The following is a 144,179-nucleotide window of genomic DNA, read 5'->3' on the forward strand; positions in this document are numbered from 1 at the left end:
TAATTTCTTCGCTTTTTCACCATTTAGACTTACAGAAGGTTTCAGTCATGCTCTACATTCAGATAGCGGGGGAGACCTGCATAATTACAAATGATGGAAACCCAAGTATCCACAGAACCCAATACCACACTATGCAGCAGTGAAGACGGACTTTCTTCGGAATGACCAAAACATTATCTGTGTAACGCATGTACAGTACATAAAAGTTTTGGTTAAAAAGGGGGGGTAGGGTAAACAATTACACTCATTTGTTACATGTGCTTTAAGAAACTAGATACATAAGAAACTAACAGCAATGACTATGGGGAGGGGCTGAACTGGGCAGATGGGGGTGAAGTGGACATCATACCACTGAAAGGGAAGTTTGTGGTCCAGACAGCCCCGCTGTTTCTTACCCAGGTAGCTGGCACTGACTTATTCAGTGATGACTGGGGAAATGTCGTATTGGTAGGTGCTAGGTGACAAAGCTGAGAAGCCACCGAGGAAGCTAAGATTGCTGATCCAAAGAGGATGAAGAGGAGATTCCACTGCAGCTGAGACCACTCCCCTCCAATCCCACTCCTCTTAGAAGAGCTAACAACCCATCTGGTTGGCCAAGTCATACCATACCCCCAGGCAAATTATAAAAAAAAAATTTTAAAAGACACAAGGAAATGGATCCGTTCTTTAATTAGGTTCTCTGGAGTAAGTTTAGAACACCAATTTGTGAGGATAAATTCCATTTGTGAGAGCAAACACAGAGCGGAGGTAGCCCTGGAGCTGAGGGACAGCTTTGATTCTTCGCAGAATTTGCGAGTCCACAGCTTTCTGATCAGCCTTGCGCTGCTCTGTAATCTCGTATTTCTAAAGAAAGGAAAAGCATTTAAAAGTAGGGTACAAGTACCAAACTCTACAGTCAACTAAGAAATCCCATCTCCCAAGTACTCAATCCCAGGAATATCCAGAAGGCAATTTTGATAATCCTTTCCTCAGAGAACTGTGAAATATAACCTATTTTAAATATAATAGTAACTCTTATCTTTTTGTCTATTTTAATACATAAAGGATAAATGATGGTAAATTCCCAACAGAACACAGTTCACGGAGTTCCACCAAAACCTGAGGATTTATTACAGTTGAGCTCTCCGCTGCCATTAAGAACTACTGAATTTAGCAGAATCTGGAATATTATTTCCCAAGTATCATTAATAAAAGCTCATTATTCACAGCTTTTATTTTTCATGTTTGTTTAACAATTCTTTTTTAAAAATATTTTTATTGAAGCATAGTTTACAGTGTTGTCAATTTCTAGTGTGCAGCTCAATACTTCAGTCATATAGGAACACACATATATTTGTTTTCATACTTTTAACCATAAATTACAAGATATTGAATACAGTTTCCTGTGCAATACTCATTTCTCCATTCTACATATAGTAGTCAGCACCTGCAAATCTCAAACTCCCCATCTATCCCTTCCCACCCGCCTTTCCCCCTGCTAACCGTAAGTTTGTTCTCTATGTGAGCCTGTTTGTTTTTATAAGTCTTTTTTTTTTTAAGATTCCACATATAAACGATATCATTTTTCTTCCTTTTTCTGGCTTACTTCCCTTAGAATGACTCTCTCCATGTTTAACAATTCTTAACCTTGTTTATTTTCACTCCCAACTAGGGGAGCCAGAGCTGTCAGCGGCTAAGAGAAACAGAAGCCCACCTCTTTCTCTGTGTCGAAGATCTCGCCTTCCTGGTGTCTCGGCTTACGCAGCTTCTTCTTTTTGAAGTAAGTATCAGTGAGATGTTCTGGGATTTTTACACCACTGATGTCAATTTTGGTGGAGGTGGCAATAACAAATTTCTGGTGTGTTCTACGCAGAGGAACTCGATTGAGGGACAGAGGTCCTAGGGGTGGAGGGGGGATCAATATAGTAAGGGAAGTGAAAGCAAAGATTCAAGAACTGACTTTGGATCGGAAGAAAACTGTTGAGTTGAATCTCCAACTTTTTTCTGGATCTGAAGAAATTCCAGACTGCTCTTTTTACTGTCAGCATCAAGACTTTTTCAAGGTCTGTTTGCCCAAGATTTCCCTCCTCACTCCCTGCTTAAGTCTTAAGTTATCCAGATTGGGAGAGTGAAGTCACTAATACAAGTTGGTCAAAATCACTGGTCCCCGATGACAAATTTAAACTGAGCACTGTTTTCTGGAGCGAACAATTTACTTTTCATTTATTTAGGAACTTCACCCTAGTGCTAAGTGGCAGACCAATAACAAGTCTTAAGTAGGATGCATTCCTTGGGGCTAGTAGCCAACCATTCTGCATTTCAGGTGACAGTTATTTGGTGATATGTTGCTAGGCAAATTTAAATGCTTGCTTCCTTAGAATTTACATGTTCATAAGGCAGTGAAACAGGGCAAAGAATCTCACAGCACTGAAACGTCCACTCAGGTGGGACCAAAAGTGCACACTGCAACCATTTAAAAACATAAGCTCCAAGAGAATAAATCCTAAGAGTTCTCATCACAAGGGGAAAAATTTTTTTCCTTTACCTATGAGAAGATGGATGTTGAGCTTGAATCTACTGTGGCAATCATTTCACAATATACGTAAACCAAACCGTCATGTTGTAAACCTTAAGACTTATGAGAGTGTTGTACGTGCCAATTACAAAACTGAAAGGGGCAGGGGGACCAAGGATTTTCTTACCAGTCACAAGAAGCAAACCACTGCTCAGCTGCTTCAGGAAAATGACCCTCTGTAAATTAAACAGGAATGCTAGTTGGTTCCACAATTAGAAACTAACTTTTCATTCAATCAAATCACAGGTTCCTAAATCTGGTAAAGGAAGTTTCTATTCTCATACACGTGCAGCAGTTCTGGAAACAACTATACCAAACTATTAACAGATGAGCCCAGAGTGTGAGCTGTACGTACTTCTGTATGCTTGATTTTTAAAAAAATGAGCAGCCATTACTTTTAACATTAAAAAAAAAGTAATTATTTAATACCGTTTATCCCAGTAATTCTATCCCTACAAATCCATCCTAAGTAAGTAATGCAAATATACATTTTTGGGTACAGGGACCTCTGAATCATCTGTAACAAGTAGTATTACCAACAAGAAATGGTAATTATTGTCTACCATCGGCTAAACACGATACGGTACTGACTGGGCTGTTGGTTCTGGAACGGATCACCCCTGCCTCTTCCCACAGAACCTCCCTCTGCAAACTGCAGTCAACACAGGTAAACAAAGAAATCCTACCCAGAGTGCGAACACATTGGGGTCAAGTACTTGAGGCACCTGAGGTGCCCTGCTCACCTTGCCTCTGTGACGCCCAGTGAGGATGATGAGAATGGTCCCCGGAGTGATGCTGGCACGCAGTTTCCTCACGTGCTTACTGAAGGGTTTCTTGCCATGGCTCAACAGCTTTCGAGGCACATCTTCAGTAGGATAATATCTAGGCTGAAGAGAGTCCATAGGTCCAACTTATTTAAATAAGCTAACCAAATCAGAGCTGGCTGTGGAGTCAGGGAAACCTTGGCTACAGCCTTCTAGTTACTTTTAGCACTTTACACTATTGTATTTTCATTTCTCCTGGGATTCTAAAATTGGAAAATGTCAATGCTGCTCCTACAGCTTTACATGCAAAACGTAGGGTGGAATCCACTTAACTGAAGCAGCTGTGTGTTCAAGCAAAGATGGAAAGCATCAAGCAAGTTACCTTTGTAAATTCGGGATTAAACCATACTTTAGAGATTGTTCGGGGAGCTATCACTATACACTATCGTGTAACAGTGATTTTCAAGTGTTTCCAGGGCCCCTGACCTCTAATGTAAACTATATTCCTCCAGAAATACATGCCCATTTTGCATATTATGAAAAAGGCATGGCTTGTTTTCCAATTCAAATTGTGTTCATAAGCCTCACATTAACATGCATCACTCACATCTCATCGACGAAGAAAAACAAAGTGTATGAAACCAGACATCAATTTAGATCAAGACTGCTAATTCATTACTGTAAAAATAAGACCTCACACAAAGACTGCTTCACTTATGACAACTCACGATAACCTTTCTAATGGTATCATTTTAGTGAACAGTCTTGCTCTTACCACAAACAATACCTAACAGACAAATCAGCTCACAAAACCTGTGACAAAAGGAAATCAAAGTGCCATTTCCCCCCTGGTGTAGTAATTTTCAACTGTAGAGAGTAATATATGCAGGAATATTCCCATGATGGAAATCACAAAGCAAACCTTTGTTTTTCAGAGAAAATGTCAGGTCTTGTGTATAGTAAAGAGGGACCAAGAAACACTGCTACAATGAATTAATGTTCTATGGGCCTGCTGGCCGCATCCTAGACTCTATGCATTCTGTCTCACAACCACCTTGTGAGGCAAACCTTTATTTTACAAAGAACAAAAGCACAAAAAAGTAACCCTACGTAAGCATAAATAATAAAGCCAAGCTGCAAACCCAGAACCCACAACTCTCCATTAGTAATTCTCTGGTAAACATAAACTTCTAAAACCTGAGCACCCAAATCCTCACAGGATTCAAGCTTCAACCACCCAATTTACAATCTCTTCCAAATCTTACCATTTTGCGAAGCTTGACTACTCGGGTACCACCATTCTTGTCACCACCAACTGGTTTTGTGACAGTAGCAAGAACCCTCACCTTCTTTTTCTTTTCCACCTATCAGGACACAAATACATCAAGTCAGAGGCAGAGGAATATTTTAACCGAGATTAAGACACAGCTGGTTAGCGTTCCCCTGACCCCTTACCTTGGATTTAGCTGCTGAATACTTCCTCTTGTACAAGGCCTTTCTGGAATACATAGCCGATCGGGAATATCGGCCAATTCCTCTGACCAGGACAGGGTTTCGGCTGCAATGGGGCTTCCCCTTCTTAACCTTCTTTACCTTCTTAGCCTTTTTAACCTTGCCGCCAGCATCAGCCTTCTTGGCTTCAGGTTTTTTCTCCTTGGTGTCTGGCTTCTCCGTTTTTTCACCCGCCATCTACCAACACAAGTATTTAAAAAAAGGCATTTCACCGGTTATCTCATAGCTCTACACGGATAGGCTGCCCAGACAAGTCCTCACCTTCCCTCTTCAAGCAGGTATACCATCCTTTTCATCCCTCCCACTGTAAGATACAGGCCTTCCTCCAAATTCCCACATTCATAACGGTTGATTTTTGGGTTGTCTCCTCTATACGCTATAAACTTTTTTGACGATTTGAAGATACCTCACAACTGTTAGGTGTTTGCTAAATCCTTAGCCGTCCCTATTCCACTATTGTTTTGAAAATTAGAACTCTTAAGACAGAGTTAACAATCTCCACAGCTAGGAAGCAGCGAGGCTGGAACCTGAAACCTCTTGCTTTCAGGACTTTTGGTCTTATCAGACTACCTCATTCAAGACATTCTGTTTAGGAAGTGAAGACACACAAAATTCGCTCAAACTCAGCTCAGACTGAAAAGAGCGCAAAACCCAGGAGGCGACTTCCGGTCGTGGACGTGGGGACACGGGAAAAGCAACATCTGGCCTCAGCCTCAAATCTACAACGTGGCTGAAACAAACTCCGCGGCGTCTCCTGGAACCCAACCCAGGCATTCCCGAGCGCGCGCCGCCACCCTGGTCCCTGTCGCCCCACTAACCAGCTACGGATCCCTAGAGGGACGCTGTTCCCCAAGCCCAGGAGGCTAGCGAGCAGCCGGAGCCCCGGAGCCTCTACGGCATTCCTCCTCACCCTCAACCTCTTCGCGCCCCACTGTAAACCACAGCGAAAGAAATGAAGCGTCCAGAGGCCTCATGGTTGGCCCTGTGCATGTCCGACCCCTGCAGATGTCGACTTGATACCCTCCTGGGGTAGGATGGCGAAGGATTGGGGTCCTGAGATCGAGTCTTGCAGAAAGATCCCGCCATTCTTACCTTGCAAGATGGGAAAGAGAACTAAGGCCCTAGCTTCCGGTCTATAAGCAATCACGCGCGGTGTCAAGTCTCACTTCCTTCCGGTTCTGGGGCATCATGGGAAATGTAGTTTTCTTCCTTTGTACTGGATGCAGAGCTATCCTAGTAGGAAGCGAAAACGGGAAACATTTTTGTCTGCAGATACCACATTTTATAGACCAAAAGAATTCTCAAAGTACTTTTGGGGACCAGCATAAAAGTGCAACTTTTTATATTTTGCTTACGAAGGACATTAGAAAGCATTACCATTTTCAATAGGATAAAGGACTTAATCCCCGAGGAAAGTGAAGCCTTTGCTATGAAAGGCTAGGTGGGAACCGTTCACGGATGTTTTCTCCACAGTTGGCTTAATGCCTATATCCTCTAGTCAGACTACAGACTATACGCAATGGCAGAGGGTCAAAAAAGCTAGAATTTAAAACAGATAAAATCAATCCCTGCTCTGAAGAACACGCATTCGATATATGTATGTATATGCATGACTGGGATATTGTGCTGTAATAATAATGTGTGTGACACATTGTAACTGACTTCACTTAAAAAAAAACACGCATTCAAGGGAAAAAGCAAACAGAAAAATTAATAATTATGTTATTTCTTCTAGGGGATTTAGGAAATTTTTTTGAAAGTCTGTTTTTGTGTTGAATATGGAAGAATAAATACAAATTTGGCAGATGAAAGTGGCAATTGGGACAGTAAATGTAAGAGACGTGGAGGCATCAAAGAGCATGGTTGTTCATTCCTTCTTCAAGCATTTCTGGCCACTTTGTACTCTGTTTCTTCATTTCTAAAATGGGGATATCAATAATATCTATGTCACAGGGTTGCAAGGAAGATTAAATGAGTTAATATACACAAAATCACTAAGAACAGTATGTGATGCATGGTTAGTTCTAGATAAATGTTAGTTCTTGTTATCACCACCACCACCACCATCATTATTTACATCATAGTTATTGATGAAATCTTACTATGTATTCTTAGCCAAGTATTCCACTAAAAGTTATACATCAGGGATAGTAAGAGCAATACTGTATGCTCTGTGCCTAGAACTGTTCTGTGTGTCTTCGTCTATCTCATTTAATCCTCCCCACAACCTATAAAGGAACCGCTATGAGGAAACTGGGGTTCAAAGAGGTTCAGTAACTTGCTCATAGCATGGATCTGATTCCAAAGAGTGCACTCTTAACCATTAGTCTGTAAAGATTAAAGAGATGGTTAATGAGGATGATAAGAGAGTTCTTAGCTCATGTTGGAATTAAAAATAAGAATAGTTATTATGTTTTGCAAAAAAAAAAATAACCCAGCAGAGTATATTTTATAGGTTTTTTCCCCTGCATCAAAGCACTTAAGATAACACGCACACACTACAATATGTTTTAGCTTGAATTTTCCATTCTCTTCATTTGCTTATTTCTGGTGGCTGGAGTTTTTCACCTTGTTTTTCTTCAGATCCAAACCACCTGCTTCGTGGCTGTATTGCTGGGAAATGTGTAGCCTTTTTCTGGTTCTGGTTGACTGAGGAAACAGATACAGCGGTCTGATGCTTCTGATGACCTCAGTTATTTCAATGGAACGTTTCAGACTACAGTAAATGCAAGGTTGCCGTGCTTGTTGAGACGTGACTTCTAAGCATGTCTGACTTCAGATTAAGGATGACTGTGATCTTAATAGGCTGTATTTTATACTGGTTTAGGATTATTCATTGTCCAGGCATGTAATATTCTCAAGGAAAAGCTTAAGTAATGCTCTTTTTTTGAGAATGGGCATGTCAGCACCTTTATTTGTTCAGCTTCCTGAGCAAAGCACTTCTTAGAAACTGCTACTTCAGAAAGTGTGTCACAATGAATAAACTGCAGAATTGCTTACTTGAGTCCCTCAAAAATTCTGACAATCTCAGAGACTTTCACCTAGTAAATGCTCCAAATGTTTGCCTGATGTCCTGCCTTTAAAATAAAAACATAGTGAGCCCCCTCTTGTGTTTTGTTGTGGTAGTGCAAAATTTACCATTCATTAGTTAGGCAAAGTTATCACCACTTTATTAGTTTCAAGAACGATATTATTAAGTATCTGGTTTTGCCATCTATAAAATACTCTTAAACTTGTTCAGTGCTTTATTAATTACAAAGTAAACTTTTTTTTCAAAGTAAACATTTTTGCAGACACTAAATCATTTCAAGCCTCGATGCAACCTCCCTATGAAGTAGGAATTTAAGATGTACGAACTGAGGCTTGATTACAATAAATGACTTATACAAGGTCACACATACATTTACATTGAGTCATCTCTCTTTGTGCCACAGAAAGACAGAAAATCAGTAGGCAGTTGTGCTGCAGAAAGGGTACAGTCCTAGCGAGGGATCACTTGCTATCTGATCTTATGATAAACCTCTGCTCATGAATTTTCTTATTTATAAAATGGGGATGATATTGACAACATTAATAATAACTCCCTAAATGTTAATGCGAAAGTCGACACATAGTGATTCACTCTCTCACTCAATTTTCTCATAAGTAAGTTCATGGAAGCACCATTGGGGAAAAAAAACCTGCAAGTAATCTGAATATCTATTAACACATGAATTGACTAAATAACAGTCATACTATGGAATATCATGCAGCTATGGAAAAGAATGACTCAAATCTAAATGTGCTGTCCACTATAGTTGCATTAGCCAAATGTGGCTATTGAGCACTGGAAATGGAGCCAGTTCACACTGAGATTTTCACACATTGGCTGTAAGTGTAAAATATACACTGGACTTCAAAGGCTTAACAAGAAAAAAAGAATGTAAAATAGCTCAAATAAATTTTCGTATTTATTAGTTATATGTAGAATGATATTATTTGATAAATTGTATTAAATAAACATATTTTTCAAATTGATTTCACCTGCTTCTTTTTTAAGTGTGACTACTAGAAACTAAAATTACATATATGAGATATACAACAAGTTTCTTCTGTATAGCACAGGGAACTATATTCAATATCTTGTAGTAGCCTATAAGGAAGAAGCATATGAAAACAAATATATGTATGTATTTGTATGACTGAAACATTATGCTGTACACCAGAAATTGACACAACATGGCAAACTGACATGACATTTAATTGAAGTAAATGTCGTGTCAGTTTAATTGAAGTAAACTGACTATACTTCAATTTTAAAAAAGGTATTGTTCAAATGAAAAAGAAACTTTATAAAAATTTAAAATATACAACATGCTTATTTTACTTAACTTTTGGCTTGGTATTTAATATATGTAACCATGAGATCTCTTTAGTTTTTAAATAAAAATAATTATTCCATATTCAGTTAAAAATTACATATATGCCTCACATTATATTTGCAGTGGACAATCAGTGCTGGTGTAGAGGGATGTTCATAATATACTAAGAGAAAACCCATCACAAATTTTACACACACACACATATATATATATACATACATAGATATATACACATATATACACACACATATATACATACATAGATACACAAATGTATATATATATAAAAATATACCCATATTATTAATCCATTAAAAATTGAAAAAAAATCCCTGTATATGTTGTGTGAGTGAGCGTGGGTGTGGGATATGTGTGTGTGTTTGTACAGGTATAGAGAAAAGTGTGGAAGGATACACACTAAACCATTAACCTGGTGGGGGTTGGGGTAGGGAGGCTTTATATATTGTGAAGCAGGGAAAATTACTGATTTTATTTGGCTTGTTGCAAGGAATTTGTATTATTTTTGTAGTTGGGAAAGAAATTAAAATAAAGTATTGTCTAAATGAATATTTCTTAAGCTTGTTATGTGCCAGGCCCCGCGCTAGGCTCTGGGAATATGAAAATGAAGAAGACAATGAGTTTAAGAAGCGTTCCTAATCTAGGGCAAGAGACAGAAAAGTCAACCAACAATGACACTGAACTGGCTTAGGGGCCGTAGCGACATGAACAGGAAGCCACCAAAGCACAGGGAGAGGGTCTCTATTTTACTCTCAGAAATTGGTCAAGGGGTGTGTGCAGTGAATGTTTCCTGGAGGAGCTGGTTGAGTTGGAGTTGAATCTTGCATGATACTTAGTTTTCCAGTTGGAGACAAATTTAAAGGAGCATTTATTAAGTGCTTACTGTGCCAGGCACTGTTCTGAGTACAAACATTAACTTTTATTCTTTACAACCTACCCTATGTGGTAGGTAGGATTTTGATCCCTCCATTTCACAGAGAAGGAAACTGAGACACAGAGGAGTCAAGTGACTTACCTATGGACACCCAGGCAGACAGGCAGGAGGCAGGCTGACCTTTGGAGATTAAGTACTTAATCCTCATATTATACTGTCTTAGATTTATAATGGAGTGCGTTCAGTTCTAAACTAGGATAGGTGTCTTGGGGACCATTTAACCTGGGTCTGGGATAATCAGGTGATTTTTCCTATTTCAGAGAAGATGACTTGTAGCTGAGATCAGAGGCATAGACTAGTATTCATGCTGGGGGAGGGTGGCGAATCAGAAAGAATCCTTTAGGGAGAGGGAGCAAATGGTTTACAGGCCCTGAGCTGGGAGAGAACATGGCTTATTTAAGGGGAACTGAAAGTTATTCAGCATGGATGGGTCATAGAGTGGTGGGGAGAGAAGGGACTGGTAAAGTAAGCATGGATCAGACCAAGTGATTGTCAAAAAATGTTTTGCCTGCATCCTAAAAGCAAAGAGAAGCCATTGATGTGTTCAATTTAAGGAGTGACTAGTTTTGCATTTTAGATTACTGTGGTTATTATGTGGTGAATGGATTGGAAAGGGCATGCCTATAGGCCTAAAATGAGTTAGGATATTGTTTGAGTCACCTGGGTGGTGAGGATTTAGGGGAATGGAAAGAAACAGGCTGGGTAACTGCTTGTTGAATGCTTGTTACCTCAACTAAGTTGGTTTTTTTAAAGACAACTTTTTAAGGCCATTTTTTAAAGGATTTTGGGGGTGACAACAATCCTGAGGCAGTTAGCATATGGTATGAGGGTTCTTTGCATAGAAGTGAGATGGGGAGCCTTGGGAGGGAAAAAATGAGGATTTTGGAGCTTTATAGATGTGGGTTTGAATTCTGGCTCTGCCACTTACTAGATCCTTAGTGAGTCACATGGGCATTCATCAGGTAAAAAGCTCTACCTTCTCACTCTGGTCTAAGCTACCATCATCTCCAGCCTGGAATATTACAGTATTCTAGTACCCTGAACTGGTGTCTGTTTCCATTCTTGCCCTCTTGATTTGATTACTCAAAGTGCCGAAATAATACTTTAAAAACATAGATTCTATTCCTTCTCTGCTGAAAATCTTTTAATGACTCCATTTTACTGTTCCTTTAAACAGCCTATAGGACCGTAAACCATCTCTATTCCTTTGTCATCTCATTTTCTACTACTCTCTCTACATCTCCTATACCCCTCTCACCTCCTACTGTGCTGAAGCCAGAGACCTCTTCATTTTTCTTCAAATACAGGAGGCAGCCTTAGGGCCTTTGCACTGCCCTCTCCCTGTGCTTGAAATGCTCTTCCCCTAAATTATTCCCACTAATTGCTCTTTTACTCAAATGTCATCCTTAGTGAAGCCTTCCCGAACTCTTCTATTTAAAATACTATACAGGACTAAGAAGAAAAGAAGAGAAATGAGGATGGACTGATTATCTTTATTAATGTAGCTCCTCCCATGAGAACACCGGGATTTTTCGTCTTTTCAGTTTTCTGTTGTAACCCCATAGTCAAAAACAGTGCCTGGAGATAGAAAACACTCATAGGTTTACTTACAATGATAGTAGAGCTAATAATCACAAAGCATTTATTAAATAGGCAGGGCCCATTCTAAACATTTTACATATATAGTGCTCACCATAATCCTACGAAGAAAATACAATCACTGTCTTTATGTTACAGAAATGAAGGAATGGAGGAAACTGAGACTCAGAAAAATTAAGGGAATTCCCGAGCTTACACAGCTAGTAAGTGGACGGGCTGTCTGTGGAATGAAATGAATGAAATTCAATTTGACAGTCACCGCAGGGATGGAAATTGACACGATGGGACGGATGCAATCAATTCACGCGAGTGTGTGCAACTTTGAGCGCGCAGAGCACGCTCTGCCGCCAAGGTCTAAAGGAGGATGTGACGGTGCATTGGGAACTGCGCGGCGGCGGACCCTAAGGGCCACTGACCTGCCATTACCAGCCGCCGCTCAGTCCCCGGCCGACTGGAAGCAGGAAGTACCGGCGGGCGTCGCGCGGGGTGACGTCACTATGGCGCCGCCGGGGAAGGGCGGGGGAGAAGGAGGAGCAAACGGACTTGGGGGCGGCTGCACAGTCTCCGGGATCCCCAGGCCTGGAGGGGGGTCTGCGAGCGGCCGGCAGGCTCTGCCCCCCGTCCGGTCCCGAGCGGGCCTCCCTCGGGCCAGCCCTATGTGACCGGGCCCCGCTGAGCCTGATCAAGGAACCGGTCCGTCGCGGAGCCGTAGGGCGGGAGGAACATGACATCGCGGAGGTGAGGAGCCCCGAGGGCCCGGCCCGGGCCTCGGCCCGGCCCCCGCCGCATTTGGTCAGCCCCGCCCGGGAGGGGGCGGCCCGGCCAGTCTTCGGACTCCTGCCCTGGGTCGCGGGGGCAGACTCCTTCCCAACCCCCTAGCCTTCCCGGCCCCCGGGGCCCGGCCCCACCGCGCCCCCACCCTTCTGGTCCCCATTCATTTCCTGCCTCCCCGAGTTCCGGCTCCAGCAGCTCTGGGGATGCCCGTCAGGACCAGGGCAGGTAGAGCCACCGTGGAACCGCGGACGCCAGCGGGCCCGGCTTGGCGCCGCATTCCTGACCCATTGCCTCATGAGAATTGCCTCATGGTGATTCCGAAATAACCCCGTTCACTTGGGGAGGCTTCTCCGCCCGGGACACGGGAGGGGAGAGAAGGGAGCTGCGGCGGGCCGAGCCCCCGGCAGTCCAGCCGCTCAGGGTCATTCTGCCTCTCGCGCGCATTTGGGAGCTTTGCTCACGATCCCGATCCCTCTTTGCATCTCGTTTCCCCCCCAACCCTCACGTGCCAGAAATGGAAAAACTGACTGTATCTGCAGCTATTAGAAGTATTTCCTTCCTCTGCGATCTTCGCTTTGGGAGATGGGAGGGAAGGGAGCTGTATCTCTAGTTATTTAATCCTTCACAACCTTAAAAGTCAGGTAACATTAATTACCCCCGTTTTACGGATGTGGAAACTGAGACTCAGGAGAAACATGCTAGTAAATGATAGAATTTGAACCAAAGAGTCAGAAGGAAGATTAGTGACTTAATGAGATCCTTTGAAAGTTCAGGGTAACCATACTACTAATGCCAAACACGTTTAATCCTTATTATAACCCTATGAGGTTCGTACTATTATCTCTGTTATAAAGATGAGTAAACCGAGTTTCAGAAGTTGGGCAACTTGCCTCAGGTCACTCAGTCAATAAGTGGTGGAGCAAGAATCCCTACTGTTAATTACCAGGTGGCTATTTTTTTTAAATAGCTATTGTCAATTATTTGTAAGCCTTAATTCTGTTGTTAAACAGTAGTGTGATCTATTGTTTTCAGATAATCATCCTACTAGTTTGTATCCCACTCTTTATATACACACGTAAGACCCATTCCATTGTTTAGACTTTCCTTCTTTGTCCTGTTATGGTCACTGTCTTAGACATTTGAAACACTGTTTCAAGCTGTTGGGGGTATTTGAATGAGAGACTTTCCAAAATATTAGGAATGTCTTCTCAAAATACACCTGCTTATTATTCATTTTGGGAATTTTAAAAAAGAAAACTGAAAACTTAGGAAGTGAGTGATTTGGACAAGTCTGCTGGCAAGTGCTTACAGATCTGGGTAATATATAACTTCATTTCATCAGAACACTGTATACCCTAAATGTTCTCATTCTCTAGGGAGTTTTTAAATAAAACAGTTGTCTATTCTTTAATTTGTCAAATAGTCATTGAGCCTTTTGTTCCTTGTGTCTGCTCTTGCAGACAAGTAAGGATCTTCTTTTAGGAGACAAAAAGACTGGGGGCTGGGAGTGGGGAAGGGGCTGGGTAGTAATAGACCCTACATTGTCCAGCTTGTTAGTTTAGAAGCCGAGAAATGTGGGTATAGCCAAAGCAGCAAGTGGTAAAGATGACAGTTTGAAATGGAGTAATTCTCCCTCTCCTCCGCCCCTCCCTTACTTATTATGGAAAAGAAATGTGTGCTACCCCAAAAGTCAGATTATGAACGTAACACACATAATTGGGGATTATTATTATTTTTCAGATCATAGGTCTGTTTTATTTTTTTAACCAGCTTTATTGAGGTATAAATGACATGCAATAAATTGCTTATGTTTAAGTGTACAATTTGATAAATTTTGACACACGTATACACTCGTGAAACCATCACCACGTGGACATAATGAACATATCTAACACCTCTTGTGATGGCTCCTCCAGCCCTTTGTGGTCCCTTCCTTGTTGTCAGGCAAACACTCTTCTGCTTTCTGTCACTATACGTTAGTTTACATTCCTAGAATTTTACGTAAATAGACTTTTATGTGTGGCTTTTTTTTCCTTTTTTTGGTACATGTGGCTTCTTCTACTCATTGTAGTTATGTTGAGATTCATCCATGTTGTACAGTGTGTCAAATGGTTCATTACTTTTGGTTGATTAGTAATATTCCATTGTATGGATATACCACCATTTATTTATCCATCCACCTGTTGATGGACATTTGGATTGTTTCAGAGTTTGGCTATCACAAATAAAGCTGCTCTGAATTTTCGTGTACAAGTGTTTGTACGGACATATATTTTTCATTCCTCTTTGGTAAATACCTATCAGTGATAAGGCTGGATCACATGTATATTTAGCTTTTTCAGAAATTGCCAAGCTTTTTCAAAATAGTTGTGCCATTTACATTCCCACCAGCAGTATGTCAGAGTTACAGTTCCTTCACATCCTTGCTAACACTTGCTATGGTCAGATTTTAAATTTTAGCGATTTTAAAGGGTGTGTCATTGTATCTCATTGTAGTTTTTTTTCCATATCAGCATTTTTAATTTTTTAATTTTAATTTTATTTATTTGGTATTTTAATTGAGGTATAATTCACTTATAACATTAGTTTCAGGCGCACAGCATAATGATTTGCTAATGTAGTTTTAATTTGTATCTTCCCTGGTGACTAATAATATTGATCATCTTTTCATGTTCTTGTTGGCCATCTGCGTATCTTCTTTGGTGACATGTCTATTTGATCAAATATTTTCCCTTTTAAAATTTACTTATTTGTTTTCTTATTGAGACTTGAGAGTTTTTTATTCTGGATACAAGTCTTTGATCAGAATTGCAAATATTTTCTCTTAGTCTGTGGCTCATCTTTTCATTTTTTAAATAGTGTGTTGAACACAGGTTTTTAATTTTGATGAAAGTCCAGTTAATCAATGAAAAAAAGGATCATGCTTTTGGTATCATTTCTAAGAAATATTTGCTTAACCCAAGGTTTCAAATGTTTTCTCTTGGTTTCTCGAAGTTTTATTATTTTAGGTTTATGATTCATTTTGAATTAACTTTTGTATGTGGTGTGAGGTGTGGATACATCTTCTGTTTTTTGCATGGATATCCAGTTGTTCCAGCACCATTTGTTGGAAAGACTGTCCATCTTTATTGAATTTGCGCTTTTGTTAAAAATCAGTTGCCCATTTATATGCAGGTCTATTTCTGGACTCTATTCTGTTCCATTGATCTATTTGTCTTTCCTTATGCCAGTATCACATGGTCTTGATTATTATAGCTTTGTAGCAAGTTTTAAAATCAGATACTGTAAGTCTTCCAGCTGTGTTCTTTTTCAAATGATTTTTAACCTCAGAATTAATTCATTCAACAAGTAGTTATTGAACTAGGCAGGATGAAGCAGTAAGACAGGCAAAGATTGCTCTTCTTATGGCCGAGAGAGAAAGTGGACAAACACATGAATAAATAAGACCGTTTCAGGTAGTAATAACTGCTGGGAGGGAAAAAAAACCCAAATGTGGGGAATGTGGTCAGTTTTGATGATGGGTTTAGGAAAAGTCTCTGAGGATGTGATCATGTGGGCTGACTCCTGAATGACTGATATTCTGAATTTTGTTTTGCTTAATTATCATAATTCTTTTTGGTTCATGGGTGTGTGTGTGTGTGTGTGTGTGTGTGTGTTTTCACCTTATATCCTGCAACCTTGCTGCTAAACTCAGTAGTTCATGGGTTTAGAGTTTAGAGTTTGTACGCATTCAGTAATTAGAATATCCTGTTCGATGTACTGGTACCCCTCAACATCTTAGGGAGAGAAAGGAAGGCACCGTAATTTAGCAATGCCACTACTGAGTTTAGACTTTGCTCGGCTGCCGTGCTCTGCCTTATTCAGCTGACAAAACTGGCTGTATCCTCTAGGTCTTCTTCAGCATCTGGCACATCTTTTGCATTTACTTTTGTTCCTCTGGAAGATAACGTCCCATGAGTTGAACTGAAAGGGGCAGAAAATTTAGCTTGTTCTCAGACTCCAGGCTTTTGGTTTTTATCTGTTGCAGGTCAGGTACATTCTGTCCCTGGCTCTCCCTGGTGGCCATGTTTGTTTATCTCCTATGGGAGTAAATAAACTTGCCTTACTGAAACATAACAGTTCTGTGTCTCTCCAATTGAAACTGAGATGTCTTTATTGATGTCCTGTCCTGATGTAAGGTCAGATTTTTGTCCAGAGCTGCTCACATGCTGGGGCCGCTGCTAAGACTACTTACCCTTCTTGCATGTGCCCGGTGTGGAGACTGTTAGAGAGTCGCACAAGGTCTGGAAAAGCAGAGCCAGCCCTTGTTTGTAATTGTTACTAGTGGGCCTTGGTGTACTTTGTTAAGCAACTGCCGAACAATGGAAGACACTGTGCTTAATTCTCTTTCCCTTTGGGAAACACAGACAGCACTTGCCCTCCAAAGCTGAGCTTTTTAAGAAAGGTAAATACTGATGTTTGGCAGGTTCTGTGGGAGATGAGGACTGCAAACAAGGGTTTGAGAGTCCCTGAAATGGATTCAGACACCCTAAAATGCAGCTCAGTTCTTTACTGAGTTCTGGAGGGTTATGTGCATTTAGCAAACTTGTGTGTTCTGTGGTCCTTGGCAACATTAAAATATGAAAGATACAGTTCATGTTTGCAAGGAGCATTGAATTTAGAGAGGGAGACAGACTTGAACGACAGCATCAAATGAGTTTGATGACTGTAGCACCAAACTGAAACTGAAATTTTTCCGAATAGCGCATACTGTTTAAAATGCATACGTACTTGTATACTGATATACACATTCATACACTGTATGTACCTGGCTATACACACGTACATATACACACAGGCAATATGTTTATTTTAAAGAGAATGGACTGTAGATCCAAGTCTTTGTCATTCCATTGACCAACTCTGATGAGACACTGACCCATTCAATTCAAGAACTGTTTATTGTGGGATTACTGAGTGTCGAACACCATGCTAAGCATTGGTTGTTCCAGGTCTTAAGGAAACAGCAAGTGTGAAAGTGCTGAGGTGGGGGAGTTCTTGGAGTGCTTGAAGAACAGAAGGGAGCACGTGGAGGAGCCATGAGGCTGGGGCCGTAGCTGGGGACTAGAACACACAGGGATTTTTAAGGGCCTCAGTGTCATGTGGACCACGGAGACGAGTTTGGATTGTATTTTAAGAGCAATGCAAAACCGTAGAAAGTTGTGATCAGGGGAGTGGCATGAGCAGATCTGTTTAAAAATATCCCTGGAGCTGATGTGAAGGAAGGATTGTAGGAGGACAAGTAGTCTCAGGGAGGGGAGACCAGCAGGAGACAGGGTGTGAACAGGAGAAGCCATTGTTGGAAAAGTTTTTGGAGGCAGTTTCCTTTTATTGCCTTGTCATTAGAGCAGAGATGCTAACCAATGAAACTCTAGGAAAAGATAATGATTTATAAAGATATAGCTATCCACTACCATTAAAAACCTGCCTTAACAACTTTTTTCTAGCCTCTGTTACCTAGAATGCTTGTCCCTGTTGACTGTGCCTTCCTCATGACCTATCCTGTTCCTACAGAATATTAAAATTTAAAATATTTAGAAAGAAAGGAATATTCTTGTAATTTGCAGAAAGTACCGAACTGTAAAACCTCTCCCCAAGGACAAAGAAAATGATGTTTCTGGAGGAGCGGGTAAGAAAGCTATACCCAGTATCACTTTTTATTTAGGCAAGAAACTGAAATTAGATTTTGGATCTCTAAACTCCCTTCTTTGCATAGCAGCCTTGAGAATAAGTTCCTGAAATTATTGGCCTGCTTAGCAGTTTCCCCACATCACTGGGGGAAGGGGATGCATAGATAAAACAAAACATTCAGCATCATTGTATTTTGTTTTTGGTTCATCAGCGCTTTTTTGTTTTTTGTTTTTTTTTTTTTTTTGAACTCCCTTGACATAAATAAGTTCCTGGCCTCAGAGAGCTAAGCCTTTGTAGAGTCTGTGCTCCCTAATGAGATTTCTGGAGGATAGTTTGGGTTTGTAAACTCTCTTGGAGGCACGGCTTCTGTCATTCCTTTCTTAGGTCCCCTCAGCACAGAGCTGATTTATTTTAGACATTGATCTGAGCCTCTTCTTCACAAGTATTGGTGTTGTGTATGTCTGGGTTTTTAGCTCTTTCTGTGAGATGGATGGTACCCACCTGGGCCATGTTGTGACCTGAGAATCTTAGTAAGTGATAGGCAATGCCAGAGGATGGCCTGTTAGAAGGGACTGTGAAGCGCTGGCGGGTTTGCAGGTCTTAGAATGTGCCAGAGGATGACGCCCTTCCCCCCCTTCCTCGCGGGGTTTTTTCACTGTGCCTCTCCTCTCTGTCTTTTATCCTGCCTGGTTTTTCTTCATTCCCCAAAATTCATTCAGGCAACAGTCATTCCTCAAGTGCCTACTGTATACATGAGGAGGACTGGAAGTGTATCTGTTTCTTCTCATCCTGTCTGGAACCACTGTATTAATCACCTTATTGGTAAACCCAAATGTAGATGCACTAACTTGCCTTTTCCCCCTCCTTTTAGGTAACACAGATACATTGACATTATTTTTTGGGAGCAGGCTAACTTCTGCTATTTGAATTCACACTAGGTGGGAGATGGGGGCAGGGCTTAGAGATGTGTGTGGCCTCAGTACCTCATATTACAAGTGTTTATATAATCCTTGAGACCAGATCTATAATATAATATTAGTCCTCCTAACTGCACTATTTTTCTTTATCCTTACTAAGATCTCAGGGGTTAAATGAACTCTAACTGCTCTGTATTAGTGATAAGCATGTTGCAAATCACAAAACTGCCCGTGATTGAACTGCAAATGTTAAAATACAATTGGGAAAGAGTTTTTAGTAATTACAAAGGCTTTTTGAAAAAAAAATAGCTAAGGAAGAAGCATTTACAGTATATCAGAACTCGAGTAGGTGGGTTACGGAATAGAACTTTCAATTTCTAATATATACTGTTTGAAATAATGTAGGGACGGCCCCTGAGCCATGAAGTTCAGTTTCTGAAAAGGCACTGTAGCTTAAATGATTCATATGTCAAAATGGCCTGTGTGAAACTAACATAATTATGCAGGTGAAGAATCTATCTGCGTATCTTCCGCCAATAGTAATAATGCTAACAACAGCGATAGCTAACGTTTATTAAGCCCTTACTCTGTCCACCCTGTGCGTTAAATGCTGGTTACTAAGCTGCCCCTGTAAACATCAGGCTCCTCTGTTCACTCTTAATAACATGGTAAGTATAATTAGAAGTTGTAAGTGAAATAATAATAGTTTATTTAATAAAGGGGTAAAGAGACCACAACCTGCCTTATCTCCTGTGCCTGATGGTGTCAGTGGTGGTTACCCAGCCCCACCTTCAACAGTAGAAGTCACTTTTATAATGTCCCTCATCATCAGCAGGACATCTGTGTGTTATTTCTGTAAAATATACGATGGTGGGAACACATGGTTATGAACAGAGACAATCTAGATCCAGAGTCCTGCTTTAGATTTGTTTAGAAATAAACAGCAGAGTGTAATGGTTGAAAGTTTGATTTCTGGAGTCCATTTTGCGCACAGGCACGTGGCAGACAATCATTAAAGGTAGCTGTAATTTTAACCAGCTGTAATGTGTAATAGCCGGTCAATTATTTATTTTTTTTCTTGCTGTCGAAACTAGTTCATAGTTGCTGGAAAAAAAAGTATATGTAATGATATAAGCATAGATAAATCTTTTCTATTTTGTAATTTGTAGGTTTTTTATTTAAAGATAAAATATTATTATTTGTAAAAATACAATTCTGTCTTCTCTTTTCTCCATACTCTCTCTTGACCTAAATTCTCATCTCTGTCTTATTTACTTTCTTCTCCCAGTCATCTCCCCTTTTTAGTACCTACTGCAGGGTCCTGTTAAATTTTTGTGCCTTTATTATACGTATTTTATTCTGACCTAAAACTAAATTCCTAGTTCCAAAGGTGAAACTCTGTGGGCTTTCTCTGTGCTAAGCATTTTATATGTATTAATTTATTTTCATCTCACAACAGTACTGTGCCTTAAGTTTTTCTAAACATAGCAAGAAACCCAGAAGCCATAAAGGAAAAAGCTGATAAATTTAACCAAGGCAAGATGACTTTCTTGAGGAAAAAAATAACCACAAATGAGTAAAAAGAGAAAAAAGCTAAGATAAATACTTGCCCCACAAATATAATAAAGGATCATTTTCTGGTTCTATCAAGAGCCCCTTTAAATCAGTAAGAAAAAAAAAATCCAATAGAAAACGAACAGTGGCAAATGAACAACTCACAGAAAAGGAAAAAAAGTGGTCTGAAAATATGAGAAAGTCGTCAGTCTCTCATAGAAATGCAAAGTAGAATGGTACCATTTTCCACAACTCAGATGAAAAAGTTTGGTAATGTATGTAGTATTGGCAAAACTGAGAAAATAGGGGCTTTCACACTCAATTTGTGGGAGTTGAAACTGGTACTTTGTTTTGAGTGCAGTTCAACAAATTTGTCAGTGAAAAACCTCTTGTCAGAGCAGTTTCATTTCTAAAATTTTAATTTATAGATTTACTTTAAAAGTGTATAAAGATGATGATAAAAGATGTGATACGCTGCATTATTTGTAATAACAAAAACCTAGGAATAATATAAATGTCCTATCATAGGGGTTAAATTATGGCTGGTACATTCTTACAATGGAATAATGTGTAGCCATTAAAAAGAATGTCCTGTATAGCACAGGGAACAGGAATTCAGTATCTTGTAATAAGCTATAATGAAAAAGAATATGAAAAAGAATATATATAAATGTATAACTGAATCACTGTTGTACACCAGAAACTAACACAACAATGTAAATCATCTATACTTCAGTAAAAAAAGTATTCAAAAATAAATGAAAATAAAAAGAATCTCTTGATTCAGAAAGATCTTAGTGTTGTAACAAGTGAAAAAATCTGGGTGTAGATCAGAATTCCTTGTGTGTTTCACACAGGTTGGCGTGGAGGGAGTAATGCATTGGCGCACGTGCACACGTAGGTAAATATCATATCTACACGTATGTGTGTGGGACATTTCTTAAAGATTAGGAAGCCTCTAACTGTAGTTACTTCTGATGAATGCAACCAGGGGTCTAAGAGACGCTTGGGCTTTTTCTTTGAATTTGCATACCTATCTGTGCTATTATAATACATTTTAAAAATTAAAAAGATTTTAGAAAGTTTATGTTTGTGTTCTCAACAAGATCCTAAAGGATATTGATTCTGTAAAAAATTTGAGCAGCCTGAAATAGCTGGTTGAGATAAGGGAAGATGAAATGGGAATGAAAAACAGGATAAGCAAATAAAAAGTTCTTGCTAGAAGCAGTAAATAATGCATGTGAGGCTGCCATCCCAGTGGTGAGGTTGAGGACAAACCCAAGAAATTCTTTTAGGACCCATTTTTAAAAAAGAAAGAGGAGATAACAGTGGTGACAGTAAGGGAACAGGTCCCCTGATAGGTGGTGGGGGCCCAGGCTGGATGACAGGTACTTAAAAACGAAGCCACTACTGAACCCGCAGTATTTCATTTAACGAGGACTGATGATGCAGAAAGACACTGGGAGAGATCCACACTTCACCTTGCACAGAGGGGAGGACAAAAATGGGTTTCCTTTCATTCACTTCATTAGCCTGGTAATTGTAGGTTTAAGGGTTTTTATTGGAAATACTACAATATAACCATCATTATAATTTTAAAATAATTAAAATCTTAGAATTAGGAACAAGGTGTCTCCCTTGCCTGTCACTGAAGTAGTTGTCTTTTTCTGGTATAAATGTCTGTGCTGTATTTGCTTCATGAAAGGAAGTGGTGAGTTTTCCTTTCTTTTTGATTCTCTGGAATAAATTATAGAGCATTAGGATGATCTGGTCTTTGAAAGTTTGGTAGGATTCCATTGTGAAACCATCTGGGCCTGGTGCTTTTCTGTGGGGTAGTTTTTGCATTTCTTTCTCTATTTTTATACAGAAGTTGGTTTGCCTAAGTTTCCTCTCTAATGGCGAATTTTGGCAATCTGTATTTCCCTAGAAAATTATTCATTCCATCTAGATTTTCTAATTTATTTGCACAACAGTCTGCAAAGTAGTTTCTTTTTTAAAAATTCTTCTGTTTCGCTTGTTATTTCCCCCTTGTCATTTCTTATTTTGTGTATTTGTGATTTTTTTTCTCATTTTTTTTTACCCCTGAATAAGTTAGCTAGTGGTTTGTCTGTTTTGTTAATTGAAAAAGCAGGATGACACAGAGAAAAAAATGTGACAATGAGTGTGTATATGTCCATGAATGACTGAAAAATTGTGCTGAACACTGGAATTTGACACAACGTTGTAAAATGATTATAAATCAATAAAAAATGTTTAAAAAAAAAGAAAAAGCAGGATGATTATTTAATTAGATCTACTACTTTTTGTTTTCATCTTTATAAAATGTATTTACTTCTTTGCTATCCTTTTTCTAATGATTTTTTTTCGAGCTGGGAAATATTTTTTATTAATGTTAGTGTTTGGTGTAGTGAATTTTCCACTGATCACTCCATTAGATGTAACCCGTGGATACTGTTGTGAAGTGTTTTCATGGCCATTATTTCTTATAAATTGTGTAATTTCAGCTTGTATTTTCCCTTTTACCCTAGAAGTTGTTCGATGGGAGGTTTTAAAATTTCCAGGTAGAAGGGCTTGTCTGTTTTGTTTTTTTTTGGTTTTTTTTTGTTTTTGGTTTTGTTAGTAAAGTTCAGTTTTATTGCAGTGTGGTATTTCATTGTGTAATAGTTCTACTTTATAGAAGGTACTGTTTTCTTTGCAACCTAATCTGAGGTCAGTTTTTATGAAAATGCACTGGGCCCTTGAGAAGAATGTGTATTCTCTATTTAGGGTATGGAGTTCAATATATGTGTATAAGATCTACCCTGTTGTTTATGTTGTTTAGGTTTTCTATCTCTCTCTCTCTCTCTTTCTTTTTTTGGTCCATTTTATTTTGTATTGAATGTGGTGTATTAAAGCCTCCTATTATTAGTGTGTTTCCATCTATGTTTCCTTGGATCTCCTGTAGTTTTTGCTTCACAAAGGTAGTTGCTGTGTTATTTGGTACATAAATATTCATAGACTTGTTGATTTCTTTTGGTAGATAGCAAACTCATCCACATTTATTGTTATAACTCATCTCTGACCCCTCTGTCCCTTATCTGTTCTGCTTCAAGCGCACTGGGCTGTTGAGTACCTGAGCATGTCGAATACCGTCTGCCCCGGTGCCCTTGATCCTGCTCCTCGGTTTGCCTGGTGTGCTTCTCTCCTGTGTGTCTGCATGTAGCTGCCTCACTTCTTCCAGATCTGATCAAATGCTACCTCAGTGCCAAGGCCCTCCCCAGCCATCCTGTATAAATAGCATCCACTGCACTCTCTCTCTCTGTTCCCCTCTTGCTGCTTTATTCCTCTTTGTAGCATTTAGTGCCAGCTGACATTCTATTCATTTACTTTTATTTCCTTTATTATAAAGAAAGCTGCTTGAGGGCAGGGATTGTTACTCTGTTAACTGCTGTGTCCTCTGTGCCTAGATGCCTCATCTGTGATAGATGCTCAGTAAGTGTTGAATGAATGAATTTAGTAAGCCCTCTCTTTTATTATCCCAGTTTATTATTATTTTTTAAAAAACAGCTTTAATGAGCTATAATTCACATACCTTATGATTCACACATATGCAGTTCAGTGATTTTTAGTATATTCACATACTGCAACGATCACTAACAATTTTAGGACATTTTTATCACTTCCAAAAGGAGCCCTGTACCTATTAACTATGCCTCCTCTCTAAATAAGTACTACTTTCTGTCTCTGTGGACTTGCTTATTCTGACATTTCACATCAATGGAATCATGCAACATGTGGTTTTCAAGTTTGATCCAGATTGTACCGTTTAACAGTACTTCATTCCTCGTCATGGCTAGAGAATATTCCATTGTGTGGATTATCAGTTTATCCTTAAAGTGAGCCTAAGACCTGTCATTTCCATTTTGCAGATGAGGAATCTGAGGTGGAAAGAACTTGCCCCCCAGGTTACAGAGCTAGTAAGAGGTAGAGCTCAGATGGACGCCTAGGTCTGTGTGATCGGAGCCCTAGCCACCATGCTGTAGGTTATGTGGGACACGTCTCCATGTCCTTACTGCTCAGTTTATGACAGCTTTTCACCTGATATTATCACTCTCCTTCACTCTTGTAAAACACTTTAATTGGGCCAGTGTTTGTTGCAAAAAGTTCATTTTGACTGTCAGTATCAGGGCTCCACAGTTAATATTGACTTATGTTCCTGGGAGCATTGGATTAGCCTATAAAGGTCCAGGATAACTTGACTTTATTTTTTTATTTTTATTTTTTTGATATTTAATTGATTTATTATTATATTATTTAATTATTTTATTTTGGGTGGGGGTGATAATTAGCCTTGTTTATTTTCAGAAGAGGTACTGGGCATTGAACCCAGGCCCTCGTGCATGCTAAGCACGTGCTCAACTATTTGAGCTATACCCACCTTTCCCCTTCCCAGGATAACTTGACTTTAGAAGTTAACTCCTTTTACCACAAATGTTGGTGACTTTTGGAATCCACGAAGGAAATCTGGCTAGAAACTAGAGAGGAAAACCTTGAAGTGTCATCCCTGGTGGACTTTGTTATTTGTGTGGGTCTTTTTTTAAATGTTGAAATGATTTCAAATTTATGCAAATGTAGAGTGAATTATAAAAGAACTTTTGTTTACTTGTCACCAGATCTACCAGTTAACATTGTACCACATTTGCCTACTCTCTCCCCCAACCCCCTCCACCATATATATATATATATATATATATATATGGGCTGTGTATATAATTTTATTTCCAAACCATCTGAGACTAGGTTACTCCAAAGGACTTCAGTGTGTATTTCCTAAAAACAAGTACATTCACACATGTACACTCATTAGAATCAGGAAATTTACATTATAATAACATTATCATCAAATTTCAACCCCCTTTTCAAATTGTTTCTGTAATATTCTTTATTGCAAAAGACAGAACCACCACCACCACCACCAAAACCCTTCTTTTCCCTTTGCCTCCTTTCCCTCAGGTCCATGATACAGTCCTGGAAGAATCATGCATTGTATTACCTGTGTCTTGTTACTGGCCTGTAATCTGGATAGTTCTTTGACTCCATTCATGGTTTTGACATTTTTGAAGAGTACGTGTCAGTTTGTTCGTAGAGTGTTACTCATTTTGGGCTTGTCTAATGTTCCTCATAATTGAATTAGGTAATTCATTTTTGGCAGAAATATCTCAGAAACGGTACTGTGTTCTTCCCAGTAGGTGATGTCAGGAGGCACATAATGCCAGTTTAACCCAGAACTGGTGGTGTTAACTTTTGATCAATTGGTTAAGATAGTATCTGTCAAATTCTCCACTGTGAAGTTTATTAGTATTTTTAACTTGTTAATTAACAAGTAACTAATAAGCATTTTGTGGGGAGGTACTTTGAGTTACCGTAAATCCCTGTCCCTCCTAAAATATTACTCCCACTAGACTTAGCATCCACTGATGATTCTTGCATCAGCTATTAAGATAATAGTTGCCAAATGGTGATTTTCTAATTCTGTTACTCCTTCTATACTTATTATATGTGATTCTTTATGATTCTAATGCAAAGAGCTTTCCTTTTCTCCCCATTTATTTTTTAAATTGTAGTTAAGTATAGATAACATAAAGGTTTTATCATTTTTTCCACTTGTAAGCATACAGGTCAGTGGTTTTAAGCACATTCACATTGTTGTGCAGCTATCACCACCATCCATTTCCAGAACATTTTCATTTTCCCAGCTGAAACTCTGTACCCACTGAACAGTAGTTCTCCTCTCCTTTTTCCCTCAGCCCTTGGCAACCACTATTCTGTTTTTGGTCTCTATGAATTTGACTACTCTAGGTACCTCATATAAGCAGAATCATAAATATTTATCCTTCTGTGACTGGTTTATTTCACTTAGCATAATATCTTCAAGGTGCATCCATGCTGTAGCATGTGATGGAATTTCTTTCCTTTTTAAGGCTGAATAATATTCCATTGATGTATATCATCACATTTTGTTTATCCATTCATCTGTCTCCGGACACTTGGGTTGCTTCCATCTTTTGGCAGTTGTGAATTATGCTGCTGTGAACTTGGGTGTACAAATATCTATTTGAGTCCCTGCTTTCAGATCTTTTGGGTACATACCCAGAAGTGGAATTTCCAGGTCCTGTAATTCTATGCTTAATTTTTTGAGAAACGTTAATTAGTTTTTAAAAATTAATATCTGCATAGACACTTGATTTCCTGTTTAATTCAATGGGTTATAATCCATTAATATCATTGTTTATTTTGAGGTACAAATTGTCCCCAATTTGGCTCGTGGGAGGCCCTTCAAGCTGGCTCCTGTATACTTTTGACATGTGCTCTTTGGAGCTCTTTTGTGCTGTAGCGCAGTAAGATTTCCAAGCTCATCTTACTTTTCATGACCCAGCCCTGCAATCAGCTGTTTCTCCAAGGAGCCCAGTTCCTTTTATTAGAAAACAGCATTTAGTATTTAGAAACCAAGATTAGGGTTCCGAGTATGCTGATTGCTACTGGGTGAAATTGCTTCCAGACCCTTTCAGAAGAGACTTAGGAAAATATACACAGAAATACACATCTGTATTTTTCTGTCTTTGTATCTATCTCCATATATATGTTAAAAACTAAAGTTTGCATTGATACCTCCAGTTGCCATCTACTACCACAAGGTTATTCTGGCTTTCTCCCTTCCCATTTGTCTGTCTCTCTCTCTCCAGCAGTGAGAGACCTGGCTCCCATTATTTTCAGTATGGTTACTTACTGTTTAGTGGTTTATTTGTTTATTTGCTTACTTATTTGCTTCATCCCACTTCATGTGCTCAGTCTCCTGGCCGTGTGGACTGTCTTTTTGGGCTCGGTCCACCAAGTGCACTGGCTTAATACCCATACCTCCAGCCACAGGCCCACTGACCATGCCCCCGCTCACTGTGTTCACAGGATCCCAGGCCCCTACTCTGGGGAAGGTGCTGGGGACCAAGGAGAAGAGGGCAAAGGGGTCGTATTGGCATTTTTATTTGCTACTCTCCACATGGGCGTTTTTTAAGCTATGATGGTGTGGAAAGTAGTCCTGACAGAGGCCTTTGTTTTTTATTGCTCTCTTTGTCTCTCTCTCTCAAGATGGTTTCACCCGAATATCACTGGCGTGGAGGCGGAAAACCTACTGTTGACAAGAGGAGTGGATGGCAGTTTTTTGGCACGGCCCAGTAAAAGTAACCCCGGAGACTTCACACTTTCTGTCAGGTAAGTTGGAGGAAAAAGAGAGACTCCTGGAGTGTTTTCCAGGTGGGAAATGTTAAGCCTGCATTTGGACAACTTGCTACCCTCACTCATAGTGTGAAGGGCAGCCCTCTGCGCTGTGGGTGAGGCCCTGCCAGCGCCCCGGCCCACAGAGTAGGTGTGATTCAGGCCTGCTCGTGGGGCTAAGGATGTGGCCCCCTGAGAGTGAGAGGCTTGGGGGGCCAGCAGATGGGGCCTGCGGGTGGGCTTTTCTCCTCACTCTCTCGACCACTCGGGTTGGGATGGAACAGAGGATAACCAGTTCTTAAGCCAGGTTCATTCCTGATTCCATCAGAAACAAGGACCAGTCCTGGTGACATTCATCCTGAGCCTAGTTCCCGGCATTTTTCCTTTCCCTTCTGTGGATTTCTGAATGGGAAGAAATGCTTTTTAAGAGAAGATCGCTTTTCTTTTTCACTTTTCACTTTTTCACTTTTTTTACTTTCTTTTCATAAAACATCCCTTGAGGAAGTTATGGTCCCGTTTGTTCCCCTGCCCGGTCCCATTCCCCTCCCTCTTTCCTCAGAGGAAACCACCATCAAGAGGTTGGCATATCTCCTTCCTGAACATGTTTTTATACTTACACTGCGTTTGTACTGTGTGTGAACAATGTGATGTTGGCTTGTGTGTTTTTAGAATTCATATCCATGGCTTTACTTGTATGTATTCTGCAACTTCCTTTAACCTTTGTGTTTTATTGTTTGTTTGTTTGTTTTAATAGAGGGACTGGGGACTGAAAGCAGGACCTTGTGCATGCTAAGCACGCGCTCTGACACTGAGCTGTAATTACCCCGCACCCCTCCCTTCTTCAGTTTAACTTTTGTTTGAGCTCTGTGCTGGTACATCTGGATCTAACTGTTAATTTTAATGGCTATATACTATTTGAATGGTATGAACATAGCACAATTTATCCAATCCTCTGTTGTTGGACATTGGGTTGTTTTTAGTTTGTCTTAAAATTTTTTTGCATTGTAAGTTTATTTGTTTGGTGGGCAGGGGGAGGTAATTAGGGTTATTTTATTTATAACAGAGGTACTGGGGATGGAACCCAGGACCTCGTGCATGCTAAGCACGCGTTCTACGACTAAGCCATACCTCCCCCTTGTCTAAAATTTTTTTGAACAGTGCAGCCAACATCCTGTTACATGTCTCTGAGCAGATGTGGGAAGGTTTCTTCTAGAAATTGGCTTTCTCTTCTACACTCATTCTCCTTACTCTAGCTCATTCCAGGAGCCAGAACTGAATTGCTCTATGAACTTGCTTTTATGATTATTATTTTTACATAAAGAAGTAAGTAATCACACGTCCTGAAGATTTGTTTAGGACCCTTTTGGGACTTGGGAGGCCTCTTTTTGATGTAGATTAGTTTCTCAAAGAGCCATGTCGTTGGCTTTTACTTCCGTTTTGCTACGAGTGGGTGGAAGCCTTTGTGAGTCTTCTGGGCTTGTCCTAACACAGACTTCTAACCTAAAGTTGAGTGATATTTGACCTTTATGGGTTTGAATGGAGATTATATAATAATGACTATGATGATGGTGATGATAGCAAATGTAATATTGAGGACTTGACATATTCTAGGCTGTTTTGCTAAGCAGTCTCCACATATTTTATTTGATTTCTCCAATAACCTGTGAGTAAATACCACTATTATCTGCATCTTAGAGGTGAGTAAGCTGAGGCATAGAGATTAAGTTGAAAAGCTAGCCTCATGTATAACTGAAAAATCGTGCTCTACACTGGAATTTGACACAACATTGTAAAATGACTAAAACTCAATTAACAAAATGTTGAAAAGAAAAGAAAAGCTAGCCTCATAGCTAGTAAGGGCAGAGGCAGGACTACAGACTGGTGAGGTGTTTTTTGTTTTTTTTTTTTTCCCTTTTTATTCTCAGCTTTTTATCTTGAGAAATTTCAGATAGGAAAAGGAAAGTTGAAAGTTGTAAGAAAGCTGAAAGATGAATACAGTGAACACCCACGTTTCCTGTATTTATTGACATGTTTGCTCTTTCTCTTTATGAGTGTACATTTTGAAAATAAGTTGTAGATGTCAGGACATTTATTTTTACCTCTAAACAGTTCAGCGTGCATGTCCTGTGAACAAGGATGTCCTGTGTTGACTACAATTTTGTTATTGTATATAAGAAATATTAACATCGATTCAATAATATTATCCAACATGTAATCCATATTCAGATTTCTCTCACTTCGATAATGGCTTTTGGAGTCATCCTATTGTTTCACATCAGGAAGCACATAATATCTGTTCTCCCCATCTTTTGGTGTTTACACCCCTGGCGTGTCATTGCTTCTGGGTCCTTAGTAGGCAGAGCTGGGAAATAAATATTTATATATTTAAAGCCAAATTTTAAATGTATCGACGTATCAATAAATATATATCAAGGCAGGTTTGCTAGTTCCAGCTCTACCCCACTTCCTCACCTTTTCCCGTTCCATGTTTGTGTTTCTCTTCTCCTCTTCCCGGCAGCATCAGTGGATGATCTCATGAGTCCAACCTTATAACACAGAAATAGTTTCAGAATTACCATACGACTATCATTTCTAATTACAAACCCGTTAAGTAAAGTTTGTGATTTCTCTGGAGTATTTTTGTTCTCAGACTATGTCCCACTAAGGGTGTATTCAATCAGTACTGTGTTCAAAAGTTTTGGGAATTAATTTTCTGTGTAGTTGTGAACTACTGTGAAGTTAGATTCATTTCTTTCTTTTTGTATTCAGTTTTTTTTTGTTATGTAGTCATTTTTTTATCCTTGTCAACTTTATTTTTTGAAATAAATATGTGAAACATTTATAAGATTTAGAAGTCCAACTGTATTAAAAAGCTCAGGTGTTAAAACAGAATCAGAGGTCACTGGAGGAGAGTGACCTGAAATGCCTTTTTTGCCCACTGGAAAAGGTTGTCACCAAAAATAAGAAGTAGATATTGTTACTAACATTGTGGGACAATTTTTCTTATTTTCTTTAGTTCCAATTTTCCTTTTTCTTTGGTAGAAGTGTATTTTTATTTCCGGAGGCTTCATCAATAACACTATAGGGTCAAACTAAAAATAAATACAGGTCAGTGGCTACCATTTTGGGATTGCCAGACCCCTTGGGTCCACAAAGATGATTATGGGTGTCCTTGAGATGTATTTAGTAGTTCAGAAAACCAAATGGAAATCGTCAGATGGCCTAGGCTAACTAAAATACCAAATTTTAGGAACTTTTGGCCAGTATTATGTCAGTTCAGTTGGTTGGAAACTGTCAATTATGTGTCTTTAAAATGATTTTTAAAGATCAATTATGTATAGTATCTTAAGTGTACAGTGAGATGAGTTTTGACACATGCATTTATTAATGCAGCCAGCACTCCAATCAAAATCTCGAGTATTTCTATCACCTTAGGAAGTTCCTTGGTGCCCCTTTCTAATCTTCCTTCCCCTAAGAGGCAACTACTATTCTCATTTCTATCCCCAAGGACTAGCTTATTCTACAATATCATGTAAATGAAATCTACAGTATATATTCTTTTGTGTCTGGCTTCTTTCTCTTAACATAATGTTTCTGAGATTCATCTATGTTATTTGTGTATATCAATGGTTCTTTTTTTTTAATTGCTATGTGGTTTTCCATTGGATAAACTATTTGTTTATCCATTTTGGTGATAAACATTTGATTTTTGAATTATTTTCTATTACAAGCAAGGCTGCAATGAATATTTTTATGCAAGTCTTTTGGTAGCCATCCAGTTTCATTTCTTTGGGGCAAAATACTTAGGAGTGGGTTTACTGGATTATGAGGTAGATGTTTGTTTAATTTTAATGATATTTGTCTTGATTAATTAGTGATGAGAAAAATGATTGTCATTTGACATATGCAATTTGATAGATCAGACTTTCAAAATAGAAGTTGTACAAGAGAAAGAAATTAATAAACAGCCTGGGTATTGAAATGGTTGACTGTGTGGTTATTTCACTCACTGCTTTTGTTACAGGAAAAGTGTAAACTCGTACCTTACTTTTTTATTTTTCAATATTTAAATGGAATCTGATAATGAATATGAGATCCGTTTTTACTAGTATAGCCTTTTATCTGTTTTTTCTTCCTCTTTCTAATGGACTATTTTAGAAGAAATGGAGCTGTCACCCACATCAAGATTCAGAACACTGGTGACTACTATGACTTGTATGGAGGGGAGAAGTTTGCCACTTTGGCTGAGTTGGTCCAGTATTACATGGAACATCATGGGCAATTGAAAGAGAAGAATGGAGATGTTATTGAGCTCAAATATCCTCTGAACTGTGCAGATCCTACCTCTGAAAGGTCAGTTACATTTTAGTAACTGCAGAGTCTGCATCTCTCCCGTGCCATAGGTGTGATGTGAATGCCTTGCGGGGGTTTGGCATCTATCTGTTTCTTGAGCTGCAATCTTAAAAGTTTTACTAAAGTAGGAATAATAGGCCCAGATTATTCTCAGAGTGCCCTTTTCACGCAAAAGGTTTAGTCAGTGTTACTTACACTCATTCTGCAGAGGTCTCAGACTATTCCTGTATGTACGTGGTACATGCAGTAATTTTAAGACTACTGAACTTGAGCGTTGCTGAATTTTGTAAGTTATGAGAGCAAATGATAATGGAGACACTAAAATAGTAGCAGTTTCCTGTAGTAGCTCCCGACCAGCTATTCAGCAACGCCACCAACAGATGTCAGTTTAAGCTCAGAAGTGGAAAAGCAGAGAGCTCAGAGGGCCAGATTTTTCATCACTTCTTTTATGTTATATCCACAAATGTGTGGGCATGACCTTGCTTAGAGGGAACTGTACTGTCTCAGAGATCTTTCCCCCGTGTTGGAACTAAGCTGATGAAAGCTGGGGCTTGACTATTTGTATTGATTTTATTGGTTTTCTGCATTCCCAGTCTGCTCTCTGACTCATTACCAAATCAGGGTCTCTTCCTTAGGTTTGTATATTTTGTATCTGCATGTAGGTTTCTTCCACTTGTCCCTTCATGTCACTACTATTTTCTGCTGATAATTTGTTTCTCCAGCCAAATTATTAGACAAAAGCTGTCAGGCAACTATGTGCAGTTTATTTCTAAATTTTACTCTGTTCAATTGAGGGTAGATGAAAAATACCTCACAGTACATTCCTTTAGTATTAAGCCATTCACACTGTGAGCTGATAATGCTTGTTTTCTCACCAAGATCCCAAGGGGGAAAGCCACATTATTAATATGATTATGTTAAGATATTTTCTGTAGTAACTTAGAGTAGTGTTGCCTCAAAGACCAACCTCAGATGACCTCCATCAGGACTCTGTGTGTTGGTTAAAAACGCAGATCGCTGGACCTCACTCAGACTTAGTGCATTGTTCTGATTCTGAGGCATGGGAATTCACATTTTTAGCAAAATCTCTTGCCCCTATTCTGAGTCTTATGTGCTTTAAAGTTTGAAATGGTAACCCAGTATATAGTCCAAAGATTTGACAGTGAAGCTGGAGGCTCCTGAAATAGAGGTTGGAAATCTGGAATAGTTTGGAATGCTTAAATTAATTTATAATGAAGATCCTTTTTCCAGGTAGTGTTTACATGCCCAAGCAAGGGCAGCTGTTCAAATGTTTCTCTGTTTCTACCAGAAGTTTTTTATTATAACTTCTTTAAATGACTGTTTTAAAATTGCCTTTTTAAAAGATGGGAGATTTAAAAGGAAATAGGAAAGATGGAGGACATTTACCTCCAAATGACTGAAGGCTTATTTAACAAGTTTAGTGGTCACTTGTAACATCTCTGACATTTTTCCTGCCTGCTTGAGATGCAAATTCTGTCTTATGTGGGATGGATTAGTCTCTTGGAGGAATGTGTCTGTTTTTAACTGTGTTTAGGAGAGGTGACTTTGTATGGTAGTTTTGTGAAAGAATGTTGTGATCCCATGTGAACTCAGTTGATTTTCATTTTAAAAAATTTAGGTGGTTTCATGGACACCTCTCTGGGAAAGAGGCAGAGAAATTGTTAACTGAGAAAGGAAAACATGGTAGCTTTCTTGTACGGGAGAGCCAGAGCCACCCTGGAGATTTTGTTCTCTCTGTCCGCACCGGAGATGACAAAGGGGAGAGCAACGACGGCAAGTCTAAAGTGACCCACGTCATGATCCGCTGTCAGGTAAAGCCCCAGGTGAACTGTGGGTGTGGTGAAATGTCATCTTTGGGTGCTTTTTCTGCTGGGAGAAAACCAACACCATTACTTCCAAAGTCAGGTCTTCTTTGTTCATTTAGTCGAGGGCGTCTACACTTTCAATACCTTGTTAATTATAGTTGTTTCATCATTCATTAAATTGTTTCTTTCCAGTCAGTCTTTGGCAGATTAAGTCATGCCTCAGCGCAACACCTTCTGCCCTGCAGTATCTGATCTGTTCATGCTTGCCTGCTGCTGGGGTCTGCCTGCATCTCAGTTTTGAGAGCAATGGCCTCAGCTCCTCCTTTGGGTCATCACCGTCTACCCTGTGACTACACGTGCTTTCATATTACTGAGCTCCTGCATTAAGGCTGGGAGAATTGAACACTATTTCTTGTTTTTAATGTGGTGGCTGGACCAAGGAGGTTGGTTCTTGGTCAACTGCGTCAAACTTTGTTTTGGTATAGTTTCTTATTAGCAACTGTCTATTCACTTACTGCTTCAGTTTTTTAAATAAGATTTAAAAAAAAAAAAACCCAGCTTTATTGGGATATAATTCACACATCATACAATTCACCCCTTTAAAGTAGACAATTTGGTGGGTTTTGGTATATTCACAAATTATACAACCAACAACAAACACTATCGAATTCCAGAACATTTTCATCACCCCAAAAAGAAACTCTGTGCTCATTACTGTTCACTCTCAATACTCACCACCCGCAGCTCTTGGCAACCACTAATCTCTCTGTTTCAATGGATTTGCCTATTTTGGATTTTTCATATAGCTGGAATAATGTAATATGTGGCCTTTTGTGACTGGCTTCTTTTACCTAGCATGTTTTTAAGGTTTGTCCATGTTGTACTGTGTCGGTAAACACTGTCTTTTTATTGTCAAACATTCCATTATATGGATAGCCTGTATTTTGTTTCTCTGTTAAAAAATTGATGGGCATTTTGGCTATTATGAATATTTTTGTATAAGTTTTTGTGATATTCTGTATCTGATGAGATATCATGTCCATATTTTCTTTCAATTTGTAAAGTATAGTTTCCTTTAATTATTTGAATATATTTATACCAGCTGGTTTAAAGCCTTTGGGTTTTCTCAAGGACAGTTTCTACTGAGTACCCCAGCCCCCTACCCCCACCCCACCCATGTATGGACCATATATTCTTGTTTCCTTGCATGTCTCGTAATTTTTTGTTGGAAACTAGACATTTTAAATAATGTGGCAACTCTGGAAATCTGATGCCCTCCTCTCCCAGCGTTTGTTGTTGTTACTTTTTATTATTTTTGTAGTTGTTGCTGTTTGTGTGTTCAGTGATTTTCATGTATTCTTTGTCATGTATGGACACTGAAGTCTTTGCTTGGGTAGCTTAGTGGTCAGTTCATGATTGTACAGAGATTTCCTTCAATGCCTTGAAGCATTAAATTTCCCAGCCTTTGCCAGAGAGACTCTGTGTGTGTATGTTGGGGCACATCTGCCTTCAGTGCTCTGGCAGTTTAAAACTCTGCCTTAGCCTTCACTTCCTGCTTGCACGGAACCTCAGGGTCAGCGAGAGGCAAAGATTAGGGCTTTTTTTGCTCTTTCTTCGGCTTCACATAGCCTTGCACGTGCACATGACCTTCTAGATTTTCAAGGATATTTGGAGGTTTTCAGAGCCCCGCTGTGGACATAGATTTTCCTTGTAAGTTTTTGGTCAGTCTCTTATTTGCCCTAACTGATACTGCCGCCTCAGGCAGCTGTGATATTAAGACGTTTGCTGCCAGTTGTTTTGAGGAGATTCCCTAAAGGTCGGTGTGAGTGAGCTCCGTCAGTCAAATAAAGACTATCTCTGAAATTAGGGCTCTCCCAGGGAGCTGCTAAACAGGTCAAATAGTGATAATTCTCTTGAGATAGGTTATGAAAGAGTCCCAGATCCATCCTGTCTGCTCCAGTTGTGCTAAGTTGCTTTGTTTTCACAGCTACTATGGCTGTTGGTTTTTAATGCTACCAAGAAGCTGGAGAGAGGTAGGTGGGAATAGGGTAAGTTAAAAGGTCACAGTTTGTTGTTCTTATCAAGATTCAACCTTTTTCTTGAATAAATGCTCCTTGGACTGTTACAAGTTCTCGGTTAGTTTTCTGAGTCCTGAAAAATCTGATGACAATTTTTGCCAGGGTTCTTGTTACTTTTGTGGAAGAGTGGATTTTTCAGAGGTCCTCACTTTGTCATTCAGAAAGTGCTTTTCCCCCATCTAGTTTGACTTTTGAATAAAAGCTCGTACCCAAGTATGTACCAAGTGTGTATCATTTCTAGGGTTTTGTATTTTCTAAGTTTAACCATTTTCCTGTTGTTTTCCTGAAATAGCCTATTCTGGTCTCCTTGTCAGAAAAAAGTTTCCTGGTCTCTGTGTATAATTTCCCTTTTAAATTGTCATTAGAAGATGAAAGGAAAAAAAAGAAGATGAAAGTAAAGACATGTATTTTGGGTTTCAGTGTTGCCTCACCAGCCTTGGAGTTTGTTGTGTTTCAGAGAGAAGTAGTTATTTACCTTCTGTTCAGCAGCCTTGTGTTTAAAAGTCACTTAGCCTAGAGTATAAGTGAACAGTAAAGAATACAGTTTTTCATTTTTTTTTAAGCTACTTAGTGAACTTATGAGGAAAAAACTTTTTTGTGGCCTGTTTACCGTTGGATATTTATTTAGAGCTTCTCACACCTCACAATGACCTTTTTTACGTTGGGCCAACTTCTCCATCTTTGTCGTCTTTGTTGCTTCCCGTTGTGCTCGTACAGCTCTTTGATCTTTCCTTTGTTGGGGGAGAGTTAGTCTCTGTCCTTGAGATGGGAAAAACAGTAATTTAATATAAAGGTCATAAACATTTTTTTTTTTTTTTGTCTTGAAAGGAATTGAAATATGACGTTGGTGGAGGAGAACGGTTTGACTCTTTGACAGATCTCGTGGAGCATTACAAGAAGAATCCTATGGTAGAAACGTTGGGCACTGTACTACAACTCAAGCAGGTAAGCGTATTGGAAAGCTAAACTCCATCTCCTCACAGAGTTTAAAAAGCCGTAATTAGAACAGTCCAAGTAGACATCAGTAGAATAGTGTGGTGAACCTCCCGTATCATCACCCAGCTTCAATTATGATCAACTCATCAATTCTTCTTTAGTTTATTACTCCACTAACTGCCTTCTTCCTGTAGTATTTGGAAACATTCTAGATATTACATCATCTTCATGCCTATCTCCATATGTATTTCTAAAAGCCTTATGGAGTTTTTAAAGCAAGTTTTTATTAAGTTTTCATTGTAGATCCATATTTGGTTCCCTTTAGGTGATCTTATCTTTTCCCTTTGGAGTTATTGCTATTTCAGAGCTCACTCTTATTCCTTAGGGCAGATGATTTTGCCTCTCTAACACTGTAGTCTCTTTATAAAGCAAAATAAGTTTGAATTGTATCAGCGGAGTAACGTGTGTGGAGGTTGAAGAAAGATATATTTCCTGACAGGAGAGAAAAGAAAGTGAAACTCTCTTTGAATACTTTTACTGTGAATACTGTGTCCTGTGAACTTCCTGTGTTGCCTTTATGAACACCAACATAGAAGTCTTTTTTTTTTTTTTGCATTAACACTTTATTTCTGTAATACTTTATTTCACACCAACTGCTGAATTTGATTAGCCCCTCAACACAACTCGTATCAATGCTGCTGAAATAGAAAGTCGAGTTCGAGAACTAAGCAAATTAGCTGAGACCACAGATAAAGTCAAACAAGGCTTTTGGGAAGAATTTGAGGTAAGTTATTGAACATTTTTTTTACTGATTTATTATTAAATCCTATTTTAATGGAAGAGAAGTTGGTCTCGTGTTTGGAATTAGAGCTGAAAGACTGGAATCTGCATCCTTTCTTAATTTGGCCATTGATTGACACAGAGCGAGTTGCTGGGGGTGCTTTTTAAAATAGAAGGGCGTTGTGTTCTGGGAGAAGGGAGTTGGCAGTTAATATTAAATGGATGAGCCAATAGCTCCATTTGTCTCTTTTGGTTTGGACCTCTGGCAAAACCCCAGAAAAACAAAAGGATCTAATTCCTTTGGAAGATTTCCAGCATTGGCTGGGGTCTTTAGAAAGAATCCATAGCCTTCTTGCAGTGAATAAGTAGAAGAGAAATACCTCATCATGCCTTTAATCTGGGAGTTGAAATATATAATGTTGAGAGATTAAGTGAACTGATTTCTTTCCCGAAACTGGCTTGGGTAGGAGGATGTCCCCAGTGGGAATGGGCTGTGTTCCTGTTGCACTGAAGTGTGTCACCTACCAACACACTGTAATCTTGTTCTCTCTCGTCTCGTCCCTTTGATAGAAAACTTCCTCAAAAACAATTTTTTTTTGTTTTTGTGCCATATTTACCTTCGTAGTTATCCTTAGTATGTAGCACAGTGCCTGATACACAGTAGAAACTCCATAAATGTTTGTTGAATGACTATTTACATTTAACTAATGTTTATGTTATTTTATTATTACTACTCTGTTTATGGGAATGATTACTTTATACTTTGTGTAGGACTTTAGAATTCATAAATGTTTGTAAAATTAATGAGTGAATGAATGGCCACGTGAAATCCTTTTAACCACAGTGTGTCAGATTCACTTGGTGAGAGAGATGCTATTTCTGTTTACAGATGAGGAGCCTCTGGCTCAGGGAAGTTGAGTAACTTGTCCAGCTTCTGTACCACAAATATTGATTGAATTGCGGCCCCGAGGTTGGGTAGAGTATAGAACAGTCACGGTCTTGGCTCCACATTGCTGAACAGGGACTTGACCTCACGTTTATTCTTTTATTACCAGCATTGGGTTTGTCACCAAGGACAACATGGTGAGCAAGATGGACAGGGTTTCGTCTTTAAGGAGCTTGGAGTTGAGAGAGGGAAGACACTGTTGAAAAAAGCACTGTTGACAAAGTGATGATCAACACCATGAGTCAGAATTTTATTTTAAATCTCAAGCTCATTGTTCTCTTCCTTCTGTCCCTCCAGCCTAGATAATAAAAGGCAGCATTTCAACATTCATTTAATTACACTCACTTCATTTCATTTAGTCTCTATAAAGCCTGATGCGGTAAGATGGATAAGTACTGAAATTTTAGAAAACTTACATCAAAGTTTGAATGAAAAACCTGTTTTTCAAAACTTTTTATTATGCAAAATTTCAAGTATAGACAAAAGCAGAGAGAATGGTATAGTTACAGCAGTGTACACTTATCACTCAGCATGAACAGTGGTTGCTATCTGGCCAGTCTTTTTAAACTACACTCCACTTACTGCCCCATCCCTGGTTTATCTTGAAACAAATCCCTGGTGTTATTTCATCTGTAATTACTTCATTTAAAAAATTATAATACTGTTTTTAATTAAAATATATGAAACCTTTTTGGTAAGTATAAGAAATAGTGAACGATTTTGTAATCTAGACCCATTTTAATTTTTTTAACACTTTTTATTGAGTTATAGTCATTTTACACTATTGTGTCAATTTCCAGAGTAGAGCACAATTTTTCAGTTATACATGAACATACATATATTCATTGTCGCATTTTTTTCGCTGTGAGCTACCACAAGATCTTGTATATATTTCCCTCTTCTATACAGTATAATCTCATTTATCTATTCTACATATGCCTGTCAGTATCTACAAATTTTGAACCCCTAGAGGACCCATTTTAATTTTAACACTTCCCTTTAAAGTGATAGCTGAGGCGATCATTTATATATACCATTCTGTCTATAAAGTGACTATGAACGTTTAAAAAATTATAGCAGTGTGGGGGGTGTCTGGTGCAGTGGTGGGTTCTTAAAGCTCACTTAGGCAGTGTTTAGAGAAACAAAGTCAAACCTTCCCACAGCTCGTACAAGTGGGGAGTTTTTCATGATCCCATTTGGGAAATCAGGATAGAACTTAGGAGGAAATCCTAGCCTGACTTGTCTGGCCGTGGGAAAAGGTTGACTCTAAATGCTGACTTGATGGTTTCACTCTGACATCTCAGATTCAGGTCATCTTTTATACATTATTACCAACAAAAGGGGGAAAACTGAGTTGGCTTTCAGGGGAAATGGAAAAAAAAAACAGGATCACATATGTACTCTCCTACATTTTCTGTAGAGGTCAGCCTGGGGTGATAAATTGTCATGCACTAAATCAAGGCATTAACGCTTCATTTAAACTGAAGCTAGATCCAAAGAGCTGATGACATGCTTTCTAGATCTCTTACCTGCCTGCTTCCCGAATACAGTGAATTTGAAAAAAATTGCCCTTTAAGATTGGGGCTGAGGGAATAAGGCTGAGAACAGAACAAACCACTACAGAAAAACTTAGGTATGTGGAAGCAGAGACTCATTAAAATCTAAATCCTCTGAAGTTGAAGTTTGATCCACAACAGCTGGGCATTATTATTTTGGTGGTGGTACCTTAGTTGTTTCCTGAAAGGTGATAAATCTGAGATCAGTTCCTTCTCACTGTGTGTTCTGATGGTCTTTAAAGTGAACCAAAGCTCTAAATTGCAATGCCATCAATAATTTAACTCTAACAGCTATGTTTTGTTAGTCTGTTTACCTGACTTCCGGTTTTCTGTAAAAAATCTTTGTGTTCTTTTGGGTACTTTCTCTTGGAAGACACTTACAAATTACTCCAAATTCGATGCATCTTCAACTATAGAGTCCCTTGGGAAGCTCTTTGGTTCTTTTCGCCTTTGCTTTTGAAATAAATTCACGTTGATGATTTTCTTCTAGAATATGTGGTATGATGAAAACATTGCAAACCCGTCTTTGATTTTTCCCAGAGATTACCCATTTCTTTAATTTTTTTCTTTTTTCCCCCTTTTTTTAAATTGTGGTAAAATGAGGTTGCCCATTTCTGATTGGTGTAAACATCTTGTGTCACCTGCCTATCTCTGCTCATGAAGGTGGATGATCTTTCTAGATTTGTTGAAATGAAGTAAAGTTCTGCTAAAATGAGACTGACATTAAATAAATGAAAAGGCAGGTTGTGCTCCTGCAATTCTGTGCCTGCGATGTGCAAGTTACCTGAAACCTGAATTCAGCCCTTGTGCGTCATGGCGAGGTGCGTGTCGCATGGATGCATTTCTAGGGTATTCGCCCTCACTGTGCCTCTTCTTCCCTTTAGAGTCTCTAGACATGAGCTGCCAGGGGGTGCCATGGGCTGAGCCTGGACACCGCATCTGAACAGGACCAAAGCTGCGAGTAAAAATCTTGCTGCTGACAGTCCTTCAGCCCCCAGTCTCTCCCTTTGCCCTCTTCTGCCGTCTGTCTGCCCCCATGAATGCAGCTCTCCACACACATGCTTCATTCTTCTTTTCCTTCAGCAAGTTTCTCTGCTTCTTACTTCTCATCCCTTTCGAATATTGAAACTAGCAACTTTCTGTCTTTATACCAGAGTCTCTGAGATTTTCGCTGACTCAGATGCCATCCATCTCTGGTCCAAGGACATGATCACATAGAACAAGTACATCTTCATAGACCACCCTGTTCAGGGAGAAATGGTTCTCAGAGATGAGGTTGATCGGGAGTTGAGCAGACACCCCCAAAATATCTCCCAACAGTAGACGTTGGTAGTAGCAGTGATTTGTTTATTCATTCAGCAAATATTGTTAAGCACAGACTCTATACTGGAGTCTCTGTTCTAGGTTCTGTCTGTCAAACATGTAATGGGAGTACAATTCTAATTCAGTGATGTGCGATTGTACCAGAATGTTCTTCCTTCCTCACTTCGCCTTGCTAACGTCTCTTCACTCTTCAGTTCTCAGCCTCAGGGTCATTTTCTCAGAAACCTTCCTTCATCCCTGTCCCCGTGCCAGGATTGGATCTTCCCGTTGTATGTACACTTAGCAACAACTCCTTTCCTTTATAGTACGTACCATCCTTGGAATTAATGAATAATTTGTGTGGTTATTGGTTTAATGTTTGTTTCTTATAACTCTGAATCCATAGAAGCAGGTGACATTATTAGATCTGTAGGAATCAAAAGAGGTTTTGTTTAAATGAAACTGTTGGTGAACAAATAAAGAGACACACTTGGATCCCGCTGTTTTATGGCTGCTGCATGCATATTGTCTAAGAAAATAGTCCAGATCAGTCCTGTTTTGTTCACTGTAGCCCCAGAATCCAGCAGTGAGCCTGGCACAGAATGGGCACAGTGTATTTCTGTTGTGTTGAATCTGAGTTGTTTTCAATAGCAAGAGAGACTTGTATTAGATTCAGACCCTTTGTGTATATTCAGTAGGGACAGCTTTCTGATGCTTAAAAAGTATGGAGGAATGTTCCAGGCTTTGCTATGTTCCTCTTAATTCTCATGCAGTTTCCATTTGGAGTCCCCGTTTGAGGCTTTGTGAATGCACATTTTGGTCTCTGAGAACCCTCTACACCCTTGCTTAAAAGAATGTAATGAATTTCAGAAAGATTTTAGTTTTGAACCAACTGTTTCTGATTAAAAAAAAAAAACACTGCAGTACACAAAGACAAACCCCACACAATACCTTATTAACTGGGGTTATTTTTTTCCCCCAGCACTTTAAAGCTTCTTTGTCCTTAGTAATTTGATTTTTCTTTAAAGCCCAGCCTCCTTTCGTCACACAAGACTCCCTTCTCTGTTGTGGTCAGAAGCCTGCCTCCTTTTGCACGGGTATCACAGGGAATTCGCTGACAGCTACATAGATGGCCTGGATTCTGCCAGCACCTCTACCAACCGGTGTGTCTCCCGGAGGAGCGAGTACCTGTCTTCAGACCCACAGTCCAGTTTGATTTCTTTAAAGTGATTACATCCTGCTCAGGGGAGCTACAAGTTCTGGTTCGACATGGTTAGGTTTTACGGAGACAAGGCTTTAACTGTACCCCAAAGCTGTGTCTCGAATAATAATTCTTGCTGATGATTTCTAGTGGAAATCTTCCCCTTGGTGACTAAGCAGTGCCATGTTGAACAACAGCCCTCCAACCAGGATTCCCACCTCGTGCTTAAAAATGCTCCAGGATGGCAGCCTTGAACTGTCAGCAGGATTTTGCATCCCAGCCCGAGCTGCCAGTTGCTTAACAGAAGGGCCACTACCCTCCTGGGGGCAGAGCATCGCCGTGGTTACGGGGTTTTATTCCACAGGCTCCACTGTGGAGAAATTCCTTTGTTTCCTTGGAACTATTCCTCCTTCAGCCCCTCTCTTCCCTGCCATCGCTTTTGTTCTGTGCCCCTCCAGCGTCACGTTTTTCTCTTCTGGCTTGCTTTCATTTGCTGGAGCCACTTGACAGCTTTACTGGAGAACCAGAGGTACGGCGCGTGCTTTCACTTCTCTGCCACACCTCCCCCTCTGCATTTGGGCGACCTTGCAGCTTTCTGCACCTGCCATTGTCCTCCTGTCTCCTCCCTCCCCTGGGCCTGTGCTGCAGCCTCCATGTCTTCTTAGTCCCTTTCTTCTCTAACCTCGCGTGTGACTTCCCCCAGCCTACTGAAGGACGCTTTCAGAAGACATCAACGGCTTTCTTATTGTGATTAAAATAGTCTTCTCGCCTCTTTCTCCTGTGTGCTGCTCTCCAGACAGCTGTCCAGCTTCTCATTCCCACCATTTTCTTGGTTTGTGCCTGGTTTTTTCCTTCTTTCCCTCCCTCGTGCCTTTCTTGCTGTTCGTTGCTTTTTCTTCTCCCTAACCGGTTAACCCTGGGGGTTCTCCAAGACCTTGTCTGGGCCCTCTACTCATCTTGCTTTAAATTCGCTCTTCATGGGGGAGTACACCCGTTTTCACCCTGGTCTGATTACCCCTAAGTTCACGTTGCCCCTGAGCTCTGGTTTTACCTTTTCAATGGTGCCTTCCATACTTCTCCTTGGCTGTCATATCTCTTCAAACTCAAGCACTCACAATGGGACCTGTTATTTTCCCCTTCAAACCAAATGCCCCCTTTTACTTCTCTGTCTCTGGTGGTTGTCCTGTTTATTCCCTGACCCTGTGGGCTGGAATCCTCAGAGTGTCCCTTAACTCACCTTTCTCCTCTTCCTCCTATACCTTGCCGTCCACCAGGTCCTGTTGACTTTTCTTTCCTGGGTGTCTTTCTGATCTTAGAGGAAGGAAGAGAATGAAGAGAACGAGTATTTATTGTCTACTTGGTGCTGCATTTTGGGCTAGGGGAGTCATCTTGTTGCATCCCCAGATCTCGTGAGGTAGGTAGATTTTGTGTCCCTGGATGCTCTGAGAGGTCAAGGCCCAGGACCGCCTGGGTGGGCAGCGGCAGGCAGAGATGGGGATCTCATCTGATGCTTTTCTTCCTCTCGCCACCCAGTCTCATTTCCCACCACTTACAATACACAGCTTCCAGACTCTTGGGCAAGGTTCCTTCACCCTCCCACTAACTCTGGCCCTTTAGCCACCTTCACTCGCATCCCTAACTTGCTGGGATGTCTTCCTTTCTTACTTGTACTCATCTCAGTCCCTCACCTGCCTCGGCGCCTCCCAGAACCCTGCTTCAGTTGTTCTTGTGGATCTCACTCCCTAAAATTCCATACCATGTAGTTCATTACGCACTTAGCGATAGATTTGTCTTGTGCTGTTTGCTGCGTTTTCCTATGTCAGAACCTGTTCTCCTCTGGGGACCGCATCTTCTCAATTTGTATTTCTACTTATACTTCACCTTGTCGGAGGAAGGAGGTGACTTGACTTACAAGTACCTGGAAGGGAACCAGATCTTGGGTTGGTTTTGTCCCTCACGGTGTTTTGTAAGTGCTGGCCCATCAGTTGGGATCTTCTCTGGTGACGAGTCTCCAGCTGCCCCTTCATTCCCGGAGGGCGCTGCAGGGGAATGGTGACAGGCCCTGCAGCGTGGTGTCTGGAAGTGGGGGCTCTCCCCCGCCCCTGGTGCCTGGTAACACTGCCGAGTGTGCAGAAAAGAGGATGGAGTGAGAAACCGCAGCGTTCTCTGTGTGGAGGACAGATGCCAAAGGAAAACAGAAGTTCATTGAGACCAGGTGGAAGGCCGGGTTCTGGAGCCTGCCAGGTGGTTACCACTGTCCTCGTAATTATTTGTGGGCCCCAAACCAGAGAGGACCTCTGCCTGACAGCCTCTCTCAGCCCCCTTTCTCTCCTTCAGGAGGCTGGCCACGAGCGGGCTTGGGGGAGAGTTCGCAGGAGCTTTTACATTTTGATTTTTTATAATTGGCTTATAAAACCCTTGTGTTATTGAAGTTTTCACACGCCCCCAAATCGAGAAGACAGAACAATGAACCTTCTTTTTCCCAACACTCAGTTTTAACAGGTATCAATATTTTGTTAACATTGTTTCCTCCCTTCCCACCCTTGGTAGCTTTGTTTTGAAAAGTAAAGTGACTGTGCAGTTTGGTCTGGACTTCATGGTTAGTGGCATCATTTTTTCCCCCGTAACAGTTTGTCCCTGTTGCTCAGAGCAGTGCAGGCAAATTCTTGGGCCACAGTCCTGGTGCACAAGGCTGTGTGGCTCTGCCATTCACTTGTTGACTGTCTGTCTTTCTTTGATCCTGCTTCTCCACTTGCATTGACATTCTGGCCAAGAGCCAGTTCCAGTGGTCTTTAATCGGAAGGCTTTGGGAGACCGTGAGGGTGTCTGTTGGTCACCACAATGACTGGGACGCCGCTGCTGGCATTTAGGCTGGCAAGGGTCCTGGTGTGGGGAGCAGGGGTGTTCAGCAGCCATAAATATAAGGGACAGTTGGTTCTGCACCATGAACACCTGTTGCATCCGTGGTTGGTCGTGCTGCTGGGCATTCCTAATGTACAGCGTGGATCAGAGGATCGACTCTCTTGATGCCTTTTGTAAAGGCTTAATAGTTGACATAATCCCTTTGTTGATCAGCTTTGACTCATGTAATCAGGTGACTGTAACTAGCCTGGTCCTTTCTGAGGATTCATCCTGGGGTGCACACACTTTAGTTGTATTACTTGGGAAAACAAGGTATCTTGCAGCCTGTGCCCCAGCTTTATAGTGTCTTTTTTGCTGCCTGTCCCAACGCTTATCACTAACATCCTGCCAGGCCCGGTGGAGAATGGGGATGGAGACGGTGACATTCAGCTTGACAGGTCATTCACAGCTTCTGGTGCCCCAGCACTGCTGGTGAGAGGGAGGTTGTGAAGAGAAACCATGAAGGGATTATAACTTCCTAGGGGCAGGGCTTGTTGGCTCTTCTGCCTCCTCCAGCCATCAGCCTGGTGCTGGGGAGGAGGTGCCCCTTAGCAGGTGGTCACTGATTATCTCGGGTGTTCGGGGAACCTCTGCGGGTAGAGCATGGAAAGTGACAACTTCTGAGTCCTTTTTTTTTTTTTCAGTCTCCCTCTAGATGGATAGCAGCCTTCCACTGTGTGCTATGAAATGTGCTCAAGCAATTTAGGCCCCAGGAACAGATGAGAATGGGCTAATAGGCACTGAGGAAGGAGCTGTGGGGAGAGGTACATTGAGTGATTATCAATCCATGACAGTTGCCAGCTGCTGGCAGTTAGCACCCGACTGTGCCTGGGACGCAGGGCCTCTGGGCCTGTCCTTTTTGGAAGACTTGGGGCCCAAACTGGCTCAGCTTGTGTGCTGTTCATCTCAAATCCTGTTGGAAGAGGTGATGGGTAACTTACTGCTGAATGAGGAACGCCTCTGGCTGCCCTGAGTGGAAGGTCCAGCCAACGTGCCATGGGGATTGATGAGGCTTTCCCTGGCCTGGAACTCTGGCTTTAGTCTGGCTGAATGTTCTCGTGTGCTGATTTTCGGTCGTAACCCACTATAGTAAGTAGGATTGAATTAGCAAATGAGGAAGGTTTTCTCTTTTAACCCTTGTCTATTCCTTTTGACGTGGCTTAGGAGGTCTGAGTATAGTTTTAATATGCTTTTAACATCTACCTCGAACACCTGCGGGTGGTGTCCCTTTTTCACAAAAAACCTCAGACATGCAATGGTATCTAGGTAGAATTTGACAGTATTTCATTTTTATTATATTCCTTTTTCTGGTTACTTTCTGTATATGGCAAGTGATACTGATGTTCATGTGTGCTAGTAATGTGAAGTTTCCTTCTGGAATACATACTGTGAAGGGGAAAAAGAGAAGGTCAGTTTAAGAAAACAGCTGATAATAGGTGGTGTGCCGAGATGGCACATCTTGAAGATGCTTTTCAAATGAGCAAAGATTGGGAAATGCTGTTTTAATGTTTTGCCTACAGTGATTTTCCTTTATGTTGAAATCCAGGTCGACAGTGTCAGCAGGGGAGGCCATCACCAATGAGAGTCTGTGGTTTGTCTGTCCCCACCCCTTCTGTGTGTATTTGTTCATTCAGCAAATACGTTTTGAGTGCCTGCTTTGTGCACAGTGCTGTGCTGGTTGCAGGCAAACAAGCGTGGTCCATGCTCTCTAGCACAAGAGACATATTGTAGAGATGCAGCTGGGGTTCAATGTGACAAGCGTGCTCCGAGAAGGAGGTACTGCACGCAGCGCACTGGTATCTGGAGGCACAAGGAAGTCATGCTCCACGGTGCTGAGTGGGTCAGGAAAGCTTCCCAGAGGAGGAAGTATTTGAGTTGGGTCCTAATGAATACGTAAAACGTAACCATTCACAGGTACCCAAGGCAGAGAAAGGGAGTTCTAGGCAGAGGGGACAGCTGGTACAAGAACCTGAAGGCCTGAGGACGTACGGTGAGTTCAAGACCTTTATGTATATTTTAGTGTGGCTGGAGTCCGGACAGTGCGTCTGAACTCTTACACCAGCTGTGGGTAGGTGACTAGGGTCATCCTCGCTCTGCACTTGTGGAAACTGAGGCACAGGCAGGAGGGTAACTTGGCGAAGAGGAAGCAGAGGTTAGAGGCAGGCCTCCACGTGCTCAGAGACAAGAAGGACTGAGTTGTTCTGAAAAGCTTGCACTTGATCTTGGCAGAGGGAGAAACTGAAGGTGACTCAACAGGGAGACTGGATGAAATTCGCCTTTTCTAGAGATGCCTCTGGCAACGTGCCCTCCGCAGCTGGGGCGTCACTTGACGTGTGTTTCATAAGTGAACACTTGAAGGCTTTGCTGTTAACTTTGTTTTCAATCAAGCACCTTGTTACTTCCTAGTGTGTACACCCCCTCCCCCCTTGCAGCTTTTGTCGGGTGTTTCTCTTCACTTGGTTGATGTTTAAGTGATGGATTCAGTTCATAGTGTTTGAACTTCTTTTTGAACCTCACCTGAATGCCTGAAAATCAAGATTGAACCTTCTTCCTAACGCAGCAGTGTTGCTCAGTTAAGGCTGGGTCACAGTTTAAAGGAGATGCCAGCTCCGTGAAGGCAAATGGCTGTATTTTTTTAAGTCTTAGCTTATTTAAGAATTTTGAATGACTGTCTGATTGCCAGAGTTATGCATACATTGTATTTTATTCTTGTCCAGGTTTCAGCTGGCCAAACACTTTGGTTATGAGTTGTGTGTCAAGGCCAAATACTGCATTTTGAAACCAAGAGTCAAATAGCGATTTAAACTCCTGACTCTGTACCTGTCTATAAAACTCAGATAAATGAAATGGAAATATAACAGGGCTGCCATGTTATGAAATATTGACTTTGCTTCTCCTTGTAGAGAAAGAAACCTTTAAGGGATAACCATTTTAGCATATATAAATATATATTTTATATATATATATAAAACTTTTTTTTCTTTTTAGTCTGCAATTCATTTTCTTGATTTGACCATTTGTGATTTCCTGTTATAAATTAGGCTTGTTTGAAACCACTGGCCCCTTGAAGAGGGACTTTTGGCAGTTTTGATAATGCAACCTAGTCCTTGAAAATGCTTCAGCCTGGCTGCGCCGACTTCCTGTCTGTTTCTGCAGCTGGTCCTCCTCTCTTCCCCACGTCCCTCCTCCCCTGGGCCCAGCCCCGGGGCGGCAGCCTGGTACAGGCTCTTCTCTCCCTGATTACGGTCCCTACTCCTTTCCCGGTGGAGACACCCTTCCTGACCACTTGCATTCTCTTCCTCAGTCTCTGGCTGGGGAGGGTACAGGGCCCTCCCTCTCCTGACAACATAGGGGAGCTGGTGTCTGTGAAGACGCAGGCTGGCTGCCCAGGTATAGGTCGACTCTAAAGCCTTGCTAACAAAGCTTGCACGCCCGCAATACCGTGCTACCAAAACCACTTCTCCTGTCCACCAGAATCCGAATTTGAGAACTGACGTATGGCTTGCTCTGAATTAATCAATGGTAAAAGTAGGCAGATTATAAACTCCTCAAGAACATGGATCACATCTGTTATTTGGATTCTATACACCCGTGCTCGTTGGCGCCTGTACTTAATAATTGGTATTCATACTTAATAATTGTTCTTATAAATATTTATTCATTGTAGAAAATTAAGGTAAAAAACAATGTAAAAAAGAAAGAAAGAAAGAAAAAGCCTTCATAGTCCTACTGGCCTGAAAAAACATTCCCATCGCTTCTTTGGAGTATATCTTTCTGCCATTTCCCATATACATGGGCACGTGCAGACGTGATTTATGTAAGACACTGTTTTGGAAGTTTGACCTTTTTTTCAGTTAATACTTCCCAAGGCATTAAGTAGTCTCCTGGCAAATCTTTTAAATGAAGTGGCTGCAGAACGTTCTTTTATATGAATGAATGAAAGTGTGATATAGGCAGCCCTTTGCAGTTGGACATTTACGTTGTTTTTGATGTTTCTGCCACTGTGGATACAGCGTTAAGATGAGCTACTATGTCATGAGTCTTGAACATTCCCTACGATAAATTCCCTAAAGCAGAAATACTGGGTTAGGCTTTTTTTTTTTTTTTTTTAGTTTTTGATCCATAATACTGTTTACTTTTGTTTCTCTCTAGACACTACAACAACAGGAGTGCAAACTTCTCTACAGCCGAAAAGAGGGTCAGAGGCAAGAAAATAAAAACAAAAATAGATATAAAAACATCCTGCCCTGTAAGTATCACTGTATTTCTCAGAAATAGTCACTCTTGGAGATTTTGATTCCCAGCATCTCTGTAACTTTTCTGGGGGCCGTGTGCCTTCTCAGCAGATCCGAGGCCTTAGCTTCTTTTAATGGTGAGTGGTTTCCAAAATAATTGTGGTGGGGTTGAATGGCCTCGTTCACCGAGTTCCTGTGATGCTGATATGGATAAAATTGCCACTAGGAGGCTGGAGCATGGCTGTTTCCTCTTCTGTTAATGAGCTTTGTCTGCCTCAGAGAGATAATCTCAAGGCTTGCCATCTCCCAGGGTCAGGCCACACCAGGAGCCTCAGGGGACCCAGGCTTATGTCCTTGCTCTGCAGTCCTCAGCCCATGGGTCTTTGGGAGGGCTCACCTCCTTTCTGGGACTCCCCCTCATCTGGGGAACAGACAAGCTCCTCCTGATGATTCTTCCAACTGTTCTTCCCCCTCATCCCTGGAGCTCGAGTTACTGCAGATTCGGGTACATACCTATGGTTTGCTCAGAAGAGGGCCTTGTGATATGCACAAAGCAGTGCCTCCTTTAACACTCAGATGCTGCCAGGCAGAGTCTGAGCTGAACCAAGGGGAAAAGGAGGCCCAGAAAGATGTAGGCCTTGGACCAGGTGCCCAGAAATGGCATGAGGCAGTTGTCACGGCTCACCTCTCCTGAGGGCCGACTCTGCCAGACCCTGCGTCCACGTCTCACTTAATCCATGTCGCTTGCATGCAGAGCAGGTGTTCTGACTGTTCTCGCCTTATAGACCATTTTAGCAAGGTCACACGTGGGAGTGCATGGGGGAACTGGTACTGGAGCCCCCAAAGTCACTGCTCTTAGCCCCACGCTCTAATGCAGGATCTCCAGAGCGGGCTATACAAGGCAGTCCACCAGGGGGCACGGAAGGAACATGTAGAACTTCTCTTGATTTATGTGCTTTATCCAAAAAAAAAAAAAAAAAGAGAAAAAAGAAAAATTTAAACCTGATAATGGCAAGACATGCATAATGAATTTACCCAATTTAAAAATAAGTCTTGTTTATATCTATGATTGTGGGTATGTGTATATATTTCGGCGTTCAAAAACTATGTAAGTTTATTGGGGAGCATGACAAATTGGCGAGCATTGCTCTAACGTCTCATCAGGTCAGAGCCATTTTGTCAGATATTGTAAACTCAAACCACGTACATGTGTGTGTGTACATGCGTGTGTAGTACAGTCTCTCTCTTTCTGTATATGTGTGCACATAACACGGTGTATATGTATGTTACATCCATAGAGATAATTTGTAATGTGTGCAGGTGAGGAAGGGAGGATGTGGAGGCATTGATAATCCTGAGAAAAGACAAGAAGAAATTTACAGAGAATCAGTCTGAGCCACAGCATGGTCTTAATGACCTTGAGGAGGAATCATCCTCTATATCTGAAGTTTTCATTTCTGCTCAAGAGGTCTAAATGGTACTCATTAGTAAGATGTAGGAAGTATCTAAATGGAATATTATTGCCCTCTTTTCCCTTAAAGATCCCAATCAGATGTTTCTTCTGATTAGCCTCTTATTTCTTTAAAAATGGGGAGCATGGAGCAAAAGAACATTATTCTGTTAAGACATACAGCTGTATCACTAACTCCCTGTGTAAAGTATGTTGCCTAGTAGAACACGCAGATTTTTATACCATGTCCTTCTATATAGAATTTGTTGGCAGATACTGTCATCAGAGTCTTTTCTAGATACTGTATTTAATTCTACTTCATTAAAGAAAAAAGCTTTTTATTATGGAAAGTTTAAAATATATTCAAAAATAGGCAGAATAGTTTAAAAAAACAAATAAACAAACAAATAGAACCGACACGTACCCATCACCCAGCTCCAACAGTTGTCAACTCATGCCCCGTCTTGATTCATCTGTATTCTGATGTACTTCTCTCCCTGAAATATTTTGAAGCAAATCTCAGATATCATGTCATTTTATCTGTACTTTACTCTTCCTTTTGTTTTATAATGAAACCTTTTGTTTTGAAATAATTTTAGACTCAAGAAATTACAAAAATATGTAGACGGTTCCCACGTACCCTTTAACCCAGCTTCTCACAGTGATAGTGTCTTGTATATCCATCATACGTTATCAAAACCAAGGAACTGACGTTGCTACTTTATTCTCCTTAAAGGAAGGAAAAGCATTATGAGGCATCCAGTGGTGTTCAGATTATTGTTATACTCAGTTTTAACATTGTTTTATCATTAAATGAACAGAACTTGGACTGGGTTGAGGGTGAACTGATTTGAACTGATTTGTCCTGAAGAGGTCTGAGTGCCTTTGTGACTGTGGTCTCTTTTTCTTCCAGTTGACCATACCAGGGTTGTCCTACATGACGGTGATCCCAATGAGCCTGTTTCAGATTACATCAACGCAAATATTATCATGGTAAACTTTGTTTTTCATGGTATTTCCTGACGAGCCAAATTTTTGTATTTTAAATCCTTCCTTGTGGCCTGAAAGCAACTGTCAAATGTTTGAAGGATTTTCTCCTTAAATTTCTAGCCTGAATTTGAAACCAAGTGCAACAACTCAAAGCCCAAAAAGAGTTACATCGCCACGCAAGGCTGCCTGCAAAACACAGTGAATGACTTTTGGCGGATGGTGTTTCAAGAGAACTCTCGAGTGATTGTCATGACAACGAAAGAAGTGGAAAGAGGAAAGGTATCCTACATACTCTTCTGATAAACTATTTTTAAAGTATTGGACGTGTGAGGTTGACCACGTTAAGAACTGAATAAACAAGTTTCGCTCCCTCTAACTGACCCTCTGGACAAAAAGGAGGAGAAATTTAATTCTGACATACTTTGGCGTAGTTTTCTTTATGTTTCTTCTGCACAGGGTTCATGGAGCTTCTTAGGTCTGTGGATCTATAGTTTTCTTCAAATTTGAATAATGTTTACTATTTCTTCAAATTGGTACCCCACCCCACCCTGTTCCAGGACACCAGTTACACGTATATTAGGCTGTTGGAAGTTGTCCTCCTTCGTTTTTTTTTGTTTGTTTTTTTTTTTTTTTCAGCTCACTTTTTTCCTTCTGTGTTTCCTTTTGGTTAAGTTTCTTTTGCTATTCATCTTTCAGTTAATCTTTTCTTCTGTAGTGTATCATCTGCCGATAGTCCCATCCAGTGTAACTTTCATAGCAGACATTGTCCTTTTCATTTCTACAAGTTTGGAGTCTTTTTAGTATCGTCTGTGTCTCTCTTCTTAACATGTACATCAGTTACTATACCTTTTGAACATATGGGATATGTTTATAGGAGATTTTTCAATGTCCTTGTTACTAACCTTATTTCCAGTTTTCCAGTTGTGTAAGGGTAAACCCAGTCCCTGTTACTTCATTGTGTCCTGGAGCAGAGGTTATAAAGGGAACGTAAGAAGGCCTGTCTGGTACGTTCAAGAGCCTATGAGGGCTAATTAATAAACACTGATTTCACTGCTCATGTGAACTATACTTACGACTTTTAAGCGTTTAAAAAATTATTTAGAATTACGCAAACAATATATTCAGACAAGCATTCAAACACATTACAGTTAAGGTTAAAATTACCTTTGTCATCATCCCTTGTCCACCCAATTTGGTCCTTCGTCCAGTGTAAACCCTGTTACCAGTTTGATACGTATTCTTCTATACTGTCTTCTTGGCATTTGCTTACGTATATGTATTATACGCATTACTACCTACATTTGCACCTATAGAAATATATAGTACTATTTTCTGAAAAGTACTGTATGAAAAAGTGTTGTCATACAGTAACCTTATTGTGCATCTTGGGTTCTCCTCCCCTCCTCCCGCCCCACAACTATATATATGTTCTAACTCCTTCTGTTAGTACATATTGGCCTGCCTCATTCTTTTTAGTATTCATGTGATATTCCATGGTATGAGTGTGTCATAATTTATTTAAACATCATATATCGGGCATTTAAATGTTTTAATCTTTGCTTTTACAAATAGTGCTGAAGTGAACAGTCTTGTTCTTGCTTTTATGTGTACATGCCAAGTGTTTCTGAGGTTAGATGTCAAGGAGAATTGCTAGGTCATGGAATTGCCAGGTGTGCATGTTGTAAGCGTTAATGCATTCTGCCAAACTGACCTCCAGCGTGGTTGTCCCAGGGCACACCCCCTCAAGCAGCGTGTGCCAAGTACCCATCTCCCTACACTCTTCATGACACTTCAGCGTTTTGAAAGTGATAACATTCCATACCTACAGAGAAGCAGACAAATCTTGCTGAGTGACAGCTCTGTGTTATCCCAAAGTGAGCCCATCCATGTGGATTTTTTAACGTGGAAAAGTTCTCTGTTTTTGTCCGTGTTCTAGTTAAAATTCTTTTTTAGATACACTTTAATTGGTTTATATAAAAGTTGCATGAAATGTAGCAGTCATACCCCATAAAAAGACAAGTGGGTGATTTTGGATTTTAGTCCTCCTGATGTAATTTTCGTATCAGTTGTGAAGGGCAGTGTAATTTTATAAGATTTTTGTTGTTGTACTGCTGGTTGTTACACTTCTGAATACCTCTGAGGCCAGATCTGGTCATTGTGAAACAAAGGCTTCCTCCAGTGGCTGCCTGCAGTAACATTAGATGTTCTTGAATTAATGGACAACTTAAAACGTCTTCATAGTTTCTGCTTTGGGTGAGGGTCCACCTGCCCTAAGGACAGAAGGGAAAACCAAGCCTCTGTCCTGCCTGTTGCCTGGTTGCAGCTGTAGGAGGCCACCTGTTCTCGGAGGACTTGGGGGCTGTGAAGAGAGGGTTCTTGGGTCACTTCAGAAGGATCAGGATTGGTCTCTTTCAGAAGAGCTGTCAGAAGCTCCTAGGACAGACAGACACTGGGCTGGGTCCCTCTGCCCCGCTCCTTCCCTCCACCCCTGGCCTGTGCCTGTTTCCCTGTTTTCCCCCTGCTGCTGGAGAAGAGGGCACCATGGGCTTTCGTTCTCCACACAGGCCTTTTCTGATAACCTCCTCTGTTGGTACCCCCAGTGCACAGAAGAAAAACCAGCCTCTAGATTCCCTTTGATTCCTGGGCTTTAATTTGAAAGCTAAAGTTTCAGTGCTCACATTTTAGAATTTGTTTGCCAAGGTTTACATCAGAATTTGGGAAACTGGGAGGAGGGCCACAGTAGTTTGCAGATGTGTGAGTCAGCTACAGTGTTAGGACTTGTGATTTAACTTGTGTTCTCTTGAGCAACTGGCAGTCCTCAGAATTGATCGGCCTGTGACAACACTGCATACACTTAATAGTAAAAGTGTTTATTTGGAGATAATAAAAATTGTATCAAATCTGTCAAAGAGGTATTTAGATCTATAAAATACTAGAGGGAAAGCTGAATTCAGAATAATAAATAAAAGACCACATAAACCATGCCAAGCAAAAAAGTAGCACTGTCCATTAATTCTTCTGCTGAACGTTCCTCCTACTACGTTTTTTTCTTTCAATTATTCATTGATTGTGGGGATGTCTGCAGCTGCTCTCATATTTCTCATTTCATAATGGTGAATTTCTCTGTCCTCCTAATGTACAAGGTACATTGCTCTTGCTGGTGGCTGTGCAAAGTGAGTGGTGTGGGTGACTGCTCCCAGGGAAAAATAAGACACAAATTCATTCTCTGCCCAGGATGCATCACCAGATATGTGCAGACTCATCTCTCATTGAGCGACATAGCTTCCTCTTCGGCAGCGAGAATGATTCTCTTGGTGCCGTATTTCCAGTCTGCCTGCTCTGAAGCCAGCAGCTGTTGCAGGCATGGTGTTCTCAGGCACCCAGTTAAGTGAAGGTGGCGTGTGTAGCAGGTATCAAATGGATCTGGATATAGAAAAAGCAGCTGGTTCAAAACCCCATCGGCTGCCTTTCTGTGCTGGAGTTAACTCACACTTGGGTTAGGTAAGGCATGGAGGCCTCCTACACTGGTGTGGAAGGGAACCAGACGGTCTGGCTCATGGGGCGGCCCATCCACCTCCAGAGTCCCTGCTTGCCGTCCCTGCAGAGTGACTGGCAGATCTCCGGAATTCAAAACTCAGTGGTCTCTAAACAGCACCCTCAGCCTGGGTAGCCCCCCTCTCTCTGTCTGTTTGGATCCTTAGAGGGAAATAAATGAGCACTGACTCTCCTCTGACCTGTGGCTTAGATCAGACAACTCTACAAAGGCGGCCATCTCTTCCCAGTGCTCCCTGGTTCTCCACACACCTGCTTTTCTTATTTGAATTCTCCTTTCCTTTCCTTTGAAAACCAACAGTTAGACACCAGACAGGTCATTTTCCATGCTAGTGGTCATTAAGCAAGACTTGAACACTGGTTATCTGCTGGTTTAGGCTTTCATGTCAGAGTTCACAGAGATTAACTCTCTTTTCTCTGATCCCTTCCAGAGTAAATGTGTCAAATACTGGCCTGACGAGTACGCTCTGAAAGAATACGGGGTCATGCGCGTCAGGAACGTCAAAGAAAGTGCCGCTCACGATTATACATTGAGAGAACTTAAACTTTCGAAGGTTGGACAAGTAAGTATATTGTCGTACTTTAGAGACTTTGATAACTGCGTCGGGTGTGCGCCATTCCAGGGTGGTGCGGTTACTCCTGTTTTTATGCATCCACGTATCCATCCACTCACCGATCCAACATCTGTTTAGTGGGCGCCTCTTAGGTACCCAGTACAGTTGAGTTACTACTGGAACATCGCAAACAAGGCCAGCACAGTCCCTGGTCTCCCAGAGCCTAGGGAGGTGGAAAGTTAGGAAGCAGATAACCAACTAAGTGTTCCAGTTGTGCTCAGTCTGTGAAAGCCCCGGGACGGTGTGTTAGAGACTGAGGAGGAGTAAAGTGGAGGGCTTCTCTGAGGCAGTGCCACATAAGCTGAGACTCAAAGGTGGAGGAGCATCCAGAGAGTCAGAGAGGCGTGTTCTAAGCCAAGGGAACAGCAAGTGCAAAGGCCCTGAGGCTTATTAGTGATCAAATTCCGTGACATCAGGTCTTAACTGCATGCAGTTCAGGTTTGTCCCTGGAGTGACTGACTTTACAAAGTAGCTTTAGATTTGGATTCATTTTAATTTCATGGTTAGAGGGGCTGATTTATTCAAGATCCTTTGGGGACACATAGGTGAATAAAACAGCTTTTGTCCTCAAAGAATTACAGTCCTGCAGCCATGAGAAGCCGTGTATACACACTCCTGAGCTCTAGAGCAGACGCCGGCTGTCACACGTCTCAGGTGCTGTGCTTCTGCTGAGGCTGGGCTTCCTTCCAGCTGGGGCATCAGGGAGAGCATCTCAGAAGAGGCTGGGCCATTAAGGGTGAGGTTTATGTGGAAGAAGACAGTGTGGGGAGGGCCTCCCAGATGGAGGTGTCATTGTGACCGGGGCTCTGAAGTGCCAACAGCAGGGAAATAGGATTTATAGGGAATGAAGGCAAGTGGGGAATTGAGGGAGTAGGGGTGAGTGAGGTTGGGACCAAGTCAGGAGGGGTCTTAACTCTCATGTGAAGAAATGTAAATTTTATTCATTAGTTGGTATGGGACCCGTGAGGTATAGGTCACATGCGGAGACGGGTGTCAGGAAGGTATCCGGCAGCCCCGGGGGAGGATTGGGACGGAAGGTGTCCAGCATCCAGGAGGCCTGTTAACAGGAGGCCTGCACAGGGATCTGGGTCTGATGGCTTCCTCTCCACGTTTTTCTTCCTTTTCCCTCCTTTGGAAATGAATATTACATAAAGATGCCACCATAAACTCTGAAAGAGAAGTGATGGAGGTGATAAGCCTGTGGAGGGTGCAGTGGTGAAGTCTGCAGAGTGTGCAGGGTAGCTTGGCTGGAGGAGGAGGGTGATTCAGACATCTTAGGGTTTAGAATCTGAGTGGATGGTGGCGCTGTGGCAGAGGTCTGAACAGCTGGAGGAAGAGGTTCAAGATGGTAGGGTGATGGCGGGGGCGATGGGAAGAGGAACATCAGCTGAGGAAACTGGAGGTAAATGGGAAGGGACTTGATGTGGGAACGAGGGGCCAGGGTGGCATTAAAGCTTGAGAAGTGGGGTGGGTGGCAGCAGATTTGAGGAGAGGGGTAGATTGTAGCACGACCTCCTGGACATAGAAAGTTTGAGATGCCTTTGAGGCATCAAAGCCAGATGCCAGGGAGGCAGGGGTGGGGGTTGGACGAGGAGGGAAGATGGGAGTGCTGTGTACCCAGTAGAGGTGGTGAACGTAGACACAGCGATACCAGTCACCTCGTGTGAGTTTGTGCCAAGAATACTGTTCCTTGGGTGCAAAACAGAGAAAGTGGGTATTTGGATTCGTCCAGGCTTGGGGCTTTGCTGAGGGTTTGGGGTGGGGGGGATACAGTGGATGGAGAGCGGGTGGAGGGAGTGGAGGTCTGTGATGGAGAGTGACTGTCAGGATAGGGCGTGGGGTCCGAGCTGGGTGAGGGGGGCAGCAAGGGCAGGAGGAGGCAGGCGGAGAGTGGAGGAGGGGCTCAGTGGTCTGGTGAGTTCCATGAGGTGGTCCAGGGACTGGAGTGAGCCGGAAATCTCGGGGCTTGTGGTCTCGGGTGGGATGTGGGAGCTTCTGATATCAGCGGGGGTGCAATTCTACTGCCGATGGGGAGTGGGTGGAGGTTCAGTCGACTGCAGAGACAGGGAGAAGAGCTGGAGAAGTGTCACTGTCAAGCAGAAATGAGGGAGAGGGTTAGAGGACATTGGCAAAGATGCCAGATAGGTTTTTCTTAGTTTTAGTGATAAACTGTCCATCTTCTTGTTATCAGAGATTTTTGAGTAGCAGGTACAGGAAATGCTGGCGTTTGGATTTGTATTTTGCACCCTTGGATGTGGGTGCTGACATAGGATAGATCATTTCTCCAGCATTGCTGGTCACAGATTATCTGCTTTTTGTGTAGCACCTTCCATTTTTCCTAAAGTGCTGTCACGTGATCTCACTTAAGCCTCTTAATCGCCTGGAGGGAGGAGTTGGGGCAGGGATCTCAGTGGCCATTTATGAAGGAGGAGGAGCGAGGATGCTCAGGGCAGCTGGGTCTCTCTCATTCCCTGTCCTTTCTGTGACTCTTGTAGCCCCGATATTTAGCGTACTGGTAACATCCAGAGCAATCTTTTCATGACTCAGCAAATTAAATGCACATGATTTAAGAAAAGATTAATTGTAGCTGTAGTTCAGATTCCTTGGATGTTCTGAAGGTCGCTGGTGATGGATGCTGCTGTGGACAGTCTCTCCCCTTAGCTTGGATTGTGTCCAGGTGTCGAGGAAGGTGTGGTGATGAATAGCACTGTCACAGTGACCTGATCTGGGCAGACCCGGAACACGATGCGTATGGTTTTCTGTAGTCTCGGTGCCCTTGTTACCTTTATGAATGATCACTGCTCAGAGGAGAGTGCCAGTGTGCCGAGTCCCTTACTGTCTGCTGCGCAGTGGCCTTGTGTAACCCTCACAGCGGTATTGTGACAGAGATTCTCATGCCCGCCTGCAGACTTCCTAATTGAGGCCTAGGGATGTCCAGGGGCCACAGTGAATGTGAGTGCTGGGATATGGGCCTAAATCCTGCCATCTGATTGCACAGCCCGTCTTCTTATCCGCTTTGCACCAAACAGAAGCTTAAATACCATGAGATTATAATAGAAAAGTGTGTTGGGGGAGAGGAGGAGGGCCAGGTATAAAAAGATAAAGAGGAGCAAGTATCTTGAGGGAAAACCCGTTTTCCCATCTGGTGGGAGGAGAGCTCGAGTCCAGAGGCCTTGGTTGCCTGGTGAGTTGAGCTGCCCCTGGACAAGGGGGAGCAGGGACGTTGCCTGCCGTCATGGTGCAGGGGATGACTCAGGTTGTAGCTTCCTGAAGGACAAATCACTGTCCCAGACATCTTGGTTCTTCTGACAGAGGCAACAGGTTGCCCCCAGGACCACTCAGCTGGACCCAAAAGGAGGGGAGAGGTGGGACACTGGGGTGGAGGACCTGTGACGGCCTGCTCCCCTGGCTCATGTAGGACGTTGGGAAGATGGGAACTGGGTGCTTCCTCAACCCCTTGATTTATTTAATTCTTTTCTGGTTTTTCTTGGCTCTACTCCAGGGGAATACGGAGAGAACGGTCTGGCAGTACCACTTTCGGACCTGGCCGGACCACGGAGTGCCCAGCGACCCGGGGGGCGTGCTGGACTTCCTGGAGGAGGTCCACCATAAGCAGGAGAGCATCATGGACGCGGGGCCGGTGGTGGTTCACTGCAGGTGACCAGCCCCTCCCGCCTCTGGGCCACAGTCTGTCCCGTCTCCTGATGCCCAGGGCCTGCCCACCCCCGACTCTTTTATGTGGGAAAAATTTAACCTCTGTTTGAGGCATAGATAAACTGTATTAAGGGACACTTTGGCCCCAAAGTATATTTCTCCTAGATCTTACAGGACTGCCAGGTACTGGGGTGGTGGGGCAGAGGGTGGGGAGCACTGTCCTTGCTCTCAAGGGGCCATTAGCCTGGTAATGTTTGCTTGGTTTTCTTTTTTAATATAGTAACACTATCTCTTTGATAGTGGTTCTATTCTCTTTTTCTGTGGAAATAAGATCTATTTTTTCCCCTGACAATACGCTCGTTTGCTTCAGAAGATTCGGACTGTTGCCCACCCAGTCTTCTAGAAGCCGTGCCCGTGGCCTCCTCACCAGAGTTTGCAGGCTGCTGGTGCCCAAGTTTGGGCTTTGTGATTATGCTGGGGTGGGGGGTGGCGGGAGGTTTCCTAAATCTTATTCATATGTTGGGCAAGTAGATGTGTGTGAAAGGTTATTTGTTCAATTTTTTTGAAGCTCCCATTTATTGAGTGCTTGCTCTGAGCTCAGTGTTCTTCATACATGACTCATATTTGATCTTCACAGCAACCCATTTCACAGATGAGGAAACCGAGGGTCATAGAGGTTAAAGGACTTGCTTCAGGCATTTTGTGCTGGGGAAGCTGGCCTCCAAGTGCAGAATGGACTGAGTCCAAGGCCCTATGTTCTTTACTAATATATTTGCAAATATAGACAATGTTATAAATACTCCCAAGAGCAGACATTGTTTTTGTTAATATTAATGGCTTGGTTTTGAGTATAAAACCCTCAAGAATGACCCCGTTGTCCTTGCTTCCTGTCCTTCTGCCCACAGTGCTGGAATTGGCCGGACGGGGACGTTCATTGTGATTGATATTCTTATTGACATCATCAGGGAGAAAGGTGGGTCATCCAGAGGGCAAGAAGCTACAGTTCTTGTTTTTAGTTTATAGAAGAAAAGTGCTGGTGAAAATAGCCTGTGGAAGAGAATTGATGGTTAAAATATTTCACAAAAATCTAGGCTGAAGACTTTACCTTTCAGTATGTTTGCTGGAGAGCAGAAGTGATGCTGTTTGAGCTTTTGGTGTGGATCCCACTGCTGTGGTCTTCTGTTGAACAGACTGTAGGGGTCTCTAGCCAGCCATCTAATTGTTGCTGATGGTCTGGGGTGGTGCTGTGGCAAAGTGGGGGCACCGTCACCTCCAGCACTTTATTGTGTAATCTCCCTGGGTGATTGCTATTGGACAGGAGGCTGGTGCTGTAGCCCTTGGAACGGGTTCCATTAAACATTAAAGACTAACTTTGCTTTGTCTCTGAATCTGCTAAAATTTGTGCATTAAACTGCTTCACCTTGGCTCCATGGTTCTTCCTGATGCTTCATGGTGCTTGCTTTGTAGGCGTCGACTGCGACATTGACGTTCCCAAAACCATTCAGATGGTGCGGTCTCAGAGGTCAGGGATGGTCCAGACGGAAGCGCAGTACCGGTTCATCTATATGGCCGTCCAGCATTATATTGAAACACTACAGCGCAGGATCGAAGAAGAGCAGGTACCAGGCGGGAGGCTGGCGTGTGGCTTTTCCTTGTTTTCTGGGCAGCTTGGATGTGCTCTCCGTTTGATAGCTAACTGTCTTCTTTTGAGAGTGAGGAACAAGTCCCCAACCAGGAAGGGCCTCTCTGAAAAGGAATTATTCCTAGTGCCACAACTCTGATTTTTCAGTATGGAGTAGCTCAGGGAGGAGCACCTGGCCTGACAGATCGGGGAACGGCCACATAGAAAGGCTAGGATTTCCCCACGCTCACATGGCAAGCTTAGAACTCAGAGCCTCGAAGTTTCCAGCCTGTTCCAGTTTTGATCCAGGCCTTCTTCATCCTGATTCCATCTCTTAAATGAATGCCTCACTCTTAATAGCACACAGGAGTTTGAACTGCCAATTTGGTCGAATTGGAGACAGTGAAATTTCAGTTTGGACTTGTCTGATGTATTCTCTCGATTAGACTCAGGCCAGGCATTTTGATAGGACTGTCTCAGAAGTGATGCTGTGCCGTTCCCGGTCCTTCTCATCAGGAGATGAGATGGTTTATTTCACTCCTGGTGGTGTTAATTTTGATCACTTGATTAAGGCATTGTCTCTTAGATTTCTCCACCGTCAGGTTACTGTTTTCCCCTTCTTAATTAATATCTTGTAGGTAGACACTTGAGACTATATAAATAAACAATTTTTCATCATACTTTTTGCCTACCAATTTTACATTCATTCACAATTCTGGCCTGGAAAAATTACCCACTGTGACATTTGCCCAGTGACAATTTTCTGTTTCCATCATTCCCTTTTCATTTATTAGTTGGAAGACTATTATAAGGAAGAGCTTTCCCTTCTCCCTTATTTATTTCTTTATTCCTTTACTTATTTATGTCAGAATGGGTTCTAATCCATTAATATTATTTATTTCGTTGCTTCAACTGTCCCAAGTTTGCCTAGTAGGAGCCTTTTCAAGTTTCCTGTGTTTTTTTGATATGTTCCCCCCCTTTTTTTTTTTATTATTTTCTTACTTGTTTTGACAACACAAGATGATCTTGGTTCATCTTGTATTTTCCCAGACACTTTATAAAGGAGCCCTGATTCTTTTTATTGAAGAGTATTATTTTGTAAGTGTGCTTGTTTGTACTGGTATAATAGTCTTTGAATTGCCTATTAGCTAATTAATTTTTGTTCTTGTGCAGCTCTCTGTATAACATCCTATATATATGATTATATATATATATAATTATATATCACTTATATATTTTTGTCATTTATATATAATTTATATACATATTTTATATATAAATATGTTATATATAATATATAAATATATAATTTTATATATATTTATTATATATATAATTTTTTAAAATAAACTTTTAATTTTGAAATAAGTTCTAGATTCACAAAAAATATAGTATAGAGAGTTCCTGTATATTCCTTCTTCCAGTTTTCCCTAATATTAGCATCTTATTGAAGAGTAGTATTTAGCATCCCAATACCAATCTACTGGGTATTACTGTTTCTAGGTCCTTTCAGGTGGGGCCTTGGGATAGAGCTAGGAAATAATGTCTGTATTATAATCCACATATACACACAAATCTATAATTATTTCTCTACGTGTGTATATATAGTAAGTTAAACCTGAGTTCATAGTGATGTCTCTGACTCTAATTCAGTACTGTGCGGCTCATTCTAGCCTTTCCCTCACTTGTTTATAACTTCTCTAGCTGGGAGAAACCTGGCTCCCTTAATCTGCAATTTATTTACTCAATTGTTCAACCCTAGTATGCATGTAAAGTAGTTTGAGAATTGCTAACCTGTTACCCCTGTGGAATGACGGCTCTTCTTTGAAGAAAGTAATTCCACATCCCATAGGGAACGTCCTTTAGGCTGTAGGGTACAGAGACTTGGGCTGGAGTCTCTCTGAGTGAATCGTACTGTCGGACAGAAGTTACCTTAAAAAATTCTATAATCATTGTGCTGTACACTAGGAATTGACACAATGTTGTAAACTGACTATAACTCAATTAAAAAAAATTCTGTAATCACAACTGAGCCGGGATAGAAACGTAGTAACGCAGGCTGAATTTAAGTTGTTGACAGCAAGGCTTAAATTGGCCTGGTATAGCCATTACCTTTCAGCTTTCTGTATTTGAGTAAACATTTGGGTACCTTTTGTGTTCCAGACGCTGTTAGATACTGAAGATAGAATAGAATAAGATAGATAAGGCTGTTGTCTTGTGGAGCTTGTTTCACCGGACAGAAAGTTTTCCTTAACATGAGCCCATGCCGCCATCTGTCCTGACTGCTTTGTTTCCCTAGCCTTGTGGTTCTTCACATATCTTCCTTAACCTCCTTGGTCCAATGAAAAGGTGTTTCCACATTTGTTTATTCCCTTCCTTATTAATTAAAGTAGGTTGTACTATGTGCCAGGCACTATGCTAGGTCCTGGGAATATAAGTTGTCATGTTCCTGAAATGGCAATAACTCTGTAAGACTGGAGTAGAGGAAGTTAGAGGGAGAACGTGGGGTCAATGTTGGAGGAGGTTAGAAAAGTCAACAGAGGCCAGATTTTGAGGGGGTGGGTTTACAGGCCATGTTATGGATTTAAAACTTTATCCCAAGGAAAATAGGAAATCATTGAGGATTTTGAAGCAGGGAAGTGACATAAAAAGATCCTCACTTTTAAAAAAGGGCCCTGGCTTAAGTGGGAAGAATGGGTGGGCACCAGGCTTGAGCAGCTGCGGGGCGACCAGTGTCAGTGAGAACTGATGGTGGTTTGGAAGGATAACCAGGGGCCGACAGTGGGTATGGGGAGTGAAGAACCAGTAAGATTCTGTGATCAGATGTAGATGGAGTCAGGGTGTGTGTGATCCTGACCCTTGAGCCCAGAGCACCCTGGATGTGTTGTTTTGTCGCTCTGCAACCCAGACAAGAGCATTTTCATTTTACTCTCTCTTCCTACCCTTGGCTTTGGGGCTTTTTTGTAATTTAAGGTTTAAGAGTGTAAGTGGTGACTTCACATGGAAACATCTTTAATAGCAGATGATTTTAGAGCCTCATGGTTAGTCCCTCCTCTCAACTTTGGCTGTGTGTCAGTTGGAAAGGCCATAAGATTTATTATAAACATTGCAAGAGACTTGGTAACCATGGTATGTCATTGAATTTGGGTGAAGGATAGGTCAATTTCAGATCTTTTTTAGACCTCTGAAATAAATTTTCCTCCACCCTCCTTCTAAAAGAAAATGAAATGAAACAAAACTGTCCCTACTCCCTGAGAATTTTTCTTGATCTACAAGATAGCCTGGGCTGTCATGGTTCCAAGAAACAAACACATCTGATTTGTGAATTAGGGTTATTTCTTGTTTTTCAAAATAAGCTAAAAAGCTCAAGCATTTTTATGCTTTTCCTTGAGCTGCTTTGATTTATTGAAGTAATTCCTGTTCCATTTGTATTAATTATTCCTCACTGGAAAATTCTTTTGTCATTACTTCATGTAGAAACATTGATCTTGATTTTTAAGAAAGTGTGTAATAGGGAGGGAGAAATGGGGAGTTGGAGCTTCAGTCATGCAAGATGAAAAAGTTTTAGAAACCTGTGCAACGATAGTTGTTAACAATATTGTACCATATATTTAAAAATTTTTGTTACAAGGATATGTCTTATTACTGTTTTTAACCACATTTTAAAAAAAGTGTTGAGTAGAAAGCAACTATGCTTCAGTTTATTTGTGTATTTAAATTTTTTATTAAAAATGAGTTAAGATTTTTAAACTTTAGAGTTAGTTTTTAAATAAGTAATGTTCTTTGCCAATTCTTCCATTTAATACTTAATTGTAAACTGTATCTTTAAAAAAGTTATTTCTTATGTAAGTCAGTATTTCAGTGCTAAGGTCTGTGGCTTCTATTTAGAGGTGATTATTCAAAAGACCTTTAGATCTTTAAAACCAGTTTTTCAAAAAATTATAATACTATATAGACTAAACAAAACATTTTCTCCTTGGACTTCTTTCTTGCAGCTTTTCCTCCTAGATACTAATTTCTGTAATGACTGCTTTATTATTTAATAAATTGTTTTGGCTGTTTGAACAGAGGCTAAATAATGGTGCCTTAATCAAGATAGGAGCTTATTTCTCTTGTATATAAAAGTTCGAGTTAGCAGATGATTGGGGGGGTCGGGTTATGGGCAGGGACATAGGGTCATCCAGGGACCCGGGTACATTGTCTTGTCACTCCACTGACTGTCCTTTAGGGTGTTTCCTTCTCCACATGGTCGCAGGTGGCAGAAGGGAGTGGAGGACAAGCAGCTAATTTTGCACCAAAGCGATGGTACCAGTTTACCCTCTCACCAGCAGTGAATGAAAATCAATATTTGATACAGATATCCTTTCTAATAATTTGCTGTTCTTGAATCCTGTGATAAAGGCAGCATTATTTAATGATGATAACGTAATGGACTCGTTTTTTGGAATTGTGGATAAAAATTGGTGGATTTAGGAGTAAAGAATGATAAATCATCTAACCAGAAGTCTTACCTGATGCAGTTCGTCCCGAGTGTGAGATGAGATTACATCCTACTGGTTTTCTTTGCCTTTTTTCCAACCCCTGAGTTTAATGAGGCTGAAAATAAAGTTTGAAAGGTGTTAGGGTTTTTCTGGGGTGGGGGTGGAATGTGGGGAAGATATAAGGTGTGTTATTCTGATAAGAATGCTACCCTCTTTTCCACCTGTGTGCCATTTTTACTTGGAGTGCATTTCTTTCTGGAACTCTTTTCCCACCTGTTTACTTGAAAATCATTAAATGTGTTGCAAGTGAACTATGAAGTGATTAGATGCTAATGTGGCAAAGAAAGTGTGAATTCTCTCTTAGCTCAGAAACTGGTACGTTTAATTTAATACAACAAGTTGTTAAAGCATGACTCCCTCTGCTTTTGAATTGTATGGGTCAAAAGTACTTTTTACCTATATGATGTATTTGCATGGAGGAGGTGAATCCCCTGACATTTGGTCAACATATCAGTGTTCACGGTCCAGCTTGTTTGTCGGTCTGTCTGTCTCTCTCGGTGAAATGCCTGTTTTACTTTTTATTCCTTCAACAAAGTCATGATTCTTCATCCATGCAATCTTCACCTTTCAGAAAAGCAAGAGGAAAGGGCACGAATACACAAATATTAAGTATTCCCTAACGGACCAGGCAAGTGGAGATCAGAGTCCCCTCCCACCTTGTACCCCAACGCCATCCTGTGCAGAGTAAGTAGAAATGAAGGAAATTCTTTTTACCTGAACACAATCCTACAGAAAAGCTTAAAAAATAACAAGTCTTTGCAGCACGTGCCTTCCCCCGGTGCGTGTTCTGCTTCACTGATGGGTGAGTGTTATCAGTGGCTGTCTAAATTAAACTGTAACTGACCTAAACTGAAGGTTGCTTGCTGCACTAGGGAGTCTGTGGGATTATAAATATATCAAGTGCTGGTTCTCTAAGATTTTTTTGTTTGAAGGGCTGAGGATCGTTTCAGAGGTAGGTAACACCCCTTTTGATGTGTTAAGACTCTTCGTTACGTAAAACCCAGTAAATCGACAGTCACTGTGTCAACGCAGTCATGGTCTGCTCATATTCCACCGTCATCAGAAATCTACTCTGGGTGTTTAAAACGAGGGGTTAGCAAACTACAGCCCCCAGGCCAAATCTGGGCCGCAGCCTGCTTTTGTACAGCTCAGGGATGGTTTTTAAAGAATTATTAAAAAAAAAATAAAACCCTCCTCCAACACACAAAGAATAATATATAACAGAGACTCTGTGTGGCCCCCAGAGACAACACTGTTTATCCTCTGATCCTGTACAGAAAACCTTTGCCAACTCCTTGTTTAAACTAAAACATGTGTTAGGAAAACATTTGTTAAATCGATCATGTGAATAGCAATTGTAAGTTATTTTTCTATATATTCTAAAGTCACTCTTTGGTATAACACTTGCTTTTGATTTTCCCCTAAGACTCTTATCTCTACTTGCTTCTGTTGTGGGTTTTTAAACCCCCACTGGCTTTAATGCTTTATGTAAGCATTTTCCATAGCATATATAAGGCTCTTATTTATATTTGCTTTCTCTTTAACATTGAAATTATAGAGCTAAAGTGTTCTCTTCACCAACTGCCTCTTCCTTCTGCCTGCCTTTTCTTTCCCAGCGGACTGACAGGGAGAGTTGATATTTTAAGTTGCTATCTGCAGTAATTTGCAGTAGAACCAGCACGTCAGGCCCCCGAGTCCTTGCCAGAAAGCTTCCCCACATGTTGGCTCAACAGAATTAGCTCTGACGACTCCCTTGTTACCAGGAGCCTGCCTGGGACTAACAGGCCCTCTTGCAGGGTGCAGACCCAGGAGACCCCAGCCGCTTTGCTCCTCTCAGGCGGGTGCCCACAGTTGCTGGGTTCCTCGTGCTGCCGGACTGTTCTGATCTCCACTCTGCTCGGTGAGACGGAGTCTGGGCTCTGATGTGCCGGCCCTGCACCCTGGGGCTCTGCACTGCCAGGCAGCTTCATGTTCACCTTCACATAGCCAGACTTGGGGCTGAACGGGTCTACAGTCCCTGCCCGACAGTTCCACCGTTTTCCCTTCATGGGGCTCTGGCCCATTCCGATCCTCTGCTTGCAGTGAATACCGTCCCTTTCTGTATGCACACGTCCCAGCTTTCTTCAAGGTCTAACCCAGTGCCTCGTCATGCAGGCCTCCCTGCTCCATCCTCCTGGAAAACAACTCTCCTTCCTCCAAACCCCAGAGAGCACAGGGACTCAAGGTTCTTACTTCACAGTTATTTTGCTGTGTGTTTCTGTCTGATGCCCCTTCCTAGAATGTCAACTCCGGGGGGCAGGATTGATGTCTGCGCCATAACAAGTCCCCAGATAATGGAGTGTGTGCCCTGTAAATATCATGGAAGCTTGAACAATGTGTCTGCATTTTTATTAATGTCTTCTTTTCTTTTCAGAATGAGAGAAGATAATGCTAGAGTCTATGAAAATGTGGGTCTGATGCAGCAGCAGAAAAGTTTCAGATGAGAAGACGCACCAAGACTTCAAGCACAGAAATGGGTATTTAAACGGAAGTGCTCTGTCAGTTCATTGTTTATATCATCTGTGGCGTTTTGAAGCAGGCAGATAATTTGTGAATGTTTTAGCAAAGTGGACCATAATTGAGTTTTACAAACCAGCCTCCTTTTTCTTCTGCCTATATTTCTTTTTCCAAGTTGGATTCATTAGACATTGAAATCAAATGCAAAATTAATTCTGTGAGGGGCAAGGTTAGCACTTAGAGAGAAATGGTTGCTACTGGTGATGGAGAACAGATTATCACCATTCCTGGTTTTGGTTAGTCACTTAACCCACGCTCTACTGAGATTTGGTCTGTAGGGACCTGGGACGTAGGCACACAGCTCTGGATGGTTGGAGTCAGGATGCCTGAGTTGCCACCCCTGTGGGCCTCTGATTGGCTAGCCCTGTGGCACAGGACCCTGGACTTCCCAGGCCTCTGACTGGTCAACCCCATATCCCTTACCGCTCTGATGCTGGAAATTCACCTCCCTTGTACATCTCCTCCCTGTCAATCACCTTTTTAGACAGTGGCCCAAATGTGGGACGTATCTTTAAAAGATAAATGAGAGACTCATAATTTTTAGTATTTCATGTTGAAATTCTCATTTCAATGAGTTGTGTTATTAAAAGCTTTAAATCTACTTTAGAATGGTTTAATGCTCTGCCAAACTTCTAGCTGTATGCTCCTTAAAAATTCTAACTTATTTCTTTCCCAGATATGGACTTTCACCCTCTCCCTGAAAAGATTAAGAACAGATGCAAGAAAGTTTACATGAAGAATGAATTTGAATTTGGAAGGCTTGCATTGTGGTTGACTACCTTTTGATAAGCAAAATTTGAAACCATTTAAAGACCACTGTATTCTAACTCAACAATATGTGATTTCTAATCTCATGTCCTCAAATAAGAAGAAATCTCTACAATGTAGACAGTGTTATATTTTATGGAATTTTATTTTAGATTGAGGAAGCAGTTAAAATGTGTTCTCTATTTTACAGATGATGTTGACTCAAATTCTAGTTATTGGCATTTTTTTCTTTTGATAACCTCAACAAATTTAATTTTTTCCTCCTCTTTGTGGGGAATGATAGGGCACTTTTAAGAGGAAAAATGATTTGGGATAATTAAGTAACAACGTCCTATGAAAGTGAAAACAATTTCATGTATCATCACTTATCCAGTAGTGGATAGTTTATTTTGACGGCCTCTTATTTTGGCTAAATAATAATAATTCAGTGCCCCAGACTGTCTACCTTTGTATTACCATTAAAAAATCATGGGGGAAAAAAACCATGGGAACTTAGGATAAAAGGCACGCTTTCTTCTTAGCAGTTGACCAGTCAGCTTGTTGACTGAGAAGTTTGTGGTGGACAAACGTTTGCCATCTTTTCTTTTCATTTGAGTAACTGTCTTGTATGTAGAAAAAACAAAGGCATCGATGGATAACCAGTGTTTTGGTTATCGTTTATTGCTGACAACCCAAAACTTAGTGGCTTAAAACAACAACTTGCTTTTCCCCACTGTTTTTCAGTCTGGGCTGGGCCCCGCTGAACTGTTCCTCTCTTTGTCTTGCTGGTTATCTCTCGTGGTCAGCGAGATGGCTGGACCTCTCCATCTGCAGGTGGTCCTCAGGTATCCCCTTCTCCATGTGGCCTCGCCAGCAGGGTAGCTGGACCATATTCATGGCAGCTCAGAGGTCCCAAGAGTATAAAGCAGTAGTGACCGGGCCTTCTTAAGACTTAAACCCGGAACTGTCACAGCATTGCTTCTACTAATGATTAAAACCAGTCCCAGGCCCAGCCCAGACTCTAGGAAGAGGGCATGAGAGTGTGAAGTGGAGGTGAGGTTCATTGGAGACCCCCAGCCATTGAGACTGTCGGAACCAGTGTCATGGAAAAAGAGCTGAAAACAAAAAAAGTTAACAAAAGTAGAAGCTGCTAGTGACCCTGGGAAGCTGAAGCTGGTTGTGACAGCTGGTGTAAGCTGGAAGTCGGACAGAAGCAGAGGGCCTTCAGTGAGCTTCCTGAACCAGTTCTGCTGGCTCTGAGCGTATTTTCTGAGCCATCACTTGGGGAAACTGGTCTCATCAGGATGGTTGTGTTTGGGAGGGCAGAGCATTTGAAAGCAGAACCACCCCATGGCCACGGCCCCTGCAGAGGGAGGTGAATGGGGCACTTTCTTCACGCCCCTGGTTTTGGTCGGGCCCCGCACGCAGGCTCGCAGCCGGGCTGCAGTGAGGAGGGGCAGTTCTAATGAGGCCGCTAATCAGCCAGAATTAGCAGTAGCTCATTTTTGTTTTAACCGAGCAGTAAGATTTGCTAATGTTCTACCTGAAGTGCCTTCTCCAAAGCCATCCCTCTTTGCCCGGTGTGTTGAATCATCATTCAGTGACTGCATTTCAATTAAAGTATCATTGGTGGCCTTTGAAAGATAATAAAATGCCACGGCAGCTCTGCCATTAAGTCATGGTCTCCTAAATCGGATTCTTCTTGCTTTGTCTCCTGAAATGGAAGGGCGAGATCCAGCCCTGTTAGTAGTTCCTTTCTGGTGTCTTTACCTCCCTTGAAACTCTGAGGTCATCTGGGGAGACTGGCTGCCATTTTCAGATAAAACGTACATTGATTTTCTGCCCACCCACCTCCCGCACCCATCTATGGAACTTAGAATTGCTTCAGAACACACGTGTGGCCTGACGGTAATTACCTTATAAGAAGGATGTAAATGACTACTGTCTTATTGTCAAGCCTGTAAAGAAAGAGATTCCAGGTCAGTATTTGCAACAAGGATCTTGAATCCTGTTACTCTTATTGCATTGCCACAGTGAATGGTTCTCATTTTGCCTCGATTTTGTGATAACGTTTGACTTCGGGGGCAGGGTCTCTCACCAGCATACAAGGGTTTGCTTGTACAATATATCTGCTGCATTAACGTCTCTGCCTGTAGCTTAAGATCAGTTGTGTTTGCACTTGGAACGGAAACACCTGATCTAGACCAGCTTCGTTTGTAATAGGACATTGATTTCATTTGGATTTCCCTCCACGAAGTCAACAAACCATCCTGTGATATAAACTGATGCCAAGACACGGTTGTAATAGTCCCTAGGTTGCTGAGGTTTGTCGTGTGTTTGGTAAAGGTGATAGCAGGTTCTCAGATGAGATTATGCGGGATGGATTCAGGTGTGGGGAGTGGCTGTGAGGATTGGGGCGGAGGTGCAGCTTGAGTGTGGGTGTGAAAAAAAATAGTGGAAATGAAAGTTCCAAAGAGGTGGTTTCTGAGGAAGTCAGAGGGCCTGGGGCCACAACAGTCAGTAACGGTTGAATCAGGTTACCTGGAAAACAGGTGTGATAGATGCATGTCTGCCACCTGCTTCTGGGTTGCTGGTGGACATTAAATTTGCACAATATCCCATAGCTGGCTAAGTATTTAAAAATGATAAACATAAGATTTTCTATTTGGGGTGAAGAAATTATCTGGCACATGGTATTGGGTTGTTTTTTTTTTTTAAAGCCAAATTTCAAAGTCTTAATAGCTTTTTTTTTTTTTAAACAACAACAACAACCAAAAAGACACCTCATAGCCAGAGTGTGGCCCTCCTGCAGATTCTGGTCATCTCTCTCATCAAAATCAATAACTTTCCAAATGTGGCTAAATGGGGCTGCGAAAACACATGCACGACTTTCTTGGTGTTTGTGCGTCCTTTACGGAGCCCAGTTGCTTTAGAACAGGCAAGAAAAATCATCTGGATTATTTTTAGGGGTTATTAAGGGGTTGTTAAGGGTTTACTGGGATTTTTAAGAACTAATATAATATCCTGGGTTATTTCTAGTTCAGAGGAATGTGGAAAAGGTATGCAATTGTGAACTGTTTTGTTGTAGCTTATTAATCCATAAGGGACACTTAGACTGTAGACATAAGTACAAACCCAGTGCGGTTTTTTGTTTTGTGTGTTGTTGGGGGAATGAAGTTTTGTATAGCAAGCACATGGCCTCCCCGATTTCAATATGCCTTTCTTAGGATCTGTGTTAGCCCTTAATTTCGTTGAAATCTTTTCCCCTCTTCCTCTTGAAAAATAAGTTCCAAAATACAGTTTATTGTATCTTCCATCTTTAAAAAAGTTTGTTCCTTTTTTGCTGTGGGCGGTTCACACAAGGCAGCAATATTAAACAGTTGGTTTTAGCGTGTTGTATAACTTTGCTGTATATCAAACTAATTTTTACAAGTTTTCATCCTAAACCTCAAATCATGTAATTAATAATTTGCCTGTTTATTTATGACCTAATTGTGATTCTTTTATTAATAAAAGCTAATGGGAAAGGATCCTTTCTTAAGCTGATGACTAGGCCTACAGTTAATTTTCCTGCAGTATATGAAGTATTGTACCAGAGTATTAAAAGATATGTAATATTTTATTGATAAATCTATCCTTTAAAAGGAATACGTTTTAGGATGTCATCATTTTGATGTGAATCATGTAAATGTTGATAATATGCACTGTTTATTATACATTTAGTGTTTCAAGAGATTCACTTAATTGCCTTTTTTGCCCACGTATATTATGTAGTCTGTTTGCAGTTGTTTTAAAAAAAAAAAAGTGACATTAAAAGAATAGTTTATGTAGAGAAACATTAGTGGATGTTAATTGTCTCCCCACCTGTATTTATGGGTGTTAGTTCAACTGCTTTGCTACTTGCAAAGCTGTATTATCAGAGTAAAAGTGTATTTGTAAACTGTATGGGAACTAAAACTTAGGAATAAAACCATTTTCTTATATTACAGTATTTGTCATTTACTTCATCAGAAATGTCCAGGAAAAACTGGGATTAGGGGTCCCTGAACCTCTGACACTAGAGAAATGCTGGCATTCGGCAGCTCTTAGCTAGATGGGAACTTGGAATATGGAATAAATGAATCAGTTCTTCAGGCATTTATTGAATGCCTACGTTATGAATACCTTTGGGAGACGGAAAGGAAATTTTATTTGGAAGAACTTTGAGTAAGTAGCAAATAAGAAGTGTGTCTGTGTAACATACAGGAAATGATTAGAAAACAGAACTGAATGTAAATAGTATTGGATGGGGATATGAAGTAAAGCTATGATAAAGGAGGCTTGTAGGAGTAAATTATGTGCTGTAGGACACCAGCTGTTCCCTTCACGTAGATTTAGGCCTCAGTCCTCATACAAATCAGGGCCATTTGCTTCTCCTGGAAGCACTGCACCGACACTGGCAGAAAGAAATCATTTTTATAAACAACAAAACTCATTCTCTCTGATAAATCTAAGGAGTGCTTTGTATTACTTATTTATGGTGTAAAAAACTATTGCCCTCCTCTTGGTCTCAACTGATTTCTTAATGCATGTAAATTAGATGCAGCTGGTTTTAGCTGGCTGGCCCGGTCATTTATCCATTCAAGAAATACGGAGCACCTTCGAAACGCCACGTCCTGCATCTGTGCTGGTCACGGGGGCTAGGCAGTGACTGACACAGACATGGGGGTGATGTTCTAACGGGAACTAGGTCTTGAACACGTCAGAAGGCAGTTAATTATACTTGGGATAAGCGCTACTAAAGATACAGGGTGCTAAGCAAAGCGGGAATAGCAGGAATTAGACAACCAATTCCAATGAACCAATTTGTTTTTATTTTTTAAAAAGTTCCCCCCTTAGGCTTAAAGCTCTTCCGAATTTAAAAATCGGGTGTATTTTTTTGAATAGGTAACACACTCACCTAGAACAGGGAAGTCTCTCCTCCACGCCTACTCGCATGAAGTGTTTCCCACTAACCCCGAGGACCAAGAGCAACTTTGAACATAGGTCTCGCTGTAAAGGTGCTGGTTCCAAGGGTTTACACTTGTTACTTGGACGTGTGATACTAAATTGTCCCCCCGTGAGGCTGAACCTGGTTACAGCCCTCCCAGCCTCTTTCCTCACACCTTTGTCAAACTACCTTCCATCAAACTTGGACCCTTGTCGGTCTGATAGGCGAACAGTGACAGTTCAGTATAACTATATTTGCATCTCTCTTAAAAAAGGAGGCTGAACATCTTTTCAGATGCCTTGTATCTGCCTTTCTGTGAACTCTTTATGTCATTTGACTGTTTTTCCCCTAGCGCATTCTCGATCTGTCTTTTTTCGAGTTTAGGAATAGAGATACTTAATTCTCGATGACTGGCTGACCTGACTGGAATTATGAGTCATCAGGATCAATGTCTAGAAAACGCTCCTGAGGTGCTCGCGGGGTGCGCCTGTCTGCGCGCGGTGGCTGTGGCCGCGCTGTGACGGGCGTTCTCGGTGGGGGTGCGCGCAGCAGCCGGGGAGCGCGTTCTCGGCGTCGCTCTGTGCCAGCCCTGACTGTGAAACCAGTCTTAATTATCCAGGCCAGTGAGTTCAGAATGCCTTCAGATTTTCTTTCAGATTCAAAAACTCTAAAGAATCTGCATGCACGCATCTGTTCAGCCACTTTTTAATGAGTCCAGTGAGCCACTGCTATGAGGAACACAAAACAAGTATCTGTCTTAATCCCTGTCTTAAAGGACTTTGTGGCCAATTTAGGCAAAGGAGACACTTAGGCGGAATACAAGATGGAAAATGAAACAGCTCTGGATGACGCCTGGATCATGACTAAAAAGTAGAAGGAAATGATGTTAATACGCTTCATTTACTAAGTGACAGTTACATGCCAAATACCAGGAGAGGCGGTAAACAGGCGATTTTGAAACCTGTGAGGCAGGTCCCCTCCTGTCTTTTGCTCACCGCCATACACCCCATGCCGAGTGTGGTGCCCCAGGAACTTAGCAGTTGTAGGACGAATGGCTGATCTCCATTTTACCGATGAGTAAACTGAGATTCAGGCACACGAACTGACTTAGGAGAGGCCCCACTCACCTAGTACGTGGGGAGCTAGGATTTGAGGCCAGCTGAGGCTGTCTGCCGCCTCCTTTTCACCACACTGACCCCTGAGGAGTCCCAGGGAGAGTGACGGCTTCACACTTGCTGTGGGTGAGAGGATGGGGAGAGGTGGGGGACGTGGAGGGGTGGGCAGGCAGGCAGAGCCACAGGGCAGAAGAGCACATGCTTTAGGGGGTGATCACCTTAGCTGGAGCCCGTACCTGAAGGCAGGAGTGGGAGATGTGACTGAAAAGGCACGCAGGGCTGTGATCAAGGAGGGTGGCCTTATTTTTGTTTTGGACAGAAGACAGACAACTATTTTTTTTTAAACAGCTTTATTGAGATATAATTCACCTTCCAGTCCATACAATTTACCACTGTAAACTATACCGTTCAGTAGTTTTTAGGCTATCACAGGTACGTACAACCAGCTCCACAGTCAGCTTTAGAACTTTTCCATCACCCCCAAAAGAAACCCTGTTCCCTTCAGCCATTACTTCCCAGCCCCTCCCCAGCCCTCCTATTCCTAACCAAAAACAAAAAACCTTTTTAATAAACTTTTTGTGTTTGAATCATAAGATTTCAGGGAGCCCTTGCCCCATCTGTCTTAGGTCAAAGTCTGGAGAGAAGTGGGGCCTATGATGAGGACTCCTGGGTAAGTGATCTGCAGAAGGAAGGTCCTCTGGAGAAGGGGAGTGGTGAGGGGGGCAGGAGAGAGCAGGAGAGAAGCAGCTTTGGTCTCAAGTGGAGGCAGAACCGCCCTGACCCCCTGGGGCCAGCTGTGAGCCATCACCCCCAGTGCCAGGAGAAGGCTGCACCAGCCACTTGAAAATCTGGGCGGACGCTCTCGGTGTCTCCTCCACTAGCACAGGACATGGCATGGCCACCACCCTGTGAGGCCAGAAACCCAGGGATCTTCCTTGACCCCTCCCCAGCAGCCAGTTCTGTCTACTTTCCTAAAGCATAGATCCCGACCTAGTAGGTCGCGTCTCCCTAGCTCTGCTACTGCCACCCTAGTCCAGCCACTGCTGTTTTCTGAAGGTCAGGGAGACAGGGCAGCAGTGTTCCCGGAAACAGGTAAGATCTGAAGTGGCCTCCATTTCTGCTCATGCTCCGCTACTGCCTTTCTCCACACACAGCTATCTCATAAACACACATGCTGGATTTCCCTGCCCTCGGGTGGCTTCCCATCACACCCAGAATAAAGTCCAAATGCCTTACCGGGATTTCGGAATGGACAGAACTTCACTGTGTGGGACTCTTTGGCATATCTGAGGATATTTTGCATCCCTGGCCCCCATCCAGTAAATGTCAGTGGTCCCATAGTCACTATGACAACAAGCTCGCCCCAAGCATTACCAGGTTTCCCTGGAGGGAGTTAGCATTCCCTTGGTTGAGATGCTCTGGCCTCTGTCCATGTCTCTATGCTGACCAAGCAGTGATACATTCACATCATATATCAAACACTTTTCCAGACTCTGTCGTCTTCCTTTCTCACCTCCCTTCATCCACACTGGCTCCTTTCTAGTCCTCAAATGTCCCAAGCCGATTCCTGCTGCAGGATATTTGCACATGCTGATCCTCTTTCCTGAAATGCTCTCGCTCTAGATCCTCACATGGCTGACTTGTTGTCATTTATGTTTCAGTTCAAATTTCATCTTCTCAAAGATACCCTTCTGGACCACTCTAAGCAAAGTGGACACCACCCGAGTCACTCTCTATCATGTCACTCTGTCTTGTGTCCTTCCCAGCACACTTCACTACCTGAAATTATTCTGCTCTTTATTTTTTGGTCAATTGTCTGTCTTCTCCACTGAAATATCAGCTCCGAGAGGACAGAGACTTCTTTGCTGTATCCCTAGTGCCTAGAACAGCGCCTGGCATAGGGCTTGCATTGGCTCTGTGGATTGCTTTGGGTAGTGTGGCCATTTTGATAGTGTTGATTCTTCCAATCCAAGAGCACAAGAAATCATTCCATCTCTTTGTGTCATTTCGGCTTTCGGAGTATAGGTAACCTCCTTGGTTAAGTTCATTTCTAGGTATTTTGTTGTTTTTGATGTAATGGAAATGTTTATGCTGGTTATAAAATTCTGGTTTTTGAAGTGAAAAAAAAAGTGAATGAAGGATCACAAATGGCAAAGTATCCTTCTTTCTTATGGGTGAGTTGTATTTCATTACACATATATATGCTGCATCTTCATTATCTATTCAGCTATTGGTGTGCACTTAGGATGCTTCCGTATCTTGGCAATTATAAATAATGTTGCTGTTAATCGCAGGGTGTATGTATTTTTTTGAATTAATTCTCATTTTGTGGTTGGCTTTATTCCTTTGATAACTGTGTAAGTTTAAAAAGCTAAAGGTCTAAACGTTCTTAGAAACAATGAACAGTACGTATATGTAAATTAAAAAATACATGTGCAGTTAAAAAAAAAAAAAAAAAAAAAAGAAATGAGCTATCCAGCCATGAAAGACATGGAAGAAACTTAAAAGACATACTACTAAATGAAAGAAACCAGTCTGAAAAGGTTATAAACTGTATGATTCCAACCAAATGACATTCTGGAAAAGGCACAGCTACAGAAACAATAAAAAGATCGTGATTTCCAGGGGTTTGGGGAGAGGGAGGGAGGGGGGAATGAATAGATGGGGCACAAGCGATTTTTAGAGCAATGAAATTATTCTGTATGATCCTATAGTGGTGGCTACGTGTCATTATGCATTTGTCAAAGCCCATAGAATGTACAACATCTAGAATGAACCCTAGTGTAAACTATGGACTTTGGTTGATAATAATGTGTCCATGTTGGTTCATCGATTGTACCAAATATGCCACACCGATGAGGGATGTTGAGGGTAGGGGAGTATATATGTGGGTGGGGAGGGCTATGTGCAAACTCTGTATTTTCTGCTCAATTCTGCTGTGTACCTGAAACTGCTCTAAAAAATAAAGTCTATTAATTAAAAAAATGGTAAAAAAAAAAAAAAAAAAAAAAAAAAAAAGACCTGGTCCTTCTTCTCGAGTGATCACAGGAAGAAGAGAATTTCTTCTGTCACGACCAGACCAGTGGATGTGAGTTTCTGTCATGGAACAGACAGACCCCAGGCCCCGATGACAGGGTTCAGCTGAGCCCTGGGTCTTCTACTGACGACCTTGGGCAAGTCATGTTACCTCCCCAAGCCTTTGTTTTTTCTAATCTCTAAAGTGGGGATTAGATTCCTGACCTTCCAGGGTTAGTCTGAGGACATAATGAAGTCTTACGTTGTTTCGGACACTCTGTTTGCATGTCCATTCTCTCCCTGGATTTGTAAGCTACCGGAGTACGTGGTCTGCTTCTTTTTATCTTATCTCCAGCTCTCAGCATAGTGCCTAGGTGTGAAATAAATGTTACAGAAAAGAATCAGAAGTGTATGCTGCCCTAAAATTAAAGGGGTCTGAGGGTTTAGATGACCAGTTCCTCATCAGTGGATTAAAGACCTCTACCTAGAGGTTACATTAGCAAAACAGTGACCCACATTTCCACATCGTCATGGACCAACGGGTGGGAGTTCTGCCCTCAAGGGGCCCTTGTACGTGGCAGGGAGTGGCATGGCAGCAGCAAACAGGGTGGGTCTGGAGTCAGAGAGACCTGGATTTATGCCTGGTTTTGCAATTTACAAACTGGATGACCTTGGCCATGTTATTTCACCTTTCTGAGCATCAGCTTTCTCATCTGTAAAATGGGGCTAATAATTAATTCCTTTTTTTCACCTGTAAAATGTAGATATAAAAAGCCACAATTTCACTGAGTTTTGTTTAAAAAAATGGTATAAGTACAAAGAATTATACTAGGCACAGTATACAGGTAATAGATGTGGTATCCGCCCAGATCAGTTATCTTTGTCTAGAACAATATCTGTAGGGAGCATTTAACTAAGGACATTATCCTAATAACGAAAGTAATTTTTTTTTTCAGAATGACACGTTCTGAGTTGGAATCATGAGGAATCACGTTTCTCTTGCCGTATAATAGTTCATGTCTCCCTACATAACAATCCAAAAGAATACGTACTGGTATATTTGACCAGCAATGGCCACTTTTCCCTCACTCATAAGAAGCTGATAAACACATTCACCACTGAAGCTGATCACGATTGTCCTTCCTCAAGATTCAGATATTTCCCTTCTGTAAGCCTCTTGCTGCTCTCATCTTGTAAGTCAGCGCTGGTATTGACTGGTAAGTGTGCTTGTATCTGGGCTCTTGCCCTCTGCCAACGTGGGCATTCAGTGTTTAAGTGTAATCTTTAGCAATCGACACCCTTGGGGATTTGCTTTTGTAGTAGACTTCTCAAAATGTTAGACAAGTGCTTTTTTTTTTTTTCCAACCAGCGCTGGCTGTGAGTACAAGATCCTGTGTCTCTAGCTTGTGCCAGTCACAGGAGATAAACAATTTGCCTGATGAGATGAAGGCAGGGAACTTTTAAAGAAGAGTCACTTCTCAGTGGCTTCTTGATCTAGAAATGGACCTTCTCGCTCCCCTCCTTGCCCAGTAGTTAGCACAGTCTGAGCACCATCACAATCTCTGTTCAATTTCTTACACCCACAATGGAGTAGCCTTCATATTGATAGTTTCCTCTGCTTGAAATGTACTACTGACCCTTCCTTATCTCCTAAACTCGTTAATCAACTCAAACTCACTTTCTCTGTGAAAACTTTCTAGAACGTCCAGGAAGAATTTTTCTGCCTTGAGAGCTTCTCACTTGGCATTGCTATAGAGAAATGATCACAGTGTGCAGTCATCATGTGTTCACCCAGTCTTCTAGCTCTCCCTAGTCGACAGGATCCCTAGGCAGGGACCTAGTCTACTTCACCTTAGAACTCACCAAATCTGACCCAGAATGTAATTGATATGGGTATGCTTTCTTATCCAGTGAATGAATGAGTGAAGCCAAGGTTCAGAAGTGAAGAGTATTAAACTTAAATTTGCTAGGTAAATAACTTCTGTGATCGAATATATATTATAAAAATGAAATATAGAGAAAATGTTACACACACTACTGAAATTTTGTGTGTTGTGTTTTCATTTTCTGAGAATCTGTGAGCTATTTTAGGAACTTTTCAAAAATTATTTTTTGGTTTAAAAAATATTTGTTTATTCTTGAGTTCCTTCATTCAATAATTGTTTATTGCAAACTATACGTTAGATAACTTCATACTATTAATTCAGATTTTATATGATATTATTAATATATTAACCTGAAAATATTAATAAAATGCATCATATTCTGCTGCTTAAGATAATAGTGGAAAAGCATTGTGCTCTGGGGCTTGTGGAGAAAGGAACCGGTTCAGGTTAACTGTCTTTGTTTACTGTGGCTATGTCTGGCATAGCTTTGATATACTTTAAAATTATTTTGAATAATGTTGAAAATATAAATCTAATGCGTTCTGTAAAAAAATAGAATCTTTCATTACAGGCTCTTTTTATTAGTTTTTTGGAATTTTATTTTCTTAAATCGTATCTAGGTGAAAACTATTTTAGCCAAATGGATGAAAAAAATTAACAGAGTAGAGGTTTTTGAATGAATATAAATATTTCAACATGAGAAAATTAGTACTGCACATATAAGCAAAATGTGGACATTGTCCTCTCACTGTGGGCACTGCTACTATGATGGAATCACATTTGTTGATTAATAACTTATATAGGTCAGAAATTTAACGCTAAGTAGTGAATGAATGAAAAATCTTTTTCTTATGCAGAGACACTTAAACATGAAACAAATGTTGATCAAACTGAGTTGTTCAAACAAGGACAAGTTGAGCATAAACTGAACACAGCATTTAAAAAGTTGCATTGCCCATATTGTTAAAAGCATAGTTTTTTTTAAACTATATTTCTTATTTCTTTCTATGTACATTTAGTTTTTCAATACGTTGATTTTTTAAACATATATCTCAGTGTGATTTGTTTAGAAATAATTGTTGAACAAGTGAAAATGAATTTCGGAGATAAGGAAAAAATACCGGTAACAAGTTTAATTACTAATCAATAACAAATAAATTCATTCAGACAATTTAACTAGGATTAAGCTTCTTTTAAATTCAAAATAACAAGTCCTTGTTAATTTTTGGAGGGGAAGTAATTAGGTTTATTTATTCATTTGTTTTTTTTTTTTAAGGGGGGAACTGGGAATTGAACCCAGGACCTCCTGCGTGCTAAGCATGCGCTCTCCACTGAGCTATATCCCCCCTCCCTCATTATTTTAGAGTCTTTAAAGAAGTGTTTTTGTCTTTTGTTTAAGGATTACCTATAATAATTAAGTGCTGCTGATTTTGGTTCCTTTATCAACATACAGTCCTCTGCCCATTAGATCATTTTGTTGACTGTTTTGATTTTAGCCAGATTTGCCACTGAGTATACAAAGGGGGAAACTTCACAGCTAAGAAACACTCTGTATGGGTTTTCGCTGTGTCGACAGGGATGAATTCTGTCCAGGTCCTTTGCGGCTGAATTGCAAAAAGAATTTCACTAACATTGACTGAATGCAATCCTAGGCACTCTTCCAAGCAATCATCTGCATGATTTCATTCACTACTCATAGCAAAGCTATTAAGGTGGCTTTTTTTTTTTTAACAGAAGAAACTGGGATACACAGACATTAACTTGCACGACATCACACGAATAGAGGGAGGGGCGCCAAGGATTCAAACGCACCGTTTGTGCAAACGTCACTATTGTACTATTCTGTCCCATCTGTCAGTGCACTCTTCCATCAGTACACTACTCCGATTCATAGAACTTCATGTCCTAACTGTGACAAAATGATGGATGTGCTTTGGTTTTTATGGCAGTGCGCATGAAGACCCTCAAGCTACTGGCAGGCGCCAGCTCTCAGTTCCCCGGTGGGAGCTGCGCGGGTCCTGTTTCCTAGGCAACGACTGAAACACAGGCCGCAAATAAAGCACCCCTCTCCCCAGACCCAGAGGGCTGATGTCATTTCCGTCGTCTGGGCCGTTGCCCCAGTGACGCGTCGGGCTGTAGGGCGGTGTTAGGTAACCGAGGGACCAGGTGGCGGGGAAGTCACTTCCTCCCGGAGACGCTGTTTCCTAGCAACCGCCTCCCACCTCCGTTCTTAGTCCCGCCTCCTCGCTGCCAGCAGAGCCGGGTCTCCGAGAGCAGCCAAGCGCAGGCGCAGGCGAGGGGCTCCTACCCGAGGCCCGCCGCTGGGTTCCAAGCCGTGGGGGGCTGTCCGCGGGAATGCAGGGTGAGCGCAGCTGGGGACCTGGGCGTCGCAGAGGATCGGAGCGTCGGCGGCCCTCGGCTGTGCACCCGCCTGGCTGATGCGGGGCGCTCGGCCCGCCGCGCGGGGCGGAGCGGCCGGGGACCCGGCGCCACCTGGTCGGGCCCAGCGGTCCCAGCGCGCGGCGGGCGGCGGGGCCGGGCTCTGGCCTCCGTCTCGAGCTCTGGAAACGTTCACGGGACCTTTTGTATAGTGATTTTAGTGCAGTCCATCGCGGAAGCTTCGTTTTGTTTTATCTAATACTATCAACACTTTTATGAGAGGGAAGAGTGACAAGAAAGATATCGCTATTTATAATTTTTTTTTCCCCAGCGTTGTGCGCTAGCTTTTTTTTTTTTTTTTTTTTTTGCTTTTAGTGATGATTGGTTTTGGTTATATACTTTATGCTGACAATTGTCCTCTTGGTAGCCTTTTAAATAAGTATGGCTGTTTTGTTGTCAATATTACACTTTTTGAATGGCACAGAGAAAAACTTTGTCTTAATTGGCGACAACCTATTGCAGTCATTTATTTGCTCATCCTTCACTGTAGAACTATTTTAGGGCAAGTTCAATTTGAATTTTACTTTTTTTTTGAAAATAAGTTAGTTAGAATTTGCTATTTCTTTACAAGAACTCTACATTTTTAAGTGAAGAAGTAGTTCACTGTTCATATGATGCTTTCTTTGTTTTTGTTTGGCTTTTTTGGGGGGGGTGGAGCACTAAGTGTAGTAATAGAAATTCTCAAGCATGCAAAAAAGTCTGATTTTTTTTTTGTATATTTCAGCCACCATCAGAGGATGAAATATTCCTGTCATTTGTTAGCCATTTGATAAAGGTAGAGAATTAAAACACACACTATGTCCGATGAAGTTTTTAGTACAACTTTGGCATATACAAAGAGTCCAAAAGTCACCAAAAGAACTACTTTCCAGGTAAAGGATTTTTTTATTTTAAATGATTTTACAAGGTAAACACTGTATTAGGAATATTGGACTTGAAAGTGGTTCTAGAACTGCCCTGTGTAAAGCTGGAGTAAATCTCATGTTTCATTTGAGATTCTGCAGGTGATTGATTGTATTTGGGCTCCAATATTACTGACTCTTCTGTGTGGCTTTAAGACTACCAAACTAGACTCAATACTAGGCTCTTACAAAGTTACAAGTTAAATTAGCTTCTAAAATGGAATAACAACTTCAGATTGCTATTTTCATATAAATTTTTTAATGTTTTTTTTTCTTGTTGTAACATAATCTTTAAGCTTTTTCTGTCCAGTCAGTACAATGTTGAACTCAGCCTCTAAATTTGCAGTATTGATTACATCTGTTAACAGCAATATCTTGAAACAAAAGATCATAAAGGATGCCAGTTTCTTCCAAAATGCCAGTTTATAATGAACCCTGTCTAAATTGAGTTTCTCAATGAATTTACTACATATTGTCTGTCTCCTTTAACTGTAAGCTCCATGAGGGGAGGGATCATGTCTGTGATGCTCTGCATTGAGTCTGAGGGGTTGGGTGCATGGAACAAGATAGGCTTTCAGGGAATATTTGTTAGATGAATGAAACCTAGGCTTTAAAGCACACATTAATCGAGCTTATTTGTTTCAAGAATTAAATGTGAGACCTTCACATCTGATTGGAAATTGATTTTAATTATCTCATTTCAGGATGAGCTAATAAAAGCAATTACAGCTCGCTCAGCTAGACAAAGGAGTTCTGAATACTCAGATGACTTTGACAGTGATGAGATTGGTATGTGGGAATGTGGGAAAGTAAACCATGTTTCTTGTCTTTTCTTCCATGGTTTCGTTTAGCCCAGCCCTCCAAGAAAATCACTAGGTTAAAATAATGCCTATGAATTCACTGGTTTTAGATCTCCAACTTTTTAATGAGTAAAAAGCCACTCTTAATTTTCAAGAATTTGCATGATAGTCCTGTTTGATTGTTTCTGAATATGTATATGAAAATGAAAATTAACTGACAGCAGACTTACTGTCAGTGATAAACCACACTGGAGATGACAAGTTCATCTTTAAGGTCAACCCTATGAGACTCTACAGAGAGTTCATAACTAGAGAGCACAGAACTAAACTTTGTGCACATCAGAATCTCTTATAATGCTTTTTATAAATCAGATTTTCTTGGCTGTGAAAGGGGATCAGTTTTAAAAACACAATCTGTCAGTACTGTAATGATTAATTTTATTTCTTTTGATTATGTAAAAATACTAACATGTTACATTTCAGGATAAACATGCGAAATTCTAAACTTGAAATTCAGTGTTTTATATTTAATATTCAATAAGGAACTCAGTGGTCTCTGTAAAAGTAATCAGAACAATAGTTAATTCATTGCCATATAGCTAGGTTAACATTCTTTATTATTCTTCTCATAGTAAAATCTAATTCTCTGGTGTAGATGGAATGGCAATTCCAAAATTTTTATGGAAGAATATATAGTTAGCAAATTCTTCCATTTACAAATATTCTTGATTCTGTATGATGAAGTTTTTGTAAATAAAAGCTTTACAGTCCAAAATCTAATTTAAGTGTCCATGACTGTTATTTTGAAGAACTTTTGGATGACTTTTCTCGGAGCTAATACAGTCCTTGGCTTGACATACCATTCACACTTGATAAGTATGTTTTGAATAAATGAATGAAATTGAAATTTTTATTTTATAAATGTCAATAAAACGACCTAAGTTAGCTGTTTTTTTAGAGCTACAAATCTATTCACAGTTGTAAGTTCATTTCTAGTCTTTAAGATAATCTTTTTGATTAATGTAACCTTCAAAATGTTAAAACATTCTGTTGAAAACATTTTTTTTCTCTTCTATTTTTTAGTTTCCTTAGGTGATTTTTCTGACACTTCAGTAGATGAAAATTCAGTTAAGGAAAAAATGAATGATTTTCATATATCTGATGATGAAGAAAAGAATTCTCCAAAACTGTCTTTTTTGAAAACCAAGAACTCAAACAATGAAGTGAAGAAAAATGAGCTTGTAGTCACCGTCAAAAATGATGAGGAGCTGGTACCCGATGGTAGTGAAGACTTGGTAGTGAATCGCTTATCTGAATCTCAAAGTAAGCCACAGAAACCTGAAAGAGAGAACATTAAAATGGAAACTAAACCCAGAATTCTTCCAATCAAAAGCGCATCTCCAGGTAGTTGGTTAGGTTACTTTCATTGCATTTCTTCAGAATTTATTTTAAGATATTCAATCACAAAATACTTTTATATGGTGGCTAGTAAATATTTAGGGGAAAAAAATCAGACTTTTTAATTTTACAGATATAAATCAAAATTAATAGAACCTTAGAGAAATGCCCTAATTCTGATGTCCAGTTGTACGTTCAGTGTTGTGTCTCTGCTGGTGCATGATAGGAGGGAGGCCACTCCAGATATTAGAGTTAGAGCAGCATTGAGGCTAGTCCTTAAAACCATCATTTCCACACAACCATTTGCCATTTGTTTGTATATTGAGGGGGGTGTTTTGTCGCTACTGTCGTTGTTTAAGCCTCCAGGCTTTCCTTAAAAAAAGAGAATCTCCATTTGGTTTCTCCGTTCCCCGGGAAAACCCGCTAAAACGCAGTTTTCTGAGGGGAAATTTCCTGGTGTGATATTACAATAGTTTCTCCACAATTCTACTGAGCTCTGGGCACAGAGCAGCACAGACGGAGCTGAGCAGCTACCAAGCGCTGTGACGTCCCCTGGGCTGCCACGCAGAAAGGAGGGCGTGGAAGGTTAAGGGTTTGGGGGTCTTCCAGTCTTTTTTTTGTTTTATAGAAAAAAATGGTTGTTGATGCTAACCTTAATAAAAATCTCTTTCCTTTATATCATTATTAAATATGGTACTGGTAAGTATTTCGTATTTTACGTATTAGATACCACTGGTAACCTCAGGCAGAGCTTTATTTCATCCATGTATTAGGGACCCATTATGTTTTCCACCCTCATCATCCCATCTACTTTCAAATGGGGAGAAGATATGAACAAGCAGAGATACTAGGGAAAAAGCCACTGAATGTCAATTAAATACAGGGTTAGCCTTACTGTCCTCATGAGGAGGGGGAGAAAACCTGTTCTTCCTTCCTACTGAATTGTTGTAAGAATCTACTGAAGTTTGTCTCAAACTATGAAATTCTGTAAAAACATAAGGACAAGGCTGAATGAAATAGAATTAACTTGCTAAAATGCACCTTTCCAGTGTACCAAATAAAATCAAAAATGGGGAGAAGGGAAATGTGATCATACGGTGACTTAATTCCCTATGTCACCATTTCCACGGTTTGTTCATTGGTATTAAGGGGAAAACAGAATTATAGAAATTTTAAACTGATTTTTTTATGAGAGAACGTCTTGGAGCCGTTAATAAAGAAATATGCACAGTGACTCTTCAAGAAAGAGTAGGCAATATTCCTTGGTTCTAACTGAGTTTAGAAACCTGTTTTTGTGGATTATGTTTGTCCTATTTGTCCTGATTCTGAAAAGCTTTTCATTAGGTTAATAAGAAAATGTGAGCACATCATAGAAGCTAAAAATTATTCTGATATAGATAGAGGTATATAATGACCTTTATGGTAGATAATCAGCAATAATCTGCCTATTTAATACTTAAAAAAAAAAAACCTGTGACAAATTAAAACAAATAGGGAAATACTGTATTTGACCACAAGATGGCACCAGGATTCTAACTGTACAATACTATATTTTTAAACAATTACTAACCATTTGCAATTCAGTATATGTATTATAAAAATAATTGATAAATAGGTAATCATGTACATTATAAAACAAAACATTTTGATAATATATAGACTTTTTTTTCTTTATGAAAACTTGACAGTGCTTCTGGAAGTGGAATTTTGATATAAAATACCCTAAAATTATTATTCCATAGGTTAATTCAGATTGGAAAAAAAAAGTTGAGGCTACTTGTTAGTGCCTGGCATGTAGAATTCATTAAGTATTTGAATGTATAAATGTGTAAATGAATGAGTCATTCATGAAAGAAGGAATGTGGTTCATGAGCTTAGCTTTATCTTTCTCTGAATTTTTAGACTTTTAATTACAGAGTTTAGAACTTAATGTTCTTAATGTGGTGAGATATTGCTGAGTGTCATTTAATGCTTTATAGAAACATTAGAACCTGAAAGTTTCCTTTGTTCTTGCTTGTCTTCTGTAAAAAGTACAATTATCAGATTCTTTCACTTTATCAAGTAATGGTCACATTGGTAGTGAATGTGAATTTACTAGAAAGTAATTTTTACCGGGTATATTTTTTTTAATTTTAACAGCAAAATGACTAAAATCATGAACTTTGGAGTCAGGGTGCTCCTGCTTTAATCCCACAACATAGAGTTTATGTCCATGGGTACACACCCTCTTTGTTCCTCATTTTATGTATCTGTAAAATGGGGACAGTAGTTGAACCACCACTAGAGGTTTAAGGCAATGAAATGAGTTCATATTTGAAGTGCTGAGAGCAACCTTGGCATAAATTAAGCACTCTGTAATGCTTTTACTGCTCATTTGATTATTCAGCATTTGTTCATAAGCAGATCATTTTATTTATCCACACAATTTATTGTGGGTAAAATATATTTCGCTGTTATAAGCGCTGTGATGGTAACTGAGACTATGACATTACGAGACCTAGTACCAGTCTTCCAATACTGTCTTAGTCCGCTCGCACTGCTGTGGCCAGATTCCATAGTGTGGGTGGCTTCTAACCAACAGACACCTGTTTCTCGCAGCTCCGGAGGCTGGGAGTCTGAGCACAGTGCTCACATGGTCTGCTAGGGCCCTCTTCTGGGTCGCAGACTTCTCATTGTAATTTTGTACGATGGAAGGGGAGAGGGAGCATCTTTTTCAGGGCATTAGTCATATTCATGAAGTTTCCACCCTCATGACCTAATCACTTCCCAAAGTCCCCGCTTCCTAATACCTTTGGGTTAACAGAAGGATTGGCTGGGGGCACAAACATTCAGGCCATAGCAAAGACTCTACAGTTTGGTGGGGAGGTGTCTAAACGGTACAGTAAGAACACAGGAAAGTGGGCACAGAAATTTACCTGAGGGCATCAGGGAAGGCTTCCTAGAGGAAGCGGTGTTAATAGCAAAAACTGACAAATAATAGCACCTGTAGTCAGGACTCTTGGTTGTAAATGACCCAGAAACCAGTTGAAAGAGGAATTTATCACCATATTGAGCAGGGATGTCAGAAGGCCTTGCTTTAGGTGTGATTGAGTGTAGAGAATCAGTACTTCTGTGTCTTCAGGATTCTCTCTTTACTTCTGTCCTCCCTTCCCGACTCCCTGACCCTCTCATTCTCTCCTCCCCCTCTGTCACTGCCCCGCTTTCTCCATCCTTTAGTCCTATTTTTCTGTCATTTGGTCTGTCTCGGCCAGACCTTCACTTGGCAGTGGAGATGCCCCTAGCAGTCTCCAGATCGCATCCTGCCGCTCCATGGCCTTAAAGGCATACCCACCAACTCCAGGTAGAATCCTGACCTTGTGACTGCCTGCTGTGGGCAGGGGAAGGGAAGGTTCTGTGACCAGTTGGGCAGGAAGGAAGGGGGTGCATGGTGGACCCACCCTTCTCACTGAGGTATGCAGGACGTATTTGTTAGTCCACCAGAATCACACGGAGGGAAAGGAGAGGAGGAAAACTGAAGTGATGGACAAACCAAAACAGGAAATGTCTATAGTCATTGATGTTTCATTGAGCACTTCCCGTGTGCGGTGCACTGTGCGGTGTACTTTGTAAATACTGTCTCACTCAAGTCTCACGAGCACCTTAGCAACTCCTAACTGATGCTACCAATGGGAAAACGGGGGTGTGTGGTATCATCTGACTTGTGTAAATTTGCAGTGCTAATGCGTGTCAGAGCAAGGTTCAAATGGGAAACATCGGAAATAGACAAACCCAACAGAGAGTGGGTGGAACAGTGGTTGTGAGGGGCTGGGGGCAGGGGGGAGTGGGAGCCGATATTCACCAAAGTTTCAGTTACACAAGTTGAGTATGTTCTAGAGATCTGCTGTATGGCATTGTGCCTTTAGTTAACAATACCATGTTGTGCATTTAAAAACTTGTGACGAGGGAACCTCTTCTGAAATGATAATGAAAAAAATGACTCAACACCTCTTTTCAGATATACAATACTCTGCTGAAACAGGTTCCAGAGGCATGCAAGCGTTTATCAGGAGGAGAAGCAGGAGGCGGACATCCTAGGCAGAGGGAGAGCTTGGGTAAAGGCGTAGTGGCAGAAGGGATGTGGTACAGCTGCAGGGCAGTGAGCCTAGCATTTCAGGGTAGGTTCCTAAGTGGGTCTGCCAGAGACAAGGCAGCGCAGGTAAACATGGACGAGACCGTAAAACCTTACATTTATATTGTTCAGCAGCAATGAAGTTTTTATTCTGCAGGACTGGGTGATGGGGAGCCAGTGAAGAATTTTCTGGAGAGGCGTGATGTGATCTGATGTGTATTTTGTAAATCTCACTGAGGTAGTCGCCTAGGTAAGAGTGGACAAGGAGCTGGCAGTGGGGATAAGAAAGTGAGATAAATGAGAGAGAAATTTAGCACATAGAATCAATAGGGTATCATGGTGCCTTGGATGGAGATGGAGGAATCTAAGTTGACTCTTGGATTTTGGATTGAACAATTCAGCCAGAGTTTAGGACATAGCTCAAATTGGCAACAACACACGTATAGTGGTTCCAGTTAGGTATGGTTGTAGAATCTTGTAGCAGGATTTATAAGCCCACTTAGAGATAGAAAGGAGAAAGGTGTTAATTGGTTCAGTTTTGAAGCTTAGTCAGAAGACTACACTGGTGGAACAGTGGAGAACTGGTTATGTGCAATAGGTACAATTCAGGGAAGAGTTCATGTGAAAAAAACTTTCTTATGTTTTGAGGGCTGGAAGTGTACCAACATTAGATTGTTGTTTTACACTTAGAAGTACTGGAAATTGTGATGGAGAAACTTTAATAACTGCTGCAGAAGTTTTATGGACTCAGAGAACAGCAACTCATAAGTCATCTCCTTCTCCATTTCTTCTTCCGGTGACAGTTGGCTGTTCTGCTTCCTGTACTGGCATCATCTTCATACTCGTAACAGCACTTACCTCTGTCCTATAATTGTATTTGTTTAGAATTGGCTCCCTTCCCATCCTCTAAAGTCCTTGGACATGGCCACTGCCAGCACCTTGATAATGAGGTGCAGGACTGTGAGTGATGTGGGGGGGGCCTGGCAGCAGACACTCAGTTAAAGGTCTGATGGATGAACTGCCTCGTCTTATAAAGGCTGAAACTGAGGCATGGTTTTGTTTTGTTTGTTTAAAAAAAAAATTAATATTGTGAGAGTTGATGACATTGAAGGCTTAATTCTTCCTAAAACATGAATACTAGTTAGTTCTGAGATGGCAGCTTTTTTTTTTTAACTTTTTAATTTTTATTTTTTCTCTCATTATTTATTTAATGTGTTTTTAAATTTCTTCTGAGGGGTAATTAGGTTTTTTTGTTTGTTTATTTATTATTTTAATGGAGGTACCGGGGATTGAACCCAGGACCTCATGCATGCTAGGCATACACTCTACCACTGAGCTATACCGTCCCCCGTATTTTTTTTTTTCGAGTTTTGATTGTGAACTTATTTGTACTTCCTGGAGCTCGGTGTAGAGAAGGGTGTGGGCTTCCTCTGGACGCTCCAGGACAGAGGGCCAAGGTGCTGGGGCACAGGAGGGAAGTGTGGGGGCACTTGGGGTGTAGTACGAGCTGTGGTCATTTTTTTTATACACTCACCTGAAAACATTGTATTTTTCTGCAGAAAACAACAGCAGCCTTGAAGCAGACAAGCACTTTAAGCCTTCACCTCGGCCAAGGAGCATGTTGAAAAAGCACAGCCACAGGGAGGAGAAAGATGGGCTGGGAGAAGATAGAGAAACCACCCTCCGTGAAGAATTAGACGCACATTCTGTACCTGCGTCCCTCCCACAGCTGAATGGCGGACAGCCGGAAGCTGAGAAACATGCCGTCTCTGAAAACCTTGATCCTGAGGTTAGCACTACCACTTAATTGTATTTTGAATTCAGTTTTCTGCATCTGATTATGAGAGAGAGACTATTTATGTACATGCATGTGTGTGTGTATTTCACATGTTTTCTTCAGCAATTGATAAGGAAATAATTTTAAGTTTTTTCAGATATATTCTGTTGGGTCTAAAACTTGATTGTAAGACATAGCAAAGATATAGCATTATTTTTTGTACTGCTAAGAAAGAAGAAAACTGCCGGTAAAGCCAAAACACACAGGAATTATATGTAAGACGCATGCAATTTCAGAGAAAGAGAAACATGAAAAAAAGTTGCCTTTTTGAATCTATGAAGCACTTTAATTGCAAAACTTTCAAAAAATATTTTTATTATTTATTTATTTATTTTCATTGAGTTATAGTCAATTTACAATGTTGTGTCAGCTTCTGGTATACAGCACAATGCTTCAGTCATACATGAACATACATATATTCATTTTCATATTCCTTCTCACCGTGAGCTACTACAAGATAGTGAATATATTTCCCTGTGCTATACAGTATAAACTTGTTTATCTATTTTATATTTTATAGATAAACAAGTTTATTTTATAGATAAGTAAGTTTTCCTTTGCATATCTTTGAATTGTATAATTTATGGCTAAGGATAATATGGCCATGTCATTTTATTCGTTTGGTTTTATTCCCTCCACAAATGTATATTGAACGTTCGTGGCACTGTGGGATATTTTGGGGGATGTGCCAGGATGGGAGGAGATGTGATCCTCCAGGATTTCATCAGGGAGTCAACTGTGTGTTGTTATTAGGGAAGAACACTTGGCCCCCTGTGTTTCCACTTCACTACGGTTAGGGAACTTCCACAACACGGTTCAGAAGGGAAAAGTATGGAAAGAACATTCCTCCTCCATAATCTACTGGAGCAGATCAGAGAAAAGGAACTAGATGCCTGGCCAAGTGAGCTTCCTTCTTCTTCTGACTCCTCTCTGGTACTGGTGTGAGGACGGGTGTGCTCCCTGGGAGGGAGAACAAAGGGAGTCAGAGGAACTCCTTTGTATCGTGAATGAATGGATGAATCTCTCTAATTCAGACCAGAAGGATGAGCACAGCGGGCTACTGATTTCAGTCTTGTTCTGTAGATTAGCTCTACCAGTAAAGCTGGCAATTTGATATAAATCTGACTTCAGTATGCTGTGTTCTGATTTGTTCCGAAAATCAGGAGAAGAAGAGAGGGTGTTAATCAACACCAAACAATTATTTTACATTTGGTAGAATCGTCTGGCCAAGTGACTACGGTTAGTTCCTTGTAGCTGCTGTAACAAATTACCATAAACTAGATGACTTAAAACAGCAGAAATTTATTCTCTCAGTTCTGGAGGTCAGGGGTCCAAAATCGAGGTGTGGACAGGGCCATGTTCCCTCTGAAGTCTCCAGGGAAGAATCCTTCCTTGCTTCTCCCAGCTTTTGGTGGTTGTCAGAAATCTTTGGTGTTCCTGGGCTTGTGGCTGCTTCTCTCCATTCCCCGCCCCTGTGGTCACATGGCCCTCTTCCCTGAGTCTCTGGTCTCCTCTCACTTTTCTCTAAGATTAAGACATAAGTCATTTGATTTAGGGTCCACCCTAACCCAGTGTGTTCTCATCTTAACTAATTCCATCAGCAAACACTTTATTTTCAAATCAGATCACATTCTGAGATTCTGGATAGGCATGAAGTTTGAGAGAACACTATGCAAACTGGTCGTGATACCTAACTTCTCTTTTCAGTGCATTTCTGTGTCGCTTAATTAAAGTATTCCTAAAGTTTTTAAAGTAACATCCTACTATGACAAAATTAATTGAAAATTATCTACCCATAGTCCCACCACATAGTAACAACTATGTTTTTTATTTTTATTCCCTTTTGGGCTGTTTTTCTTTACTTGTTTTATCATATTTGTCATCTTAACATTCATAACGTTTTGTATCATACTTTTTTTTTTAATCCATAAAACGTTTCTGTGTTGCTGGGTGACATTGAGATTGCATTCACCTTTATGACCACGACATAGCTCATAATGTAGAGCTATCATCTCATTGTTGGCTATATTAGATACTCCTATTTTTAATAATCTAAATTTTCCATATTCCTCATTATAAAAATTTTCCTGACCAGGCTCTGAGTCTTCTTCAAGGCAACCTTCTCAGGGATTTCCCATGTATTTTTTTTGTCCAACCCTTCTCTCAGAACCTTTGGCTCTGAAAGGGTCTGTTTCCATCCACATTCAACTGTGCTCAAACCTCTTAAAATTTGTATGAACTCTCATTTGAAACTGCACCTCCCTCCCTACTGCCTTAGCTTCCTGCAGCTGCCATAGCTAGATATTGAAAGGGTGACATTTTCTTTCTTGCTATTTGCACTTCCCAGCTTTCCTTTGTGTGTATGAGTGTGTATGATGATATATATTCATGCTTATATGTTAATTTTGTGGGATAAAATCTGGTTGATCATAATAGACTATTTTAGCGTGGGATTTGATTTCTTAATATTTTGCTAGAACTACATCTATATTTATGGAGGCTATTTTTCTATAATTTTTTCTTTATAATGTTATTATCAGGCATGGGTATTTGATGAATTGGAGAATGTCTCTTCTTCCTTTTTTTCTAAACGTTTGTTGGTATGACCAAAAGTTTGGTATCATTTTTTTTCCTTAATTGAGAGAATTCACCAGTGAAATGATCTGGGCCTGGAATTTTCTTTCTTGGAGAGGTCTTTGACACTAAATTTGATTTTGTGTGTGTGTGTGTGTGTGTGTGTGTATTTTGGTATTCAGATTTTCTACTTCATCAGTGTGGTACTTTATATCTATTTAGAAATTTGTCCGTTTTATCTGAGATGTTGAATTTATAAACATAAAGTTTGTGATATTCCCTTATCCTTTTGAAGGCAGTATAGTTATCATGACATTCCATCTTTCATTTCTAATATATAGTTCGTGTTTTCTGTCTTTCTTATTAAATTTTGATAGGCATTGCTCAGTTTTGTTTTCTAAGTACCAGCTTTGGCTTTGTTAGTTTTTTCTATTGTATGTTTCCAGTTTCATTGATTTTCACTCTTTATTATTTCTTTCTTTTCTTTTCTTTGGGTTTGATTTGGTTACCTTTAAGTGTCCATTCATTTTAAGCCTTTCATTCTTTCTATCAAAACCATTGAAAGCTGTACATTTTACTCTGTGCACTGACTAACAGCACCCAATTTTTTTTATGCCATTTCTTTTCACCATCATCCCTTTAAATATATTTTCTAATTTTCCTTGTGATCTCTTTTTTGACCAGTTGGTTATTTTGTGGCAAATGATTTTATTTCCAAACATTTGTATCTTCTCTTGATCTATTCTGCATTAATTATGATTTAATTTTATTGTAAACAGAATATAATCTTACATGAATTCACATTTTTTAAAATTTTTGAGATTTTTTTTTTATGGCCCAGACTAAGTGTGCCTTGTGAAAGTTCATTTGCATTTACAAAGACTGTATTCTGCAAGTGTTATATACAATATTCTGTAATTTTGGTTTGGTCAGGATGGTTGGTAGTGTCATTCAGATCTTCTCCACTCTTACTGAATTTCTGTCTAGTTGATTTACCAAGTACCACCTAGAGTGTGTTGAAATCTCCAGTAATATTTATGAATTTCTCTGCACTGCCTTTTAGATCAGGCAGCATTCCATGACTCTGTCAGACACATTCACATGTGTTACTATTATGTCTTGGCCCTATTTAGCGTTATGAAATGTTTCTATCTCTGGTCGTGCTTCCTGTCTTCCAGTTTGCTTTGTCTGATATTTCAGTACTTCACTGTTTGCATGGTATAATTTTTTCTATCACTTTTCTTTCAAACTATTTGTGTCTTTTTCTTTAAAGGACTCTTATAAGAACGGTTTGGTATTACTTTTTTTTTTATCAAGTCTGACAATCTGCTTGTTAATTGTGGTCCATTTATGAATCCATTTTTCCACTTATGAGTGTTTAGTCCATATACTTTTAATGGAAGTACACTTAGGGCCAACTTATTACTGTTTGTTTTCTATTTATTTTATCTTTTTTAAAATTGATGTTATTGTTGTTCATCTCTTGAGTCCTCTTGCCTTTTTTTCCCCAGAGTTAATCACATACCTTTTAGTCTGTTGCCATTTTAGCTGCACCTGTCCACATTCTGTTTTTAGTGGTTGCTCTGTGAATTACAGGATAGTAATTTAGTAGCCGACACTGCATTGTTTTACATTTAATATAGAAACCTTATAACAGTATAGTTCCATATACTTCCCTCATCCATCATGCTGTTGTTGTCATGTACATTACTTCTACATGATATAATTCCCAAATATAGTGTTATAACTTTTCTTTAAAGAGCCTTTTAAACCTTTTGTCTTTGACTTTTAAAGAACTAAAGAAAGGAAAGAATAAATATTCATAGTTTTCTTAAATATATATGCCATTTCTGGGAATCTTCATTTCTTCCTCTAGACCCAGATTACCTTTGAGTGTTATTTCCATTCAGTGTTAAGAACTTATTTTTGCTTTTCTTGTAATGTAGATTTGCCAGTGATGGATTCTCTCAGTCTTATCTAAAAAATATTCACTTTATGTTCATTGTTGAAGGATGGTTTAGCTGAATAGATGATACTTCCTGGTTGACAGTTTCCTTCTCCTATTCCTAGCTCTTTATAGGTTTCCATTTTTCCTACCCTTTATTACTTCTTTTAGGAAATCAGCAAAACATTATTTTGTTGTCCTCTGTATATAATGTTTTGGTTTTTTTCTGACTGTTTTCAGAATTTTTTCCAAGATACTGCCTTTTGTCTTTGAATTACAACAGTTTGATTACAAGATGTCTAGGTGTGGTTTTCTTTATATTTATCACGCTTGGGTTTTGCTGAGCTTTCAGGATCTGTAAAATGATGCTTTCCATGTAAATGGGAAGTCTAAAAATATTTTTTGTTTTATATTTCTTCCCTCTTGTTTCTCATTACATGTGCATTCACATTTTTGATATGTCTCACTGAGCTCTAAAATTCTTTCATCTTTCTTCAGTCTTTTTTCCTTTTTTTTTTTAGACTGAGTAATTTGTATTGTTCTGTCTTCAAGTTCACTGCCCTTTTCAGCCATCTTTGATCTGCTGTTAAAGTCTATCCATTGATTTTTTTTTATTTCAGTAGTATTCATCTCTAGAATTTCCAGTGATAGTTTTTGTATTTTCAGTATCTCTAGTAATAAGATACACCCATCTCTTCAGCCACTATGTATATAGTTCATCTTAAGTGCTTGAATATATTTATGATACCTACGTTAAAGTTCTTATTTGCTAATTGCAACATCTGAGTCATCTCACGGTTGGTTACTATAGACTGTTTTTATTGTTTTGTTTTTGTTTTCATGAGTATGTATCAGTGTTTTTTGTTATTTTACCTGTTTATTAACTTTTTGCTTAAATACTGGACATTATGAATGATACGTTGTAGAGATTCTGGATTCTGTTCTATTCCTCTGAACATGTGTTTAGCACATAGATATTATGTGTCTAGACTCAAATTCCCATTTCTGTCTCCCTTGCTGTAGGCATTGACTGAAATGTCTACTTAATTTTTTCACTTTCAAGCTACTGTGATTGTACAGGACCCTCTGGGGTGTTTCCCATGCCATGCATAGGTGAGCCAAGGGTTTGAGGTGGATTCTATATGCAGATTTCAGGGTTCATGCCCTCTGCAGCCCTTCTCCAAATGTATCAGCTAATCTTACAGTCCTAAACTCTATTGTCTGACCCCTCAAGCCAGTCCAGTAAGGCTACAGCCTTCTACTGCTTGAGCTGCATAGCTGAGGGAGTTTCCTCAAGAAAAAAAGCTATTAACTTGCAAATCTCCTTGGGCAAAGCATCCTCTCTCAGGGTAGATTCCACTGTTTCACCCCCTCTGCCATCTTCCCAGATGGTTTCTCTCTGTTGCTCTTGACATATGATTTTCTTTGTACCTATAAAATATTGTGGGGAAGAAAATTGAGTTTTATTACTTATGCAACAAAATGAAACTTCTTACATTATCATATCGTCACCTTTGGACTTGAATATTGTTCTGTAAAGAGTTGTTTAGTTTAGGCACACAAATACAATTATTTCATTTTAGATACAATAATTACTTTATTTTAGATGCAATAATTTTGAGGAAAGCTAAAGTGCATGAAATCTACTTTTTTTAATCTAAAATATTTGGAAGTAGCTGTCTACTTGGTTTTATAAATTACTTTTATTTCAACAACCAGTAATATTTGTTTGAAACTAAGGGTTTTTACCTACTATCCTCTTTATACTTTCTTAGAAAGTATATACTTAGAGATATCAAATGTTTGCCTTAAATATTTATAAGATTTGATTTTCGAGCGACAGGAGCTTTGAAATTTGCTATAAACAAATGCAGAACTAGACTAGCTCTTAATGACCCCTTTTAATGATCAAGACATCAAGGCTAGAAAGTAAAGCATATTATAACCTCTATCGACTTAACACTTGTGGTGTTTCAGCAGAAAACTCCTAATAATGCAGATGTCAGAGTTATGAAATAGTCTTAGTCATGCTATTGCCCCCCAACAAATCTTGAGAACTGAACTTACATATTAAATACATTTTCTTTCATAGGATCCATGGTTAACAAGTCTATCATCATCATCCCTTAAAGAAAGTCTTGGAGACTCCTTTGCACCAGAATCTGGGGAAAAAGCATCCACTACTGGTGGTTATGTCAAATTATTCTACTTCATTTGTGAACTCTGTGTTGCTTAGAATGTTACCTGTAATAGATAGTTAATAATTATTTACATAGATATAGGAACAATATATGTGTTTGCCTGAGTTTTAAGCCCAACTATGCAATTTACTAACCATGTGATTTTAGATGCAGAACTTAATCTCTCAGTGCCTCCATCTCCCCAAATTATAATAAGACCAATCTCATAAGGCTGTTGTGAAAATTAAGTGATACTCGGCATTTTAGCTGCTAACCCAATTCCTGGCACAAGCAGAGTAGTCCGTAAATGTGAGCTGTTGTTATGTATGTGTTGCTGCAACAGTCAGCATGATGATTAGGTGGACTTTTAGAGAGAGACTAAGCTAGATTTGAATCCAGGCACAATTACATGAGCAAAGTAACCTTTCTTGGCCCTGTATGTTGATCTTTAAAATAAGCATAATAAGAGTAGGGTGGTTGTGAGAATTCAACTAGCTAATACATATAAAGCACAGAATAGGACCATAGTTAGTATGTAGTAAACGTGAGGTACTAGTAGTTAGTATTGTTTCTTCCCTTATTCCTATGACATACAGCTTAATGAGAGCTGAAGGCAAAGCCGTTTCTAGGACTGCGATGTGTAGCTAACATTTATTAAGTGCTTACTGTGTAGTGTGATTTTTGTCATTTTATAGATGAGAAAAAGTGAAGTGCAAAGAGATTGGGAAACATACCCAAGGTCAGTGACGGAGCCATAATTTGAATCTATGGCTCCAAAGTCCTTGTTCTTTTCACTGAGTACATTGATCAGCAGCTCTAAAGAATCCATTAATGATACTGTGAATCACGAGTACTCTCCAAATATGAATGTATAACTGGAATTATAAAGTGATATTAAATCTAGTTTACCTCAAAACGAGGTCCCCCAAAATGGCTGTAATGAAGGCCGCAGAGTTAAGACTTTGGCAGTAAAGACACAAGTTTGGCCAGTAGGTGGGTCCTAGTGGAACTGAAAGTTGGTGATCAGTACGGAGAGCACTGATTTTCTGTTGAGCATGCCAAAGTGTGCTAGGATCAGAGTAACAGAAACCGTTCTGTAAAAACAAAGCTGAACCCTCCATGCCAGAGCTTGGGCCTGTCCCTCGAGCACTGAGAGGATAAGTACTAAGCCTTTACTGCCTGTGCGGCGTCAGAGGCAACACTGCACCTTAGTGGGAATAAAACTCTACAGGGTGGCTTGAATCTCTGGGTGGTGGACTCATCTCAAATTGCATGGATTCTTTTTTTTTATTTTTGAGGTATAGTGCATGGATTCTTGATTCTCTGCATCTGTACAACTTTACAACTGCATTGTTGGTAACTGTAGTAGCTTAGAGATCTGTGCCTCCTGTTCCAGCTAAGAAACAGGGTTTTGAGTAGAACTGATATAACCCTCTCACTTGGTTTTACACATCAGCAAGTGCTTGTGGTATATCTATGTACTTATATGATATTATTCTAAGTATTAAGTGTGTCAAATGCTTTAGTAGATTTAGTAGCCATTTTCTCTTTCATAGATCACTTTGGAAAAAAGTTTATTCAAGTTGAATATGATAGTTTTCTCTATATTTTATTGTTAAAGAAAAGGAGATTACATACAGTTCTCATTTAGTGGAAAGCAAATGAATCTGTTATCCACCTTATTAATTCAGAAAGGGGATCTAGTTCTGATACGTTGTCACAAAATAGATGAGAATGAAGAATGCACTGAAAACCGTAATTCCTTGAAATCATACGAAAATGAATTTTTGATAGACTTTGTCACTAGTGCACTTGAGGAACCCAAGGAAAGTCGAGTGATTACTGATGACCCTGAAGAAGAAAAGGAGAAAGCTGAACCGATTACGAATGATGACATAACAGTTGACAATCCACCACTGTTGCTACCTCAGGGGATCTTATGCACTGAGTCTGCAAAGGTATTTATATAAAATTGTACCTTCTATACTACAGCTTAAATCTTGAAATAGAACTTTTAAATATTTTAACTTCCATGTTAGGTACTTCTGAATTATCTGTGGAAAACTCATCTTTTGATAGTGGTGTTATACTGTCAGGTGATTCTTAATTCAATGGCATTTTAACTTCAAGGAAGTTTTGCAGTGAATATAATAAAACCCAGTGCTTCATTATAATTATCAGAGGTATATGACCATAATATAGTTTTAAATGTTTCAGAAATACATACCCACAAGTGAGTAGGTTTCTGTAGGTCTTCGTGTTATAAAAGTGTAGCTGTCTGGGACGATTTCTGAGATTTTGAATTAGTGAAAGATAATTTTTTGAATATCATTTTTAAATATTTTACAAACTATACTGGAAATCTTTAAGAAATGTTTTTCAACATCTGTGCTTATTTAAATGGATGAACAGAATCATTATCAGGAATCTTATTATTATGAATTACCTTGAGAACCAGGTTTGTGGTGTGTAGAATTACTTGTCCCTATGCTATATTGCACCAGAATACCGTACTTGTAAAAGCTGTGGCATAGCATTTTTAATCTTTATTTCCCCTGAGTTTTCTTTATCTTTTACGTCTGCAGTTAGCTGGTGGCTGTATGTATTTATTATTGGGGAAGATAACAGTGTTAGCTGAAAACTTGTGGTTGAAGAGGACTCTTAAAATACAGAATATTATTTATTTATACATTCTATGAAGAAGGTTCATTAAGCCATGTTCCAGGTATATTGTCCTCAACCACGTTCTTTAGGGAAAAACACTAATGCCAAGTTAGGAAAGTGTTTACTCTGTGCCCTCATTTTAGTCCTAGTACCCACATGTCTGTGTAAAGTAAAAATTTATCCCTTAAAAGGAAGAAAGGTATTCTGGAATTTATAGACAGGGCCACAGATATGTCTAACAGAGATAATTGTAAATTAGAACAGGTGATTTATGTATAGCAAGGAAGATTACAACATACTTCTGTTGACTGAATTCTTGGCTTTACTCTTACCTCTCTACTGTGTGATCTTTCTTAAGGTTGAATTGAATCATTCCCCTGTAAGGTCTCTTTGCTGGATTCTCATTATGGAATAAAACGTAAACTCAGCACTTTCTGGAGATCTCATATGATTCTTCCCGGACCTTACACTCCTCCCCTCTCCCTGCCGTTCACTGTGCCTCTGCTTGCGTGCCCTTTTCTGGTCCTCAAAATTGTCAGGGTCTTTCCCTAGAACTTCATGTGGCCCTTTTCTGTTCATTATTTGTCTTAGATGTCAAGCTGTTAGGGAGGCCTTCCCCGATCGCCTTCAGTAAAGTAGCCCCTCAACTCCGCTCTGACTGTCACTGCCCCTAATTCATCACCTTCACGAGTCACATTTGTTTATGCATTTATCATCAGTCAACCCTCTCTAAAATCTAATGTTCTTATTTGTCCCTGCTGACAGATGTTCTTGACACATAGTAGATGCTTAAAAAATATTGATGTACTAGCAGATTGACCGCTGAGTCTGTGATAGATATATTGAGTAACCAACCCATTTATGGCTTTTTCTATTTAATAGAACACAATTCAAGATAGAAATACGACGAATAAGAAGTCAGCAAATAACAGAGCATCCAGTGCATCTGGCAGGTAATAGATTTATCAGTATCCCTCAGTTATGGGTTCACATTCCAACAAAGCTAGTTTTGGTGTGACTTCTGTAAAGTAAATTTCATTTGGTGTTACTTAATTTTCTCTTAATTTTTATCTCATGAGAAGAATGAAGTAGTTATTTCATGATACATCCCAATAGTTGATTATATTCTTTTATCAAAAGGAATTGGTTAAGGATCCTCCATGCTCTGCATTGCTCCTGGGATAAAATTTCTTTCTCTTGTTTTTCCTGACATGGTAGCAGTAAAGTGGTAATAAAGCTGAAGCCCCGCATGGTACTTTTCTGTTAAGTGTCTTTGTCCACTACATGAAAAATTAATTATACTTTAAACTTTGAGGTTTTATGGACTAAATTGGTTTATTAAAATGAGAAGAACTAATATAGTTTTGTTCATACCGATGATAATGGTTGCCTAACTCAAAAATGCTAATCCAAACCTTCTGAATCTTAAATTATCATCAGTGAAATTGAACAGTGGTCGGTAAACTTTTTCTGTAAATTGCCAGTGAGTACCTGTGTCAGGTTTTGTAGACCACGTGGCGAGTGTGCTGTTGTAACTACTCAGTTCTGCTGTTGTAGCAGGGAAGCCACCACTGTTGGCAATATGTAAACAGATGAAATAGTCATGGTTTTAATCAACTTTATATCCCAGAATAGATGGTGGGCTAGGTGTTCCCACCAACCCCTGAAACAGAGCATACTAATCTAACTTTATATTTAAGGTGGTTTGTGTAACAAAGTGATACAAGAAATTATTAAAACCGATTTATTAATATTTTTTTCCATGTTACTTGAGATGCGGCCCATGTTTGTTAAAAATGTTCTAATTACAAATATGTAAAAAGAAAAATTGCTTTGAAGCTATATAACTTAAAGTAATAAAATTTAAATTATGTTGAATGGGGATCTTTGTATACTAAGACTAGACATCATTTTCAAAGTGATTATAATTTATTGAATTATAATGTAGTTTTCAAATATAGTTGCAAATATAGTTGCAAATTCTAATGAATCTTTCTTCTACCAGGTGCAGTTGTAATAGCTTATCTTGATTCATTTGGATCTTTTCAGATTAATGACCTCTGAGTTCTTAAAGAAATCTAGTTCTCTAAGGAGAACTCCGTCAACAGTTCCCACTTCTCACTATTTAGGGACTTTGAGAGTCTTGGACCAAAAACCCTCACAGAAACAGAATGCAGAGCCTGACGGAGCAGATAACATAAGGGCAGCTGTTTATCAGGTAAAAAGGAAAATATTTTTTAAAAAATTAGAAGAACTAATCACTTACGTAAGATTTGTTTATTAGGGAACAAAATGATCCTGTCAGAAATAATGATTTAATACTTAACTTATTTCCTTTATAATACCTGAGCAATCTACAGCTTTTTTTTTTTTTTGGTACTGCATTATCTCTTTCCAAGCTTTGCTTAACTGACCATCATTGTTTTTAAAGAAAGAGAATATGCCATGCAATTGATAAAAACATAGCAAAAGCAAAATATAGTTAAGGCATATGTGTTCTTATACTTTTTCTCCTTAAAGTTTATATTGTAATGAACAAGAGGGGGTTTCATTTTTTTTCTTTCCTGAGACTTTGTATTTAAGTTAAACTTGCATAGAAAAAAAAAACTTTCCTAAATTTTTCACAATTCCAAAAGTGTCTTTTTTTAGTTTTATTTGTTATACAGAATATAGTACAGTTTAGAAAATTGTCCATGTGAATTTCAGAGAAAAATGTTAATATATCTAGCCACTATATTTAGTCTTTGAAATCTGTTTTAAAAATAACATACATAGGGTTTTCTTAATTCTTATTCATCTTTATATATTAGAATATTATCAGAAAAAGAAAAGTGGTATTAGTATATATAGTTTGTAAGTTTTACGTTTTGCTTTTTTAAAGTTTTAATTATATGTTTCAGAAATGAATTCTAATTCATTTGTGACACTTTGAATGTTATATAGCCTTTTTCTTGTTCTCACAGGAGTGGTTAGAAAAGAAAAATGTGTATTTACATGAAATGCACAGAATTAAAAGAATTGAAAGTGAAAACTTAAGGATTCAAAATGAACAGGTATTCTGAAATATAGAAGAGAAAAATATTCTGGATTTTTAAGTCAGCTATTTGCTCTGAATGTTTAGTATTTCTGAATCAACTGTTTAAACAGTGAAATAACTTATATATAAAAGGGTTGATTTCTGATTTTATTTCTCTGGTACTTTGTACATTTTTAGTTTGATATAAATATATTATAACTGTTTAAATGAAAACACAAATACACAGAGATATTTTGCTTTTTGTATGTGTGGAATAGCTTTGGTACTACTGATTTTGAACTTATTTTTTCTTGTGACCAGAAACCTACTTCACTCTTAAAAGCTGACTTCAGTATTACAACTTAGCCAAGAATACTGTCTTTAGACATTACCCTTCAGTTTTCCTCTTTTAAAACTGTCTTGTATTTTGTATGTATCTTCAGGACCAGCCCCTACATGGACTGGAGCTGGGCTCTCTTTCAGTCTCTCCTGCCTCTGACTCCTGCCCCGTAGCCCACAACATGCTCAGTTCTTTCCCATCTTCTAAAGTAAAATCGAAAAAAAAAACAAAACAAAGCAGATCCTTCATTTTGCTTTTTAATACCACCACGGATAGAAACTTGTTTCCCCAGCGCACAGCACTGTGTGGAGCAGCCCTGCAGGGGGCGTGCTTGGACCTTGGCACCACGTTTGAGGAGTTCTCTGCCGCCAGTGCCAGACACCTTCTCATTTGGTCTCACGACGCAGTGAGGGAGGTCATACTTTGACTTCTAAATTATGTTATCTCTATGAGAAGGCTCTATATGATTTAATGCTAGGCAGTATTATGGAGCAAACATGGAATATTATGGGATTAGATTGAAGTATGTAAAGTAATAGCATACTTGCTGTACATTCACCTACCTATTTTCCAACCTGGCACATGTTTTCAACATTTGGGATAAGTTTATGCAGTAAGAATTTTATGCTCTGATGTCAGTCAAACCTCAGGGTCAAAGCAAAGATCTGTGGTGTACTGTGTGACCTGGCCAAATTACCTTACTCTGACTGACTGTAAGCCAGTAACTTCCCTGAAATTTATCTTTTAATGCAATATTTTATTACAATCATTTCACAGTATCACTTAGCCTATTACAGTTTGTTTTGATAATGTTGGTTCAGTACACTTCCAAAAAAAAAGTTCCTTCTCATGAATAGTAGTAGATCAATATCTGATAAATGCTTAGGAAAGGAGACTTTTTTTTTTGAGGTATAGTCAGTTTACAATGTTATGTCAATTTCTGCTGTACAGCACAATTCTTCAGTCATACATGAACATACATATATTCATTTTCATATTCTTTTTCATCATGAGCTACTATAAGATATTGAATATATTTCTCTGTGCTATACAGTACAGATTTGTTTATTTATTTTATATATACCAGTTAGTATCTGCAAATCTCGAACTTCCAGTTTATACCTTCCCTCCCCCTTCCCCCTGGCAACCACAAGTCTGTATTCTATGTGAGTCTGTTTCTGTTTTATATATGTGTTTGTTTGTCTGGTTTTTTTTTTAGATTCTACATATGAATGATATCATATGGTATTTTGCTTTCTCTTTCTGGCTTATTTCACTTAGAATGGCATTCTCCAGGAACATCCATGTTGCTGCAAATGGCATTATTTTATCATTTTGTATGGCTGAGTAGTATTCCACTGTATAAAAACACCACAACTTCTTTATCCAGTCATCTGTCGATGGACATTTAGGTTGTTTCCATGTCTTGGCTATTGTAGATAGTGCTGCTATGAACACCAGGGTGCAGGTGTCTTTTTGAATTAGGGTTCCCCCTGGATATATGCCCAGGAGTGGGATTGCTGGGTCATATGGTAAGTCTGTTTTTAGTCTTTTGAGGAATCTCCTTACTGTTTTCCACAGTGGCTGCATCAAACTACATTCCTACCAACAGTGTAGGAGGGTCCGGAAAGATTTTTGAATGCAATGAAGAATTCAGAAACATTTGTTATAAATTAACTTCTCTAAATAATTTTAAATAAATTGCTTTGAAACCTCATTTGATGACTATGAAGGGAATTAAAGATAAGGGCACATGTGTCTGTCATATCTATTTGTATTTGGCTGTTTTTACATACACATGTAACTGTCTATTATCATTCCAAAATAGAAAAGAGCTGCTAAAAAAGAAGAAGCATTAGCATCATTTGAGGCCTGGAAAGCCATGAAAGAAAAGGAAGCAAAGAAGATGGCTGCAAAAAAGAGGCTTGAGGAAAAAAACAAGAAGAAAACCGAGGAAGAAAATGCTGTGAGAAAAGGAGAAGCACTTCAAGTATGCCGGGGCTTGAACTATCTTTCCTAATTATTTTTAAATACTTGAAAATTAGTGATTAACTGTGTTTTTACTTATTTTATAATACTCACCTTAACTAAGAAAATAATTCTGAACTTTTTCAGGCTTTTGAAAAATGGAAAGAGAAAAAGATGGAATATCTTAAAGAGAAAAATAAGAAAGAGAAAGAATATGAAAGAGCCAAGAAACGGAAAGAGGAGGAAACTGTTGCTGAGAAAAGGAAAGATAATTTGACTGCTGTTGAAAAATGGTAATCCAAAATAATAAATGTTCTGATAGATTTTAAATTAATAACACTTTAGGCTTTTCTAAAATTCATTGATTTGAATGTTACTAAGGCACTCAATCTCATGATTGCAAATATACGTTCGGGAATCTTTCTTCTGTATTCTCCTTTAACTTTCCAGTGTTTTGTACTGTTCTACCTAGGAATGAAAAAAAGGAAGCTTTTTTCAAGGAAAAGGAAAAAGAGAAAATAAATGAGAAAAGAAAAGAAGAACTGAAAAGAGCTGAGAAAAAAGATAAAGATATACAAGCTCTTGATGAATATGAAAAATGGCTGGTAGGTGTAACTTGTTAACACACTTGTGTCTTTTAAATGCACTTTTTTGGTGACCTTTCTGTCCCTAATTCCTGTTTGTTCCATGCCTGCTGACCACTTCTACCTGGAAGCTGCCTTGTTGAATTCGATCTCTCAAATTCATGTCTTCATACATACCCAACACATAATTGCTTCGGTTCACTCACTTCTATTAATGATTCTGCTGTTCCCTAAAGCACTCAGGCCTGAAACTTCAGCCAGAATATTCTTCCCTCCCTGCATCCCACATTCAGTCACTCACTTTGGTGACTTACATTTTTTTGGTTTGTCTCCGTGTACTTAACGTTTATAGTTACTTTTCCTTATGTCAAACAAAATACCACCTTCTATGTTAAAATACCAATATAAATATTTATTTTATTAATTAATTTTTGAATTAATGATACATTCCAATGAATAAGTACTTTAAGTGAATAGTTGACAACGTTTGTATGAGTAGTTAACACGTTCAGTGATTCAGCAAACAAAAAGTGCAGGATTTCTCCGCAGGACTCAGGATCCAGCAGCGTTACGTATCAAACTTTTTCTGAGTTTCTGTCTATCAGCTAGTTTAAAAAAATATGTATCATCCAGTTTATGTTTTAATTTGCATTTCTCTGGTTAGGACTGAGCTTGAGCATCTTTTCATTTGGATAAGGATTATTTGTATTTTGTTTTCTGTCAAGTGTCAATTCATAAACTGTATATTTTTCTGTTGGTCTCTTTCTTCCTGTTTTCTGGAAGCTTTTTTATGTACTAGGGAAATTAGCCTGTCATTTCTGATACCAGTTACAAATTTTTTTCCCCATTGTATTCTTGGTCTCTCAACTTTGCTTATATTATTCCATAAAGAATTTTATTTTCAGGTGTCAAACCTATCAATCTTTTTTTTTATGGGTTCTGATTTTCAGGCATAGTTGAAAGAACCTTTTCCATAATTTGAGATCAAAGCTCCCATTTTTTTCTAATAACTTTATGATTTTAATATCTTAATATTTTAACATGTGCTGTACTTAGAATTTATCCTGATGTATGATGGGAAATATGATTCCACCTTTATTTTTTCCAAATGCATCTTTCATAGAACAGCCCATCTTTTACCCACTGATTTGAGGTACTTTGTTATATGATGCATTAGATACATTCACATTTTAGAGTCTGTTTATTTCTTGGCTTTGTTCCATTGGTCCATCTCATACTATTCCAGTACCACACTGGGCTTTATATGTTTTCATGTCATTCAGATTCATCTCCCTTCATTGCTCTTTCAAAATATTTCTGAATATTTTTGTTTGTTTGTTTTTTCCACATAAATTTTAGAATTAGTAGTAGCTAGAGAGGCGCACAGGACCCAAAGCAGGCTATTTAAAGATAGGATAAAAAAATGGAACACTTAGGAATAAACTTAGGAAATGTGTAAGACCAGTATGAGGAAAACTTAAGAGCACTCCTGAAGGACACAAATGAAGACTTGAGATCAAAATGGAACAAAACTGCTTATGGATACAAACACTTCATCTTATAATGATGTTATAAAGATGTCAGTTTTCCCTGGAGTAATTTACACATTTAATGCAATCCTAATAAAAATACTAACAGTTTATTGTTTTTTATGTGTTGACTTCGGCAGTGCTGTAATGCTACATCCATGCAGAGAAAGAGCATTAAAATAAGGCGATCAGCCTTGGTTCAATGGTTTGAACAAGGGAAGTAGTGTTCCATGATTTCCTTAGATTAAACTCTTAAATAATGCTTTGTTCTAGGAAAAATTTTAAATCTTCTTATATTAAGGAGATGTGTGCTGATTCTGCTAGTATCACTTAGGGTAGTAGGAATTGAATGTAAGTGTTTCAGTTTTCAGTTTTATTTTCACATTATCTTGAAAAGGTGATAGAATTCCCTTAATGACTAAGTCCCGTGTAGGTACATCATGTTTTATTATAGTATTTAGTCATTTTCTCATTCTAATCAACCCTCTGGAGAACAAAAACTCATCAAAGACCTAAGACAAAATAACTTGTTTTGATATATAGTATACTCTACAAATATAGTGCTACCTATGAAAACATTCATGTGTAACATGTTGAAAATCTATTCCCCATCTTACCAATATCTTATTAAAATTATTGGCAAAGAGGATGGAAAAATACCCCAATACAGGAGAGCTAATTACTTCCATTTTCATGTAAAGTAATATCTCAAAATTTTGATGTACAACCTAGCTTGGGGGGTGAGGATTAGATGGGTAACTGTTTTAGGGGAAAATTGTTGCCAGAGATCAGGTAAGATGCTTCTTCATGCTGGTTCCCAGATTAATTCATAGTTACCTAAGATAAGAAAATGAGCAAAAGGTTCAGCGTCCAACAGACAACAGTCAGGAGGACGTTCTAACAAGGCTTTTTTAATTATTACCCAAGATAGCATTGATTCATATGAATTGATATTAAGGTGGATAATTTAATTGCCTATTTCCTGCCCTGACTTTTTAGCGCCTGCTAGTAAAATCACACTCAAGTTCCTCTCTCTCCCCACGTGAGGCGGAATGGACAGAGAGGTTTGTCAGTTTCTGTGGCCACAGCCCGTCACTGCTTTTCCCTTATCCAGCTGGAGGGCTTGCCTCCCCAGTCGTCCAGATACAACTTCTAATTCTCAATTAGGATTCTGAAAGGAGGTATCCTCTTTGCTTTGTTAGGAGTAGCAACGATGCAGACATTATCATGATGAAGAGCAAGGCGTTAAACAAACAAAAAACTCACACCTCTCTTCATTCCTTTTGTTGTATGGGGATAACTGCATGCTAATGGAAACGTTACATTACTGTATTCCTCTTATGATATTATCAGTTCCATATATGTACTGATGAAGGATGTGTAGACATCTTAATAATTTACCAAAATGCCGTTCCTCCCAAGCCATCCAGGAGGGGCAGAGACGGGGTTGTCCAAAGTTTGCCTGACACCACTGCCCTTTTGGAATGCAAGGAAACCACCTAACTTTATAGTTTTAGCAGAGACTTAAAGAAATGAAGAGACAGTCTTTGCTGCAGGATGGAAAGGCCTAATGCCGTTAACATTTGAGGTATTCCTAGATCAACGTTTAGATTTCATAGTAATCCTCACATACTTAGTCACTTCTTGGAAGGGAGTATGTGCAGGGAAACCAGTGGTTCTAAAATTCACCTGGTTTGCTAACAGTGTGAGGCTATGGAAAGTAATATTTTCAGAATAACAGGAAACAGAACTGTACCAATCAAGCAATGAAATATGAACGTACCATTCCACTCTGCTGTGAATCAGCATTCTTCTACCCTCCTGGATTATTCCCAAAAAGTCTCAGGATATGTAATCTTACATATAAATAAACTCTAAATTCTTCATTTCTCTCTAGCTACAATCCCATATTTCTCTGCACTTTTTTATAGCTTAACTTCTGGAAAGTTTGCTTACCCTTCCTTAGTTCTCCATATCCGCTTCAACCTCAATAAACTCCAGTCTTGTCCTTTTCACAAAACTACACTTTGAGAGTTACGATTTTGCCAGACCATTTAGCCAATGGAATGTATTCTTTTCTGCCCTGTTTCCTAGAACTCTGGGCATTCTGCTGCATGTGACTGTCTCCTCCCTGGCTGCCCTGTTCCCCGGTTTACCTCTCATACTTTTCTTCTCCAAGTCACTTGTTGACAGCCTTTTTTTTTTTTTTTCAAACCTGTGTTCTGAATGTTACCCATGCCTGCCAGGCCCCACCTCATCTTACTCATCTACCTTATCATTCTCCTCTGGGCTTTAGTTCCATCTTCCATCTCCCATCTCCCACCAGGCTTTAGCTACACTGGCTCTCTCGTTTCCTGCCCTGTCCAGCGTTTCCCCCACTTGTCAGAACCTCACACACACTGCTCTCTCTGCCTGGGATGCCCTCCCCTCCGTGCACATCACCAGTGGCTCCTCTGAACCGTCACATCTCTCTTAACGCGACTTTCCCTGAGTCTGCTTTTCTTTGAAAATAAGTGCTTTTATTATTTTTTTTGTCAATCACAAAAGCTTGTTTATATGTTTCATAGAAATTCACATAATTTGGAATTATCTGTTGTTTATTTACTTGTTTATTAACCATCTATTTTGAAATTTCCCTAAGGGACGGGAACAGCAGAATAATAGACCCATGGGCACCTCAGAACCTATTACCTGTAAGGATGTGCTGTATAATAAAGTAACACAAATTAGTGGATGCGAGGCAATAAAAATTGAGATTGTAACATTTGAACATAAAATTGCTTCAAACAATTACCTTACTTCTGAATAGAAACTTCAGAAGAATTAAAGCATTAAATATAAAATACCAAACATTAGAAGAATAAAAAAGAAACAATATTTATCAGATCTTATGGGGATGAAATGCATTTCTAAGTCTAGAAGGGCCCTAGAAATAACAAAGGAAACCGTGAACAGATACAGATTTTAAAATCGTTAATACATCAAAATCAGAAGTCAGTGTAGGTGCTGGTTGGAGGGTAATTTCCTACAGCTTCTTTGGAGAATAAATTGTCGTTGTTCAACAAAGTCAAACATATCTATGTCCTGAAAACTGGCAGTTTTGCTCCTGGGCATGCATGTGGAGGGAAAATCTTGGCTTATAAGCACAGAGAGTCAAACAGGGATGTTTACAGCAGCATTGTCTTTGTGCGGAAAAAACATTAGGACATGATGTCTAAATAGATTAACATATAGATTAATAAACTGTGATATGTTGATATGCTGGAATTCTGGGCCTCCGTGAACTTAGAGCTACAGCTCCATATAGATGGATCTTAGAAATAGGATGATAAATAAAAGATAGTTGCAAAAGAATATATAGCATGTTACCTTTTAGCATAAATTCAAAAAAACCTGCAAAACAAAATTGCTTGTTGTTTGGGACGAATGCATGTGTAATAAAGGTATTAAGAGGTTCACTGCAGCGATAAGCAGGAAATTCAGACTAATGGTTGGCTTTGGAGGGCGGAGAGAAGGCAAGTGCAGTGAGGGAGTGGGTACAGGGCTTCACAAGTATTGGCCATGTTTAATTTCAAAAGGCAAGTAGAGGGTGCACAGGTTTTGATTATATTACTCTTTAAACAGTTTAGCTGTCTGTGGTTGAAATATTTCTCTCTTTTTTCTTTTTTTGGTAAAAAAATTAAGGACTACAAATAAAGTAGCTAAAATGCTGCAAGGATGGTATTTACTCTATGAAAATTGCTTCAGCTTGAAAGCACTGACACCCATGTGGTTCTAAGAGCCAAATAATCGAGCAGAAAATTCACAAAAGGGCCAAAGAAATGAAAATGTGCTCAAGCTCAATAATAAGCAAAGAAAAATGAGCCTCAATATTCAACTGTTTGTAAAAATGTGGCGTATCCCCTACTGCCATCACGTGTTCAACCTTTGCACCCAGGAACTTTACTTCTGAGACTCTGTTCTCAGAAAGTCATCACTAACTTCTAATAATTATTCTCTTTGAATTATGAGATCACAGGTCTTTTTTTTTTCTATTTTACACAATTATTTTTAAAGTAGTGCATTAATGCCTATTGAGAGTATACTTATAAATAGCAATGTTCGTTAGCTGCCATTGCTTTATAACCAGTTAAACTAGCAAATGACATTTGAGTATCTTATAGTGATTATTTTGTTCTTCAGCAGACAACTTGATTTGAAAATAATGGTCATATATGTATATAAATTTATAGTTCTATATTTTCTTTTTAGGAAAAGAAAGAGAGGCAGGAAAGAATTGAACGAAAACAAAAGAAACGTCATTCCTTTCTTGAAAATGAGGCCCTTCCTCCATGGAGCCCTCCAAGCAGAACTGTGTTCTCCAAAGTGTTTTGATAATTCTTACTCTCGCATTATTTAGTTACTTATCAGTTCACCAATTTTAGCCAAACTAAATTTAAAGCTATTCATTCAGTTATTTATAGTGAGAAGAGTCTATTTTAATTAGATGCTGGTTATTTCTGCTGACAGTGAAAAGATGCTTTGGAGTTTAATCAGTGAAAGGAAAGCATTGAAAGCATTTTTTGAACTGTAGATAAACTGCCTCAAATGAAAACCTAATAATCAGATTGCTTTTACCATTCAGATACATAGCCCTTTATCATGTCCTGATAATTCTTATAGTCTGATGAACCATGATCACTTTTTACTAACCTGTGCATGTTGTTTAAGTATGTTTATTCCCCAATATAAAAAGAAAACCATCTAGGTACCATAATCACAAAAATTGAATTTGTGAATGATTGTGCATTTAGATTCACATTTTAAAATGAATTGTCCCTGAGGAGTATGCATATATTATTCCTTTTAAAACTAATCTTTAGCTCAAAGCAGTTGTATTATACTGTGTAAGTTAGAATTTTGGTCAGTTGAGTTCAGTAGAACACCAATCATCAAGGCATTTTATTTAAGAATGTTCCCTTATGTTTTAGTATCTTTATCTGTTCCTTCTTAAGTGACAATCATAGGCACTTTATAATGAGCGGACCTCTGAAACATGTCTTTCTAAATTCTGTTTTATTTATTATTTCATTGATATCAAAAGATATCCATTTCATGGTAGTGATGTACATTAGTTATAGAAATTCCACAAGAATCCAAGGTCTTTATCACTATTATTATTTCCCAGACTAAAGCCATAAAGATGATAGAGGCAGTTTTTGTCCTCTTAATTAACCCAGAGTCTTATAGCTTATATTTGAAGACAGCTATGCGGGAAGGTAATTTGTAGAAAATGTCCAAAGAATCTATATTTGGTCTCTGCATATCCTTACGTTAATCAGACTCACACTGGAACTGGTCAGCTAGTTTATCACACACCAAATGAATACTCCCAGAGTTGAAATGCTGCTTTAGCCAATGATGCAGTGCAGTGTTAGATGAGGATAAACAGTTACTATTTATCAAGCAGCTGTTGTATCCTCTCTGCTGGATCTTTGCAAATGTTATTTTCATCGTTACAACAATTATTCAGAGTAGGTGTTATTAGCCTCATTTGGCAGATAAAAGTACTGAGACTCAGAGAAATCAAAGAACTTACCACGCATTGAGCACGTGATTGAGCTGGGATTAGAGCTGCTGAAATCTCTCTACCTCTGGAATCCGGATGCTCGTGTTCATGCTCTTTGGTAAGTTCTGTTAAGACCTCTGTATTATATTAACCTTATAGACACGTTTTACCTCTCAGATCCTTGAATCATGAATTGTTACCCAGAGATTATCTTCCCCTTAAGAAACAGGCTGTTTGTTATTAGAGACAGTGAACCTCATTAGATCTATAAAAGGAAAAAAAGAATTCATAATATTTAAGGAATTAGTCAAATGCCTGTATCTAGTACTAGAATGTCAGAACTCCCAGCGGGTATGAAACTTAGGCTTTGCGATAGTCACTCAGGAGTTTTCACACTGAGCATTAGCCTTCTTGCTGCAGTGTATGTGCAAGACACGATAGATGTCGTGGATCACTTTGTAAGATCCCATCAGTGCTACAGATAGATTTTTAAAATTTCATAAGTGAAACTAGAAGCCTTTTATACTGCAGGAACTGGGTGAATATGTCGTGAAATTGAAATAATTACCAGCAATATGTGTTATCAGCGTGGGATTTAAAAAGCCTCTCTTATTCATCCGTGTGTCCTCCATAGTACCAAACACAATGCCTACCAGAACAGATTGCTAAGTGTTTATTGTATTAAATTAACTATTCAGAGCTTAAAAGGTATTTTTGAATTCCAGGGAAGTAGAAGGAAACATAGAAAAAAGCACAGCTACTTTTAGGGGTGTGAGATCTTAAGTGTGTGCGTCGTAGATTTCACATTGTATATTTACTTAAATGTCTTGATTGTTTTCTTCTAATTTATCATGTTTAGTGGATTAACTGTTACCACTTCTTAGTTGTGGGAACTGAATGAAGCTGGTTAATTAATGTAAAGCATATGGCACATAATAAAAGGCTTAATAAATGTTCACTGTTTTCATTTATTTCCTACCTCGAGCCCTGTATTTCCCCACCTCATGTTTGTGAGAAGGTTAACATGGATGGGGCTGATAGTGGTAATTTGACATTGCTCCTATTTGGCCTACAGGAAGAAATCTCGGCCCTTCTGCCCAGGCTCGGCCATAGCGCTCAAGAGGGAATCTGTATTTGGGACCTTCTGAAAAGAAATTGAAACACTAATCCCTTAGTGTTGCTTGTGACGTAGGCTGAGGTGGGAAGTTGAGGTGTTTGCAAAGACCTAACAAGTAATTTCCCTTAAATGGGGATTTTCTTCTCACTATCATAAATAATGTATTATTTCCTGTTTACAGCAAGCTGTGCGGATTCAGTTGTCTCATTGAATGAAATCAACCTCTTCTCCTGTAGCAGAAATAAAGTGAGTTTTGGGAGCTGGGTGAAAATACAGTGCTCTTTACTTTCTGAGATCCAAAGGGGAGAATCAAGCCTGGTAATTCTCAATATATTTATCTATTTAAGAGGTATTTCCCCATTTTTCCTTAGAAATTATCAGATATCAATATCACTAACTTTCATTAAGTTTTCATTATAATATGAAGGAATATTAACTCAAATTAAAGACACTAAAAGCCTATAGATTTTCAGATTAAACTTCTAGTTCTGTAAACTGTATTGCTCACTTGAAGAATACTGACACCTCAAAGTAAGTAGGACTTTAATGAATATTTTAAAACATTACTAAGTGGGGAGAGTATATATCAAGTGGTAGAGCGCATGCTTAGCACATGCAAGGTCCTGGGTTCAATCCCCAGCACCTCCTCTAAAAATAAAAATAAAAAGCAAATAAGTAAACCTAAAACATTTCTGAGAACAATTCCCTAGAAACTGAAATAGTAATACTGAAAAATACAATTTTATTCAGAACTAAAATTTTATAATAACTATGAAAAAGAAATAGTGTTACAGAAAAGGAAATGTGGTATTTTTAGATCAGGAGGAGGTTAAAATTTTCTTAATGTAAGAAAATAAGAACTTCTCAGGGATAACAATATTCCAGTGGTTTGTATTGCACCACATTGTGAAAATGTTAGTAGTTCATTTATTGCTTTAAATAGGATTGGAACTGCTATTTTTCACTGTTGCCAAAGCAGTACCTGATGGTTGTTAAGTGTCCACAGTTGTATGTACCTTAGAGTGATGCAACTATGCATCTGAAAGGGATTTTAATAACTTAATAAACCTGGCCCAAACTCATCTCTAAGTTGAAGAAACTGATTTCCAAAGCCTCTGACTTGCCCAGACTCACATAAATGACCGTAAGAAATCTAGAGTCACAACCCAGGTATCAGGTTTCCCAGCTGTAGACTGTCCAGTATTTCACAATTTTGATAATCTGATAAAAGTTTCCCACTAACTCTTGTAACTGTGGTCATTATTAACGTCATTGGTTTTTATCCTCTCAGAAGTGCCCTTACTCTCTCTTGGCCTTCTCTGTAACTATCCATCAGATCAAAGCAGTCTGCACACCTACACTGTCCCTGAAAATGTGGGGCAAGACTGAAGTTTCTTAAATCTTGAGTCATGGGCTAAGACACAGTACAGGAAAGGAACTTTACAAAGTAGGAGACATTGCATGTTCATCAAAACAGTTCCCAAGATGAGGTAGGGCCTCCGAGCCTGTCTGCTACATACCGCACCTCCCAGGCCCCAATACGCACACCAAGAGCCGGTTTATGTTTTTCTCTTCCCAGTTTCTGCTGAGCTACAAAGTAGGGAAGGCAGTTGGCTATTTTCTTCTGATCTGGGTCCTCCTCGTCTGAAGTTTCCTCCCCATCTTTGCAAATTGTTCTAATGTGATATGATAAGGTTCGGTAAACTAAGGTCTGGAGAAGCTTTTGGAGGACTGTGAAATCCCCATTCATCCCTTTTGCCTGGTAGAACAGAGCCAGTACAAAAAAAAAAAAAAAAAATCCCAAGAATAAACTAATACAGAAAACAAAGTTTCCTGATTTAATTTTGACTCTGCTTTCAATAGTGCTATACTAAAAAGTACTTAAAGCCATGATAAAAAAAGGAGGGGGAGTATAGCTCAGGTGGTAGAGCACATGCTTAGCATGCATGAGGTCCTAGGTTCAATCCCCAGTACCTCCTCTGAAAATAAATAAATAAACCTAATTGCTTCCCACCCACCTACCCACCCCACAAAAAAAAAGAAGAAAAGAAAAGCCGTGTGCCTCCATTCTACACAAAGCAAAGATATTTATCAATTATCGTGCTTCCTAGGTACATTGGCTGACAGAATGATAAATCCCATGTAATACTTGACTGGAGACGTCTCTGAATTCTTTTTACTTTAAAATTTCATGTGACTTGGTTATTTCGAAATGTGTTACATGTAGTTGTATAATGTTAACTTGGGTGAATTAAAGTTGTAGTATTGAATTTAGGATGTTTTAAGAATGATTTGAGGAGCCGTCTTTAATGCCTGCTTTTTCGTAGCATATGTTCATTTAATGCTTAATTAAAGTGAACCATTCAAGGTTCATTTTATTGGTCGATATTATTTACTGACTATGCCCAAATTTCATTTCATAACAATAGAAAATGTGGTATGAGTTTTATTTCTTGACGAAAGATGAAATAATTACGTTTTGCTGATATACTTTTTATTAGAAATGACTGGAAATTTGGATATAAAATTTTTTTATTTAAAATACTACACGAATTACAAAGGTTATGTAAATATATAATGATTAAATAACTAGAAAGAGCAAATAACAAAAATTACCCACATTCCCTTCTCCCAAAGACAGTCATGGTTAACATACTGCCTACTCTTCCAATTTTTATTTTCTAGTGCATTTCCCCTGTACATGAAATTAAACTGCGAGTGAATAAGGTAGATAAGATCTATAAAGTCTCTCACTCTGTATTTTTCTCTCTGTATCCACATCTTTCTCTATCATGCTACCTATATGTCTGTATACATAATATGTGTGTATGTATTCATGTATCTTATATAAAATATAGCACATGCACATACATACAATACATATGTTCAAACATCTATTTTTATTTCTTTTTTTTAACGGAAGTATCGTTGATTTACAATGTTGTATTAGTTTCAGGTGTACAGCAAAGTGATTTAATTATATATACCTATGTATATATACATAATATATTTTTTTCCAGATTCTTTTCCATTATAGGTTATTGCAAGATATTGAATATAGTTCCCTCTGCTAATAGTAGATCCTTGCTGTTTATCTATTTTATACACAGTAGTGTGTATCTGTTAATTTCAAACTCCTAATTTATCCCTCCCCTCCTTTCCCCTTTAGTAACCGTAAGTTTGTTTTCTAAGCATATTACTTTCAAGGTTCATAGTTGTTGAAGCCTAGATCAGTATTTCATCTTTTTTTATGGTTAAGTAACATTCCATTATATGGATAGACCAAAATTTACTTATCCATTTATCAGTTGGTGGACATTTGGGTATCTTCTGCTTTTTGGCTATCATGAATAATGGTGCTATGAACACTTGTGTACAAGTTTTTGTGTCGACATATGTTTTTAATTCTCCTGGGAATATATATATATATATATATATATAGTATTATATTATATTATATTATATTATACTGTATTATATTATATGTGTGTATTTAATTCTCCTGGGAGTGTGTGTACCTAGACTACAAGTCTAGGTACTGTAAGGGAAGATGAGGGGCAAATCCTATAGCTTGGGTCCCTGATCTCAGAACAAAACCATCAATATGTTTTGCGTTCTACTGGATAGGGGCTGGCATGATTAATATACATAAAATGATCAAAGAAGGGATGAAGTGTTAAATTGGACATGATCACATGGCTGCTTACATGGCATGGAGGGCAGATGCTGGCCTCAGCTAGCAAAGGAGTCCACTGTGGGGGCTGGAATAATGGGAAGTTCTTCCCAGCAATTTAGGTGCTTGATCTGGGCTACAGGGGAAGCAGGAGTAAGGTTTGGACTTGTGCCAGGCTGAGCAAGGATGTGGAGGAGGGAAGGAGGAGGGCGTGGGGGTGCTTTGGGAAACTGGAAGGGCTGGTGCAGGAGGAAAAGAAATTTCAGGGCTCAGAAGAGTTGTTCTGGGCATGAATTTCAGCCTCAGTTAATTGTTTCCTTTAGTGAGTATTTGTTGAGCAGTCGCTTTTTAATATTACTATTTATAACGTATACTATATCTTATATAATTATATATAATAAATAATGTTATATAAAATATACACTATATGTTATAATTATATGTAATATAACTTATTATGTATTATGTTTTATATATTGTTATGGACTGAATATTTGCATGTCCCTTTCAGATTCATATTTTTAAATCCTAACCCCCAAGGTGATGGTGTTGAAAAGTGGGTTTGGGAGGTAATTAGGTCATGGGGGTAAAGCCCTCGTATATGGGGTTAGCGTCCTTGTAAAAGAGATCCCGGAGCACTCCCTTGCCCTCTTTTTGCCATGTGAGAACAAAGGAAGAAGACAGCCATATATGTGAGCCAGGAATCTGGCCCTAATCAAATACCAAATTTGCCGGCACCTTGAACTTGGATTTTCCAGCCACCAGAACTATGAGAAATATATGTTGTTTAAGCCACTCAGTCTATGATATGTCTGTTACAGCAGCTCAATAACACAAATATTATATATAACATATGATTATGATATAAATATATCATCATATATTTATTACAATTGTATAACATAATTACTAGAAGTATACTATATACATATATTTAATTATTATAATTATAAATATATTATACATTTACATATAATTATATATTATGTTATACTCTTCATATTTATATTATATACTATATTTAGTACAGTGTTTACTTACTGTTCCAGACACTATTCTAGGTGTTGGGGTTATAGCAGGTAACAAAATAGAGAAAGATTCCTGCTCACATGGTATTAATATTTTCGTGGGAGAGATGGTCAAATCCGGGGAGGCGGGGTGTAATAAGGCGCTATGGAGAAAGTTAAAACTGAGAAAAGAGAAATAGGGAGTGTGGGAATGAGGTGGATGTGTCTTCCATTTTAAATAGGGAAGTCAGGGAGCCTTCACTGACAAAGTGGCATTTGAGCAGAGACCTGAAGGAAGTGGGAGGGTGAGGCATGCTAATAACTGCGAAAGAGTCTCAGGCTGCAAGCACAGCAAGCGCAAAGGCCCTGAGGTCAAAGTATGCCTGGAATGTTTAGGCAAAAGCAAGGAAGCAGATCTGGTTGGAGGTGGTGCAATCCAGGGGAAGAGACAGAGGAAACAAATCCAGTGACATAATGGGGGCATACTGGGTAGAGCACTGGGCCACTGCAGGACTTTGTCACACTGATTGAGATGGGAAACCACAGGAGGTTTTAGAGCAGAGGAGTGACATGATCCTACTTACATTTTAACAGGATTCCTGTGGCTGCTGGCTGCTGTGAGGGGAATCTGCAGCAGGTGGGGATGAGGGAGGAAGCAGGGGGACCAAGGAGGATGCTCCTGAGAGTGCCTTGGACCATGTCGGTGGCAGTGTAGGGGGAGGGGGGCCAGAGAGCTAAGCAGTGCATCATTTATCCTTGCTTGACTCTTGGCCCAGTGCCTCATACATTCAGAACTTCATGTGCTATTAATTCCTGGTGTTTAGGGATAATGTGAAAACTGTATTCCATCTGCATGCAGCAAAACATAAATAATGAACACAACTAATCACCAACCGGAGAGAGCTGGAGACACTTATCGACTGGCTCTGGATGAAAAGGCCAGGCTGTTAAAATACTCATTGATAAATGCTTCTATCGAGGTCTCAGGCTCACAAAACTCACTTAGGGCACCTCCCTGTGTGAGAGATCATTACTTTCTTTCCCCAAGAAATTAACCTGTTTCCCGTGTTGGGTTTAATTTTACCACAACAAGGAAAAGCTCACTTCCCTGAACTTAATCTCTCCCTTTTGAACAATTAGCTACTGGTGATTGCTTTTTTTTTTTTTTTTTTAAACTAGCTTTACTTGTCAACTCTACATTGTGACACAAAGGGGAATGCACTTTGTATTTGACTTTTAATTGGATCAATAGTAATACTAAAAGTCATGATAATAATAATGGATGCCATTTGTCAAGCACTTATGTATTAAGCACTGTGATGGGAGATTTATATATGTATAAATCATTAAATCATTGGCTTGTTACAACAACCCTATGAAGTAGATGTCATAGCTGTCTGTCACGTTAAAGATGAGCAAACTAAGGCTCAGAGATGTAATGTGATTTGTCCAAGGTCACACAGCTAGGAAGAGGTAGAAAAAGAGTCAGACTCAGGTCCCTCTGACGATCTTTTACCATTCTCTGAGGTGTGGTATGTTTTAATTTTGGCCCTCATAGGGTAATGGGCCCTCCTGTCCGTCTGTCCACGCACCCAATCATTTGATGAATATTACTGAGTCCCATGTATGCTAGGCAGAGTGCTAGTGATGCCACGGTGCTTTGCCCAGATCTCATCTCCTCCCTAACACCCATTTTAGTCGTCCCATTTTAGGATTCTCTGGGGTGGGGATTCTTGTTCAAGTGATTATTAAGGGAGCATTCTCAGAAGGAGAGTGAGACAAACCTGAGAGGGCAGGCAAAAAGCTAAGCAGGAAGATGGCCTCAAGGGAGACCACTTCAGCCTGATCCTGCAGGGAACGCTGGAGCATAGATTGTAGCACAGATTTGGTGCCACATTGAGACGAGGGGACCAGCTTTCTGGACCACGATGCTGGCCAGTTGTTGGCTGTGGGCTGCCCAGGGGTGGGTTAGGGTGTAGCCTTCTGGGTAATGTATGTAGACATTTTTGGTTTTTATGATGTCTAGGGCATCCTCCTGGAAGTGGGTGGGTGGGGGCCAGGTCTAACCTTCCTGGACTATGTGGGACAGTCCCATGCAGTGAGAAATTGTCCCACCCAAAGTGCCAGTGGTGCCTCCATTGAGAAGGACTGCTAGGGAAGAAGTGGAAAATGGGGGCCAGGAGACAATTTGCCACCTGCCATCCTTGGTTCATTTACAGTGATCAGAACTGCGCTGGAAAGCAGTCCTGCAGAGTTCCTGAGTGTGCGGGCTGGGGTAGCCCTCAATTTGCCATATGATCACTTTCTGTGTCTACTCAGGCTCTTCCCAGACTACCGCAGACCTCCAGAGGAGATCCCAGAACCCCCCCCCCCCCCCGAGCTCTGGTCACTCTGCCCTGATTACTGGCTTTTGAATTGACATAGGGCTTCCTCACATGTAGAGGAGGGAGCCCCATACCCAGGGTACCTGGGAGTGATGCGTGTGGAGTTCAGCATCCCACAGACCCTCTGCCCCACTTTATTGAATCCTGAATATAAATCCCTTCTAGCCTCCTGCTCTTCCTCTCGTCATCCTGTATCTCGTAAATTCACTCCTTCATTGCACTGTACTCCTATTAGCACACTGTTACCGAGTCCAAACTCATTCCGCTCTCCGCACGACAGGCCAATAAATCGGGAGACGAGGTGTTGAGGCAAAGAGTAGCGACTTTATTTGGAAAGCTGGCAGACCGAGAGGATGGCAGTCTCGTATCTTGGAGAACCATCCTACTCCAGTCAGAATTCAGGCTCTTTTTATACTAAAAAGGGGAGAGGGTGTGGTTGGTTGGTGCAAACTTCTTGCTGTAGGAATTTCTTTGTTCTTGCAGCTGTCCCTGTGGGTCAGGTCATGGTGCCCCCTGTAAAACCTCTAACAAAACAAACGTCATTTTCTATTCTTCAACTTGTTATCTTTATATAAGTGCAGAAGTGTTAATATCCTTAAAGGTCAGAGCCTTGAGAATAGGCCCTCCTGTGTATCATGATGACAGGCTAAAGGCAACATTCACAAAAGGTGCAGAGCTGGCAAGACTAACCCTAGAAAATGGCACAGGTTAAAGCCAAAGGGACAGATCTAATATGGAGTCAGATTTGTTCTTTTCTATTCCAGTACTATGCGGAATATTTTCAAACATGTATAACATTCATAATTACATCTCTATAATCCTTCAAACCAAATACATTTTATATGTTTATTATGCACCTGAATGCATTTCCCTCTTCTACAATGTCTCCCTATAGCATAACCCTTCCTAATGCACTGCTCATATAAATATAGACTCTGTCCTTTTTTATGGGTGATGCCAAAGATGTGCAGAAGTAGACAGAATTGTATGATCAGCCTGCATGTACCCATTACCCAGTTTAGTCTTTATCAGCTCATGACCAATGTTGTTTAATCTATTCTCCTGCCCACTTCCTCCCTCCCATTATTATTTTGGGGCAAATTCTAGATATAAATGGTATTTTTTGAATGTTGAACAAATCAACTTATCCCATGGTTACTATAGCCAAACCTCTTTCCAAACTATGTTAGCTTTTTCATTTCGTTCTCTATTCAACCACTTCTCATCACCATATCCCACAACTGTAATAGAGGAGAACAAATCTGTCTCCATATTAGAGCAGTTCCTTTAGCTTTAACCTGTGCCCTGTTTTATAGGCTCAGTCTTGCCAGCGCTGCACCTTTTGTGAAAGAATGTTGCCTTTAGCCTGAAATATACAGGAGGGCCTATTCTCAAGGCTCTGACCTTTAAGGATATTAACACTTCTGCACTTATATAAAGATAACAAGTTGCAGAATAGAAAATAAAGTTTCTTTTGTTAGAGGTTTTACAGGGGGCACCATGACCCGACCCATGTGGACAGCTGCAAGAACAAAGAATTCCTATAGCAAGAAGTTTGCAACAACCAACCACAACCCCTCCCCTGTTTTTTTTTTTTTTTTGTATAAAAGGAGCCTGAATTCTGACTGGAGTAGGATGTTTCTCCAAGGCATTAGTCAGCCATCTTCTCAGTCAGCTGGCTTTCTGAATAAAGTCGCTACTCCTTGCCCCAACACCTCGTCTCCCGATTTATTGGCCTGTGGTGCGGCGAGCAGAACGAGTTTGGACTCGGTAACACAACCGTGGTCAAGAACAAGGCGGTGATGAGGTGAGCCTGAAGACAGTTTGTGACGGACCTTTCCAGGGGTCCACCCGGTTGCCTTACAGACTTTGGAGTCTTGGCATCTCATGATATAGACAGTAAGTACTTGCCAGTTGGCACAATAATATTCCCTGGATAGCCCTAGTTGGTGTTGGCATATTGGCACCAAGTGTGCTCCTTAAACCCATGTACGTCTTATTCCAGTGGCCAGATCACATGGGCTAATTAATAACCATACACAAGTTAATTAAAGCCTATGTAACAAACCAGATGAAGACTTCTTTCTCTATCAGTCTGGTAGCTGCCAAAATGTGTTCCATGGAACACTGATTTCTACAGGGATCTTTTTAAAATTTATTTTTATTTATTTAATTCTCTCATCTTTCTTTTTTAATTGAAGCTAGGTGGTTCACAATTTTATATAAGTTACAGATGTATAATATAGTGATGTATAGTCTTAAAGGCTATACTCCATTTATAGTTATTATAAAATATTGGCTATATTTTCCATGTTGTACTATTATACTATTGTAAGCTACTGCAGGCTATCCTAGTGGCTTTTTTTTGGGGGGGGGGTTAATTTGTGCTTTTATATGCTAGTATAACTTAAGTACAGTGTCTTGCAAACTTTTCTGACCTAAAAAATACGTTTTACATCACAATCCAACAAACACACAAATATATAATATGTATACATCATACACACATATCTATCTATCTATCTACCTATCTATCTATCTATCTATCTATCTATCTGAAAAGGTTTTGTCCTTGCGGCTTGTTTTATATCTAATAGTTTGTACCTCTTAATCCCCTACTGCTATGTTGCCCCTCCGCCTTCTCTTCCCCGCTGGTAGCCACTAGTTTGTTCTCTATATCTGAGTCTGCTTCTTTTTTGTGATATTCACTATTCTGTTGTATATTTTAGATTCCACATATAAGTCATATCATACAGTATTTGTCTTTCTCTGTCTGACTTATTTCACTTAGCATAATGCCATCCAAGTCCATCCGTGTTGCTTCAAATGGCAAAATTTCTGTCTTTTCTATGGCCAAGTAATACTCCATTGTATACATATATACCATGTCTTCTTTATCTGTCCATCTGTTGATGGACACTTAGGTTGCTTCCATATCTTGGCAATTATAAATAATGCTGCTATGAAAATTGGGGTGCATGTATGTTTTCAAATTAGTGGGGTTTTTTTCGGGTATATACCCAGGAGTGGAATTACTAGGTTATGGTAGGTCTATTTTTAGTTTTTTTTGAAATCTCCATACTGTTTCCTACAGTGGCTGCACCAATTTACATTCTCATCAGCAGTGTATGAGGGTTCCCTTTCCTCCACATCCTCACCAACATGTTATTTGTGTTCTTTTTGATGATAGCCATTTTGACAGGCATGAGGTGATACCTCATTGTGGTTTTGATTTGCATTTCCCTGATGATTAGTGATGGTGAGCATCTTTTCATGTGCTTGTTGACCATCTGCATTTCTTTGAAAAAATGCCTATTTGGTTCTTATGCCCATTTTTAAATTGGATTGTTTGTTTTTTTGATGTTGAGTTGTATGAGCTGTTTATATATGTTGGATATTAGTCCCTTACTGGTTATGTCATTTGCAAATATTTTCTTCCATTCAGTAGGGTGTCATTTTCTTTTATTGTTCATTTCCTTTGCTGTGCAAAAGCTTTTAAGTTTAATTAGGTCCCATTTGTTTATTTTTGCTTTTATTTCCTTTGCTTTAGGAGATGGATCCAAAGAAATATTGCTATGATTTATGTTAAAGAGTGTTCTGCCTATGTTTTCCTCTAGGAGTTTTATGGTATCTGGTCTTACCTTTAGGTCTTTAATCCATTTTGAGCTTATTTTTGCATATGATGTTAGAGAATGTTCTAATTTCATTCTTTTACATGTAGCTGTCCAATTTTCCCATCACCACTTATTGAAGAGACTCTACAGGGATCTTGATAATTGATAACCCAAAAGGATTTCATAGTCAAAAAAGCCTGGAAATCCCTGGGCTAAACAGGGTTGTTTACAGCAGGACTTCTCAGAACCTTTAATACATTAATGGTGTTGTGAGGGGGTTGGCAAATCCAGAATTGCCCCACCTAATTTTGTCCCCAGGACTCTTATTTTTAACGCCAGTTTTCACAGGACCACTGTTTTGGGGAATGGGTACCTGGAAATGCTCCCTGAATCATCTATTCAGGTATCCCAGAGAGAGACTGCAGAATATTGCCATGTTGCCCTATGTGAGGATGAAGAGATGTTAGAGAAAGTGCAGCCTACCATCAGTGGATCAAGGAGGAGAACGTGGGTGAGGTTGGCAGCCTTTTCTGTTTAAAGCTGGTTCCCTGGAAAACTCTTGATGGGTGCCACCCTCCCTAAGCACTGGCCTATCATTAATTTAGGGAGAGCAGAAGGTAAGTGATCACAGCCTTTGGGGAATGAGACTGATCTAGTTTAACCACCCTCCCCTACTCGCACCCTTATTTGATAGCTGTGTGTCCTTGGGCAATTGCCTCAACCTCGCTGAGTCTCTGTTAAGAAACTGATCTCAAGGTATGAATTTCTGTGCAAGTGGTTTATTTGGGAGATGCCAGAAGAGAGTGAGAGTGATACTGGGAAGGGAAGGCAGCCAATATAGGGGCAGTATTAAGCTGGCCTCCAGAGGGGACCAGGGAGTGGGAGATAGAGGGCTGCCTCCTGGGTAGGGGTGGGAGTGATGCCCCAGCACTACCTGCTCTGCTTGCTGGCCAGAGAGGCTTCTATCATTCTGTCAAAAGCCCCACGAAGATGCAGCCACTGGCAGCTGGAAATGGCTGGAGGGCACGGAAGGGCTAAGGCCCAAGGATCAGCTCCAGTCTTCTAACCCGATCTGCACACAGTGTGCTGACGCTGCATGGCAGGGTTCCGTGAGGATGGGACCCAGGAGCGCTCAGCATGGTGCCTGGTGACAGTGATAACATCTGCCGGTTGTTGGATATTGACTAAGGTGCCAGGCTCATGGTTGAGTCCTCACAACAGCTCAAGAAACTCTGGGCAATGATCTCCATTTTACAAATGAGGAAATGGAAGTTCAGAGAGGTTCTGTAACACATCAGGAGTCACACATACTGGGAGCTCAAAGTCAAGCCCCGGCTGAAGGCTGTGACCTTATCCACTGCGCTGCACAGCCTCGTTACACATCACATATAACACGGATGCTTATTAATTGTCCCTCCTCTTCCTTTCCCTTTTGTCTTTTCCACCATCCTCCTTCCTCCCCTTCCTCCTCCCTCTCCCTCCTTTCCTCCTCTCCTTCTCAGGATAGTTATCCTGGGACACTCAATGCCCAACACATATTTTTTGAATTGAATAGCATCCCAGTTTGGAGCAATAGATGCTTAGGTCACTAAATTTTGATTGAATCAACTGTCAGAGAAATCTGAATGTGTGCAAGTTCTGCGGAGGTAGAGGATTGTGGCCATGGAATTTAATACCTTTTGCAAATCTCAGTAACTTCCTGAAATTCTCTTAAGGGGCGAGGAGTGGAGGAGCATGAAGAATGATGAACATGACAAGTGGGAATCCTTTATTCTCTGAAGTCTCCTCAGCGCTCTGCATTTTCTCTCCTTTTCTTCGTCAGTTTCCCTCTCTCATCTTCAGCACCCTCTCTCCCTCCCACTTCCCAGCATAAATGGTGGGAAAAAAATAACTGCAGGTGAAATACAGTTCTTCTTGATGGGAAATTGTGTGTCCGGGGCATGGAGAATGGCCAGTTCACATGGAACAGTTAAACACTGAGAAGCTTGGTAAAGAGAGAGGTCTGGGTGCAGTTAAATGAGAGCACATTCTGTTTTCCACGCATTTGGAATTCTCTGAATATAAATCTGCTAACCAGACGTGATAAATGTCTGGTTGCAGCCATGGGCTAGCATTTGCATCAGAGAAAGCAAATTTTGGAAAGGTCATCATTTGATTTTGGCCTCGTGCAGCCAGCCTGCATCTCGGCTCTGTTAAATTCCAAGCTACACAGTAAATGCACAGTAAATGCTTGTTTACTTTATTCCGGTGAGCATCTTTCAGGATTCTAGCTACTGCTTGAAACAGCATGCTTTAAGTGACCTGGACCAGAGAGGGGTGTTAGATGTGTTTGAATGTGGAGGTTAGACCCTTACTCTCAGAGAAAGGCTAGAAATTGTGGAGATCTGCGATTACATATATATAGTTAGGAGACAGATACGTGGATTCTTGTATGAATTGAGATGCGGTGATGCGGTAAAGTTCAGTGCCTCCATTCATTCACTCATAAATTCAACCAGGATTATTAACTCAGTTAACTCCTTATTAACTCATTCTTAACTCAGTTAACTTTTGCAATAACCCTACACAGTAGGTTCTGATATCATTCCTATTTTCCAGGTGAGGGAACAAAGGCACAGAGAGATTGAGTGACTTGCCCAAGGTTGCACAGCCAGTAAGTGATGGAGCTGGGCTCTCACACCCAGGGTGTTTGGCTTCTGAGCACATGCTCCTACTTCCCTGCTGCTTGCTTAACACAGGAGAGGCTGTAATGAATGAGATAGATGGCGTCTGCTCTCAAGGCTGTCCCCTTCCTTGTAAATAACAAAGCCAGCATTTCAATCCCTGCCTATGTAATTCCAGTAACTGTCATGTGTTTCATGCCTACTGTATGCCAGGCGCTACACTTTACATTTACTGCGTTTTTCTGTCCCTTACAATAACTCGATGAGGTAGAAATTTTTATCTCTGTCCAGCAGATGAAGAAACTGAAGCTCAGAGAGATTAAGTTAAATTGTCTAAAATCATACATTTAGAGGGTTGCCAGCTTTAGCGAATAAAGATATTCAATTAAATTTGAATTTATTTTAAAAATGTTTTTTACTCATTTATTTATTTATTTTTTTTTGGTGAATGGAGGTCTTGGGGATTAAACCAAGGATCCGGTGCATGCTAAGCAATACTCTACCACTGAGCTACATACACCCCCACCCCTAAACTTGAATTTCTGATGACAGATCATTTTTAGGTATAAGTATGTTGCACGAAATATTTGAGGGTATACTTATACTAAAGAATTATTTGTTGTGGATCTAAAATCCAGTTTGACTGGGTATCTTGTATTCTGTCTGATGATCCTACATGTTCGGGATGTGGCGATACTGGGATTCAGCCCCAGGTCTTCTGATTTTAAATGCTTCAGTTGACCAGTTGGAGTCAAGAAGAGTGACTTCAAATGTGGTTTTTTAACCTTGAGCTTCACTAATTGCTTTAGTGCACAATTTACCTGTAAATGTTGATAGGGCAAAGGTAATAATAATAATGATAATAATAATAATACACTCATCCAGTACTTACTATGTGCCAGACACTATTCCAAGACTTCCAGTTGTTGAACTCATTTAATCCTCACATCAATTCCACGAGGCATGTTCTGTTATGGTCGCATTTTCTAGCAGTGGCTTTCAATTGGGAGTGATTTTGCCCCCAGGGGACATTTGGCAATGTCTGGAGGCATTTTTGGTTGTGTCAGGTGAGGGATACTACTGGCATCTAGGGGATAGAGGCCGGAGATGCTGCTAAACATCCTACAATGAATAGGACAGCCCCTCCCTCACCACAAAGCCTTATGTGGTCCAAAAAGTCACTAGCTTCAAGATGAATAAATCCTGTACTAGAAGAACTTAAGGCACAGAGAGGTTTGGTAACTTCCCCAAACTCACAAAGCTCGTCAATAGCCAAGGTGAGATTTGAACCCAGGCAGCATGGTTGCAGGATCTGGGCACTTCACCCAATTTACAGATGAGGATGGAGAGGTTCAGGAAGATTGGAATACCATGGTCCCACAGCCGGTCAGTAGCAAGGATGAAACCACAACATATGTTTCTTGATTCCTAATTCATTATGCTCTCTACTCCCAAATCTGTAACTTCCCCATCAGTAACTCCCAGCATTTGTGTGTTTGTGTAGTATTTCAGAGTAGAATTTAAAGTTGATCCATTTTTGTTTGATGCATTTCCTGATCCATTCACTCAGCCAACATTTCCCGAGCACCTGCTCTGTGCCCAGCTCTGCTTGGGTAGTGAAGATACAAAGGCAAGACATAGCTTCCACCACATGGGGCTTAAAATCCAGGCACACATTCATTTCAGTTTAAAGTTCTATGTTTCTAGGCTTATTTGCATTCATGTTTGTTTTAGGCTGGATTCCCTCAGAACCACACCCTGACGTGAGGATTTGGTACAAGTGCTTTATTGGGGAGGTGATCGCAGGAAACACAGGTCAGGGGGTTGGGATGTGAGAGTAAGTCAGTAAAGGGTGAAGCATTAAGCCTGATACCACTGCTTGGAGCTCAGTTGTGCTGGGAGACAGCATAGAACACCAGTCTCAGAGTTATCCCACCCGAGGGATGAGGAAGCCAGGATATTTATCATCCAACATGCACCTCTTGTTGACTGACTGGGCTACGCCCGGCACATGAGCTCCCTTTCGCTTCTGGCCTGCCCTGTAAATGGGCCAAGGGAAGCCCTCGGGTACAGGGTCACAAGGGCCTGCCGTCTGATGAGTCCCGAGGAGATATGGATGAGCACTGCCAGTCTCTACTACAGTGGGCAGCAAACACTGATTGAGAACCTGCCATGCTCCAGGGACTTTCCATTAGTTCGTTCCTCTGAATTCCACCAAAGATCCTCAAGTCACCATCTCCAACAGCTTTTTCTCAGTCCTTACTCATCCTCAGCTTTAGCTGCTGTGTAGATGGGGTGAATGTCCACCAAAAACTTGCATGAGTGGGGAAGAGGCTCTCTCTCCACTAGGGTAGATAGATAAAAATGTGATGCTACCCCAAGTAGCTGAGTTTCACCACAAGGAGGGGCTCTGTTTGAAAATGAAGTCAACACAGAGAAATGCAGAATCATGACCTGGGGAGAGAACAAGCCTTGATCATATTATCTGAGTGCCTGGATCCAGCTTTACCTGAAGTAGAAGACTCTTGGTCATTTTATTTACCAGGAATAACACATTCTCTCTCTCTCTCTCTCTTTTTTTTTTTTGGTGGGAGGAGTTGTTCAGATATAACCTAAAGTGTTCTGACCCATAAATCAAACATGCAGATACTGTGAGAGTTGTGGAAATGAAGCTTACATGGTCCAGACTTTGAAATGATCAAACTGGATCAAACTACAGGGCATCGCTAATTTTAATGTTACCCTTGTTTTAATACCATAATGATCGAAGGGTCATATTATCTAATATCAGTACATATGAGTTTCTGCCTTGTTTGAAGTTAGTGCACTTGGTTTCATTAAACATCTGCCGATTTCTTTGGTTTGGGCAAATGGTGTTCTTATCTCTGTGGCTTTTTCTAGATTCTCTGGATATAGCTCATCCAACAATTTATGGGTCTACTTGGTTTTTTGCCAGAAAGCCTTGTTGTTCTGTGAAAGGTGTGCTTTAAACACTCAAGCAAAGCACTTGAACTGTGTTTTAAGACTTACCACAACTAAAAAATATTCTGCAAGCCATGCTTGAACTAAATTGGGATCTCACTTTTCGGGAGGCAGGTGTAGGATGCTTCAAAGCAGAGAGAGCTCTCCTCTGCAAATTTCATCTTTCCACTCCAGCTGGAGCTTGAATTGCCATGCTTGGGGGTAAATCACATCTGGTTTGGATTTCACTGTGTGGCTTTTAACTATCTCCACAGAATTGTTCGAAGATTGCAATTGCTTCCAGATCTGATTCATAAATTCATGGCTGCAGCAGCTGCTCTCTGAATCAGTTTGTAAATCGGAGTGGGGTTTTGAATGGAGGGAGCAGACAGCCTGTGGACAGTCAAGGGAGGCAGTTTGGGAGGTTTTTTTGACTTGCAATATCTTTTCTTTTTCTTTTTTTTTAAATTGAAGTAGAGTTGATTTACAATATTGTGTTAGTTTCTGGTGTACAGCATAGTGATTCAGTTACACACACACACATATTCCTTTTCCTAGTCTTTTTCATTATAGGTTCTTACAAGATACTGAATATAGTTCTCTGTGCAGTACAGTGGGACCTTGTTGTTTATCTATTTTATGTATAGCAGCTACTATCACAAATCCTGAACTCCCATTTTATCCCTCCCCATCCCTTCTCCCCCTGGTAACCATAAGTTTGTCTTCTATGTCTGTGAGTCTGTTTCTGTTTTATAAATAAGTTCACTTGTGTTTTTTATTTTAGATTCCACATATAAGTGATATCATATGGTATTTTTCTTTCTCTTTCCAGCTTACGTCACTTAGTATGATAATCTCTGGGTCTATCCATGTTGCTGCAAGTGGCATTACATTCTTCTTTAGGGCTGAGTAGTATTCCACTGTGTATATATTCCACACCTTCTTTATCCAGTCAGTGGACATTTTATGTTGCTTCCATGTCTTGGCTATTGTCAGTAGTGCTGCCGTGAACACTGGGCTGCATGTATCTTTTCAAAATAGAGTTTTTCTGGATATATGCCCAGAGTGGGATTGCTGGATCATATTTTTTTTTTTTAAGGAATCTCCATGCTGTTTCCCGTAATGGCTGCACCAAACTACATTCCCATCAACAGTGCAGGAGGGTCAGGGAGGCAGTTTCTCTGAAGAGCAGTGCAGTACAAGGGCATCTACCCCAGGTTTGAATCCCAGCTCTGCCTCTAGCTGTGAGAACCTGGACAATTTCCTTGCTGTCTCTGAGCTTCAGTTTCCTCTCTATTAAGTGAGATTAATCACAGTGCCTGCCTCACGGGTTGCTGTGAAGACTAAATTTGATGACAAATGTATAGTGCTTAGGCCAGTGGCAGAGTTGTGGCACTATGTGCTATGGGTGCATAGTAAAGGCTCAATAAAAAGGTAGCTATTTTTATCAATCAGGATGCTTTTTTGTGACCAAAAAAAAAAAAAAATCCTGATTTAACTAAGTTAAACAATAAGAAAAATTTACTATCTCAAGTAACAGTGACTCCATGATGAATTCAGTGCTTTGTTAACTTCACCAAGGACCAGTGTTCTTCTCATGTTTCTCCTCTGCCACTTAATGTCAGCAGCCCTAATGGTCACAAGACGGCTCTCCCAGCCCTAGTTGCCATTTCCAGGTGCAGTCTAATGTCCAGTCATGGACAGAGTTCCATTTTCTTTTGTGTATCTTTTTTTTGAGAGCAAGAGAAATACCTTGCTCTGAAGACCCCAGCAGACTTCTCCCTGCAAGTCACTGGCTAGAACCACATCACATTCCTATGCCAGGGACGAGAAATGCTGACCATGGGAGAGGGTAACCTTCACCCAGGAATCTTGTGGCAGATTTCATTTTCCTCTTATCCCAACAATATCTCCCATCTCACATACTCTTCTTAAAATGTGATTTTGATGCTCTTTCCATTGAGTGGCAGTGTCTACATTCCTTCCCTGTCAATCTGGGCAAGCTTGTGACCACGGTAGAGGGAAGCCATATGACTTTTGAGGCTAGGTTATAAAAGTCCCATGGCTTCAGCTGCTTTTCTTGGGATGGAGAGTCCCATGTGGAGAAGAACCAAGGATCTTAGCCCATCGTCATGGCTGAACTCTAGCCAACAGCCAGTGCCATCTTGCCAGCCGTGTGAGTGAGCCATCTTGAAACAGGATCCTCCGGCTGCCAGTCAAGTTGCCCCAGATGAAACTGCATGAAGCAAGGATGAGCTCTCCCCACTGAGCTCTGCCCAAGTCGCAGATTTCTGAGTAAAACAAATGACGGTTGTTATTTTAAGACACTTAAGTGTTGGAGTGGTTGTTACACAGAAAGAAAGAACCATAACAGGTGACCCCTGGACAAAACTGGAGCTTTGATGGAAAGAAGCAAGGGAGGAAAGGATGTTAGGAAGGCAACCCACTGTGTTTGCTGCACAGTTAGAGGGGATGATGACGATGGTAATAATGGACTGGAATTTAATAAGGTAGACATCTAGCGCTGGTGGAGAAATTCTCTCCTACATGGCCAGTAGACCAGGACTTACAGCAGGGGGCATGGGGTCTGGGCTGCTAGAGGCTGCACGGGACCTTTTTCTAAGCCAGCAATGTGGCATCTTGTCTTCTGTGACCTTCTGCCTTTCTTTTATCAGGGCCTTTGTAATTACATTGGGTTCACCTGAAAAATCCAGGTGAATTTTCTCTCCATCTCAAGATCCTTAATTATATCTGCAAAGTCCCTTTTCCATATAAGGTAACATGTCCATAAGCTCTGCGGACCAGGGTGGAGACATCTTTGTGGGGGATGGGGTCATTATTCACCCTACTGCAATTACCCCAAATCCTTCAAAACCCTGGTGGATGGATCAGGTTTTCATTCGAGAATCCATTTATGCCAGTTCAGGTCCTGCAAGAAGTGGATGTTAGGAGAGAGTTGTGGGGGTGAGTGCCTGCCAAGGATGAGGAGGAGAGGGAGCAGGAATAGAGTATGAGGTGGGTCTGACGCCTGGGGAAAGGGAGGGGCTGGGTAGGAAGAGCCTGAGATCCCAGTGCAGCCAAGAGAAGGTCTCAGCCAGGGGCCCCAGAGCAAGGATTGCCCTTTCAGGAGTCCTGTGTCTCACGAGTGGCCCAGCTGTGACTACCCTTGCCGTGCAGAGTCAGGGGTCGGGAGCAGCCCTGGGAAAGTGGGGCTTTGGGGTCTCGGGAAAGTGCAGCAGCCGGAGGCTGACAGCCAATCACATTCGTTGCAGCAGGGAAATCTGAGCTGCGCTCTCTCATGGCCACCAGATCACCAGACAGGTTTGGGGAGCTTCCTTCTTCTCTGCCTTAAAACCATCAAGGGCACAGTGAAGTCTGGCCGTTTGAATTATCCTTGTCCTGGCAGGAGAAGTGATATGCCCTCGACAATTTAAGAGTCAGAGGAACCGGCTGCCTACTAGCTGTGTGACTTTAGAAAAGTGGCGCCCCCTCTCTGAGCCTCCCATTTTCTCATGCCTAATACTCATTTTACTTTTGATATTGATTGTTTGCTGATTGTCTGCCAGATGCCACTTGAGGGGCCCTGGACTTGGCAGGGAACAAGACGGGCTCGGTCTCTGTCGTCATGTTGCTGACAGCCGGCGAGAGCCCCAATTTGCAAGGTTGTTCTGATGACAGATGTGGAGATCATTCTGTAAATGGGTGTCTTAACTGCACAATCCCTTTTGCTAACACTGGATGGTTCACATATCATAATTTGAGGACCGCTAGTTCTTTGGGGCCACAGGGTGCTCTGAAGTGGGCATTTAGCCACAGATCAGCTTTGGTTCTTCCAGAGCCCAGAATACACCAGAAATCAAGGAGTCTGAATGTATTACCTGCACAAACCAGTTGTTTTCCCCCAGTTTGAAGACCCAAATTTTATGCTTCATGAATGGAAGTTACGCTTCCCTTGGCCTGTTTTTCCTGAAGATGTCTCTTTAAAAATCTGTTCCATTTCATCAATACTTTGACTATTATAATTGCACCTCAAGCCATTTTTTGGTTAAGAATGTGGGTTCTGTAGTGAGACTGTCTCTATTTTCACCCCGGCTCTGCCACTTACTGGCCCTGTGACCTCGAGGCAAGTAGCTTAGTCTCTCTGTACTCAGTTTGTTATATGTAAAATGGGGATAATAAAGGTAACTCCGTCGTAGGATTGTTGTATTTATTCACTTTTTATTGAACATCTACTAGTAATGTATGTCTTATTCTCAGTGCTGGAGATAGCAGTGAGTAAAACAGACATGTTCTAATGGGGGTGACAGGCAATAAACAAGTAAACTACACAGTAAGACAGATGCCTTGAAGACAAAGAAACCAGAGTAATGGGACTAGAGAGGAACGTGTGTGCTGTTTTAGGTCAGGGAGTCAGGGAAGGCTTCCCCAAGGAGGTGACACTTGAGTAGAGACCTGGAAAGAGTGAGCCCTGTGGATGGATATCTGGGGGGAAGAGCATTTCAGGCAGAGAGAACTGTAAGTGCAAAGGCCCTGAGGTAGCCAAGAGTTTGAGGAACAGCAGGGAGGGTTGTGCAGATAGAACAGAGTGAGCAAGTGTTTAAGTGAGTTAATACAAGTTAAGTTCTTAGAACAGTGCCTGGCACGATAGTAAACGCATTCATGTTAATTGTCATTGTTCTTATCAGTGCCATCAGTCTTCAGAATATAAAACTTATTTTGGGGGGGAAATCTAGGCTATATATTTTCCTGATATTACAAAATATATTAAAAATAAATTTAGCTTTCTTCTATGTTGAAAGGAATGTATATATTCCTTTTTATATTACGTTTGTATACACACACACACATATATATAAAGTCATTGTCAGTAATTTGCAAAATACAGATGAGGAGACATATGGAGACAACCACGGTTAATGTTTTAGTATTTTTATATGCTTAGATTTTCATCTATCACAATTACAATCGCTGTGTATACTGTATGCAATTCTATTTTTTTACTTGATTTGATGACAAATATTTCCCACGATACAGATGTATCACAGACATAATTTGTTAGGTCTGAATAATGCTCTGCTGACTGTAACGTGCTCATCTAGTGGCCAGTTCATGGGCATTTAGGCTGGTTTTCATTTTTCTCTGTTTGCATAATATGCATCATGTTTTCCCCCCCTGAGACTCTGGGTTGTTTCTGTACTTGACATTCCCAAATATGAAATGGCTGATTCAGAATTCAAGGTGGTTGGTTCCTCACTTACAGAAGTGTAAAACCTGCAGTGTTTATTTGAAAGCAGGGGTCAGTTCTTTGATGCAAGTGTGCCAGATCTCTTGGTAGACTTCAGATCGTGCTACATTCCATTTTATTCCCTTTTCAGGTTGGAAAAGTTCATGTCCATTCATCTCTGAGAGTAATGAGACTTGCCATTTGGTGCCCTTAGCGCTTTTCATTTTAAATTATTAAAAAAGATCTCTAGCCAATGCCTTGTTGAGACTTTATGACTCTTGGTCCTGCTGGAACTAAGGTGATGTAGTCAGTAAAAGTGATGGCATGAAAGATAAAAGTACTAATCAGACCTGTGACCCCGGGCAAGTCCTGCCTTCCCTTTGGACCAGTTTCCCCATGTGTCACAAAGACCGCAGGGCTCCTGTGTTCTGAGCACTTGCATTATTTGCATGTACTGAGCAATCGAGCGCCTGCCCCTTGAGGATACGGCATTAGACTAGAAGCTCCCTAAGGTCAGATACCTTGTCTGCTTTATTCACAGCTGTGTCAGTCTGCTCAGGCTTTCAGAACAAAATACTACAGATGGGGGTGGAGTGTGGCTTGAACAACAGAAATTAATTTTCTCACAGTTCTGGAGACTGGAAGTCCAAGTTCAAGGTGACAGTAGGGTTGATTTCTCTCGAGACCTCTCTTTGGCTTGCAGAAGGCTGTCTTCTCATTGTGTCCTCACTGGCCTTTCCTCTGTGCTGGTGTCTGGCTTATTTCACACGAACATGATGTTTTCAAGGTTCATCCATGTTGCATCATGTATTAGAATTTTATTCCTCTTTGAAGGTTGAGTAATATTTCATTGTATGGATAGACCTCATTTGGTTCATCCATTCATCTGTCGATGGACATTTGGGTTGTTTCTACCATTTGGCAATTGTCAGTAATGCTGCCGTGAACATGAGTGTACAAACATCTATTTGAGTTCCTGCTTTCAATTCTTTGGGGTACATACTGAGAAGGGGAACCACTGGACCATACAGTCATTCTTTTTGAGCAACCACCAAACTGGAACCTTCATTTGTTTTAAAATCAGTCACTTCCTGTATTTGTGTTCATAACCATAGGGCCAGAGTGGGTGGGGGGTTTGGGGCGGCAGCTGGTGAGTGAACCAAGAGAAAACATACAGCTCTGGCCATGAAGAGCCCCCATCAGCTGGTGCGGTTTCTGTGCACATTTGTTCTGTGCACATTTCTTTCCTCTGCCCCCTGCAAACACCCTTCCATTCATTTGCAGCGCATGTATATTGACTGATTTTGCCATGTTCCAGGCTGGGACATTTTGGTGAAAATGAGCATCCACTACTTCTACCCTCAAGGAACTAATATTATGATCATTATAAACAATCCAACAAACAAACAAACTAAATAATACAGAAATTTTGGAAGGTGAAGATAATTGTGGAAAATAAGAAATAGGGGACTGGGGTGGGGAGTGCTGGGATGAGGGGTGTTGCAATTTTAAACAGAGGGTCAGAGAAAGCCTCACTAAGAAGGTGGCGTTTAAGCAAAGAAGTGAAGGAGAGGAGGGAATTAGCCATGTGGATGAGGGGAAGAGCATTTCAGACAGAGGGAACAGCCAGCACGGAGGCCCTGAGTTAGGAGACTCCCTGTGTGCTCCTGGGACAGTGTGAGCAAGAGGGAAAGTGGGGGAGATGAGGTTGGGGGGACCGTGGGGGCTGGATGTGTAGGGCCTTGTAGACCCCTGTCAGGTTACTGGCTTCCTTTCTGAGCGAAGTAGGGCGTCCCTGAAACAGTTTGACCAGAGGAGCAGTGGGATCTGATTCCTTGCTTTGCCTTCCCTTTCTTTTTTAAAGCAGGATTATGCCACCTACTATGTTGAGAGTAGCCTGCGAGGGGGACCAGGGTAACGGCAGGGAGACCGATGGGGAAGCAGTTACAATGATCCAGGTGAGAGAAGGTGAGACTGTGTTCCGCGCTGTTAGCTGCAGGCATGATAAGTGCTTGGATTCGGGATCTGTGTTGCAGGCTCAGCCCACAGAGTTTGCTGATGGATTGTGTGACTTGTTTGTCAGTAAAATTCTCTAATGAAAACAAATGTTTTGCTGCATCTGTACGAATGGTTGCTAAGTGTTTGATATATTGGGGCAAAGTCATTTTGTTGATAGATGATGGTTGCTGTTGGGGTAGTGCCCAGACGGTCAGATTAACTGACCTTCACCTGCTGGTGCCTCACATTCTATCAGGTTCAGGAAGAAGATGCAGATAATGATAACAACTAATATTGATGGAGAACTTGCTTTATGCCAGGCACTCTTCTTAGCACTTAGAGCTCCTGGAGTAGACAGATGATACTCTTGGTAATATAGAAAAAAATTGACATAATCACAAAATTACAGAAAAGTTGGGAGTACAGTACCAAAAAATTTGTTTTTTTTCTGCTGAATCATTTGACAGTAAGTTGTTTCACTTTCGGTGCTCAGTTTCCTCTAGTGTAAAATGGTTACGAGTGTGGGATTTCAAATCACATAGACCTAAGTTCAAATCTTGGATCAACCCCTGACTTTATGGATGGCCTTGGGCATGACAGAGCAACTCTTTAAGCCTCAATTTCTCCGTCTGAAAAAGGGGCTAATTACAGCACCTGCTTTCTCAGGGCGGGGTGTGTGGATTCGTGGGGGCAGTGTGTGAGGATCACCAAGTGGAGAGCCTGGCCCACGGAAAGCGGTTGATAAATGCACTTCTGGGATTCTTGTTTAGGTCCCTGAAAATAGTGTTTCATTCAAAAGGGGGAAAGAGTAATTAGAGATGCAGTTTGGTCTACACCCACGGAAGGGATCTTCATGGAAAAAAAGAATTGTCTTCCCATTTTGCAGATGAGGCAACTGAGTCCCACTGAGAGTGAGAGGCTTTTGAAAGGAAGCAGATGTAGCATTTAAAGTGTTGTCTCCTGTTCAGTTTTCAGAATGTTCCATTAGAAGTGGGTGTGCTACCTTCTGTGAGCAATTAAAGAAGAGTTACTCCTTTTAAAATTTTTTATGTAAGTGTCTTTGATTTACAATGTTGGTTTCAGGTGTACAGCAAAGTGATTTAGTTACACATTTATGTGCTTACACATTTTTTATTTTCAGATTCTTTTCCATTATATGTTATTGTAAGAAATTGAATATAGTTCCCTGTGCTATATACAGTGGGTCCTTGTTGTTTATCTATTTTATATGTAGTAATGTATATCTGTTAATCCCCAACCCCTAATTTATCCCTCCCCACCCTTTCCCCTTTGGTAACCATAGTTTGTTTTCAGTGTGCATGAGTCCGTTTTTGGTTTGTAAATAGAATTTGTATCATGTTTTTTTAGGTTCCACATTTAAGTGACATTATGATATTTGTCTTTGTCTGACTTACTAAGGAAGTTATTCTTGAAGGACTTCTTCTGATTAGAATGAAAGCGCTTTGTTTCCACAGCAGCTTTAAACAAACATCCCTCTGCGTCGCCACCCTTCCCCAGCGACACAAGCCATCCAGTGCATTCCAGGTCAGCAGCCACCTGCATCCGTACCCGAACATCGGGAGGTGTTCGAACATCAAAGCAGGGACCATCCTCTCCTCTCTACACAATGGGGACAAAATTGCTTTCTTCTGATTGAGGCATAATTACGTCAGGATCTCAGAAAGGAGGAGGCAGGATGAAATGCTGAAAGTCATCCTGTTCCTTTACAAAGTTATTTACTCTGCTCTCATTCAAGGAAGACAGCTTTGCTTTTCTTGGGTTTCCATTAACAATTTTTTTTCCTATTCTGTATTGAGGGCTTACTGTGTGCGTGACTCTGTATTAAGCGTTTTATTTACTTTAGGGGAGCATTTCCCTGGCGTGTCTCCCATTCAGCTCATTCCAAATGAACCATTTCCACAATTAAATCCAACGCCAAAAGAATGCAATGCGGGGCAAAGAGGTTTTAGTATGAGATCCTCTGTGCATGCACACATGCATCCGTCCATGCACCTGTCCATCCATCCATCCACCAGTTCATCCTCTGAAGAAAGTGTATGTGATAAGCCTAAGGTTATGCAGCCAATCTGATGAAGTGCTGGGTTTTGCTATAAGCAAAGAAGGGAACTCACTCTTCTCTCATAGCCTATGGCAGGGGAAGCAAACATTTCCTGTAAAAGTCCAGGTTGTAATTCCTTTAAGCTTTGCAGACCATACAGTTCCTCTCACAAAGACTGAACTCTGCCATAGCATGGAAGCGACCACAGACAATAGGCAAACGAAAGCGCTGACTGTATGCCAATCAACCTTTGTTTACAAAAACAGGAGGCAGGCCACATTAGACCCCTGGGCTGTAGCTGGCCAACTCCTGCTCTGTGGTCCTGAGGACTGTTTTGTGAATCATGGTGACCCATTCTCCCCCAACCTCCAGCTGCAGGGGTGGGCACGTGACCAGGCTGAGCCAATCAGAGACTTCTCTGGGGTTGATAAATTGATGAAGGAGTTTCCTCATCTGTAAAATGGGGGTAGTAATTTTCCCTATCTCAGAGGTTAAACTTTGTGAAGATTAAATGAGTAAATATAAAGAGACTAGAACAGTGCCTGGCCCAAGATTCAATGTTCTATAAAGTTTTAGTTACTATCATTTGAATTTGAATGTTTGCTTGATTTTGGCTATTAGGGGTCTTTCTTCAGATTTCTTTCATCCTCAGAGTTTACGGCCTATAAACAAAAGCTTAATTACATAAGGAGATTATACTTATGTATTGGAGCCTTGTTGTGAATTCATTTGGAATAGAGGAAGCACCTTCTTGTAATGCAAATAATTGCCCTTAACTGTTTCTATAAACTCAGATTTTAAAAACATCAGGTTTCCTGAAAGATTCTTTGCTACTGCAAGGCCTTCCTGAGCCACGTGTGGCCTCTGAAGGGGGCACGGTCACTGCAAAGGCACAAAGCCACTTCCCATCAGGGAATCTAAGTGAATTGAGGGGCAAAAGCATCAGGTTCAAGGCTAGCGGAGCTGCCCCCTTGCTGCTCCTTTGGAACAAGCACTGACCTATCGGACGACTCCAGTTTCTTGCACTTACCTGCACTGGGAGTCAGATTCTGCAGATTCAGCCATGGCTGCAGTCACAATGTAGGTCACCAGTGGCAAATTATCTTGCTGTTGTTTTCAGACGGAAATGGAACCTAATAGCTTATGTCTCTTTTTTTCTGCTGTGCGGTGCCAGGATCGTTGTAATGGTTCAGGGAAGGTGGGGGTGTGCCTGAGAGCCTTGCCTTTTAGTCTCCTGTTTCATCTACTAGATCAGTGACCACATTCTGGGTTTTCTCCCCGGGCCAGTTGTTAGCCCTCACTGCCGTCAGTTCTCCCCGCCCTTGGAACCCGCCTGTGCCTCCCATCTCTGACACCTGCACTTGGTGTGCGCCTCACCCAGAACTGAGCCTGTTTCACTGCAACAGTCCAGCCGGGCAGTCAAGGGTGTGAAAATCGGGCTGCTCAAGTTTCCCTCTTCATACTTCGGATTTGGGAGAATAAGAGGCAAGGGGGCTTTTTTTTTTCCCCTAATGTAAAATTCTTTCCGGTCAAAGCAAACTGAGTGAGGAGGCTAGAGTGGCAAAGAGATTGCTGAATCAGAGAGCTTTGTGCAGGAAGAGATGCCTGCACCCACGTGGTAGGCTCTAGATGGTATATGGGCAAAGGGGAGGCGTCTTTGTTTCTAGTTTTCCAATGCTGACCCCCCCATACATTTACTTTGCCCAAAAGCAAAGTTCCTGAGAAAATGTGTAAACCACATTTCTGGAGCCCAAATCTTAGTACCATTGTCGTGATATGTTTAGATGGGCTTTCCCTTTAGTTATGATTCATCTCTAGTCAGCAGGGACTTTAATCCATTCTCCACACCTTAATTGGCATCATCATTCTGTCTACCTAAAACTTTTCCATCCTTCCAAGGCTTTTAAGATGAAGACCCATGCTCTCTCCATGTACCCCTGTAGCCTCATCCCAAGCCACTCTCTGGTTCTCTGCTCCAGTCACATGGGCTTTTTCCAAGTTCCTTGAAAGTAGAGTGCCTCACTCCCTTCTCCCACAGGGCCTTTGCACATGCTGTTTCAGCTCTGCTCTGTTGCTCTTCCTTTTCAGGTAATCTCATTCAGCCCTAAGGTATTAAATACCATGGACATGCTGGCAAATTCCAGGTATGTCTCTCTAGCCCCAACCTCTACCCTGCAATACAGAATTGTATATATACATAGAAATTGTATATAAACCTACATCTTCACTGGGATGTCTATTAGGAAACTCAGTAATGTGTCAAAAATAGCTTTTGATTGCCTCTCCCAGCCTGGACCCTCTCTTCTCCAAGTTTTCATCTCTGTAAAAAATTTGTTCAGGCAGAAAATTCAGGTGTCATTTGTGATTTCTTTCCATGTCCATCAGTGTCCCAGCAGGAAACATGGCACATTCAAATCAGGATAATTGAAGGTGGAGTTGTTTATAAAGGGACCAATTAGAAAGATGTGAATGAAGGAAACTTCTAGGAATAGCACAGGGACCCAGGGCTAGAAGCAGGAGAGCTATTAATCCTAGGCTGAGGTGAGTGAAAAGAGAGAAGATACTGGAACCCAGAAGGAGAGAACCGCATAGAGCAGGCCACCTTGGAGGACCGCTGAGGTCAGGGGCCATAGCCATCCCGAGGAAACTTTGCAAAGAAAGGGTGGGGAATAAATTCTAACTCTCATGCTTTATCTGATCTCTTGCTCCCTATTGGGACAGTGCTCGGCCTGAGAAGGAACCAAAAAAATGTTGTTGAATGAATGGATGGCAAGTCCTCCCCTGCTCCCCTTTACCTAGTTAAGTCCTATACTTTCTTCAGATCTCAGCTCAAATGTCCCTTCCTCCAGGAAGCCTTCCCTGACTCCCCCAGACTAGATCATGCACCTCGATATACACTCCTCTGGCTTCCTTCACAG

General features: G+C 40.3%; 3 protein-coding genes across 9 annotated transcripts; 2 read left to right on the top strand and 1 right to left on the bottom strand.

The window, feature by feature from the left end:
* Positions 1-650: 650 nt before the first annotated feature.
* On the bottom strand, positions 651-5,031 carry RPL6 (ribosomal protein L6). Its single transcript, XM_010969619.3, has 6 exons — positions 4,774-5,031; positions 4,584-4,682; positions 3,298-3,441; positions 2,682-2,730; positions 1,694-1,878; positions 651-843 (listed from the first exon to the last, which is right to left on the bottom strand). The coding sequence occupies exons 1-6, from the start codon at positions 5,005-5,007 to the stop codon at positions 691-693; spliced, it is 864 nt and encodes a 287-aa protein (XP_010967921.3). The 5' UTR covers positions 5,008-5,031; the 3' UTR covers positions 651-690.
* Positions 5,032-12,250: 7,219 nt separating this feature from the next.
* Positions 12,251-73,730, top strand: PTPN11 (protein tyrosine phosphatase non-receptor type 11). 4 transcript variants are annotated; one of them, XM_045506471.2, is made up of 16 exons: positions 12,251-12,480; positions 27,780-27,902; positions 32,064-32,258; positions 33,898-34,090; positions 36,991-37,107; positions 37,769-37,882; positions 49,937-50,033; positions 52,383-52,462; positions 52,580-52,738; positions 56,443-56,574; positions 60,116-60,282; positions 61,185-61,252; positions 61,747-61,898; positions 67,013-67,125; positions 68,855-68,957; positions 69,674-73,730. In XM_045506471.2, the coding sequence occupies exons 1-15, from the start codon at positions 12,467-12,469 to the stop codon at positions 68,922-68,924; spliced, it is 1,794 nt and encodes a 597-aa protein (XP_045362427.1). In that variant the 5' UTR covers positions 12,251-12,466; the 3' UTR covers positions 68,925-68,957; positions 69,674-73,730. The 4 variants fall into 4 exon arrangements, with proteins under 4 accessions (XP_045362427.1, XP_010967920.1, XP_010967919.1 ...); XM_010969618.3 differs by having other exon boundaries at positions 60,128-60,282; XM_010969617.3 differs by having other exon boundaries at positions 32,067-32,258.
* Positions 73,731-73,816: 86 nt separating this feature from the next.
* On the top strand, positions 73,817-117,731 carry MAP9 (microtubule associated protein 9). Of its 4 annotated transcripts, XM_010969616.3 has the most exons (15): positions 73,817-73,950; positions 79,800-80,060; positions 83,893-84,040; positions 84,775-84,859; positions 85,954-86,274; positions 91,936-92,165; positions 98,825-98,918; positions 100,707-100,870; positions 102,459-102,529; positions 103,626-103,794; positions 104,540-104,629; positions 106,761-106,922; positions 107,048-107,193; positions 107,373-107,505; positions 113,265-115,517. In XM_010969616.3, exons 3-15 carry the CDS (start codon positions 83,966-83,968, stop codon positions 113,385-113,387), a joined length of 1,863 nt encoding a protein of 620 aa, XP_010967918.2. In that variant the 5' UTR covers positions 73,817-73,950; positions 79,800-80,060; positions 83,893-83,965; the 3' UTR covers positions 113,388-115,517. The 4 variants fall into 4 exon arrangements, with proteins under 4 accessions (XP_010967918.2, XP_074212493.1, XP_074212492.1 ...); XM_074356392.1 differs by lacking the exon at positions 113,265-115,517 and adding an exon at positions 115,860-117,731 and having other exon boundaries at positions 73,866-80,060; XM_074356391.1 differs by having other exon boundaries at positions 73,866-80,060; positions 85,954-86,193.
* The last annotated feature ends 26,448 nt before the right edge of the window (positions 117,732-144,179 follow it).

The sequence above is a fragment of the Camelus bactrianus genome, chromosome 32, assembly GCF_048773025.1.
Source record: "Camelus bactrianus isolate YW-2024 breed Bactrian camel chromosome 32, ASM4877302v1, whole genome shotgun sequence".
In the NCBI taxonomy this organism is placed as follows: Eukaryota; Metazoa; Chordata; class Mammalia; order Artiodactyla; family Camelidae; genus Camelus; species Camelus bactrianus.

What these genes read in the sequence shown, in the direction of transcription:
- PTPN11 (XM_045506471.2), top strand. An exon ending in AAGAAGTGGAAAGAGGAAAG is followed by an intron (nt 52,739 to 56,442) that starts GTATCCTACATA and finishes GATCCCTTCCAG; the next exon opens with AGTAAATGTGTCAAATACTG. An exon ending in AACTTTCGAAGGTTGGACAA is followed by an intron (nt 56,575 to 60,115) that starts GTAAGTATATTG and finishes TGGTTTTTCTTG; the next exon opens with GCTCTACTCCAGGGGAATAC.
- MAP9 (XM_010969616.3), top strand. Translation starts at nt 83,966, where the DNA reads ATGTCCGATGAAGTTTTTAGTACAACTTTGGCATATACAAAGAGTCCA. An exon ending in TATGCACTGAGTCTGCAAAG is followed by an intron (nt 100,871 to 102,458) that starts GTATTTATATAA and finishes TCTATTTAATAG; the next exon opens with AACACAATTCAAGATAGAAA. An exon ending in TTGACTGCTGTTGAAAAATG is followed by an intron (nt 107,194 to 107,372) that starts GTAATCCAAAAT and finishes TGTTCTACCTAG; the next exon opens with GAATGAAAAAAAGGAAGCTT.
- RPL6 (XM_010969619.3), bottom strand. Translation starts at nt 5,007, where the DNA reads ATGGCGGGTGAAAAAACGGAGAAGCCAGACACCAAGGAGAAAAAACCT. An exon ending in ATTCAGCAGCTAAATCCAAG is followed by an intron (nt 4,683 to 4,773) that starts GTAAGGGGTCAG and finishes GTGTCCTGATAG; the next exon opens with GTGGAAAAGAAAAAGAAGGT. An exon ending in TCTTCGACACAGAGAAAGAG is followed by an intron (nt 844 to 1,693) that starts GTGGGCTTCTGT and finishes TCCTTTCTTTAG; the next exon opens with AAATACGAGATTACAGAGCA.